At 46.1% G+C, this 117,145-nt stretch overlaps 3 protein-coding genes across 4 annotated transcripts; 2 read left to right on the top strand and 1 right to left on the bottom strand.

Moving 5' to 3' along the window:
• The first annotated feature begins 16,067 nt into the window (after positions 1-16,067).
• Positions 16,068-39,585, top strand: Cidea (cell death inducing DFFA like effector a). Of its 2 annotated transcripts, none has more exons than XM_087895956.1 (5): positions 16,068-16,465; positions 30,524-30,668; positions 31,788-31,934; positions 38,240-38,421; positions 39,136-39,585. In XM_087895956.1, exons 1-5 carry the CDS (start codon positions 16,428-16,430, stop codon positions 39,284-39,286), a joined length of 663 nt encoding a protein of 220 aa, XP_087752082.1. In that variant the 5' UTR covers positions 16,068-16,427; the 3' UTR covers positions 39,287-39,585. The 2 variants fall into 2 exon arrangements, with proteins under 2 accessions (XP_087752082.1, XP_087752083.1); XM_087895957.1 differs by lacking the exon at positions 16,068-16,465 and adding an exon at positions 30,420-30,439.
• An 18,019-nt stretch (positions 39,586-57,604) lies between these two features.
• Positions 57,605-71,350, top strand: Tubb6 (tubulin beta 6 class V). Its single transcript, XM_087895955.1, has 4 exons — positions 57,605-57,760; positions 58,322-58,430; positions 59,929-60,039; positions 69,886-71,350. The coding sequence occupies exons 1-4, from the start codon at positions 57,704-57,706 to the stop codon at positions 70,950-70,952; spliced, it is 1,344 nt and encodes a 447-aa protein (XP_087752081.1). The 5' UTR covers positions 57,605-57,703; the 3' UTR covers positions 70,953-71,350.
• Positions 71,351-72,930: 1,580 nt separating this feature from the next.
• On the bottom strand, positions 72,931-116,347 carry Afg3l2 (AFG3 like matrix AAA peptidase subunit 2). Its single transcript, XM_087895954.1, has 17 exons — positions 116,095-116,347; positions 112,952-113,048; positions 112,530-112,607; positions 110,218-110,318; positions 109,959-110,111; positions 99,997-100,071; positions 97,406-97,530; positions 95,542-95,815; positions 92,513-92,650; positions 91,603-91,756; positions 88,292-88,399; positions 88,076-88,201; positions 83,808-83,918; positions 82,155-82,270; positions 77,883-78,083; positions 75,872-76,066; positions 72,931-73,669 (listed from the first exon to the last, which is right to left on the bottom strand). The coding sequence occupies exons 1-17, from the start codon at positions 116,206-116,208 to the stop codon at positions 73,433-73,435; spliced, it is 2,403 nt and encodes an 800-aa protein (XP_087752080.1). The 5' UTR covers positions 116,209-116,347; the 3' UTR covers positions 72,931-73,432.
• Between the last annotated feature and the right edge of the window lie 798 nt (positions 116,348-117,145).

The following is a 117,145-nucleotide window of genomic DNA, read 5'->3' as shown; positions in this document are numbered from 1 at the left end:
TGTCTGGCTTTCCCGCCTATACTGCCTGCCTGGCCAATCAGCGAATTATTAAAATATGATTGACAGAATACAGACTATTCTCCTGCACCACTTCCCCTTCTTTTTTAAAAAAAACAAAGGAAAATACCCATAGTCCATTTGTTGGGAATGTGGGCGTAGTATTTCAGGCTACTTCCTGCTGGTTGGTGGTGCTGATGATCTTATGGGGACCTAAAGAAAATTTAGAGTTATAATCAAGTCCTGACTGGAGTATCCTGTGAGACCTGATCATCTCAGGCAGCGCCTTGAATCCGTTCTGGATGTAGAACTCAGACATCTGGGCCATCTGTTCCTACCGGAGATTGCTCAGGTGGTCTCCCTTGGCCAAAGATGATTTTTCTTAACTCTGAATAAATCCAGAGCCTCTCATTTTCTGTGGAAACAAAAGCAAAATCTCTTCTCCAAAGTAACGTACCTTTTGACTTCAGTTTTGAAGCCAAGGTATTTTCAAAATACCTATCTTGGATTAGTTCATCAGCATTTATAAACCAAAGTCTTTTAGCAGCTGTTGCTCCTTTCTCAGCATTCAAACAATTCAAAGAGAGCATAATAGCATACAGTATCAAGATTCTCTGTGTATTTTCCATCTTTATGCGGCTTTATTTCAACCTCTATTTCTTTTAATTTTACTTTTAACTTTTGGCTTTTTGAGACAAGTTCTCTGTATATATCTTTGTCCTGGAATAACTCTGTAGACCAGGCTGTCCTTGAACTCACAGAGATCCTCTGTCTCTGCCTCCCCAGTGCTGGGCTCAAAGGTGTATGCTACCACACCTTGAAGTCACAGAAAACAACTACCTCTGCCCCTTAAAGTCTCAGAGTTCAATTTACCTCTGCCTCCGAAGTGTTGGGATTAAAGGTGTGTACCACCACATCCAACTACTCTCTTTCTTTCTTTACTTTAAGAACTTTAACTTTTAGCCTGCATATATTTTTAACACGCTGTAAACCATTTAGAGGTTTTCTTCCTCTTTGAATCTTTTTTTACTGTATATCTCTCTTTTTCTGACCACATGAGTCTTTAATTTACCAAGCAATATCAGTAGGACTAAAGCCGTGGCTTTGACAGCTAGATCCAGCCCATTACTTAGATTTCCAGCCTCGTGGCTGAGGTACCAACTAGAGCTGTGTTCACTGCCACAACTCTATGGTGTTTCAAGGTCCTTGCCAGCAAGCAAGCTTCAGCATTCTGCTCACAGACCACACTTAGTCGGACTGCCTGCCTGAAAGAGTCAGAGTTTGCACTGGCAGGACAGCCCAGAAAGCTGGCATTTTAAAACAGCGCAGCTTTTTTCCTGCTACAGCTGAAAACTGAAAAGCATGCATTCAGCTTTTCATCAACACAGTTTAAGTGTTTTGTGGCAGGACCTCTTAAAAAAGCTGCAGGGTTTTGCAGCTAAAGCTGAGTCAGGAAGCCTCCCTTAGATGAGAGTGCTTGCTTGCCTTTAGCAAGCAGAGCAGACCTGTGAAATTGCTGCTACCAAGAAAACTTGCTTTACTCTATTCTTTCCCAAACTTTCTCAGGCTTTCTGTGGATTCAGTTTTCCACGTCTGGGCGCCATATGTAACATGAGGGCCGGCTTGTTGGGGTTTCTGTCCCGCTCAGTACTCCACAGCCGGCAAGTCCCAGAGAAAATCAACCACACAGAGATCTCTATAAGTTATAAAGCTGATTGGGCCATTAGGTCAGGCTACTTATTAGCTCCTATAACTTATGCTACCCCATTATCCTTATCTATGTTAGCCACACGGCTCAGTACCTTTCTCAGCTGGGCAGCTTACATCTTTCCTCTTCAGTGGTCTGGGCAGAACTGCGGAGGAGCTTCCTGCTTCCCAGAATACTCCCAGTCTCTTTGCTCCACCCCTACTTCCTGTCTGGCTTTCCCACCTATACTGCCTGCCTGGCCAATCAGCGTTTTATTAAAATATGATTGGCAGAATACAGACAGTTCTCCTGCACCAATCCTGTACAGGGCCAAGCACACAACAGTCACCTGTTCTCCACAGTCTGATGGGTTGTGAGTCCACTGTAAAAAAAAATAGTGTGTACATATGTGGGGGGGGGAGTCTTCTCTGAACCAACACTGAATGTAGCACAAATCTATGGGTATATGGGTATAAATTTAAGTGTTTATAATGCAGTTTGACACCATGCTGGCTAGTTTTATGTCAACTTCCCATAAGCTAAGCTATCTGAAAGGGAAAACTCAATTAGAATGCCTCATAAGATCCATTTGTAGGATGTTTTCTTAATTAGTGATTGCTGGGGATACTGTGAAATATTTTAACTGGGCAAAGGTGTGTTACATTTGTTTATGCTGTGGACTGTTATTTTAACTGTGTAGTGGTGTGTTACATTTGTTTATACTGCATTTGTTTAATGATATAAGGATGTGTTGCATTTGTTTCACCTTGCCTGCCTAAGACACCTGATTGGTCTAATAAAGAGCGGAATGGCCAATAGCTAGGCAGATTAAGGGTAGGTGGGACTGGCAGGCAGGAGAAGAGCAAGAAGGAGGAAGAGAGAGCAAGGGACATGCGTGAAGCAAGAAACCTGGCCAACCAGACACGAGAAGCCGTGAAAGCAAGATACACAGAAGAAAGAAAAAGTAAAAGGCCCAGAGGCATAAAGGCAGATAAAGAGAAACAAATTCACGTAAGTTAAAAGAGCTAGCCAGAGACATGCTCAAGCTAGGCCCTCACCCTGGGCTTTGAATGGTTTCACACTACCAGGCATAATTTGTCTATTGCAGAGTGGTCCTCAAATCCAATTAGAAAACGATTGGTCACCCCTATCATATAGCCATACCACTCTACCACCGCCGTGCCACCTGAACTCCAGATGATCTGCTTCTGCACGCCCAGCCTGCCTGTGTCCTGAGCCTTCTCCCTTCTCCCTTTGTGCCTCTGATGCTGACTCCACAGATGGTCCTTCTAAAGACCCCTCCTCCTTTGAACCCTTCTTCTGGGCTCCCAGGGCAGCATGTCCCTCAGGTGGCTCGGATCTGAAGGTACCTCTGGAGCAGATACAGATGGAGACTCCATGCCCTGCGGATCTCTGGGCTGCCAGCCCTGGCTGGGAGCTGTCCTGGTACTGGACAGAGGACTCAGCTCAGCAGCTTGAAGGCACGGTGAGATACATACAGCGGGCATCTGGGGTACCCCTCCCACAGGTTCAGTTCTTGGCTCCTAGGAGTGATGCTGACCCTAACCTCACCCCCAAACTTGCTTTTAACTAATTAAACTTTACTGCTTTTACAAAAAAAAAAATTCACTTAGCTTTGGAGGCTGGAAGTCCAAACAGCACCACACAGGTACTGGCAATGGGCGCTCTTGGCTTCATCCCCTCATGTCAGGTAGCATTGGGAGCACACAGGGGACCAAGAGGTCACCTGGCAAGACTGGAAGCTAAAAGATGTGAGCTTCACATCCCTTCCTTGGGCATTCATTTCCCTAACTGACCTCACCAGCTCCCACTAGACCCCACCTCTTAAAGGGCCCCTTGCCTAGCATCGCCAGTCTGAGGGTCAAGACGTGAAGCTTTGGGAAGCACAAAGCACAGGCAGACCCCAGCAATTATCAACAAGGAGCAGGGTAGAAAGAAATAAGGGTTGGAAGGAGGAGAACTGGGCTGCCGAGGGAAGACTCCAGGACGGGAGTGTTACATAAGAGATCACCTTTGTGCCGGATCTTGAAGGGTGGATGCCATTTAGAAAGGACAAAAAGCATTTATGAGAAGAAAAAGTGTCATAAATAATAGAGACTCATGGACTGGAGAGATGGCTCAGCAGTTAAGAGTATGGGCTGCCTTTCCAGAGGACCCGGGTTCAATTCCCAGCACCCATTTTTGCTGACAACCGTTTGTGACTCCAGTTCCAGGGGACCTGACACTTTATGTAGACATATGTGTGGTCTCCATCTAGTCCCGAAGGTACAGGAACGAAAATATAAACAGGAGCTTGAAGCTTCCTGAGCCAATCAGAGTGGACACACACTCAGGGATGAGCTTCATTTCGCTCCAACTGACTCCCAAGGCCTTGCTCAGGTTGAGGGACTCTGCACTGGGGCTGTGTACGGGGCATGAGACAACCAATAACTCATTGTTCTGTCACACCCTGAAAAGCCTTACCCATGAGTTACTCTGTAGCTATAACTGCATCTTTTCTAAGTGCTACATTCACCCAGCTCTGATACAAGCCACCAGAGGCATTTGGAAGGCCCCAGGTCTCCCCACAGGTGTCACTGACAGCTATGGCTGTAGGTGTGTGTAGCACAGAATGTGAGGTGTTGGATGGTGGTGGCAGGGTGGATAGCAGGCCAGAGAAAACCCAGCAGGGCTCCCGAGGTGTTCAGCAAGCTATAAAAATCAGCCCTGTGGTTAGCCCTAACAATGTATGCCCACCCGAGAAGGGTTAGGGAGTTGGCTGTAAGCAAGTGTCCCCTGAGGGCTAGTCATGGGTCTGGGCAGCACCCTCTCCCTAGCGCTTTCTACCTCACTGCCCCACCCCACTCCCCAAATGTCAGAGGGCAACTTGAGGAGCCAATCAGGTCAGGAGTGAGCGTTGTGTAAGGAGACCACAGGGTATTAGCGCCACCTCTTCACTCCTTCCTTTGGGAAAAAGAACGAGGCTTTGCATGATCAGGGTCACTGTCAAATCTGGTGCTAGCTGAGTGATTCCCAACACTCTGGCGAGGCCAGAGTCCAGAAGAAAGGAAAAAGTGACTAAGAACAAAAGTCTGTACTTCCCTGGTCTCTTATTTGCACAGTCACCTCCATGTTCCCCATAGCCAGGAAGAGGAATCAGCCCACATACAGCTCAGCCCTGAAAACGGACAGACTCACAGAGACGAGTGTTGATGGCATTGCGCTAAGGGAAATAAGCCAGCCTGTGGTCAGAGCAGTCAGACCCATAGAGACAGAAGTTGGGGGGGTATGGAAATGGGGGCTGCTGCCTAGTGGATGAAACAGTTCCACCTGGGACAATAAAGGATTTTGGCAATGATGTATAATAAATGAGGCTGTATACCAAGGATGATTGGCGGGCTGGGTGTGGCTCAGCGGCAGAGCACTTTATAATGTATTTCTTATTTTATATGTATGGGTGTTTTTCCTGCATGTATGTAAAAACACTACACGTGTGCCTTGTGCTCACAGAGGCCAGAAGAGTTCATTGGATCACCTGGAACCAGAGATACAGATGCTGTAAACTGCCATACGGGTACTGAGAATCAAACTCAGGTCCTCTGGAAGAGCAACCAGTGTCCTTAACCCAACCAGATGTCTCAAAAGCCCAATGAAAGATTGATTGTTTATTTACTTGTTTGTTTGTTTCTAAGACAGGGTTTCTCTGTGTAGTCCTGGCTGTCCTGGAACTCGCTCTATAGACCAGGCTGGCCTCAAACTCAGAGATCTGTCTGCCTCTGCCTAGTGTTGGAATTAAAGGTATATGCTACCACCACCTGGCAGATTCTTTAAAATTACTTTTTAGGGGGCTGGAGAGATGGCTCAGTGGTTAAGAGCACTGATTGCTCTTCTAGAGGACCCGGGTTCAAGTCCCAGCACCTACATGGCAGCTCACAACTGTCTATAAATCCAGTTCCAGGGGATCTGACACCTTCACATCAGTGCACATAAAATAAAGTTAAATAAATCACAAGAAATATTACTTTTTAAATGATGTCCATGTTGTGCTTTTTGTAGCATTATTCGTTTTGTATTTTATACTCTATTGTATTGAGGTGGAATTTGTCTGAACCAAACCACAATGTTTTGTGTTTAGAGGTTCTGTTTTTTATTTGAGAAAGGGTTTCTCTGTGTAGTGGTTCAGAGTTTTGATTACTTCAAACTAAACAGCTATTTCCATCACCCTAGAAAGTATCCTCTATCTCTTTCCTCTCAGCTCCCAACCCAGGCTCCTGTCATTCCTCCAGATGAGGTTACAGTGAAGCACACTTTGGTTCATGAGTTTGGGAATGGACTGGAGAGATGGCTCAGCTGTTGAGAGTACCGGCTGTTCTTCCAGAGGCCCTGAGTTCAACCTCATGGTGGCTCACAACCAACTATAATGAGATCCGGTGCCTTCTTCTGGCCTGCAGGCATACATGCAGACAGAACACTATACATAACAAGTAAATAAATCTTTAAAAAACAATAAGTTTGGAGAACTGTCAATGTAGACTTCCATAATCCCTTCACATCCCAGGCTGTGCCTGAGACAGGAGCTCCGTTCGCTCCTCAAAGGCCCTTCCTGTTCCAGCCCTGCAGCTTTCTATGCCTTTGTGGCTGGCTTTTGTTCTGCCAGCGTTTGAGACTCAGCCATGTTGCTGATCTCGGGTGCCAATCAACCACTGGTCCCTCCTTATTGCACAGTGTGATGTGTAAACTCCTCAGCCTTAGCCTAAGTCATCAGTGCTCGCTAACCATTCTACTGACGGACGTTAGGGCTATTGTGTCTTCTCACTTTTATGAGCAAGCGTACTGGGAACATGGCTTTTGTGAACATGTTTTGTGAACATGCTGCCTTCTCTGGGATAAATACCTGTGAGTGGTGCGGTTCCTGGGTAATTGGATAGCTGTGTATTTAATTCTATTGGCAAGAGTTTTCCTAAGTGGTTATACCATTTTTGTAGTAAGATCTTTCCAAAACAGAAACTATTGCGAGGGCCTGCAAAATGGCTCAGCAGTTAAAGGCACTTGCCTCACAAGCCTAACGACCTGAACTGAATTCCCAGAACCCATGTAGAATAGAAGGACAGAGCCAGGTGGTAGCAGTGTGCGCCTTTAACCCCAGCACTAGGAAGGTAGAGGCAGGCGTATCTCTGAGCTTGAGGCTAGTCTGGTCTCAGCACAGAATTGGAGACATCTCTCCACACGATGCGCAGAAGTCAGAACAGCAGGGTCTGGTCTGTGCATTTGCTGCAGGTCTGTGGCCTGTCTTTGCATTTTCCTCTTGGATAGCAGTCTGAAGCTTGGGGTCCCCCACTCCACTTTCTTTTTCTTCTATGAATTATGACTGTACTTTTAGATACAGTTAAGAAATCTTCTTCTAAACTAAGATTTGTCCTCAGGTTTCCTGTTTACTCTGGGCTGTATAGTCTGGTACTTGGCTAGCGTGATGATTTGAGTAGGAATGATTCCATAGACTCAAGTGCTAGAAGGCTTGACCCACAGGGAGTGGCACTGTTAGGAGGGGTGGCCTTGTTGGAGGAAGTGTGTCGCTGTGGGGACGGGCTTTGAGGTCTCATATATGTTCAAGCTAAGTCCAACAGAGTTTTTCCTTCCGCTGCCTGCGGATCAAGATCTAGAACTCTCTGCTCCTTCTCCGGTACCATGTTTTCCTGTGCACCATCATGTCCCGTAATGATAATCACGGACTAACCCTCTGAAACTGTAAGCCTCAATTAAACGTTTCCTTTACAAGACTTGCCATGGGCCAGGCGGTGGTGACACACACCTTTAATCCCAGAACTTGGGAGGCAGAGGCAGGCAGATCTCTGTGAGTTTGAGGGCAGCCTGGTCTACAAGAGCTAGTTCCAGGACAGGCTCCAAAGCTACAGAGAAACAAAAACATAAAAAGAAAGAAAAGAAAAAAAAAGAGTTGCCACGGTCATGGTGTCACTTCTTCACAGCCATAAAACCCTAACTAAGACAGCTCACACGTATAAGACCTGGCTCCCATTGCTGGCCCTAAAGCAGTGGCTGAAACAGCAGCTAGCTGGGCCGGGGCAGCACTGAAAACCCTCCGCCCTTCAGGAGGCCAAGGATGGACCATGAGTGATACCAGCCTGGCTACATAGTAGGAGTTTGTCAAGAACAAAACAAGACGACTCTTTGCTGTTTGTTCAAGGGTCAATATCAAGTATCAGGTCAGCCAGGGGCACTGAGTCTCAAATACAGACACAAAGGAAATCTCCCGCCAACCTTCTAAATCTTTCCTAGTGTCATACATAGTGTATATTTAGACCCATGATTCATTGGGAGTTGGTTTTGCGTGCGGTTGACATGGAAGATGGCTCAGCAGGTAAAGTCACTTTCCTCCAAGTCTGATGACCTGAGGCCTCCTCCAGGACGCACGTGGTGGAAGACGCAACACCACACGTTGCCCCCTGACCTCCACGCATGTGTTCGTGGCGCAGGCATAAGCCCCACCTGCAAGTTTCCCCATAAAATAAAATTCAAACATGAAAAAATGTAAAAACAAATTTTTAATTTATCTTTGTTTTTCAAGAGAGTTTTTATGAGCAAAAGACCTGGCTGTCCTGGAACTCAGGCTGACCTCGAACTCCAGAGATTCACCTGCCTTAGGCTCCACCTCCCAAGTGCTGGGATTAAAGGCGTGTGCCACCTCTGCCTGGCCAAAAATTGGTTTTATAAAAGGTATGGGTCATAGTTCATTTTCAGACACAAGGCCTCGTTCCAGTGGCCTTGCTGCAGAGCCTGTTCCCTGCACGACCCTGCCCGCACTCTGTAGAAGGTCAATGCATGAACGGTCTCTGAACCCGTAGCTTCCTTTTGAATCATAGCTATTTCTTTCGCCAACACCACACAGACCCTAGCACTATGCTTCGCAGGAAGTCTAGACTCTAGGTGGGGTGAGCCCTTCCACTCTGTTCTTTATCAAAATTTGCTTGGCTTCTTTCTTTTCCATAGGAAGTTTAGTATTAGTTTGTTGGTTTGTCTCTTTAAAATTATGCATGCGTGCACACACACAGACACAGACACACAAAATGTGGGTACCAGCAGAGCCAAGAGGACATCAGATCCCCTGGAAGTGGAGTTACAGGTGGTTGTGAGTCATCCAGGGTGGGGTCTGGAACCTGAACCCAGATCCTCTACAAGAGCAACAAATCCTCTTAACCACTGAGCCATCTTTCCAGCCCCTGCTGCCACCTTTTAAAGGTTAACTATCGTAGGAACACACCACACTTTGCTCATGTATCTGTTGGTGGACATGTGAGCTGCTCCTGCCTCTTGGCCTTTGTGGATACTATGAACTTTAAACTATGAGCATGCACACACAAGTGTTCGTCTGAGTGTCTGTTGTGATCTTTTGAGGAGAGTCCTAAAAACAGAAATTGCTAGTGACGTAAGGTTTTTTAGTTTTGTTTCTCATCGTGTTGGGGATTGAACCCAGCGCTCCACAGGTATAGGTTAGTGCTTTGCCATTGAGCTCCACCCCGTCCAGCCAAACACATTCCGAAGAACAGCCACACCTTCCCCGCGGCAGCTACAGCACGTCCATTCCCGTCAGCTGTGTGGTGTGCCTTCCGATTTCCTCACAGATTCACCAACACTTGTTATTTTCCTGGCTGTAAAAAGTGCAGTCCAGGGAGTGGAAAGGGTACCTTGTTGTGGTTTCTATTTTCATTTCTCTAAAGGCTTGTGTTGTAGCTGAACATTGCAGTTACTGCTTTGCTCTCCGCTGTCACCAAATGTCTGACAAGATGAAGTGTAAGGGAGTGTTGACTTTGGCTCCCAGTCTAGGGTGTCACAGTAGCTGTGGTAAGAAGACATCACCGTGACAGAAGCAGGGGGCGTCTAGTCACACCGTCTCCATGGTCCTCAGAGAGCAGAAGGAAGCCGGACCAGACTACCAAGCCACAAGGTCTGACCCCAGTGACCCACTTCCTGCACGGAGGCTCTACCTCGTGAAGATTCCATGACCTTCCAAACCAACTTCCCTTGCAAACCATTTCTGGGTGTGACACTCCAGTGAAATACTGTGTAGACAGGATTTGTTTACAGGCACAAACAGCACGGCTTACACTGTGGACCAATGGAAATGTCTCCAAGGTTCAACAAAAGGAGATATTGAATAGGCTGCCTTATACTTATGCGACGAAATAGTATGCAGTAGTTTAAAGGAAGGAGTAAGTTCCTGCCTCCTCAGAGGAAGAGCTACATACTGCTGTTATGCAAAGTACATTGCAGAATATGATATGCAATGCCATTTATAGAAACAAAAGGAATAACACCACACAGTGCGTGTCTATCATCTAACGGGAAGGAAAACAGCAGGATTTCAACTGAACTGGGAGAGTAGTAATTAGAGGCCCAGAGCCGAGCCGCTGTTGGACGTGGTCCAAGAAGACGCTTGTTCTATCCATAATGTCTTCATGAAGGTGGGGAGTGACAGAAGAGCCACACAGACTGATAGAAAGCTCTCCCAGGCATGACTGTTCACGCTGGGGAGGTGGAGGTGGGAGTTCTAGGGCAGCCTGGGCTGTAATAGATCCTGTCTCCAAAAAGAAATCTTTCAGAGCTGTAGAGATGGCTCAGTGGTTAAGAACACTAGCTGCTCTTCCAGAGGTCCTGAGTTCAGTGTCCAGCAACAACATGGTGGATTACAGCCATCTATAATGGGATCTGATGCCCACTTCTAGCAATGCATGTATAAATGCAGATAGAGCACTCATATACATAATAAATACATCTTTAAAGAAAAAAACAAGAAAGAAAGAAAGAAAGAAAGAAAGAAAGGAAGGAAGGAAGGAAGAAAGAAAGAAAGAAAGAAAGAAAGAAAGAAAGAAAGGAAGGAAGGAAGGAAGGAAGAAAGAAAGAAAGAAAGAAAGAAAGAAAGGAGAGAGAGAGAAAAGAAAGGAGAGAGAGAGGGAGAGAACATTTAAAAGACCAGGACATTTGTATGAGGAAAAGCAGAGCTGTGTGTTCCTTTGCCCTTCTGCTTAATTGAGGAAGATGGGGTATCCTCCACAGAGGCTTCTCTGGACATGTCAAAGACAAAAAAAATAGATACATAAATAAATAAATAACACCTCACACTGAAGTCAGCAGCAAAGAACACCACCGTTGTTCCTACACTTGGAAGGAAAACAAAAATCCAAGCCAGAAACAGCAACAACCCGAAAGGCGCCAAGCAGTGCGAGGCCAGAACCCAGGGTATTAATAGCACCCACTGAGGGTCTGCCAGCTGCCTGGATAAACCTTTCCTCCAGCAGCGCAGGCTTCCAGCTGGAGCTCCAGGGACTTGTGGGTGCTGGCACACTGTTGGTGGGTGGGTCATGTGAGCACTTTAGGCAAGAGAGGCCATGACCTCCATTAGGTATATGTGACCTTGAACCCCAAAAGGTTGCAGGCCACTGCACAGGGGTTATGAAAATATCCACTGCTTGTAGTAGTTGTGGTACTGGATTGGTTTCTATGTCTACGTTCCTAGACTTAGAACCCAGCACCTCAAGCACACTAGGCAAGTGCTCTACCACTAAGCTGTATCCCCAGCCCCAGTAGTAAAAATTTGTTTGACACAGGATCTCACTATGTAGCTCTGGCTGTTTTGGAACTCACTCTGTAGATGAGGCTGGCCTTGAACTCACAGAGATCTGCTTCCCTCTGCCTCCCAAATTCTGGGATTAGAGGCAAGCACCACCATACCTGGCTCCCCATATTAAATTTTAAAGCAGGATATGCCCAAATTTGTAAAGATACTAATTCCTATTTTAGAATCCTTGGCATATTTGCTTTTAATCTAGTGGGAGAAATAACTGTATAGAAGAAGGGATCTTTGCAAAAGCGTCCCAACTATGCACACCTCTGCACCCTGCCTTCCCCAGCCTTATTCACCCACATTTACCCCCACGCTCACACTCACATAGGACAGGGGAGGTGACTGTCTTTTACATTGTTCAGAATGTAACTGGCCTCAGGCCACGTATAGGGTTTGAGCCTAAGCTAGTCGTAAGAGAAGTCAGGTACAGTGAAGCCAGCATGGTTACTTTGTCCTAGGCCCTAAATATGCCTTTCTTCCCGTGGTGGTTGGTTTAGGGTGTTAACTTGACACTAGCTAGAGTCATCAGAGAAGAAGGAGCCTCAGCGGAGGAAATGTCTCCATGAGATCCAGCTGTAAGGCATTTTCTCATAGTGATCAGTGGGGGAGGGGCCAGCCCATGGTGGGTTGTGCCATCCCTGGGCTTAGTTCACCCTCGATTGCTGTGAGAGACATCACGACCAAAAGCAACTTGGGGAAGAAGGGTGTTTATTTCTGCTTACGTTATAGCTTACAGTCCAGCACAAATGGAAGTCAGGGCAGAGACTCCAGGCAGGAACTGAAGCGGAGGCCATGGAGGAGTGCTGCTTACTGACTTGCTTGCTTTCTTTTATTTGACTAATTTGCAGGTTTGCTTTTTTTTAAGATTTATTTATTTATTTATGTATATAGTATTGTGTCTACGTATATCTTATAAGCCAGTAGAGGGCACCAGATCTCATTACAGATGATTGTGAGCCACCATGTGGTTGCTGGGAATTGAACTCGGGGCCTACTGGAAGAGCAGTCAGTGTTCTTAACACTCTGAGCCACCTCTTCAGCCCGGAGTTTGCTTTCTTATACAACCCAGGACCAACTGCCCAGCAGAGGAAATGCCCACAGTGGGCTAGACATGCTCACACAGATCATTAATCAAGAAAATGCCCCCCCTCCTGCCTAGGCCAGGTGGTGGTGGCGGCACACACCTTTAATCCCAGCACTCAGGAGGCAGAGGCAGGCAGACCTCTGTGAGTTTGAGGCCAGCCTGGTCTACAAGAGCTAGTTCCAGGATAGGCTCCAAAGCTACAGAGAAACCCTGTTTCAAAAAAACAAAAGAAAGAAAAGAAAGGAAAGAAAGCAAGCAAATGCCCCCACAGATATGCCCACAGACCAGTCTAATGGAGGCACTTCCCAGCCTAGGTTCTCTTTCCAAACGATCCTGGGGTCAAACTGACCCCAAAAAGAAAACAAAATAAACAAACAAACCGTAGTCAATTGCACTCAGCCATAGGACTTCAGGTAGCAAGGCAGGAGTCAGACTCAAAACTCACTGTTAATGCAGTTGGTTACTAAAACAAGCAAAAATCCAAATAGACAGTTCCTAAACCACTAAACTTTCCCTGAGCGTCAAGCACCTGTCTTCTCCATGACTTCCCCGTAACTGAGAAGGTGCCTGTCCTCTGCTTCCAGCAGGGACCTCCCGTGAGCAACAGCTCACACGGTAGGGGGTGGTGAGGGGCCACTCCTGCTAGAGTAGATTCAGCTTCACCTCTACTCCAACCCTGAACCGAGCCTCCTACTGTTTCTCATCTCTCAGGTGTTGTGCTGTCTCTCTGGCCACCCAACTAAAACTACCAGGGCCTCTCCAGCTCGTCCCCTGTGTTATCACCATGCCCTTGAAATGCCCCATGCCCACTGTTGGCACCCACAATGACATTTGGCATCTTTTATTTGGGTCACTGCGGTTCCTCCCCTACCTAGTCCAATTTCCTTTCTCCCAGTCCATTACTTTTGGGTGGTGCAGGGGGGGGCGGATGTTGGGGAGCATTTGAGACAGGGTTTCTCTCTGTGTAGCCCTGGCTGTCTGGCCTGAAACTGAAACTCACTATGTAGACCAGGTTGACCTCCAACTCACAGAGATCCACTTGCCTCTGCCTCCTGAGTGTTGGGATTAAAGGCATGCACCACCACTGCTCGGGGGGAACAGCTTTCCTAAACTAAGATCTGAGCAGGGCACGCCCCTTGTCTACAGGCTCTCCACCACTCCCCCGGACCCACACCTACCAGCCCTGGGCATCTTTCCAGGTCACACATGTTCCACAGGGTTTCTACTCTCCCTGAAAGCAACGCAGGACAGTCTTGCTGCCTCCCCACCTCCAGCTCCTCCACCATTTCCAGGTCCCTCAGCGTCAACACCAAGTCACTGTGTCTATGCTATTCCTGCCCCAGCAGCCAAGAGAGTTACGTCATCACCAGTCGCCAGTGCCTTTCCACCATCTGCTATGCGGCCTGTGCACCCCTTAAAAGTCTCCAGACACAATTCTCTCTCTTGCTTTTCTTGTCTCTTACTCCTCTTGCTTTCCTGTCTGTCTGTCTGTTTGTCTGTCTGCCTCTCTCATGTCCCCACTCCTAGAGGACCTTTCTGAAGCTCTTTTACTCTCCCCCTCCCCCAATAGACTTCTTGCACTAACTCTATTATGAATGGTGTGTTTGCTTAGTGGCATACCTTGGCAGGGCCTGCACAAATGTGCCCACTTCGCCTTTTGTTTTTTAATCATCACATATGTCATTGGAACTGAATTCCTCTCCTTGTTCCTTTTGCTGTTTGCATTCAGATATTAGATGGCAAATCATTTGTTCTTTTGTGTTCAAGTCTACGTGATTTCTGAGCCAATCAGGTCGCTAGACTTCATGACCTTGACTGCTGCAGACTCTCACTCCCAGTAACTGTTAGTGCCTTGTGTATTTATAGCAATTAGCCTGAATGGTTAGGGCATAGACTACAGACTATCATTTTTGTTAGGAATGATCCCATTGATCTTTGGGGAAGTTTTCTCATATTTTTATTAGTTTCCTTATTTGAGAATTCCAATCCTTGTATAATACATTCTGGCTACTCTCCCTACCCTCTCCTGTCTCCCACTTACCCTGTCAATCACGACTCCTTCCCCCACATCAGTTCCGTTCCCAGATTCATGTCTTGGTTTTGTTCTGTGGCCCACTAAGTTAAACCAGGCCCATCTGCGTGACAATCAGGTTGAAACTGTCCATTGGCGTCTAGTGGGGCTGTCAGTGGGTGCATGACTGAAAGTCATGTGATCAGTAGCAAATTGTTTAGCAGTGAAGATAGGGCCACTGAAGCCCTCCTCCAACCACGCCATCCATGCCAGATATGAAATCATTGTGCTGTGAATGTAGAGTGTGTGTGTGTGTGTGTGTGTGTGTGTGTGTGTGTGTGCACGCGCGCGGTAGAGTCAGCTGGGAGACTGGACACACACGAACAGACTGACAGATGTAGGGGAGAGGGCGATCCGGAAGGGGAGTGTCCTGCTCTATCAAGTTCCACCTTGTTTACTAGTTCCACCTTGTTTACTAGAATGAGGTTGGTGGCCAGTAAATTTAAGCCTCTTAACACCATGCAGGCTCCCAGGCTTCCCCCAACTTTTGTTTTCTTTTGCTTGTGTTTTTGTTTGTTTGGCTTGGTTATTTTGAGACAGGGTCTCTACATAGCCTTGGCTGTCCTGAAACTCACTATGTAGATCAGGTTAGCCTTGAACCCACAGAGTTCCTCCTGCCTCAGTCTTCCAAGTGCTGGGATTAAAGGTGTGCTCCGCTCTGCCTGGACCTTCCACTAGGTTTTTATGTGAGTTCTGGGATCCAAATTTCCATCTCTCCAGCCTTGTGAGAACTTTTTTTTTTTCTTAAGGAAATACAGATTTGCTGGGAGCAGTGACACAAACCTTTAAGCTCACGAGGTAGAGGAGGGAGAAGCTCTGTGAGCTAGAGGCCAGTCTAAACAAGGAAAGACTTCAGAGCGCTGAGGGGCTCTGAACCCGACTGACCAGATACCCTGCGCGTCTGGACATAAGAATTTCTCTACACCTTTTTCCTAAAGATGATTTGAAGTGGATGGTCCCATGTTCTCACCTCCTGGGTGAGGTATCAGTAGGAGGGTGAGCTAATGACCTCGGGTGGCTTTGTCCAGTCCCATAGCCCTGGGCTGGACAGGCCGCTCTGTGAGCCTCTTGCAGGGCGTTCACCGGAAATAGCTTTTGGCTTCTATTTTCCAGCAGGTCAGGTGAGGTTTGTTGACACCAATGACCCCCAAAGGAGGAGCAGCCTTTGCTCGGTGAAGTAGATCACACCTGGAACACAAGCTCCAGGGACAGAAAAAGAGCTTCCAGCAACTCCCTGTTGCGGAGTTCACAGATTGCGAAGAAAGTCGACGTTGTAAGCGGATCTCTGGCGCATACCCATCCCCTCGAGGCGGTGGGGCAGCCTGTGCTCGCTGCGAGAAGAAACCCCTCCTGGTCCCATCAGTTTTCAGCTTTCCTTCCGTCTCTCGGAAGCGAACCTAGGACTCTAGAAATGAATGGTGGCAGCCGGATGCTTCCTCCACTCCCTCTACTTACCCACAGGGAAGCCCTGGCACCTCCGAGAACCCGAAGTGCTGCGCTTCCGCGTAACCCGGCAACTTCCCTGTCCCCCGGGAGGTCGCTGGCCAGCCGCCCAGCCCCGAGTCGGGCGCTGGAGACTCCAGCCTGAAGACAGCGGGTTGGGGCACTCCGCTCGCCCCACGCACAACTGCTTTTCCACTGTCAAGCGATGCCGCTGGCGTTGGTAATGTCACCAGTTACCCCTGCGTCCAGAAGAGAAAGACAAACAAACTGACAACAGCCACCAACACCACCAAATCTGGGGTTCCAGAGCCCTCGGTACCGTTTGCCCACGAAGGGGCGTGGCCCTGGGACCCAGGCGTGGGAGCCAGAACTGTTTGCTGCTCACAGAAGCTCAGATTGTCGCCAAGGTCCGGGCCGGGTCGGGTCAAGTCGGCGCGGGGCGGGGCGGGGCGGACAGGGCAGTGCTTTTAAGAGGCCAGGCCTGGGGACGACTGAACGACCCGCGCCAATGGAGACCGCCATGGACTACGCGGGAGCCCTCATCAGGCGAGTGCAGCCCGCGCCCCCCTGCCTCCGGGGTACTCCGTTTGTCTCCATTTCCTCTGCTCCCCAGGTCCTCCTGCGTCCCGAGTCACTCTCACTCCGTGCGTTCTCTTGAACTCCGAGCTCCTCCTCTCTTGCGCACCCGATCCGTCCCCTGCCTTCGCTCCGTAGGCTGTGGTCCCCCTACAAGTCCGAACCGCCTGGACTGTTCCCACCCTCACCAGCCAGTGCCCACCGGCTCAGCAGCCCCGAGGTCCCTCCCACAGAGGGCCATAGGTGCCCGGTGGGTTACTCCCGAGGTGCGTGGGAGTCCGCGAAACGTGATAGTAGTGAACACGCGCGCGCGGTGGAGGAGGCTGCGCATCTCTTGCAACTCCTATGGACTATGACTACAAACCTTAACGATGTGTCCATGCTGAGGGGACAGGCTTCTCTGGGTCCTGGGTCTGAGAACAGAGTTGGGGTTCAAGGGGAGAGTCCTAGCTTAGGTTCTTGGGGTGAATGTGGACTCTATCTACCCAGGGGAGGCTGGGCTCACCAAGTTTGTGAGGACAGTTTTGGCTCCTAGCCAACTCCACATCTAGGCCTTGCTCAAGCCATTGGCATCACCCCCCTTCGGTTTATCTCCATATGCTGATAGAACATTCTAGTTCTTGATAATATCCTAGACGTTATGAGGCAGAAGGTTGTGTGTCTGTGTATATCCATGTAAGAAGAGACAGAGACCCAGAGAAACACTGAGACAGAGATGTGGAGACAGAGACAGGGAATGAGTGACAGTGAAGATGAGAGACAAAGATAGAGAATAACACACAGAGAGAAAGAATTAGAAATATATAGACAAGGAAAGAAAAACTGATGGACATACAGGGTTTCCCTTCAAAGCCCAGCCTAGCTTAGAACTAGCTATATAGTCCAGCCTGGTCTCGAACTCATAATCCTCCTGCCTCTGGATCTCTAGTTCTGATGACTGGCTGGCTTTCAGAGTCAAGACCAGATCTTGATTCTCTAAAGATGGTAAAAGTACTGCCAAAGGATGAAGCAGCCCAAGTGCATAAAAATAGCGGGGGGGGGGGGGCACAGTGACAGACCTCACTGTGGAGAGAAATATGGATGAGGAAGAATAGGGTCTCCAAAAGTGGGTGCTCCAGCAGCGTGTGAGACAGGGTCATAGGGGAAACTGTGGGTTGTTTCATGAGGTTAGAAATTAAATGAAAAGGCTGATCTTCTGGGATAGTACCTGCTCCCTCATTAAACAAATTAAAACCTTAACTTTAGGGCTTGGGGGATTTGTCAAGGCTCCCAAATAACGCTGCATTCCAGCTATCAGTGGCAGAGGATGTGTGGGAGGAACATCGTTGTTTAAATGTCGTGGGACATCTTCACAGCCTGAGAGCAGCCCTTTGCCAGATTTCTCAACTCCACCTGCAGCCCCACCTCCTCACCCCAACCTTCCCCTGTAGCTCCCTGGTTTCTTCCACTCCCATCTGTGCTTGTTCTGGGAAGCCTTGATTTTCCCCACCCGCTTTGTCCTGCCGCTCACACTGGTCCAGGGGCTTCTCTTTGCCACCTTCACCACTAGACATGCCATCTGCCCTCACCCGCACTTTTAAACTCCAGGACAAGGGCGGTGGCCCTGTGGTTTTCTTCAAAGGCTGAGGTTTACGGATGTTGGTATTAACTAAGCAGTTGCCAGTTGGCCTCAGAGTGGGGGGCATGAAGGCTGAGCTTAGCCTCGGGTCTAACCATGCAACAGTTCATTGAAGTCCAAAGTATTTCTGGGTGACGTCTCCATGGTATCATGTGTGGTGGAAGTGGCTCCGAACATCAAAACACTGTAGAATATACGATCTATGGCACCGTCCATTCCAACATGGCGGGTCCTTGGAGCTCACTCCTTTTTGTTAGTGGCAAGCTTGCTTCGGTTCTCAGAATAATCTGCCTACTTCCAGACCAGCCTGCTCTGATCCCTTGGCATCGCTCGATTCCAGACCAAACTGGAAGACAACAACCTATAATACTTGCTGAAGGGAAAAGGGTCTTTTTCCCCTCTTCCTCACCCTTCTTGAAATCCCACCCAGGCTAAAGAGTCACGGGCAAAGTCCGCTGCTTGTTCTTTGTGGTCTTGTATTTCTGCTTCCTTTCAGTGAGTTTAAGCAGCCCAGTCCAGTACACCGTAGCTGTCATTCATTAGTTCATAACTGGATTCTCCCAGGGAGGTAACTTTATCAATAGACACCTTATGAGGAAGAGAGATACTAGTTCTGAGGGTGTGGCTCAGGAGTAGTGTGCTCGGCTGGCTTGGAGGAAGCCCTGAATAGAGATGGGAGAGAGGGGGACCTTGTAAACAATTATAAAGCAGGAGAAAAAGCTCGGGGGGCGCGAAGGGGGGCAGTGTTTGCTGCACACGCCCGAAGATCTGGATTCAGATCCCAATACCCTGATGTAAAGTCAGGCATGATTACAGGCGCCCGGGACCCCAGCCCTGCAGGAAACAGAGACAGGAGGACGGCTTGGGCCTCACCAAAGACCTTGTCTCAAAGGAATCAAACAGAGAGACTGATAAAGCAGGACACCCAGCGTCCCCCTTCAGGCTCTGAGTATGCTTGCCGGCGTGTGTACACAGACCGTGTTCACACAAAGTACAAATTCATCTCTATCGACTTTTAAATTCTATTTGTGTGTCTCTATGTGCGCTTTAAGTGTGTGGGATGCCTGAAGAGGCCAAGAGATGTTTGGGATCCCCTGGAGCTGGAGTGACAAGTAGTTGTGAGTCCCCTGATGTGGGTGCTGGGACTCAAACTCCAGGGCCTTCTCAAGAGCAGTACTCTCGGGGGCTGGAGAGATGGCTCAGTGGTTAAGAGCATTGTCTGCTCTTCCAAAGGTCCTGAGTTCAATTCCCAGCAACCACATTGTGGCTCACAACTCATCTGTAATGAGGTCTGGTGCCCTCTTCTGGCCTGCAGGCATACACACAGACAGAATATTGTATACATAATAAGTAAATAAATAAATATTAAAAAAAAAAAGAGCAGTACTCTCCACTGTCATCTCTCCAGGAATGGCACATGCCTAAACAGTTTGTGGACAGCTTGTGAATGCTGGTAAGAAGGAAAGAGCCTGGAGTCTTCCATCAAAACTCTGGATATTTGTAGGTTTTTATTGTCACAGACAATCTGCTTTGACCAAACTCTGAAGCTGATTTTTACCCTAAAGGGCAACATGAGCATCTGTAATTATTTAGATCTTCTGTGTCTGGATGCCACTCAGTGGTGCCATGAGTGCCTAGCAGGTCCGAGAGAATTAGGATATGCCCCCCCCGCTTTTTTTTTTTTTCTTTTAGCATTTTTTATTGATATTTATCAAGCTCTCCATTTTTCTCTGCTTCCCTCCCTGCCTCTCCCCTCCTCCCTTCAACCCTTCCCCAAGGTCACCATGCTCCCAATTTACTCAAAAGATCTTGTCTTTTTCTACTTCCCATGTAGATTAGATCTATGTGAGTCTCTCTTAGTGTCCTCATTGTTGTCTAGGTTCTCTGGCATTGTGATTTGTAGGCTGGCTTTCTTTGCTTTATGTTTAAAAACCACCTATGAGTGAGTGCATGTGATAATTGTCTTTCTGTGTCTGGGTTACCTCACCCAAAATAACGTTTTCTAGCTCCATCCATTTTCCTGCAAAATTCAAGATATCATTATTTTTTTCTGCTGTGGAGTACTCCATTGTGTAAGTGTACCCACATTTTCCTTATCCATTCTTTGATCGAGGGGCATTTAGGTTGTTTCTAGGTTCTGGCTATGACAAACAAAGCTGCTATGAACATAGTTGAGCACATGTCCTTGTAGCACGATTGAGCATCCTTTGGATATATATACTCAAAAGTGGTATTCCTGGGCCTTGAGGAAGGTTGTTTCCTAATTTTCTGAGAAATAGCCACACTGACATCCAAAGGGGTTGTACCAGCTTGCATTCCCACCAGCAATGTAGAAGTGTTGCCTTTTCCCCACAACCTCTCCAGCATAAGTTGTCATCAGTGTTTTTGATCTTGGTCATTCTTTCAGGTGTAAGATGGAATCTCAGAGTTGTTTTGATTTGCATTTCTCTGATGACTAAGGATGTTGAACATTTCCTTAAGTGTCTTTCAGCCATTTTAGATTCCTCTGTTGAGAGTTCTCTGTTTATGTCTGTACTCCATTTTTTTTATTGGATTATGTGTTCTTTTCGTGTCCAATTTCTTGAGTTCTCTGTATATTTTGGAGATCAGACCTCTGTCTGATGTGAAGATGGGGCTAGTGAAGATCTTTTCCCATTCTGTAGGCTGTCGTTTTGTCTTGTTGACAGTGTCCTTTGCTTTACAGAAGCTTTTCAGTTTCAGGAGGTTCCAGTTCTTGATTGTTTCCCTCAGTGTCTGTGTTGCTGGGGTTATATTTAGGAAGTGGTTCCCTGTGCCAATGTGTTCAAGTGTACTTTCCACTTTCTCTTCTATAAAGTTTAGTGTGGCTGGCTTTAGGTTGAGGTTTTTGATCCATTTGGACTTTAGTTTTATGCATGGTGATAGATATGGGTTTATTTTCATTCTTCTACATGTTGATATCCAGTTATGCCAGCACCACTTGTTAAAATATGCTTTCTTTTTTCCATTTGATATTTTTTGCTTCCTTGTCAAAGATCAAGTGTTCAGAGATGTGTGGATTGATATCCGGGACTTCTATTGGGTTCCATTGGTTCTCCTGTCTGTTCTTAGGCCAATACCAGGCTGTTTTCAGTATTGTAGCTCTGTAGTAGAGTTTGAAGTCAGGGATTGTGATGCTTCCAGAAGTTCTTTTATTGTTCGGGATTGTTTTGGCTATCCTGGGTTTTTTGCTTTGCCCTATGAAATTAAGTACCGTTCTTTTGAGGTCTTTAAATAATTTTGCTGGGATTTTGATGAGCATTGTGTTGAATCTGTGATACTTTCCCTTTTATAAGGAACTTGATTTGTACAGCGGCTCTTCCAGTTTAGAATCTAGACTAGCATCTGCTGCAAGCAAACCTCCCAGGTTTCTGTTTCTGGCATCAAACCTTCTTTTAAAATAATGTTGCAAAGTGTTCAAGAGCCTTTTATATCAAGCATTCTTCTGGGTCGCTAAGAATAGACATGGGTCAGGCAGCCTGTGTTCAGACTTGTGCTCAGGCATGTTCCAACTGTGTGTGCTGCCTACAAGGAGCCACGTGGGGGGGGGGGGGCTTGGCGATGGGAGCCTGCTTTGCTGACACTTGCCATTGGGCCCTGCTACCCTTGGATGCTGCCCCACAGGGCACAGACACCTTATTAAGTCTGATGGGCACTTCCTAATCATCGCCTCCTCGCTCTACTTGCCAGTGTTTGAGCTCACCATTACCTACCTTAATGTTCTCACATATTCTTGCCCCTGAGGTGTTGTCTAAGGAAGTTCCGCTGTTTAACATCCTCATTTTCTGAATAACTGAAACACAGCAGCTATGGCTGATCCCTGAGTAGCTTCTATCACTGATAACACCACAGTACTGCTGGCCTCCACACCCATGGCATCTGCCCCAAGGATTCAACCAACTGCAGGAGATAAAATAGGTAATTGATTGATTGATTGATTGATTGATTTTGTTTGGAGAGGGGGTTAGTTGGTTGCTTTTTTTGATACTAAGTATAGATTTTCCTATGTAGCCCAGGCTGGCCTCTAACTTATCATCTGCCTGCTTCTGCCTCTTCAGATACTGAGAGTGCAGGCATTTTGGACCACGGGCAGATGTGTACCGCCTGAAGGTGCAGGTGTGCAGCACCTGAGAGTGCAGGTGTGTGCCACATGAGGGTGCAGGTGTGCAGTACCTGAGGGTACAGGTGTGTGCCACCTGAGGGTGCAGATGTGTACCACCTGAAGGTACAGTTGTGCACCACCTGAAGTTGCAGGTGTGTACCACCTGAGGGTGCAGGTGTGTGCCACCTGAGGGTGCAGGTGTGTGCCACCTGAGGGTGCAGGTGTGCACCACTATTTCTGGGTTGTGAAAATAGCTGTATTTTTCAGTTGCACCTGTGCAGGCTCTGTATTTTCCTTCCCCGCTCTGTTATAAAATAAAGCAGCTCTTTACATTGTGTTTGGTATATGTGTAGGTTCTACAAAGGCTACATCTTATACAAGGGGCTTGGGCATCAGTGGATTTGGGGCTCCTGGAACCCCTCCCCCGAGGATACAGAGAAACAGCTGTATTTCTCTCTAGGATCTAGTTCCAGGGCCTTTCCTCCACCACTTTCAGGATGAGCATCAGCCTGTGGGAGGCATAGAAAGAAAACTTTTTATAGACTTTGGGGGGTTCCATGTGGTACGGTAGGCAAGGCCGGGGGGGCAGGTAGTTAAGAACTTACCAACGGGACAAAGGACAGAGAGAATTGAAATAGACTACAAAGAAGCAGCAGGCGATCTCCCAGGTGCCTGAGAGGGACTAGAAGTCTTTCATAGACATGGAGAAGTTACTTAGTCATCTGTGAACCCCTTATATGGGGTCTGAATCTGGTAGACATTTCGTTATCCTGTAAAGCAATACATCTTACAACATGCATTTTGTTCCCCCTTGCGACCGGCCTTATTCAGGTACATTGGATCATGGGAATCAGACTCCTCTGTAAAACATGTAGGTCACTAAGATGAGGTCCCAAGTAGTCATAGCCTTGATGTGAAACTGTCAGGATTTTAATCTTGGTTTTGGTCTTTTTTCTCTGGTGTGTATGTGGGGAGGATTAGTCAATTGGAGAAAAGCCAATGTGGCCTGGCTACATATGGCTTCTTGCTTTGTGTCACACATTTCTATAAGTTCCCTCAAGGAAGAACTCCCAAGCTCCTCTGTTACCTGCTCTTCTGGGAGGGCCGAGGTTTGACAGTTTTTGAGAATATTCTACGAAGTCTGATTTCTACTGTTGTTTTGAGTTCCACTAAACAATCTACTTCCTTAAAAGCCCTGTTTCCTTATTGTTTTTCCTTCAATGAGTTACTTCCTTTCCTATTTCATAGAATTGTCTGAACCCATTTTCCAAGGAATCAGGGAGCAACTGTCTCCTCAGTTGACAAGGCGAAAAGCCGAATTCTGAGGTTTCTCGGTGGTCTTGCTGTTTCGCTTTTGGAGGAAGACCAGGACCTTATGCTCTGTTAACTAAACCACACCCTAAACTCTTCAGTCAGCCTGTCTTAATTTTGACAAGTCAGAATATTGGCAGTGGGTGGAAAGAGAAATCCCACTTCCAGCAACGTGCCAGGGGCACATTGTTCTGTCTTTCCTATAGGACATAGCGGGTAGGAATGACAGCCTGTTCATCATTGACGCCTTGCCCTGTTCAGTTAGTGGCTTGACCTAAATGATCATCTAGTTGGAGCAGTCAGTACTCATACTAAGTGGGTTTAGGAAGCAGAAAAGAAAAGTTCATTTAACCCTTTCATGTCTACAGTCTTGATGTGAGAGAGAGAGAGACAGAGAGAGAGAGAGAGAGAGACAGAGATACAGAGAGAGAGAGAGACAGAGAGAGAGACATGGTTGAAACAGGGTCTCTCTTTGGGACCTAGGACTCACAGGTTGGACTAGACTAGACTAGGTCACAGTGAGTCCTAAGGATCTACAAGGTTTGTTTTTGTTGTGCAAACTGAGCCTGTTATTTTACAATTCAGCACATGAAGGCACTGACACTTGACAAAAATGGTAAGATTTGATTTCCATGGTGTGTGTGTGTGCGTGTGTGTGCACAGCCCATGAGTCTTATCTCCAGCAATGAGCCAGTTCTTGGTTAGGAAATAGTAGGCTGAGAACAAAAGCTCTGTTGTCCTTTGGTAGCCAAGAAGGCTTCCTTGAGGGCTGGTAGAGGCGGCGAGGGCGGCAGTGGGTGCCAACCCTTATCTTGTCAGATGGAAAAGACAATGGGGACTTTTAAACTCTTCGCCAGGCCAGGTTACTTTGGGAGACGCGTGTCTTTTCCCCTTTTCCCAATGAGGAGACCTGGGGCCCAAGTAACTAGGTCAAAGATGCGCCTTCTGCTGCGAGTGGCTAGGCCAGGCTTTTGGAAACACAGCCCTGTTCCTTCGTCTCTAACTTCGTCCTGCCATGCTTTGACTCAGCAAATAAATGGCATGCAATGGAGGTGGGAGGCAAACTCTCAGGCGGACCCTGGGCTCTGTGAGCAGCTTTCAGAGGTCTCATGGGTAATAACAATGGCCTCTTAGCCAGGAGGAGGAGATGGGCTCGTCTCCACAGGGAGGTTCAGAGTCTCCTCTGGGAGGGAGGGATAGAGTCTGGCAGGCCGACCCCAAGGTCAGGTGTGGTGGCCCAGGCCTGCAATTATAGCACACCAGAGACTCAAACAGGAGGATCAGGAGTTCCTGGTCAGCCTGAAGTACACAGTGAGACCCTGTTTCAACAGCCCTTTCCCCCAAAAAAATGTGGGTGTGTGTTCAAAACTCCAACCTGGCACTGCTTAACGGCCTTCTTCACGGCTACTGTCCCTGAGTCACTGGCTGACTCATGACTGTGACTTACAGGTGTTGGTCTTTCTTCCTTGCAAGAACCCGGCCAGCTGGTTAAATTCTCACAACATGCGTAGGCTGAGAACAAAGCTAGGCCTCTGACTGGGAAGCATGGGTGTCACTCATCCCCAAGCCCTGCCTTCCAGGTCAGCAGGTGTGACAGTGCTGTCTGAATTCTGCCCTAGTGTCGGCCATGTGTGTTCATCTTGTTCTCTGGGTTGTGTAAGAGAAACTTGGTGCAACTCCTCCGAATCAAGGCAGAAGTTCAAGAGCCATACACCAGGGCCACTGCTGTGCCGGGCCCAGCTAGGTCTCTGGTCAGGTTCCAAGGTCTTCCCAATGCGAGGCCCAGGTCAGGGACCCCTTGATCAATTTCATTCCCCTCAGCGCAGCCCCTTGGGAAACAGATTGTTCAGCCACCTTGTACCCCTGAGAGGGGAAGGATGTGGGCCTGTGCATGCAAACCTCCTGGGCTTGGGGCTGCAGAGAGAGCTCCGTGGTCAAGAACCCTTGCTGCTCCTACAAAAGACCCGAGTTTGGTTCTCAGCACCCACATAGAGAGGCTCACAACCATTTGTAATTTCAGCTCCAGGACATTTGAGCCTCGGGCCTCCGTGGGCATCGACACGCACTTACTCGTACCTACATGCCAACACACAGTCCTACACCTGTCACGGGTGGGGTTTCACTCGGGTCTGTGAAAAAAGACTCGGAGAATGAGTTTAGCCTTTTGCAGCTGCAGCGGGACTCGGCTCTTAAGGACTGAAGCGCTTTCCCTTCACCCAGAGCATTTTTATTTTTTTCCATATTTACACTTTAGCCAGTTGATTTCCATATGCACAAAACGACCTGAAGGAAGCATCCAAAAATACAATGCCAAGTGCAAATCCTCGATTCGTGAGGTATCACAGTTTTCAGGGTTTCCCCAATCAAGTTTGCTGTTTGTTTTTTTTTTAATTTATTTAATTTATGTGTGTTGGTATATATATCTGAGTGATGGTGTCGAATTCTCCTGAAACTGTAGTTACAGACAGTTGTGAGCTGCCATGTGGGTGCTGGGAATTGAGCCAGGGTTCTCTAGAAGAGTAGTCAGTGCTCTTAACCACTGACCCATTCATCTCTCCAGTCCCGCCCAACCAAGTTTTGCAAAGGCTTTGTATCCTTGGGAAACTCTCAGACAAGATTCACATAGGGCAGCAAGAGAAACAAAAGGTATCTGCTAAACAAAAGATGGGTTAGGGCTAGGTGCTAATGTTCTAAAGCTAGGTCAGGTGTCGCCCAGTGGGAATTAGGGGCTAGGTGCTAACACTCCAGAGCTAGGTCAGGTGCAGCCCAGCTAGAATGCTCCCACATACACCTTATTAAAAATAATAAATCAGGCAGTGGAGGTGCACACCTTTAATCCCAGGACTTGGAAGGCAGAGACAGGAGGATCTCTTTGAGTTTGAGGTCAGCCAGGTCTACAGAGAGAGTTCCAGGACAGACTCCAAAGCTACAGAGAAACCCTGTCTCGAAAACAGCAATAATTAATTAAAAATAATAAAAATAGGTTGGACAGCATGGTGCATGACTCTAATCCCAGGACTCGGGAGTCCGAGGCAGAGAGAGTGAGTTTGAGGCCAGTCTGGTATACAAAGCAAGTTCCAAGACAGCCAGGACTACATAAAGGGACCCTGTCTCAAAAATAAATAGATAGATAGATAAATAAATAAATGGGGCTGGAAGGATGGTTCAGAGGTTAAGACTGTTCTTCCAGAGGATTCAATTCCAGCACCCACATGGCAGCTTACACCTGTCTGTAACTCCAGTTCCAGGGGTTCTGACACCCTCACACAGACATACATGCAGGCAAAACACCAATACACAATAAAATAAAAATAAATTATTAACAAAAGAATAGAAAAGTAATTTTAAAAAATCAGTCGGGGGGGGGGGGGCTGGAGAGATGGCTCAGGGGTTAAGAGCACCGCCTGCTCGTCTAAAGGTCCTGAGTTAAATTCCCAGCAACCACATGGTGGCTCACAACCATCTGTAATGAGGTCTGGTGCCCTCTTCTGGCCTGCAGGCATACACAGAATATTGTATACATAATAAATAAATATAAAAAAAATCAGTCAGGGTTTTAAAGAAACCTTGTCTCGAAAATAAGCAAAATAATTAATAATAATAATAATAATAATAATAATAATAATAATAAACAACTCTTTTTTAAACTGCTCTGCTTGCAGTCTGGTTGCTCCTGCATGTTGTTGCTTGCTTGTGATCTGAAGTTCAACCACCCAATATGAAATGTTGGCTCTGGACAAATACCCTTCCCACCCCATCGCTTACCTTTGTCACTTTAGATGGTGTGAAGAAACCACGTTGGGCCTCAGTCTTCCCACATGAGAAATGGGGTGCGGTGGCAATAGTGGGTGTGTTTGAAGAATTCCCATAGCAGGTGCTCAGGGGCAAGCGGTAAGAAGTCCTGGTGACGCTCCTTGTGTGTACTTCAGACAGACTGTTGCTGACAACCTAGGTCTGATTCCAGAGTGCCAACCTGTTGATGGAGCCACAGGAGGGAGAGAGGGAGGGGGGAAAAAGAATGAGAAGCTGTAAGTGGAAGGTGTTGGCAGCCAGGCCTCCCTCTTCTGAATTTCCTGAGGCTTGTCAACCCAGACAGCTACATGACGTAACCCCACAGGGGCCTTTTGCTTTGTTTTATTTAAAAGCTTTATTTATTTTTATTTTATGTGCATGTATGTTTTATACACACACACACACACACACACACACACACACGATGTGTGTAACACATGCAGTACCCACTGATGCCAGAAGAGGGCATCAGGTTCCCCGGAACTGGAGTTGCGAACCACAGTGCGGATGCTGAGAATCAAAACCAGGTCCTCTTAAAGAGCAGCCAGTGCTCTTCACTTTTGAGTCATCTCTCCAGTCCCTTGGAATAATTTCTTTATGGGTCTGGGTCTGTTCCTAAATGAAAAAGATCCCACAGGCCTGGGTTAAAGCTCTTTAAGTGTTGCTCACCCGGTCTCCACAGAAGCTTAACCACGGAGAGTCAATGGCATGCCTGTCACCCTATGACGTTATTTTAGGTAGTGGCTCTCTCTCTCTCTCTCTCTCTCTCTCTCTCTCTCTCTCTCTCTCTCTCTCTTTCTCTCTCTTCCCCTCCCTATCTCCCTCCCTCTCTCTTTCTTTATTTTTCTTTTTGATTTTTCAAGACAGGGTTTCCCTATTTAAACAGCTCTGACTATCCTGGAACTAATTTTGTACACCAGGCTGACCTCAAATTCACAGCAGTTCGCCCGCCTCTGTCTCCAAGTGCTGGGGTTAAAGGCGTCCACCACCACTGCCTAGTCTAGGTAGTGTCTTATGCATTCCTCCCCAGGATTATTTTTCTAGTTCGTTAAACACAGCCCTGCATGTTGTTTTAGGTACTATAACAGAGGCAGTTTGGAATTCTTTCACAACGACCAAAGCGTCCTGTGTTGACTACCACGCAGACTTTGCTTACACAGTCCTACTTCGGCACAGCACCTACCTGACCTGTGAAGGGTGGCAGGTGCCTGGGGCTGAATCAGAGGCTCAAGGTCATCCTCTGCTACACAGGGACTTGGAGGCTAACCTGGGCTACAGGAGATCCTGAATCAAAACAACAAAAACAGAAACAATCCCATCAAACTTTGAAAGTTGGGTTAAATAAATATTAAGTCCAAATAAAACAAAATTTATTTTTCCTAGCTAGCTACTACAAGAGTAATCATCTTCGTTCTTTCTCACTAATCTGCCAGACTACCTTTTTATAGTTTCCCATTAACAAAAATTGAATAATAAAGGACTGGGCTGTTTTCCTCAGAAAATGTTGTTTTGATGTTGTTGTAATTCCTTCCCTGGTCCATGCTGGTGTGATTTGAGGAGACATTGTTTAAAATATCATTAGTAAAGATCTGCCTCAGCTAGAGCCTATGACTTAGTCTTTGCTTAGAAAAAAGAATATTCAATATTTTTCATTTCTGCATGTACACGTGAAAGAATACTTCTGTGTGTGTGCTGTGTCACGTGTTGTAACCTGCTACGTGTGTGCATACTGTGTCACGTGTTGTAACCTGCTACGTGTGTGCATGCTGTGTCACGTGTTGTAACCTGCTACGTGTGTGCATGCTGTGTCACGTGTTGTAACCTGCTACGTGTGTGCATGCTGTTTCACGTGTTGTAACCTGCTACGTGTGTGCATGCTGTTTTAATGCAGTAAACCCGGTTTAGTGGAAGGTGTATAATCCCACATTTTCCAAAAAATTAAAACTGCATCCAAGGTTTCATGGGACTCAAGATCTAGAGTTTTCCCTTTCTGCTCTTCCAAGACGTTTATGATGGTGATTCTGTTTATACTGATCCCAAAACCTTGGTTGAGGTGCTAGGAGTCAGTTCAGTGGCAGGGTCCTTGCCTAGAAACCCCTACACTAAAAACAAAACAAAATAAAATCCTGAATTTACTGCTACTTTGACCAGTATTTGACTTTTAAGTTAATTTCTGGGCAAGCCTTATACAAACATGTGCCTGTTTGTTATTCTGTATATATCAACTCTCTGAATTGGTTTAGCTACTTTGTAATCACTAGACATCCTTTTCTTGGATTTTTAGTTCTAAAACCTTCCTGTCAGTCTGCTGAGATGGTTCAGTGGGTGAAGGCTCTTGGTCCACAAGCCTGCAACCTGTATTTGATCCCCCAAACCCACATAAAAGTGAGAGGTGAGGATGACCTCCATGAAGTTGCCCTCTGACCTCCACTCACACACTGTGGCATGTGTACCCACACATACACACATACATGCAGATACACAGAAACTAATAAACAATTCCGTATAGATTCAGGGGTTAAGGGCACATTTTGCTCTTGCAGTGGACACAGGTTCTATTCCCAGCACCCACAACTCCGGTTCCAGGGGATCCAATGCCCTCTTCTAAACCTGGGTATACCATAGGTACCAGGCACACATGTGGTGTACACATCCACATGCAGGCAAAACATTCATGCACATAAAATAAATAAATCTAAAATGTTTGTATCAGTATTTGCGGGATACAGTTTGGAGACGGGGCTGAAGACTAACCCCAGGGCAGCCCTGGATGTGCTAAGATGATGCATTATTTGTTCCTTGGAGGTATGGATGGGTGTGTGACATTTAGTAATTCCTAGGCAGTGTTTTTCTTTAATTTAGATGCAAATATTAAAACTGCATGATTTGTGTGTGCCTTAAACCTTTTCTTTTTCTTTCTTTCTTTCTTTCCTTCCCTTTCCTTTCTTTCTTTCTTTTTTTTTTTTGTTTTGTTTTGTTTTGTTTTGTTTTTTGAGACTGGGTTTCTATGTAGCTTTGGAGCCTGTTCTGGAACTCACTCTGTAGACTAGGCTGGCCTTGAACTCACAGAGATCCGTCCATCTTCTGTGTTAGGATTTTAAAGGTATGTGTCACCAACGCCCAGCCTTAAACCTTTCCTTAAAATCCCTCCTCTAAAGGATGCTCCTCCTCTGTGCCTCCTCCACAGGCCCCTGACATTCATGGGACTGCAGACTAAGAAGGCCCTGCTGACACCTCTCATGCATCCAGCTCGCCCCTTTCGGGTCTCAAACCATGACCGAAGCAGCCGGCGTGGGGTGATGGCCAGCAGCCTACAGGAGCTTATTAGCAAGGTACTGTGACCACAGCCTCAGGTGTCCTCAGCTAGCTCAGGGTCCAGGTCCTGGGCACTAAGACAGTGTCAAGGCACAGGAGTCAAGCAAGGCAGCATAGCTGCTGGGTAGTTGTGGCACAGGCCTTTAATCCCAGCTCTCGAAAGGAAGGAGCAGGCAGATTTCTGAGTTGGAGGTCAAACTGGTCTACAGAGTAAGTTTTAGGACAGCCAGGACTACATGGAGAGAGAGTGTGTGTCTTAAAAAAAAAAAGAAAAAGAAAAGAAGGAAGGAAAGGAGGAAGAAGGGAGAGAAAGCAAGAGGGGAGAGAGAGAGAGAGAGAGAGAGAGAGAGAGAGAGAATAAACTCGTCAATCCCTCTCTAGGTTTCAGGGCTTGAGGGGAGCTCTAATAGGTAGATAGGTAGATGAAGAATGGATCTGAATACTCAAAGTGACACCACATCTCCCCATCATGGAAGACTGTGGGCCCGAGGTGGGTGCCTTGACACCATGCAGCCCCTGGGAATGTTACTTTCCTGCTTGACAAGGGAGACTAGAGAGACCTGGGAAGGAATCTGACCAGGATAGGTGGTCCTCAAGCTAAAACGGTGCTCTCCGACATGAAAGCATCATAGACTCTCGGCACCTGACTCAGAGGTGCCACAGAAGTGAGAAGTGAGCATCAGACCGCAACCTCCGCAGCAAGGGGTAGGTGATCAGCTGTGCCGTGCAAGACTGCGTGCTTAAAGTACAAGTCGTCCAGGGCCATCTGCTTAGTTATTCCTCTGCACAATAGGCAACCATAGACACTGTGGGTGGATCTCTGTGAGTTCTAGGCCAGCCTGATCTACAGAGCGAGTTCCAGGACCAGATCCTAAGCTACAGAGAAATCCTGTCTCGAAAAACCATAAAACAAACAAACAAACAAAGAGAAATCGTATATACGCGACAGATCATTTATCTCATTCCTTAGGAAGAGAAAGGGCCATTTAAAATCTTAATTTGTTTTTCTGAGTCATACATACCAGTCAATGTTTCTTGACCTTTGTAGCTTTATCCCAACCTTAACATAAATGTCACTGACAGCCCCATACGAATAGCTCCCTTCATCCTGTGCTTCTGCTTCCTTGTAAACTTAGACTCTGGATGTCCTGCTCATCACAACTGGCCTAGTCACACTGGTGCTGGAGGAGGATGGTACCGTGGTGGACACAGAGGAGTTCTTTCAGACCTTAAGGGACAACACACATTTCATGATCTTGGAAAAGGGACAGAAATGGACACCGGTAAGTATTGGCTTGCTATGCAAACAACAACGAGGTAATGTTCTGCCTACAAGTGCGCACGAATGCGCTGTCTAACGTAGTGTTGTCTGAGCCACATCCTAATTGTATAATTTATGTACCCACTTCCTCGCTACAGCAGCAACCCTTAGGAGGATTCTTCGGTGTTTCTAGAAAATTCATTGTCTCTGAATTGAGACTGTATGATTTAAAAAAATAATACTTTTGAAGTGTAAGCTTTTGGCCAGTGACCTGGCCGGGGCAGGTCAGCAGATCTGATCTGGTAACTGTTGACTGCCCTAATCCTTAAGAAGCTGGTAAGCTGCAGTGGCCAAGTCGTGTGTGTGTGTGTGTGTGTGTGTGTGTGTGTATGCTAATCAGCCTTCTGTCACTATAATAAAATACTTCAGACAATTAACTTAGAAAAAAAAGTTTATTTTGTTTAATATTTGGGGGGGGGGTCCAGTCCATGGTCAATTCTGCCTCCTCATTGAGGCAGTATGCCCTTGAAGCAGCGTGTCCTTGCGGGAGCAAGTAGGGCAGCAAAGCCACTCACATTGGAGCCAGAGAGCACTGCCAGCAAAGAGGAAATGGGAATCCCGTGATCTTCAGCTTTCCCCTCCTCCTACAAACTGATATTTAAAACAACACAGTTGAAGCCAGGCGGTGGTGGTGCACACCTTTAATCCCAGCACTCAGGAGGTAGAGACAGGCAGATCTCTGTGAGTTCGAGGCCAGCCTGGTCTACAAGAGCTAGTTCCAGGACAGCCAGGGCTGTTACACAGAGAAACCCTGTCTTGAAAAGCCAAATAAATAAATAAATAAAACCAGAGTTGAAACACAGTGTGTGACCTAGGAACATGGATCCCGGCCTGTGCACGCACCCCTGGAACATGTTAGTACCTATAGAGCAGATGTATATCAGACCTAACGTGTAACCCTTATGAGTGATCATAAATATTGGCAACAAACCACATGTCGATTGCAGTAGGGTAGACATGCACATCCAGCCATCACTGCATGTTCATTTCAGTTCACATAGGTTGATATGCCGCTTCATATTTACTGAATAAAACGTTCTTTGACCTTGAAGACACATGAAGTGCTGCTACAAGCACTGTCTGAGTAAATCCCATGACTGTGCTGAATAAGACCAGCACAGGACAGAGCATCAGGCAAGCCACCTTCAACCTTTTTCATCTCAGGATTTATGAAAAGTAATGAAGACTCCTAGGACCTTTTGTATCTTCTGTTACCATGGGATACATCAAAGACAGTTAACAAATACCTGTTAGTCAGCATTTCTTAGCCAGGAATATTTTGCCCTTAGGAGCCATGAAGTAACATCTGAAGACAGTTTAGAACAATAAACTGGGGGAGAGGACCCAACTCTACCATCTATTATGGAAACTGCAATGCACAACCTTTGAAACAAAGAATTACCCAACTCCAAATGTCATTTGTGCCAAGGTTGAGAAACTATAAGTCATACATACATATGTTTCCATTATTCAAAATTAAAATTGAGAAACTAAAAGATATGTATCAATTAGTAATAACTCAGTAAAGGTTAGTTTGAACTACATATTTTAATAAGAAAATATTTTAAATGAGTAGGTAGTGGCAGTGTACACCTTTAATGCCATGAAGTAGAGGCAGGAAGATCTCTGTGAGTTCGAGGCCAGTTTGGTCTACAAAGAAAATTCCAGGACAGCCAAGGCTACACAGAGAAACCCTGTCTCAAAAAAACCCAAGGGAAAAAAAGAAGAAAATCTTTTCTTAAAATAAATGATCACTCTCCAAAACAAGAGCAGGGAATTATACTTTTTATTTTTTGCAAATCTCTTTAATGTCTAGAAGCCACTTGCATTTTCAGATATGGGCCTGGAGAGATGGTTTAGCAATTAAGAGCATTTGCTGCTCTTGCAGGGGACCCAGATTCAGTCCTTAGCACCCAAATGGCAGGCCACAGTTATCTGTAACTCCAGTTTCAAGGACCCAGATGTCTCTTCTTATCTCTGAGTAAGAACATATACATATATGCAGGCGTGCACACACACACACACACACACACACACACACACACACACAAACACACACAAGCCATAAATAATTCTCAGGTGTACTTCTGTGTTCAATCTGCTATACTCTATTGTTTGGTCAGACTATGCTGGAACTCTGGCCTGGCTGCAGATGTGTAGATGGAGAGAAGAAGGAGGCACTGATGGTCTCTGCACACTGCTGAGGCTACTCTGCCTTGATTCTGCACCAAGAGTCAACAGTTGCCATTTCCACAAAACTCAGCTGCCGTGGGGAATCTAAGGAGCTCCCGGCGGAGTTGGTCCCTGAGAACTTCAGTCGGCCTTACATTGTGAAAGGATCTTTCATCAGAGTGATCTCGAAACATCTTATTTTGGAGCAGAGGTGTAGCTTAGTGATGGATGGTCTTCCCATGCTCTCTCCAGTCCCACAAGGAAAGCAGCAGAAAAAGAAAAAGAACAAAAGAAAATATTGATTCAATAAACCACACATTTCTCTCAAGCATGCTGTAGAAAAACCAGGACTTAAGAACAGAGAAGGGGGACTGTAGAGATGACTCAGCTGTTAAGAGCATTGACTGCTCTTCCAGAGGACCTGGGTTCAATTCCCAGCCCCCATATGACAGCTCAAAACTGTCTGTAAGGGGGCTGGAGAGATGGCTCAGAGGTTAAGAGCATTGCCTGCTCTTCCAAAGGTCCTGAGTTCAATTCCCAGCAACCACATGGTGGCTCACAACCATCTGTAATGAGGTCTGGTGCCCTCTTCTGGCCTGCAGGCATACACACAGACAAAATATTGTATACATAATAAATAAATAAATAAATTTAAAAAAAAAAACTGTCTGTAACTCCAGTTCCAGGGGACCTGGCACCCTCACACAGACATATATCAAGGCAAAACACCAATGTACATAAAATAAAAATAAATTATAAAAAGGACACAAAAAAGAACAGAGAGGGGCAATTAATTTAATTAAAAGGTTACAGGTAGGAGCATAACTTAATCCTTGAAAAAAAATCAGAGATTTGTAGTAGGAGGCCGCTTATTTGTTTCTCAACTGTCAGGAAGCCCAAACTCCCAAAATAACCACACAGAAACTGTATTAATTAAATCACTGCTTGGCCTATTAGCTCTAATTTCTTATTAGCTAAATCTTACATCTTAATTTAACCCATTTCTATTAATCTGTGCATCACCACAAGGTCATGGCCTACTAGCAAAGTTTCAGCGTGTCAGTCTCTGGCAGCAGCTCCATGGTTTCCCTCTGACTCCGCCTCCTTTCTCCCAGCGTTCAGTTTAGTTCTCCTCCCTCCCCCAGCTCTAGTCTACCCTATCACAAGCTTTATTAACGGATGGTATTCACAGCATACAGAAGGGAATCCCACATCAGAGATTTAATCATAAGCAGGAACAAACCTAGTTTGACTTTGCTACAAGATGGTTTCCAAACCCAAGGTGAGCATGATGGGTGTACTCAGCGCCCGCAGATGATATTGGGTCTCCTAAAACTAGAGTTAAAGATGGTTATGAGCCTCCATATGGGTGCTGGGAACTGAACCTGAGTCCCCTGTAAGAGCCATCCCTGCATCCTCCTTAATTCTATCCTTAAGATAGATAGTAAGGAAACCATTGCCTATAGAAGAGGCAAATCAAAAAATCTTTGAAGACAGATTAATCTCAGGCTCTTCTTTTCTTCCGTTCTTTCCTCTTTTTCCTCATCTTCCTCTTCTCCTTCCTCCTTCTTCTTTCTTCTTTTTTTCTAACTCTCCTGGAACTCTCTTTGTAGACCATGCTGCCCTCAAACACAGAGATCCACCTCCCTCTGCCTCCTGAGTGCTGGGATTAAAGGCATGTGTCACCCATGTCCAGCTTCCAATTCTTTCTTCTGGGCTTTCTTTAACTGTTGACTGTGCTGGGGACAAGCTAACCATGGCTTGCCATGATGGCCTTTCACAGGGTGGCTCTTCCACTCCCGCACTTTCTGTTTGAGGAAGGTATGGTCACCTGCATGGCTTCCACAGTGTCTGCATTTATTCTCAGAACCTCACTTGGCCAGAGAGCCTTACCAGATGTGTGTCTTGAGATAGAGAGATTGTCCTGCATTACCCTGGAGTACAGTGTCACCGCAGGGGTTCTCATGGGGTGGGGGAGCACGGAGAGGAGAGGATGCTAGCATGAGGTGCAAAGAAGAGGAGGACCACAGACTAAGGCAGGCGGGGGCCTTAGTCAGGACCCTGACCCCAGAACCTAAGCATAAGCATGTGACTTCTAAGCCGAGATTCCGGTGACTTATACCAGCAATAGGAAATTAACGCAAGTGGAAAAGCTGTTTGCTGTTGGTTTCTACAGATGAGACAAATGAGAGTTTAGAGGTGAATTTGGAGGGGCATGTTTAAGCTCTGCATGGTAAATGGGACCAAAGAAACGTAGCGCGGTACCAAGTCATAACAAGATATAATCGGTACGAATATCATGACGTCCATGTCCCAGGGCTGGCTGAGGGCTCGTGAATCGGAAACACTGGGTTGGTTTGGAGGTTGGGTATTTTGAGGGAAGGATTTATTGCTGAGGATAGAACGCAGCCCCTCACAGATATGCACAGCTCTTGTTCTGCCGTTGAGCCCCAGAACAGTCTCTAGAGTCCCTCCTGGCTTAATTTCTCAGCCTCTTTCTAGTAAGGTAGAAATGGTGGCTTCCCCGCAGAGCACAGACTGCCCCTTTACCTCAGGAAGGTTATCCCCAGGCCCATTCTGATTGACCCAAACAGCCAAGAAACAGCCACCAGATGTCTCCCTTGCTCAGTCTCAGGGCCCCAAAACCCCATGAGAAGATGTTCCCTGCCACCCTGGAAGAAGACAGGGTCCAGTCATGCCCTTCCTTTCCTACAGCTTATGGAAGCCTGCGTGCCCAGGTGTGAGGCCTCCTGCCCTTAGCATGGTGAGGGCATCTTAGCCCCAAGAGTAAAGGGGGAGTCAGACAAACTTTGAAAAGCCAGAAAGCAATGTGAGGAGTGAAGAATAGATTTAAACCCTTCTATTCCTCAGTCGTGAATTGTTTGTTTTTGAAGGGTCTCTTTGCATAGTCCCAACTGTCCTGATGCTTGCTTGCTGTGTAGAGCAGTCTGGCCTCAAACTCAGAGATGTAGCTGTCTCTAAAGTGTTGGGAATAAACTCCATGTCCAACTCAGAGTTTTTAAATGATGGTGCAGGGGTACCAGTCTCTAGTGCATTGTACAGTGGGTGACAACTGGAATCCCTTGTCATTTGTGATCTGAGTAGTAGGGACACTAGCAGTGGCTTCAGCAAGAAGGACTGGCACACTTTTAGGGGAATTTGTTTAGGTTTCAATGTATTTGATCGTTTTCATTATGTAACACTCAGTTTTCAAGTACTCCCAGCATGTTAAGCTCCTGAGGCATAGGGATGCTTGCATCATGCTAACTTGACCTTGGATACAGTGGGACCCGTGTGTGTGGCAGAAACCACTTAGGAAAGCAGTTCATGAGCCAGGTTGGTGCCCCACCCCCACCCCCACCCCATCCCCAGGACTGGAGATTGTACTTGAACCCAGAACCTTGCACATGCCAGGCAAGTTCTCTATTGCTGAGCCACATTCCCATTTGCGTCTTGGGATGTCTTTGCTCTTCCAGAGTCTATTGTAGAGCTGTCTACAAACCCAGGAGCTACTGTCCCTCCCAACCGGAAGGGTCACCTGATGTCCCTGGTAGACAACGTGGTTCGTGTTCCCACACAGTCACCCTTCCTCTTTGGCAGTTCCTGGAAAATAGGAGACAGTCGGAGAGAGGTCTGTTCCACCCGTTCCCCGAGCCTGAGTTCCAGCATTTCCTTCATCAGACCTACTTATGAAATGAGATGGAAACAGAGCTTCCTGCTCCTCTCTGGCTTTGTGACAGTTACAAGAGGAGGCTGACCCCATGTCCTCACATTCCCAAGGAGTAGCTTCAGGCCTCCAGGCAAACTAGCAAGCCTCAGCTCCCTAAGGCAGGACCCTGAGCTCCTCTGGACATCAGATACTGAGTCCTTAAAGCCAAAGCCAACTGATCCTGAGTCACTGGAAGTTGATGAGGGAAGAGTACATATGTAGGCATGGTTGTGTATAACATGGTGACCTGCTGTAAACGTGATTGGAAGAATTACAGCCGATGTTTAGAAGACTCTGACTTTGGCAATAACCCCTAAATTGTGTGGTTCAAGGGTCTTGAACCCGTGTTGCCCCTAAGTCTATCCCTTGTTTCTTCATTGCTCTAGGGCAGCAAGTATGTCCCAGTCTACAAGCAACCGAGGAAGTCGGGAATAGCCAGAGTTACCTTTGACCTGTACAAGCTGAACCCCAAGGACTTCCTCGGCTGCCTCAATATCAAGGCCACCATGTACGAGATGTATTCAGTGTCCTACGACATCCGCTGCACAAGTGCCAAGGCCATGCTAAGGTAACAGCATCTGTATCCAGGGGTCTCTGTGGGACTCTGGAAACGCCCAGGTGTGGCATGGGTGGGTTTGTAGACCAGGCTAGCCTTGAACTCACAGAGATCCACCTGCCTCTGCCTCCCGAGTGCTGGGATTAAAGGTGTGCGCCACCACTGCCCGGCGAAGGAACAGCTTTTGCTTGACTTGGTCTGAGAGGCTACGACCAAGCAGTGTGCCTTCTCCTTGAGGAGCAAGCTGGAACACCCCAGCTACCTACCCTCCACTCACCAGATCAGAAAATCACAATTCCAGTGTTTTCTACAACTTTCCTCAGCTTGATGGGTCTCGCCACTTTGACCCAAGGGACTGGGACAGCAGCGGCAAGTTCAGCACAGCCACCCGGGCTGCCTGAATCCTCAGGTAGCAAGTGCATGCTCTCAGGAGGAGCAGGGGCTCCGTGGGGCCCTTGAGTTTCGACACAGGGAGGCTTCTATCGAAGTGACTCGAGGACCTGTGGACCCCATTGGGTGTCCCTGGGCCTGGGTAGTGCAGCAGCCTGCTAGGGAGCATTCAGACTTTGCGTGCCCTGAAAGTGGTATTCCATGGATGCTTCGACTTGAAGATAATTGCTGCTTCCTTGGAACTTAGTAAGGTGGCGTGGGGTGAGGCATTCCGAATCTTCCAACTCTGGCCAGGTAGGAATCCCAAGCCTGATGCGTTCCCATCTTCTGTTGTAGGAGTTTGCTGCGATTTGTGTCCTACGCTGCTCAGGTGACAGGACAGTTCCTGGTCTACGCAGGCACATACATGCTCCGTGTACTGGCCGATACAGACGAGCAGCGGTCTTCCAAGTCTCCCAAGCCTACCGCCAAGGGATGGTTCATGTAAACAGGTCACAGCACCAGAGGCCCAGGTGCATACCTTTTGTATAAATTTACCACCTTTGTTTAGAGGCTGTGGGATGCCAGGGGGAGGCAGGAGGCTTTGTGGTACACGGAGGGCGGGGGGGGGGGGGGGGGGGAGCTCAGCAGCAAGCTTCCTGCAGGGGGAAGGGACCACAGAGAGGCCTTTCAAGGGCCTTCAGACAGCCTGACAGCAGAGTGTCTGGGAGCAGCGTGCATATAAATGGGACTGTTTGGATCCTTGCCTATTGTAATAAACCAATCACAAGAGTCTCTTTAATTCAAGCCATGCTTCCTCACATACTCGGTTTATCTCTCTGGAGGTGGTCACACTTTCACACAGAACAAAAACCAGAGCCAAAGGCGGAAAGACAGTTACCATTGCTGTTTAATCTTTTGTTTTAATTTAATTTTATTATTATTATATGTCTGTGTGTGTGTGTGTGTGTGTGTGTGTGTGTGTGTTGCCTATTACATGTCTAGGCAACATGTGCCAACATGTGCATGCAGTACCCAGAAAGGTCAGAAGAGGGCGTCAGATCTCTCCAGATGAGTTATAGACAGTTGTGAGCATTTGTGTGGGTGCATAGGATGGAACCTGGGTCCTGGGGTGGGGGTGGAGCGACAGTCAATGCTCTTAACCCCTGAACCATTGCTCCAGTTCCATTGCTGTTTAGTCTTTATCAGTACTCAGTACAAAAGAAATGATCTGTCACATAAGCCAAGGTTTTATTTGGTTTAGTTTTTCCTTCAAAAGGATCTTTTCCTCTTAGGGGCATGCACACATGTGTGTGTGTCTATGTGTGTGAGTGCAGGTGCTTGTGCACCATGACATACGTGTGGAGGTCAGAAGACAACATGGGAGTCAGTCTTCACCTTTTACCTTGTTTGGGATGTCGCACAAGCCAGGCTAGCACACACTTCTGGGAGTCTCTCGTCTCTACCTCCATCTGACCGTGGGACCGCTGGGATTGCAGATCCATGGTTCATGGAAACCAGTGGTTCTCGACCTTCCTAATGTCATTCCTCATGTTGTGGGGCCTCCAACCGTAAGATTATTTCATTGCTACTTCATAACTGTACTTTTGCTACTGTTATGAATTATAATAGAAATATCTGATATGCAGGATACCTGCTATGTGACCCTCTGGTGATTATGATGCACAGATTAAGAACCATTGACAGTAAAGCATCCAGACCCAGGTCTGCAAATCCTGTTTGGGTTTTTGTTGTTGCTGTTGTTTGTTTGTTTCCAAGACAGGATTTCTCTGTGAAACAGTCCTGCTGTTCTAGAACTCACTCTGTAGACCAGGCTGGCCTCGAACTCACAGAGATCCACCTGCTTCTGCCTCCTGAGTGCTGGGATTAAAGGTGTGCACACCACCGCCAGGCCAGGTCTGTAAATTTGTATAACAAACACTTCACCCACTGAGCCATCTTCTCCTGCCAAGGCTTTTAATGAGCCCCAAAGGCCCTAAAGCTTAAGGGTCTACACAGGGGGCCTTGGGGGTGGGGATGGGTAGGTTCAGCCTTGATTTTAGAAAGAAACAAAACGATTGAAACTCGGGTTGGAAGCCAAGAGAAGGCTTGTGGCCAGGAGCCAAGCTCTGCCTAGCCCTGGCCAAAGCAAAGCCCTATTGGCTCCGGGTTCTAGCTGGTACTCAGCTGGACATAGGCCCTCAAAGCACCTTGGGAGGAACCTGTTTGTCACCTGGTTCTTTCTTTGGAGGTAGCTCCATCATTGGGCCACACTGCTTAAAGGAAACCCAAGTGTCACCCTTGGCCCCTGTGTGGGGATGCTCTGACAGTATCTTCCCTGAACCTGTCATCAAAGTAGACTTTTCAGAGGAAATGAGATGCTGTTCCCTGAGTGAACAGTAACAGGCTCTGGGAGAGATGTCTGTTCCTTTAGATTGATCCTGTTGAGTCGGCCCTTTCCCTGACTGTGACTTTGCTCAGGGAGACAGTGGCTCAGAGGCCTAGCTGCATTTCTTCTAATTGCCTGTTCCAGTTCTATGAACAGAAACAGCCTAGGAGTACACACACACACATGCACACACGTGAAGTGCACACACACACTCACACATACACACACACACACACACACACACACTGTACAGTTCAGCCCCACCACCGCAAGCCTATCTTAGGCCTCACTATGTCTGCCATGTATTGGATCAGGTCCTCACACCCCACTGCCACCGGCATAGAAAAAGTGAAGGGCCCCAGGGAATGAACTTGTTCACCTGCTGCTGTTCCTAGTGAAGGGACAGGCAGGCACCATTGGTGTCCACCACCCTCCTGATGCTGTTTGGTTCTTTTAGGAACTTCTAGAAAGTGATAAGGCTGGAGGAGGGAGACTAGCAAGATCTCACACACACACACACACACACACACACACACACACACACACACACGTCCTGTGAATTTCAACCCTATAAAAGGAGCAGGGTGCCCGCCTTCTGCAGCCCCTGCAGTAACAGCCCAGGAGGGATGGGGTGTGGCCTGGATGGGAGGCTCAGAACTCAGTGCTGCCCCCTCCCCCCCGCTCCTCCCCTCCCCCCAGCTTGCATCACTTCCCCAGGATCCCACCCCCCTCCTCGGAAGCCACTGCCCTGCCCGGCTTCCAAAAAAGGAATTTTCACTCCACATTGATCCTGTTGAGTCAGCCAGTTCTCCGGCTCTGCTATTCAGTCGCCAGCAAGGGGGGCTGTCCTTTCCCTCTCAGGATGCAGGCGGGGTGGGGGGTGGAGGAGGCTGCTGGGAGAGACCTAGGAAGGGACTGGGCTCTGGTCACCACCTCCCTGTAAGAAGGGGCTTGCAGCCAGGAGGACCACCTGGTGCTGGGAAACTGACAGGTAGCAGTCTGTCGGCCTTTATCTCCAGCTCCTCCCCACCCCCACCCTCAGTTAGTCAGTGACCCTGGATAGAGCAGCTCCTCCCAGAATTCTCAGGAGAGGCAGGAAGACCTGCTGAGAGGAAGCCACAGAGGTTGCTATTGTGTCATCAAAGGCTGCTTAAAGAGTCTTTGAAGCTGGGGTGGGGGGGAGGTAGTTAGCAATCACCCTATACATGGAAGGACCTCAGCAAGAGACAGCTCTGGGTCTCTGGTTCGAATTAGGCAGCATGTTTTCCAAATGTGACATTCTCTCATTCTAATCTTAGTCTTCCTACAATCTTGCATCTCGGAGAGAAGCGGGAGTGGGCTAGGTTGGCTCCAGCAGGAGTGGACTATTCACTATTCAAGGTATTCGGAGTTGCTGATACTCAAGTCACTGCTGAGCCCACTCATATGATGTCCCTATTGAGGCTTGTGCATCCAGGATGGATAGGGCTAACCCCAAGAATACTATTTATTTGTGTCTAGAATAATAGTTCAGAAAAAAAGAAAAGTTCTCATGAATTCAGAGTTCGTGGCCCTGGCGCTGCTATGGTTTTACCCCCGCCCCCTCCCCCAGATTTTTATAGTTTATGTATTTGAATGTTTCATCTGCATGTATCTGTGCACCACGTGTATGCCTGGTGCCCATAGTGGTCGGCAGAGGCATCCATCGCCTGGAATTGTAGTTCCAGATGGTTTGGAGCCACCAAGTGGGTGCTGGGAACTGAACCCAGGTCCTCTGCCAGAATAACTGCTCTTAAGTCAGCCCTAAGTCTCCTGAGTACCCCCTTGATGTCTTAATGTTTCTTAGTGTGCCTCTTTTTTTTTTTTTTTTGGATAAAGTAAAATGAATTCCTGTGCCCACTGTGGCTGTCCCCAATAAACCCCAAGACACACTAATACCTCTAGCTTGTGGTCAGTGGGCCTGATCCAGAACTTTCTGCTGCTTGGGTCAGCGTGTCATCCAAACTCTGAGAACACAGAACGAAGTATTCTAGAAGCTATTACCTCATGGCCATGGCTGGGCTCCAGTGTAAATACCCCTACTCGGGACAGATGTGCTAGCCCAAGCCTCTCTGTAAAATCAGGATTCAGTTTATGTGGAGCAGAAATTCCATTCCTGAAAAACTCACTTTGCACAAAGTTGACCTTACTTTCATCATCATCATCATCATCGCCATCATCACCAAGACAGAGTCTCACTGCAGAGCTCTGGCTAACCTGGGACTCACTCTGTAGCCCAGGCTGGCCTCAAACTCAGAGATCCACCTGCCTCTGCCTCCCAAGTGCTGGGATTAAAGGCACGTGCCACCAGTGTGCCTTTTTGCAGAAATTTTAAATATGTAAACATCATGCCTTTGGTCAGCAGGCATCTCTCCATGGACTACAATTCTGCTGTTGCTCTTTTATCCACTCTTTAGAAAACAATTGCTTCCTACCAGACTCACAGAATGCCACTCAATGACACAGAATGCCACTCAACGACACAGAATGCCACTCAACAACACAGAATGCCACTCAACGGCACAGAATGCCACTCAACGGCACAGAATGCCACTCAATGACACAGAATGCCACTCAACAACACAGAATGCCACTCAACGGCACAGAATGCCACTCAATGACACAGAATGCCACTCAACGGCACAGAATGCCACTCAACAACACAGAATGCCACTCAACGGCACAGAATGCCACTCAATGACACAGAATGCCACTCAACAACACAGAATGCCATTTAATGCCACTTCTCCACTCAGCCTTCAGCTGTGATCCCATTTCCTCCAAGTTCTTTAATTCATGTAACTGCTCCCCTGTGCCTTTTGTTTTTGTTTTTTTGTGTTCTGGAACTCACTTTGTAGACCAGATTAACCTCAGACTCACAGAGACCCACCTGCCTCTGCCTCCCGAGTGCTGGGATTAATGGCATGAGCCACCACACCCGGTCTGTGCTTTTTCTTTTCCCCGGGATGACACCCCCAACCTTGCCTGTGTTTTCCTTCACGTGCCAAGAAACAAGAACATCCACAGTCCAGAGATGCCCTGGGGCACAGGACATGTTGGCTGATTTCCCTCACAAAGCCTAGCTTTCCAGATGTGGCTCCCCTTTGGTTAGGAAGCTGTGCCTGCTCTCAGCACAGAGATGAGCCTCTACTTCTAAGGACAACTGTCACCAGCCAGGGTCCTGCTGTCATAGGCCAAGGCAACGTTGGGCGGTCATTCTCTCCTTCCTGCCACCTCCTTTGGGACCCCTGCTCTTTGTCACAGTTTTCTTCAATTCTCTGCCAGATTCCAGAGTAAGATGTATGAATAGGTTTGAGTCTGGTTGGCAGCCTACAGCCACGCCCAGGCCTTCCACAGCCTGAATGGGGTGTGTGGCAGAAGGGGGCTCCTTCAAGTCTCTCCATTGCATTTAGGGGAGGGTTACGGGGGGCTATTCTGTCTGCAGGACCAAACACACACACACACACACACACACACACACACACACACACCCATGCCAGAGCCCACCACTAATTCAGATTGTCGTGGCTAGGAAAGACTTTGAAGTTGTACACAGTGACATCTGCCATTTGTTACTGAAGAAGAATATCCTTTTATTTCTCCAGGTGAGTCACGCAAAGGTAAAACCACAGTGGGCCACATGACAGACAGAGGTCATCCAGGCCTCACCCTGCTCAGCTGTGAGGGCATGAAACTCACACATACCAAGACCCAATAGTACAGCAGACACAGAAGTGCTTTTTTTTTTGAGACAGAGTCTCTCTACAAAGCCCTGGTTGGGCAGGCACTAGTTGTGTAGACCAGGCTGGCCTCAAACTCACAGAGATCTGCCTGCCTCTACCTCCCAATCAGCGGTATTAAAGGAGTGTGCCACCATGCTGGGCCCACAGAGGGTTTAGATGGGCAATTTCCTCTTCTCTGTCTATTCCGTGTTACCGCCACTCCCTTCCATTCTCTGACTCACTGCTTTATGGGGGATTTTATACAGGAGAAGGAGCTCTCTAAGTGGTTCAAGTGGAAGGGGGTTTTGCAGGTATAAAGAAGGGTTCAGCCCGTCGTTGGCTGTCGCCACCCATGTGAGGCAGAGGTAGCTTTACTGCTGCAACTACCTTGGGCGTCACATAACTCTCTCCTGAACCAGGGTTGTAAAGAGGAGGGTCCTGCTCCCAAAGTTCACCAAAGACCTTGTGCTGTGATCTCAGATCTCTAGCTTTCCCCTCCTGGTTCGGAAATGTTCAAAATCACTCAAGTTCTGCACAGTGGCGCACACCTGTGGCCCCCAAGTCCCCAGGAAAAGCCATTGAGCCCAGGAAGGCGAGGACAGAAAACTTTTAAAATATGCTTTAAGTAGGTTGGTAGAGTCAGGTCAACTGGATCAGCTGGCCACAGCCCTGGGCCCATACTGTGCCCAGACCTCCCTTACCTAGGTCAGTGCTTGCTCTAAAATGACACAGGAAGGAAGCCACCACACCACCCTGTTATGATGAGCAGAAGGACCCTCCTGTGATCTATTCTCAGCCGTGTTCCCAGCATCCTTGAAGGGTTGCCTAGGGGTGCGGGGGCAGCGGGACCCTCAGCTGTCTGGGCGTCACCACCTGCTGTGAATTCTTCAGGCCTGTTGTTGCCTGATGAACCCGGTCTAGGTGGCAGATGGTCACATAAAAATAGCCCCAAAGCTCTTAGTGGGCCACCCGTCAGCTGCCCTGGGAGTGGAAGGCGGATGAGTGGGTGAAGGAGAACCGGCTCTGGCTAGGCCGAGGGTGGCGCCCAGCTACTCTAAGTGTTGGCACCATGGGGCAGTGAAAACTCTACCATCAGAAGCACGGGCCAAGATGTGCATCTCAGCCAACAAACAGAGGGTAGTGACCTGGCTCTCCCTGGGGAGTTAGACAAAAGGGTCCTCCTGTTTCTTCTTCTTCTTCTTCTTCTTCTTCTTCTTCTTCTTCTTCTTCTTCTTCTTCTTCTTCTTCTTCTTCTTCTTCTTCTTCTTCTCCTCCCCTCCTCCCCCTCCCTCCTCCTCCTCCTCCTCCTCCTCCTCCTCCTCCTCCTCCTTCTTTTTCTTCTTCATTAATTAGTTTGCTTTTTTGAGACAGGGTTTCTCTGTGTAACAGCCCTGGCTGTCCTGGAACTCTCTCTGTAGACCAGGCTGGTCTAGAACTCACTGAGATCCACCTGCCTCTGCGTCCCGAATGCTGCGATTAAAGGTGTGCGCCACCACTGCCTGGCTCTGTTTCATCTATTTCTAATCCATGGCAGCTTAAAGCTGTCTGGTGGCTCTGCAGGCACAAGCATAGTCTGACTTACGACTGCTTTGCTTGTTTAAAGATACAGGGGCCAGAGCATGAATGAAGCCTTAGACTCCATCCTCAGTACTGTAAACAAATGATAACACAGAAGAAGGCAGTGTGGGGGGGGGAGGTAACACAGGTGGATAAAAATACTACCTACCAAGTCTGACAATCTTGGGAGCATCCCCAGAACCCTCATGGTAGGAGAACTGACTGCTGGGTTGTCTTCTGACCTCCACACATGTTCCGTGGAACACACACACACACATAAATGTAAAGGGGGGGCAGGGGCAGCAACAACTGGGGGCCAAGGATCTGACTCAGGTTAGGTTGCTTGGCTCTCCAGACTAGGGTTGTACATCCGAGAAACACAAGTATACCTGTCTCGGACAGGATGACCTATCCCCTAGGGGTGGACACTTGGCACACATGGCTTTGTTTTATACCTGTCCCAGACAGGATGACCTGTCCCCTAGAGGTAGACACTTGGCACATGTCACTTTGTTTTCTCCTGAATTCTGGACCATGTACTTGGGCATTAGTAGCAACTGTAACTTGGAAGGGAAGGGTTAAAGCATTTGAGGGGTGAGCTTTGTCGGGTGGGTGGGGGAAAAGATGTTTTCTGAATCGCTGGGCCAGCTGAGAGCCAGGGAGTGGCTGCGGCAGAATTCCAAAGAACAGCTGAGCCAGCTGGGGAGCGGTGGACTCCCGTGTGAACTGAGTTGATTCTCCACGCAGTTACAGTCTTGCCCTCCAGAAGTAACGAGAATTTCACCTCACTTCTGATGGCCAGTTTGTCCCAGGAAATCCAGGCAGAGAGAGTGCTTGTCCCATACCCAGAGCCTGAGAGAAGCAAATATTCCCCGTGTCAAGAGAAAAGGCAGGGGCGTGAGAAGCATGAAAGCGAACACTGCTACTTAGGCTTTCTCAGGGCACACGGCACAGGGCAGTATGTGTCTCTACTGGTGTCCGTTCACTTCTTACCAGTGCAGCCGGTGAGAGGAGGGGCCGGGGAAAAGACAGACAGATCTAAATGTTCTAGAGCAGTCCAGGGGCAGGAAGAGGCAAGAGGGGGTGATGCAAGCAGCCTGAGGGACCCATGCAGAAGTTTTAGAAGTTGATGAACACACAGTCAGGCATCAAGGCAGAGTCTGGAGAGGGAAACCCGAACCCAGGGACAGATTTCATGGCCGTGGAGAAGGCAGGCAATAGGAATTTAAGTAGGGCTTCCCTGGGGAGGGCCCCGGTGTGCTAGCAGGACTCTGGGAATTCAAGATGGGGGGGGGGGCAGGCAGGGTCTATATTCCTGGGAAATAGAGGTACATGAATGGACCAGAACAAAACTTGGAGCAGGATCTAACTAAAATAACTGTCCTGCAGATCTCACTATACAAAGATGGAAGTAGCTGATTTGGGCACAGAATCTGCTGTACAAAACTTTCATCAGGAAGGGATATTTGCTGGTGAGAAGACAACTGGTCCATCATGAGCACAGTTTGGAAACCATAGAGAGCTTGGGGAGGGAGGGCAAAGGTCATCGTGTTCCTCCATTTGAAGTAGACTGTGCATGCTGCTCATTCGTCAAGCCTAGGGTCTGTATCGTATTATATCAGCAGCTTCTCCAGTTTATAGATGACGAGCCCACGACCCTCACCATTGAGACAGCCAGATCCTAGGGATCCCAGGGCTCCACAGGCCCAGACATCCAGTCAGTCCGTGTCTAGCCTAGCCTCGCTGTAGGTTTTGCTGAATGGATACAAACACATCCTACTGAAGAGCTCCCCCAGGTGCTTTCTACCTGTCCCCTCCCCTCACCTCCCCACAGGGAGCCCCATGTGACCACCCCTTCTTCCTTAGCAGTAATGTTAACAACAACAACAGAAAAAGACTTCCATGGTAACTCGGTGTGGTGGTGGATTCCTGTGATCTTAGCCCTTGCGAGATTGAGGCAGGAGGATTTTGAGTCTGGGACCAGACTGAGACCATGCCTTATTCAAGGAAAGAAACAAAGAGAAAAACCAAATAAAGAATGACTGAAACCACTGAACCACCTCGTCCTTCTTATTATTTTTCTATTTTATAAAAATAGTGCATGTCGACGGGCTACCACGTGATGGTTTGATTCAAGTATACCTTGTGTAATGTACACATCAGGGCACGTTCATGTACCGCTTTGGTCCAGTTTGCTTTCTTTCTTTGTTTTTTGGTTTTTCGAGACAGGGTTTCTCTGTGTAGCCTTGGCTGACCTGGAACTCACTCTGTAGACCAGGCTGGCCTCAGACTCACAGAGATCACCTGCCTCTGCCTCCCAATTGCTGGGATTAAAGGCATATCCCGCCGTGCCTGGCTGCTTTGATCATTTTATGATGTATATATGTATCAAGGCTAAAGGATTAAAGGTGTGCACCACCACTGCTCGGCTCCAGTTTGTTGTCTATGACTGTGATGAACACCGTGACCCAAAACAGCTCGGGGTAGAAAGGGTTTATTTCCGCTTACAGCTTGCAGCCTATCATGAAGGGCAATCAGGGCAGCTGAAGCAGAGGCCATGGAGGGGTGCTGCCTTACTGGCTTGCTCCCCATAGTTTTCTCACTTAAGTTATACAACCCAGGACCACCTGCCCAGGGGCAGCATTGCACACGCAGAACTCTCCCACATCAATCATCAATCAAGAAAACGCCCCACAGATTCACCCACTGACTTCTACCTAAAACTGATAAGCAATCCCCACCCATCCTTCCCTCCTGACGACCTAGCCTCTGGGAGCCTATTCTGCAATCACTTCTTATAATTACATATATGCACATATTTAATTTTTTCAGTGATAAGAATTAAACTAGAGGTTCTGAGTATGCTAGGCACATGCTCTATGGCAAAGCTGGGAATTATTTTTTACCCGTTTCTGATGTTCCCAGCACCTGTTAAGGAGGGCCATTAGCGCCTATCATCCGGGCTAGCATGTCACAAGCACTCGCTATTTCTGGAGGAAAAGAGCGAACAATTCATGAGTCATAGTTAAACACTACAAATAATATCTTATAGTGAAAGAGGTGGGCCTCGCTGACACGGCCCTGACCCTCAAACTTCTACAGAGGAGGCTTTGAACTCTGGGTCCTGTCTGTGAGGGACCCAGTAGGCGGGTAAGGCTGTGGAAAAGACAAGTCAGGGGGCTTTGGGAAGGCCCCTGGGAGGACAACAGTCACAGGGTGCCTCTTTCTCCCCCCATCTTCACAAACCCTGTCCCTTCTCACGTCCAGCTAAAATACTGGACAGAACACTCATTGTTCTGTTATCTTGGGTGGGAACTTGTTTGGTTGGAAATGAAAGGGTTTGAGGGCACAGCTCATCTCTCTGCATTATACACACACGGGTGCAACCCAGCTCCCATCCTACAGTGATGATATCTTTCTCAACCAACGTGGTTTCTTTTTTGTTGTTGTTGTTGTTAATATTTATTTATTTATTTATTTATTATATATACAATATTCTGTCTGTGTGTATGCCTGCAGGCCAGAAGAGGGCACCAGACCCCATTTACAGATGGTTGTGAGCCACCATGTGGTTGCCGGGAATTGAACTCAGGACCTCTGGAAGAGCAACCAGTGCTCTTAACCACTGAGCCATCTCTCCAGCCCCCAATGTGGTTTCTTTAAAAAAAAAAGTTTTATTGTTTAGTGTGTGTGTGTGTGTGTGAGAGAGAGAGAGAGAGAGAGAGAGAGAGAGAGAGAGAGAGAGATTGTGCACATACACACAATTAAAGGACAGCTTTCGTGAGCTGATCTCTCTCCTTCCCCAGTGGGATCCAAAAACTCAAACTAGATTATCAGGTTTATGTGAGGAACACTTCACTTCTACCCATTGAGCCGTCTCCTTGGCCTCCAGTCTGGTTTTGATTCGATGATGAAAACAGTCAGGGTCAAAGGAGGTCTTTCCTGAGGCCTGTACTGTGGGGCGCGGGTTCACAGACCTCTTCCCCAAACCCATCAGGAAGCTGGGGCTCCTAGCCTCATGAAGGAAGTGTCAGGGCTCGCCCCGTGAAGATGTGAGCTGTCTTTGTCAGAAGTCTCCCTCTAGCACGGAAGCTTTACAAAAGACACCGGCAGAGCCAGCTGCCTCCCTTCCAATTAAATTTACTTCTTAGTGGTGTCTCACCCTCCAGAGCCCTAGCCTCCTGCAGGTGATGCCCAGTCTCCCTCAGAGGAATCCGGAGGAGAAGTGGGGGACAGGGTGCAATTGGGGCTTTCTTTTCTCACCAGGTCACTAACTCTCAGTTGCAGTTCCTGTGATGCCCCTACCCCAACACTGCTGCCCCTTGACATCTCCCTAACTCTTCATACCAGTGACCCTGGAACCCACCTCCAGGAGGGAGTCTGCTAAAGCATGATCGTGCTACTAGTAGAAAATTAGAAAACACTCCAGCTGTCCACACGCAAGGAAACAGCTGAGAGTACTAGAGGCAGCAAGATGACTCAGCTGGTAAAGAAGCTTGCTCCCCGCAATTCAAGACTGACAGCCTGAGTTTGATCCCTAGAACCCATGTAGAATGAGAGAGCCGACTTCTTAACATGGAGGTCCTCTGACCTCCATGCGTGCTGTCCCGGTAAGTGTCCATGTGCTCACACAGATAAAATAAGAATTTAAAACTTGAGCCAGGTAGTGGTGGTGCACACCTTTAATTGCAGCACTTGGGAGGCAGAGGCAGGTGGACCTCTGAGTTCTAGGCCAGCCTGGTCTACAGAGTGAGTTCCAGGACAGGTTCCATAGCTACAAAGAAACTCTTGTCTTGTAAACAAAAACAAAACAAAAAACTTGGACACCAACACACATGTGAGTTACATCTCAATGGTATGTTTTATCTAACATGAATGATGTTTGTCTAATGTGGAATACTCTGTTTCTATGCCTAGTCTCACACACACACACACACACACACACACACACACACACACAGCAGGTGGGGGTGGGAAATAAAAATAAAAAGGTTAAAGCACTTTTTCCCGTCTTCTTTTCACCCTAAATCACCTGATTGAGATATCCCAGACTGACTTCACTGGACTTCTCTCTGCCTAGGCTTCTGCCCCTCCCTCTCCCACAGTTCAGACTCCTTCCTCAGTTCAGATGGGTGCATCCAGTGTGTGTGTGTGTGTGTGTGTGTGTGTGTGTGTGTGTGTACACACTAGAAGAGGGACTTATGAAGGAGCAGGAGAAAGGCCCCACCATTGACTGGGAGCTGCCAGTGCTGCCCAGGACACCTGGCTCAAGAATCCTCGTATCTGTGTCTCACAGAGGGGAAACTAGGGGTTCCTTGAGGACCAAGAATCTCAGGAAGGATTCGGTCACCTTGTTCAGACTCTTCTCCCGAGCCATGCTACAGACTGGGATTTAGGTTTAGAAAAAGCCATTGGTTGCAGTCCTAGGTCAACCCCGCCCCCCAGCATTCTCTGCACAGCACAGACACTCCCTTACCCTCCATCACGGGATGGATTTGCCGCAGCCCCACCCTCCACATGCGCATGCGCGCTTGCTGTGTAACTTTTCCTGGGGAGATACACGCAAGTACTGCTCATTCTAATAGGACGCCAACAGACCAGAGAAATTATTTCACTCAGGTCCAGCTTGCTGAACCAGTGGATTTATTGGGGTCACTTTGGAGAGCATGGATGACTCTCAGACAGCTCCATCACCGACAAGCCCTACCTCAGCATGGAGACAACTCACCGAGGCCTACCCCAGTCAATAACCTCTCCCTGGTTTAACTACGGGACTCTAAGGCCGGCTGTGGGGAGGCCAGAGTAGGAAGGTACTGGACTCTCAGGCAAGGGTCTCATGACCCTCACACCCGTACAACAGAATGATAATGGTCATTACCTTGTGGGGGGCGAGCGTGGCTAATCACACTGCTCTAACCTGAGAATAGCAACAGCTATGCCATTGGGCAGGGCAGGGCTCCATTCTGACACCAGACCCACCATGTACTTCGTGGATCTGCCCGCTTCCTTGGAAACAGAGGAAGGGGCTTAGTTAGGGTAGAGAGGTGGGTCAAAGGAAGCAAAGGCTCGGCTGGAGGAGGCAGTCCAAGGCAGTGGTTGCGGAAGCGCCACCAGATAAGAAGTGGATCTCATCCTTGAACTTGCTGAGAGCAGATATGAAGTGTACTTCTCCTTAGAAAAATGGCACGTGAAGGAACATGTATTAATTAACTTGATTTGATTTTTTTTCTTTATTTTCGTTTTTTTGAGACAGAGTTTCTCCATGTTACAGCTCTGGCTGTCCTGGAACTTACTTTGTTGACCAGGTCGGCCTCAAACTCACAGCGATCCACCTGCCTCTGTCTCCCAATTGCTGGGATTAAAGGCATATCCCGCTGTACCTGGCCGATTTGATCATTTTATGATGTATACATGTATCCAGGCAAATATAACATGTGACACATATACATAACCATTTGCCAATTAAGTGGCTTTTTTGTTTTGTTTTTTGTTTTTGTTGCTGTTATTGTTTTTTTAGAAACTAAAATTCCTTGATACAAAATCCTTTAAAATGGAACAGGTGCACTGAAGGTGCAGCTCAGTGGTAGCACAGCTGAGACCCCTGTTTCATCCCCAGTATTGCAAAAAGTAAAATATGGAGCAGGTAGGGGTGGTGCATGCTTTTAACCTCAGTTCTCAGGTGGCAGAGGCAAGCAGATCTCTGTGAGTTCAAGACCAGCCTGGTCTAAAAAGTGAGTTCCAGGACAGTCAGGGCTACACTCAAGAAAAAAAAAAAAAGTAAAATAAGTATACAAGAGATAGGCATGTTTGTTTTTTGGGGTTTGTTTTGTTTTGTTTTTCGAGACAGGGTTTCTCTGTGTAACAGCCAGTCCTAGCTGTCCTGGAACTAGCCCCTGTAGACCAGGCTGGCCTTGAACTCACAGAGATCTACCTGCCTTTGTGCTGGGATTAAAGGTGTGCACCACCACCACCTAGCTACATGCTCGCAATTACAGCATGTAGGAAGCTGAGGCACAAGATCCTGAGTTTGAGGCCAGGCTCAGAATAGGTAAGTTAAGAGTAAATATGTAACTGTTCAGGTAACATGCAACAGGCAGCTGCTGGGCTCCATCTGTGACTTCCTGTGAGCCTCTGCAGCTGCCCTTTACCCCAGGTCATTTCAGGCTGATGGACTTGAAGTGGGGCATATCTATATCCACGTGCTCACTGACAGGGCCTCATGGTGTGTAGTAGGAGGCCGCTTGTTCATTTCCCGGCTGCCCAGACTCCCGAAATAACCACACAGAAACTGTATTAATTAAAACCACTGCTTGGCCTATTGGCTAGCTTTTACATCTTTTTTTAAATTAAAGATTTATTTGTTATGTATACAGTGTTCTGCCTGCACACCAGGAGAGGGTATCAGATCTCTTTATAGATGGTTGTAAACCACCATGTGGTTGCTGGGAATTGAACTCAGTATCCCTGGAAGAAAGTCAGTGCTCTTAACCTCTGAGCCATCTCTCCAGCCCTAGCTTTTGTATCTTAATTTAACCCATTTCCATTATTTTATATTTTACCACAAAGGTCGTGTCCTACCAGCAAGGTTGCAGCATGTCTGTCTCCGGCAGCAGCTCCATGGCTTCTCCATGACTCTGCCTCCTTTCTCCCAGCATTCAGTTTAGTTTTCCCTGCCTAGCTCTGTTCTACCCTATCACAGGCCCAAGACAGCTTCTTTATTAACCAGTGATTTCCACAGCACACAGAGGGGAATCCCACATCAATGTTGGGCCTAGAGAACTTCCAGAGAATTAAGTTTGGACAATGATCTATGGAAGGCACCATGTACCAGGAAAGCGTACCACAGCTAAACATGGAGCTGGTGGGGTGAGCAAGCTCTGGCTCCTGGCAGTAGCCCAGGGTCAGAGTCAAAACCACTGCTACCCTAGACCAAGAGAAGATAAAACCGTGGCCACCGCAAAGTCCTCCTTGAGCTTTGATCACTGCTCTAGGCTCTGCTGGGAGCCCAGACTCCAGGATTCCTGAGCTTACTGCATTCAGGGCCTCTTCTTCCTCCTGGAGGCTGGAGGATAAACCTGGATTGGATGTAGGATGGTCAGTATCAGGTGAGAGACCCTTCCCAGTGTTGGGGGGTTGGGCGTGGGGAGGAAGGGACTGGAGGTGAGATTATCAGTGCTGTCCCCCTGACTGAGCTCCAAATTTGCTTTCCAGACACTGTGTATGATAAGTGAATGTGTGTGTGTGTGTGTGTACAGTTGTGAGCGTGCATACGTGAGTATGTTATGCTAGGGATTAAACTTCAGGCCTTTTTAATGCAAAGCACATGCTCTGCATAAATTATGGTCCCAGCTCTCTAGATATCGGTTGTGTGTTCTTGCTCCACATCCTCAGCATCCTAGGCAAGCCTCAGGCATAGGATAGAGTCCTTTCATCTGATTGTTAGCAAGATGATGGGGTGTAAGCCGGGTTTCATTTTTCTCATCTGCTAGAAGTCCTACTTGTATTATGATAATCCTCTGAATTTTGTCCGAAAACATCCAGCAGAATATCTAATTATTTTCTTACTCTCTCCCACCACAATGTAAGCCAGGGTCGGGCGGTCTCCAGAAACCCCAGTAAGTCACACTGTCCCTTACTGAATCCTAGTCATTGTGGAAGACTTTCTGGCATCTGCTTTCTAGCCCCACAGGAAACCACAGGCTCAACTCAGAGCCCAGGACCACCTTGTAGAAATGGCTAACTCAGCAAAAGTAGATTAGTGTCCTTTAAACTGCTCAAGTGACTAAAGATGAAGAGCATCCCCCACCGCCCCAGAACTACACAGCTCCACTATGGCTACCTCCTACCCTAGCCTCCGCCCCAAGCAAGAGGAAAGGGTAGCATTTACTGGGAGTTAGTAATTACGCTGAGCAAGTGCAGCAAGATGAGAGTTCTGATGCCCCAAACAGGGAGCTGCATCGGCTCAGCCTCGGGGGTTTCAGGGCACCTGGGAAAGGTTGCAGCCTCTTCCCAACTTCTGCAGGAATATCACTGGAGATCTCTGCTTTGGGAGGTCTGGGGACCACAAGAAAGCAGGAGAACAGTGCTGGGGTGATTGGGAGGGATCCAGTGGGTAAAACAATACCCAAATTTGGAACCGTTTGAAAAGCTCTAGAAGAAAAATATCTTTAGATGCCTTTTGCCTCCTTTCAAAGACAAGTAAATACATATCTTAGGGTTACTATTGCTGTCATAAAACACCGTGACCAAAAGCAACTTAGGGAGGAAAGGTTTTGTTTGGCTTACATATTTTGAATCACAATCCACTGATGGAAGCCAAAGCAGGAACTCAAACCTGGGGACAGGAATTGCTACAGAGGCCATGGAGGAGCGCTGCTTCCTAGCCTGCTCAGCTTGCTCTCCGATGGAACCTAGGACCACCAACCCAGAGTGGCCCCACCCATCAATCACCCATTAGGAAAATGACCTACAGATGAATCTTTTGGAGGCATTTTCCCTGTCAGGGTTCCATTTTTTTTCAGCTGATTCTATGTGGACACACATGTTCATCCACATTCATCACCCCCATCCCGGTCTGTCTCTCATATTTGGAGGTAGGGTCTCATATAGCCCAAGTTTGCCTCAAATGTGATATCTTGCCTAAACTGATCTCAAATGTCCAAGCGCTAGGAATACAAACAAGCACGTAGCACCACACCCAGGGATTTGACCCAGGGCTTCCTGCCTGCATTCTAGGCCAACATTCTACCAAGTAAGTCCCCAGCTCCACACGAGGGTTTCCTCAGTTTTCACGGATCTCAAAAGAAACCACGAGTACAAATCACCGATCCTGCTGCTGCCTCCTTGTGTGGCATTTCTGACTGGCCTGGGCTCAGGAGGATCCAGGAGTTTTTCAGATTCCCTTGACAGGAAGCGTTCATGGGAGAACACCTGGGAGTCTTTAGTGGCTACACAGACTAAAGGTGCCAAAGAATTCTGGCATCTGAGAGCCACCGAGAGGCTGGTCTCCGGGATAAGCCTTTCAGTTCGCAAATGAGGACATGATTGGAGCCTGGAGCCCTGGGCGTGTTATTACAGAACTCAAGTGTTATCACCAGGATGGAAAAGCAAGTCATCCCAGCCACCTCCCAGGGCTCGTTCCTGAGTCCCTAGGACACCCTGACTTTCACCTGTTGGTGTTTTCCCCTGGCCTTGGGTGAGGTCTTTGCCAGAGAAGCCTCCTGTGAGATTCCAGAACATTCTATGTGCCTTGGTGGCAGGACATGCCTATCATTCTTGCCGGTGACCATTCCTTATGGGTTAGTGGGGGCATCTGAGAACAAGATGAGACAGCCCGCTGGAAGGGCTGGGGGCGGCCTCCATGAAAGAATGCCCAGCAGTGGTAAAGTCATCTGTTGAGGCCAAGAACACTCGGGAGCCATCATCGTACCAGAAACTTGCGGCCTAGGGCATCACAGTTGGCACTCCATCATCTCCGAGTGGTCCCTTGCCTTCGATGAGACTAGAAAGGCAAGCTCTTTGGGTCGCTTTTCTCCTAGTCCTCTTCCTCCAGCAGCACTGCGCCTGTGCGCCTGTGCTCAGTTTTGTTTTGTTTCAAAAGGGAGGGAGTGAGGGTGAGAGCGAGCCCAGCCCTCGTGGCCAAACGCTTTTCAAGCTCGTTAGGAATTGGAGGCTGTTGTTAGGCAAATACAGTGTGGAGTCACTTTATGGATGGTTCTGGAGAGGAGCAAACTAAATAGGCGTGCCGGGGATAGAGAGACACCCGAACGAACCCACGAATCCACGTCGGGTCCCAAAGGTCGCCTTCCACCCGCAGGGCTATGGTTGGCTCCCTCAGCTCTCCTGGGAGCGTTGTAACTCACTAGGTTAGCATGTGATCAATACCACGGGTTCCAGTCTCCTCCGGGTACCAACAGCACCGAGGGGACAACAAAGGGTGGTACAGTGAGAGCTTTGGGCTTCCCCTCACCGCCTCCTCGGGAGTCCTAGCAGTCCACCCTGCTCCTCCCGGCCCGGCGCCCAGGGTTCCAGCTGTCGGGACCGCGAGCCCAGGGCTAGGAGCAGCCCGCTAGCCTTTGGGGAAGGGGCGGGGACAGCAAGCGGGACAGCCCGCTGCCATTGGCTGGGAAGGAGGGATGGAGGGCGGAGAACGGAGAGGGGTCAAGTCCCGGGAGCGCGCAGGCGGTCGCAGTCACGCCGCCGTCGGGAGAGCCAGCGCCCGAGCGCAGACGCGCCCGCCATGAGGGAGATTGTGCACATCCAGGCGGGACAGTGTGGGAACCAGATTGGTACCAAGGTGGGCCCGGGCGCGCGTTCCGCTCCCGTGGGTGGGCAGTGGGTGTCGCCGGTCTCGGAAAACTTCGCCTTGCTCCTGGGAGCCAAGTTGACCCTGCGCACTCCTGGTGGGGAAAAAACCCCCGAGAGCCTGCCCTGTCTCCCCTCTGGCAGATTCGGGGATCCAGCACAGAGAGTGGGCTACCGGTCCCAGCAGCCGGCTCCCGGGATCCGGCTGGAAGTGGGCCACCAGTCCCAGCTGCGGACTCCAGAGAGTGCACTCTGGGGCCCCGACCAGGAGAGTGGGTCATTGGTCCCGAAGGGCGCGCCCTCGAGAGCTGCCCTCATGGAGTGGGCCCAGGTTCCTGCGGTCAACCCCTGTGGTTCGGTCACGGGTCTCAGCGCACCGACCCGGGATTCAGATCCTGGGTTTGCATCTGCGTCTAAGGGCTCGGGGAGCCGACTCTACAGAGCTGGCCGCAGGGCCCGAGGCGGCGAGGGTGGGGGGTGGGATGTCCCAGGGTGGCGGGGGCTCCCTGAGCTGTTGGTCTGACTCTCTGTCCCTTCGCCGCTCCCCCGCAAGTTTTGGGAAGTGATCAGCGATGAGCACGGCATCGACCCAGCTGGAGACTTTGTGGGCGACTCAGCGCTGCAGCTGGAGCGGATCAGCGTCTACTACAATGAGTCATCCTGTGAGTCGCACGGCTGCGGGCCGTCAACCCCCGCGCCACCCGGCCTCCGGCGCCGGCACCTGGCCTTCCCTGCTGCCTTTCGGGCATGCCTTGACAGCACCCGATCATCCCCAGCCGGGACCCCGGGCTAGACCTAGAGAGGGAGGCGCTCGGGGTGCGGTCTCGGCGGCGGAACTTCGCTTAGGGAAAAGTTCGGGCGGGATGGAGTTGATGCCCGGCCACTCCCTCACTCCCCCTGCAGCGGAAACCCGCCTTAGGTCTATTCAAACTCTGGGATCCCGCCTATCCCGAAGGCTCGAACCAGACAATCCGTTGAGGTTGTGAAATCATCACCTCAGCACTTCCAGGCCATTCTTTACAGAACGGAGCAGAGTAACTGACTGTAGCAAGCTTTAAATGCTGCTTTTATTAGGAATGCTCGGCTAAAATTTTGGGAAGCACTTGTTTAAATGATTTTTCTGGTCCTTCACCTAAAATTATGTTTGCTGGACACTAAAACTGCAGACAGCTCTGAGTAATTAATAGGGAGATTAGTAAAATTTCAGACCCTGGATAATCCCAGTGTGGGAATGACAGCGCCTCTGTCCTCTCAACAGTATTTTTACAGCAATTTTTTGTTTTAAAAATGTGGCACATACCTCTCAAAGCAACAAAATCCCAGGGCATTGGGAGAGTACCCAGAAATGACATGAGCAGGCATTCCGTGGCATGACATTGAAAGCACATCCTAGACACCCCCTGGAGTCACCAGATTCTGAGTCACTTCCCACCTGTTCACCCAGAGCTGGGAAGGGCGGTAGGCACGAATCATGGGAAGTTGTTCGTACAAGCAGCCGTGGAACTCCTAGGTTTGGAGGGAGGTTCTTGGAGCTCTGAGAGAAACGCCAGTGTGCACTGCACTTCCTCTTAACCATGGGGTGACCTCTGTGACCCCCGTCCCTCTCTTTGGTTATGTGCGGAGCCCTTCCTCCTGGAGGTCCTCTGAAGCCCACCCTCACTGGGAACGATAGCCAGCTGTCGTCATGCAGGGCTACACAGACACACTCTTACTTAAGTGAGCAAACTTCTAGGATCACAGAGGCCCTGGGATGGCACCAGGGAGGAGCTGTGCACACAGCTTGACTGCTCAAACATTCACACACTTGAATGGGGCCGGTGCCAAAAAGCAGACGTAAGGCCAGTTCGCTGCCACAGACCTTGTTTATTTCCGCACAGCTAGAGAACTGCCGCTGTCCAATAGGAAAGGAGTGGCCAAGGCGAACTGGGAAATACCATAGATATGATGTAGGCAGGACGGTCGGTTTCCAACTGGTCCTGCTTATGGGCCTAGTAGTTCCTCATCCCAAGGTTAAGATTCTTTTGAGAGAAAAGTCACAGTACCCTCTCTGAAGCGACTCTGGTTATCCCAGTCAGTCAGTTCTGAGCCGGTGGGACCGATGGAAAAAAGTCAGTTTTCCAGGAACCTGGAAGTAACTCTTGTGGCCTTTCCCCTCTCTAGCTCGGAAGTATGTGCCCAGGGCTGCCTTGGTGGACTTGGAGCCAGGCACCATGGACAGTGTGAGATCTGGGCCTTTTGGGCAGCTCTTCCGGCCTGACAACTTCATCTTCGGTAGGTTCAGTCTTGCTTGCTTTTCTTATTATTTCATTTTTATTTATTTATTGTGGTGCCAGAGGTTGAACCCAGGGGTTGAATTGGGACTCTCCACTTGCGGCACCTAGGAGATAGTCAAAAGGCTTCAGGTTTTGGAGCATTTGGAATTTTCAGGTTAGGAAGGCTGAGCCATCAGAGTGTATTCCAGGGGAACGGGAGAATTCTAAGGGCGATTCCTAGCCTACAAGCATTATAGAGAGTGAAGGTATGAAAAATTTGTTTCCTGGCCCCATCTTCAGAAGGCCCTGGGCAGACACAGTGTAATTGCAGGGTACCAGGCAGTCCTGTTACCTGAACCATTGCTGAGAGGAAATAGTGAGAGTTGCAGTGTTTTTTTTTTAATATCTATTTATTTATTCATTATGGATACAATATTTTGTCTGTGTGTATGTCTGCAGGCCAGAAGAGGGCACCAGACCTCATTACAGATGGTTGTGAGCCACCATGTGGTTGCTAGGAATTGAACTCAGGACCTTTGGAAGAGTAGGCAATGCTCTTAACCTCTGAGCCATCTCTCCAGCCCAGAGTTGCAGTGTTTTTTATGAGGCCGTGTTTTCTCAAAACATCGTTTTGGGAAAGCTGTAGACCAAAGTCACTTAAACAATCAAGGCAAAACTCCAGGTGTCACTGTTTAAAAACACAACACTACTTTGTGGGGTGTTATAGGACACACCAATGCTGCACCTCCCAGCTTTGGGGAGGCAGAGGCAGGAGACTCTGAGTTTCAGAGCTGGGTCAGCCAGAGCTACATAGACCGTGTGTGAAAAAGAGGAGGAGGAGGAGGAAGAGCATATTATGATAGAATAGGCAGATAGGGTCCCAGTCAAGAGTCTCGGACACTGCCCCTGGCCCTCTGGTCCCTCCATTCCCTGCACAACTTTGGACTGGCTGTCTAACTTGCATGGGGATTCTCTGGTCCCTAGGGAGACAGAAATGAATGGGTAGGTATGTAGGATGTCACAGAAATGCTCCCACATGGAAACTGCGATTTGCCTCTGACTTGTGCTTGGCTCTGCTCTGAAGAAGGCAGAAGATCCTTGTAGTGGTACATGACTATCTCATGGTCTCTGAAGGCAGGTGGAGCATTTCCTAGATTCTGACAGGAAGGGCCCCTTCAAGAACCCTGAAGTTCTAAGAATTCTCTTATGAGAATCTGAGGTGAGGTAATAGCAGTAGGTAAAGCACTTAGCCTGAGCAGGACCAGATTTCAAGTTCCCTGACCTCACATAGAGGCAGACGTGGCAGCGACAGAGATGAGAGGGGGGTGCAGGACTCAACAGAGGCCCACGGGCAGGGGGCCTGGAGGCTGAAGCAGTGAACAAGAGACTATCTCAAACCAATGGAAGACTGTCCTCTAACCTTCAAGGTGTACACAGGGATATTGGCCCACTCTTTCTTTCAACACACACACACACACACACACACACACACACACACACACGCTCAGATGAGCAGTGTTTTGGGTGTTCTAGCAAGGCGAGAAGATTGGTAGTGATTGAGTTGAGACAGGGTCTCATGTAGCCACAGCCGATTATTATGCAGCTGAGGATGACTTTGAGCTGAGTCGGCTGCTTCCCCCCACAGGTGCTGGGATTAGCGCCATTGCCTCCAGGCCTGGTTGATGCTGTGTAGAGATTAAAGCAGGGCTCTTCACAAGTGCGGTCAGCCGGGAGGGGGAGCTCAGGTCAGCTGAAGGACTCATTTTACTCTGGGTTTCTGGCAACTAAATTCATTCTCTCTTTCTTCCCTCCCTCCCTCCCTCCCTCCCTCCCTCCCTCCCTGCCTGCCTTCCTCCCTCCCTCCCTCCCTCCCTCCCTCCCTCCCTCCCTGCCTGCCTGCCTCCCTCCCTCCCTCCCTCCCTCCCTCCCTCTCTCCCTCCCTTCCTTTCTTTTCTTTCTGGCAATTAAATCTAAGAAAGGAAGTGCCTCCATGTCTCTATCCCTGAAAGACAGTTTACGAACCCTTTGATTCTAAACTAGCATTTATTTTTTACTTTGCCTTTATTTCACATTATCAAAAAAAATTAAACTATAAGCCAGGTGGCACAAAAGGCAGAGGCAGGTGGATCTGAGTTTGAGGGCAGTCTGGTCTACATAGCAAGTTCTAGGACAGCCAGGGCTATCTAGAAAGACCCTGTCTCAGAAAGAAAAGCAGACTAGAGTACACAAATCGTTCTCTCCTGCTGTCCATCTCCAGAGACTCAGAGTCAGCTTTGGGGTCTGCCTTAACCTGTCTTTATTTTGGTTGTCTTCTCCTCTGTTTTAATTATACCATTATGTGGATTTTTTTCATGGAATATTATAAACCATACTCCATGTTAGTGTGTAGTTCTAAGATCTGTAGTTTAGTTGGTAATTAATGGTAATTAATTCTTAACTTTATAAGGCCAGTTCTCAATAGCTATTTGATAGGGAAGCAGTGTTTGCCCTTATAAAGAATACGGTAATAAGGTGGCTGGGAAGAGGGTTTCCTTGGTAGAGAGCTTGCTGTGCAGACAGGAAGGCCTGAATTTGGATTCCCAACAGCCTAGTACTCCAGTGCGTACCTATAATCCCAGTGCTGGGGGTGGAGCCAGGTGGATACCTGCGTTTATTCAGCCGGCCAATCTAACCCAATCAGAGAGTTGCAGTTAAGTCAGAAACTGGATGAGGAAGAGAGCCGGCATCGCTCTCCGGCCTCCTCTCATGCATCCACACATACACTCACACACTGAGTACTGTCATGGTCTGGGAGTGGGGCACGGGCCTGAAATCCTAGCATTTTGAAGATGAGGCAGAGAGTTGGGGAGTTAGAAGCCAGTCTGGGCTGTGTGAGACCCTGCCTTAAATGAGCAAGCAAAAGATGGCTGTGAGAACTGAAGAAATGGGCTTAGTGGTTAAGAGCATTTACTGTCCCTGGTGTCCCTGGTGCGAGAACCTGGTGCTCGGATCTCAGCCCTCAGGCATCAAGCCTAGCATCCCACACATACTTGTGATGGAAACTCCAAGAGGAGTAGAGGCAGGAGGGTTGTGGGACTTGCTGGCTTTTTCAGCCTGGGGTGTGGGGGAGGGGCACAAAAAAGAAGCCCCAGGTCCAGAGAGACAGACCCTGCCTTGAATGAACAGAGTGATAGAGACTAAGTGCACCCTTCTTTGGCCTCTGGGCATGTATGTATCCACACATGCATGCACTAACATACATAGGTGCATACATAAATCTTTCTTTAAAAAGAACATGGGCATATTGGTCCATGGAAATTCTTTTTCTGACTTTGATTTCAAAGTAGACTCTCAAAAGTATAATAAACATCTCAGAAGACTTGACCAGACCTCCCACAGCCTAAGGGCCACCACAGCGCAATTTACTTCTGCCTTTACCTGAACTTAAATTTAAATTGCTATCCCAGCACTTCTCCTAGTAGTGCCTTGGTGCTTTGAGAACTGCTTTATCAGGATTGGGGTGTGGCTCAGTGGCAGAGCTGTGCTTAGGATAGAGGAAGTCCTGGGTGTGATCCCCAGGACCACAAAAATAACCCAAGTGGAAAAAAGTTACAGGAATCACCAAAACAACCCTGAAAGCGGCTGTTCTGTGTATAAAGTGTCAACGCCCAAAAGAGAATCTTAGACATAGCACGTGAGACTTGGCCCCAGAGAATCCCGAAGACCTGTGTTCAAATGGCTGACCAAACACTTCCCGTGAAGGAGGCACGTACCCCATTCCTGCTCTTTGAGAGAACACGGGAAGCTTGTTTCTGGCTTGGCACTGTTTATGATGTTTAGATTACACTGGGATTTCTGGAATGTCGATGGGGTCTGTCGTCACATGTGTGGAAGTGTGGCTAGTCACCGTGTTATCCCCATCCTTTACTTGCCTTAAGTCTTGAAGAAAAGGTCAGGTTCCTTGGAGGTGTGTGACAAAGGCGATGGCTTGCTGACAGCATAGCCATGGCTTCTCTGCAGGTTTTTTTCCTTTTCAGTCCAGGCAGACCACCTGGCCTGGGTGTTGTACCCCAGTTGCAGCCCTGTTATGAAACTTTGTCATTCCAAATTCTGGGTTGTGGGAAGGCAGCTCCTTGTAGCTGCCAGTTTTCTTCAAACTGAACAGTAGGAGGGTTAATTTTTTTTTGTTTGTTTGTTTGTTTTTCGAGACAGGGTTTCTCTATGTAACAGCTCTGAGTGTCCTGGAACCTGCTTCATAGACTAGGCTGGCCTCGAACTCACTGAGATCTGTCTGCCTCTGAGTCCTGAGTGCTGGGATTAAAGGCGTGTGCCACCACTGCCCATCATAAAGTAGGAGCTTAAGAAAGGCCTGTCCTCAATGTTTTAACTGTTTGGTGCGTGGATGAACAAGAGCAAACTCAAATCGAGGCAGACCATGTTGTCATTTAGTTGTCTGGTGGACCAGGCGTATCTTGAAACTGTTAGAAAATGGCATTTAGGGGCTGGGGAGATGGCTAAGTCATAAAGGGCTTGCTGAATAGGCATGAGGGCTAAGCTCTATTAGACCGTTAAAAAAAAAAAAAGCTGTGTATAGTGGGTATGTACCTGTGGAGACAGGAAGGCCCTGGGTATCTGCTGGCCAGTCAATATAGCTGAACCAGTCAGCTCCAGGTTTGGTGTGCACTTGTCCAAAACACTAAGTGAGGAAGACACTTCAACCTCTAGCCTGCACACTACATACTACACAGGTACACAATGTGTGCACACACACACACACATGCAAAGAAAATGACATTTGGCATGTAAAGCGCACACACACACACATGCAAAGAAAATGACATTTGGCATGTAAAGCTCTTCCCCCAAATTCTGACTGAACTGGAACGTGAATATACTGCCATACCCAGGCTTATTTTTTCATCTCCCTCTCTCTTTCTCTCTCTCTCCCCCCTTCTCCCCGTGTGTGTGTCAGTGTGTCAGATGTGTGTGGGTACCCACAAAGGCCAGAAGGTATTGAATCCTCTGGAACTGGAGTTAATAGGCAGCTGTGAGCTACCTGGTGTGGGTGTCAGGCACTGAATCCCGGTCCTCTGAAATGTTCTTAACCACTGAGCCATCTCTTCAACTCCCACCCCCATTCCCTGTTAGGAATTTGTTTGAGACAGGATCTGTCACTGTGTAGCCGTTTGCCTGGAATTTTCTGTGCGACCAAGATGGCTTCAAACTCAAGAGTTCTGCCTGTCTCTGCCTCCCAAGATCTGGAATTAAAGGCTATGCCACTATGCCCGGTCCAGAATGTTCATTTGTTTGTTTTTTGAGGCAGAGTTTAACTGTGTTGTGTTGCTCTGGCTGTCTGGAACTCCCTTTGTAGACCAGGCTGCCTTAAACTCACTAAGATCCGCCTGCCTCTGCCTCCTGAGTGCTGGGATTAGTTAGAGGTATGCATCACCACTACTGGCTAAGAATTAAAATTTTTAAACAAGTTGTTCTGATATAAAATATCCTTAATTTAACAAATTGGACCTTATTTTAATTAAGAGCTGTGACTTATTTATAATAAACTGTGTGTGGCGGCTCTTAACTGACCCAGAAGGTTGAAGCAGGGACACTGGATCCAAGCACAGCTTGGTCTATATATGTGAAGGTAGCTTGGACTACAGAGATCCTGTCTTTAAAACACACAAATTGTCCTTTGTCTAAAATGTCTATTATTTTTCCATTCCTTTTTTTGTTATGGCTATATCAACTGGCCAGTGAGCTCAAATTCTATGTGGGTTCTGGGGATCTGAACTCAAGTCCTCATTTGGAATTGTCTAATTACAGTTGACTCTGGAGTGATACATTTTAACTGGTTCACAGCTCTTATGTAGCTTTGGCAAATTAAAATAGACCATTGTCAAGTGGGCTTAGTGAGTGGAAGAGTGTGTGTGAAGGCCTGTCACCAGCACCAGAAGGCTGAATCAACAACCTGTGTTGTTTCAGTTCTGGATATAATTTGAAATGGCTTAAAGAACGTAATTGGTGCTGGGCAAAAAACAGAGACACGTGCCTTTTATCCCAGCACTTGGGAGGCAGATGCAGGTGGATCCCTGAGTTTAAGGTCAGCCTGGTCTACCTAGTGAGTTCCAGGACAGCCAGAGCTACACAGACTCATTCAAAAAAATCCAAGGGGGAGCGGATGAACTAGTTGCATTAGTAATATATAATTTTAAAAAGTGAGTTACTTACATGTGAATTCCCAATGATATGATCATATGCTTTCAACACTGCTTTTGTTAATTGCTGGTTGCACAGCAGCTATGCCAAGGAGACTGTGGGAAGGAAGCTAAGAGCTAGACAGGCTGTTTCCTTAAAGCCCCTCTGTGGATTTGCAGTTTTCCTTCAGATGGAGGCCTCGCTAAAGAGCCAGGGAGCACGGGGAGCTGGGAGGCCAGTTCTTCACCCAGTGTGAGTTGGAGGAAAAGCAGAGAGAGGACTGTGAGGAAGCCCTAGGCATCTGCAGCTTGCCTGCCAACCCCCAGGGCTGCAGCCTGTGTTTAACAAGCTGGAGTCACTGATTAATAGCCCAATGCATCATGTTGCTGGTCAACTTATGACCCCCAAATATTTAAGCAGGGATGATCTGTTGCTATGAGACAGTGGCAAATATTTTTTTTAAAAGTCGCCAGCTTCCTTCTTTTGTCAAGAGTAGAGAATACTTTGCTGCTAATCTGTGCTATGAATAGGGAGGAATCTGAGTCGCTGGGGGAGCTCAGTCACTGTAAGACCTACAACTTGAGCAAGTTTGATTTAAGGTTCTGCGTCTTGCCTGCAGCTGCCTTCCATGCTTTCTGCACTTTGAATGGCCGAGGCTCTGGCAGTGTGTGCCGTCCTTCTGTGAAGCAATGCTCTACACTGAGTTCCCGGCACAAGGTCAAGCCTAAGTGCCTATCTTGGGCTCTGGCCTGGCTGCTGCCTGCTCACTTCTGTGGGAAGGGGTAGGTAGACATGAATTTGTGGGTCCTCAGAAAGGACAATGGCTATCTGTGCTGCCTAGCATTTTTATCCACTTGACTAAGCCAGAGTCATTTGGGATGAGAGAACTGCGATGGCCTATGGGCAAGCCAGGGGGCATTTTCTTTCTTTCTTTGAGACAGGGTTTCTTTGTATTGCTCTAGCTGTATTGAAACCCACTCTCTAGAACAGGCTAGCTTCAACTCAGAGATCTGCCTCCTGCATGCTGGGACTAATCACAACCAGTGGGGCATTTTCTTGATTAATGATTGGTGTGGAAGCATCTAGCCTATTGTGGGTGGTACCACCCCTGGACAGGTAGTCCTGGGTTCTATAAGAAAGCAGGCTGAGCAAGCTTTGAGGAACAAGCCAGTAAGCAGCTCTCCTCCATGGTCTCTGTATCAGTTCATGCCTCTAAGCCTCTGAGTTCCTGCCTTGAGTTCCTGTCCTGGCTTCTGTTCATGGTGTCTATCTTAGAGTCTGCCCAGAGAAGAGAAGCAGCCAGTTTCCACTGGACAGCACAGCTGGACAGGATAGCAGAGACCTCCTGTTTGTAAGAGAGAAACCCAACCTAGATAAGGTTAGACCAGGGAAAAGCAAAGCAAGAAAATGGCTACCTGAGAGGCTAGAGGGCCCAGCGCCCAGTAGGTGTGGTAGTCGTGAAGCAGGTGTCTGCCCACATCACTGTGGAGCCGTTCAGCTGCTGTTGATTGTCTAGATCCTCACCACACCCATTGGGGCATGGATAGCAGGAGAGTCTGAACGCCTGCCTGAAGGTGGGAAGTCAGAGGGGGAGGCCACCACGGTCAGGCCAAGGTGCCCTCTGCAAACTTACCTTTTAATATTGAAATGGGCTTAAGTTTTCATCACAGAGTGAATTCGGAGGGTCTTCACATGCCTTGTCCAAACACTGCGTAGTGTAACAATGGGGACCCCTCAGCCTCATGGTGGCCATGAGACTATATCCTTAGACAGATAACTAGTGTTGTAAATGGTTGGGGATTTCTATGCACATTCTTAGATGTTAGCACACACAATTGATTCTGTGTTCAGGAAATGAAAAGTTTCTCTGTTAAGTTTGTCTGTAGAATGAGCTGCTCTACAAAACACAGACTGACTAGATGATTTTTTCCTAGCCACATGAACTGTTGATAAAAACTCAAATTTTTTTGTAGGTATATTAGGTTCCTTTCCACAACTGGGCTGAATGTAACTTGAGGGTAGGAATGTCTGTGCTGGTCTTCAATTACAGATGCAAAATCAGTACTTAGTTCCTAGAAAAATGTGTAATAATATTACCCTAGAAAAATGGGTAATAAATGAAGTGCCCCATTCACATCAAAAATCATTATGTGGGGGGGCTGGAGAGATGGTTCAGAGGTTAAGAGCACTGCCTGCTCTTCCAGAGGTCCTGAGTTCAATTCCCAGCAACCACATGGTGGCTCACAACCATCTATAATGAGATCTGTCACCCTCTTCTGGCTTGCAGGTAGAACACTGTATACATAACAAATAAACCTAAAAAAAATCATTATGGCGCCAGGCAATGGTGGTGCATGCCTTTATTCCTAGCACTTGGGAGGCAGAAACTGGTGGATCTCTGTGAGTTCGAGGCCAGCCTGGTCCACAGAGTGAGATCCATGACAGGCTCCAAAGCTACAAAGAAAAGCCCTGCCTGAAAAAAACCAAGCAACAAAATTACTATCTTGAGAAGAAAATAAGTATTTGTAGCCAGGCAGTGGTGGCATATGCCTTTACTTGGAAGGCAGAGACAGGCAGATCTGAGTTCTAAGTCCAGCCTGGTCTACAGAGCTAGCTAGTTTCAGGACAGCCAGATACACAAATTCTGTCTTGGAAAAAAAAAAAGAGTATTTGTATACAGCATAGGTTTTGAATCCTTTGCCCAAAAATTTTTAAAACCATTTTTGTTGAAATATTTGCATGTGTATAAGAAGCTTCCTTGCCAGTGGAATAGCAAACATGAATTATGTTTACTTCACACTTTATACACAGAACCCAAAGGTAGTGCTATACAATATTTTCAATGCCTCTCATATGAGGTCAGGTATGGAATTTTCCACTCATGGCATCAGATCCATACTAAAAAAGTTAGGGGTTTTGAAGTGTTTTGGGATTTTTAGAATTAGTGCAAAATTCAGAAAGCTCAAAAGAGGGAAGGTAAATATCATGTATATCATGTCCTCTTTGAACTTTGATCATATGCCAAAATTATTTTAAAAGATCAGCCGGACAGATCTCTGTCAGTTCCAGGACAGCCACTGTGGTTATACAGAGAAACCCTGTCTAAATAAATAGAGAAATAACAGCAGTAAGATCAGAGCCTGGCCTGATGGGGCTACATGAGTTTGAGGCCAATCTGGGTTACATAGGTAGACTAACTCAAAACAAATGACATTACTAGGTCAAGACAAATGTACCTTAAATGTTTATATATAGATTTGTCATTACTTTGTTTGGTGTTTTTGTTTTGTTTCTTTTTTGAGATAGGGATTCTCTTTGTTACAGTCCTAGCTGTTCTTGAACTAGTTCTTGTAGACCAGGCTAGCCTCGAACTCACAGAGATCCACCTGCCTCTGCTTCCCTAGTGCTGGGATTAAAGGTGTGCACCACCACTGCCCTGCTATTTGTCATTAGTTTAATGTCCTGGGGTTGACTCCAGGACCAGGACCTCTGCTAGTAAGTGCACTCTTCTAGTGAGCAGGGCCCCCTGGGTACAAGGTTGGCCTATCTAAAGAGGTACCTGCTCATGTGTTTTCTAGACATTGTGGTGGGTACCTTCTGCCTGGTTCCTGTTTCTTTGCTCTAATCTCTTATGCTCTGAAAATACTGATCGAGGAAAGCAGGTCCCCTCTGGAATCTTGTTATCTTGCAGGACAGACAGGCGCCGGCAACAACTGGGCCAAGGGCCACTACACTGAGGGTGCGGAGCTGGTGGACTCGGTGCTAGACGTGGTGCGCAAGGAGTGTGAGCACTGCGACTGTCTGCAGGGCTTCCAGCTCACACACTCGCTGGGCGGTGGCACGGGCTCGGGCATGGGCACCCTGCTCATCAGCAAGATCCGGGAGGAGTACCCGGACCGCATCATGAACACCTTCAGCGTGATGCCATCGCCCAAGGTCTCAGACACCGTGGTGGAGCCCTACAATGCCACGCTGTCCGTGCACCAGCTGGTGGAGAACACTGACGAGACCTACTGCATTGACAACGAAGCCCTCTACGACATCTGCTTCCGCACTCTCAAGCTGACCACGCCCACTTACGGGGACCTTAACCACCTGGTGTCTGCCACCATGAGCGGCGTCACCACATCGCTGCGTTTTCCAGGTCAGCTCAATGCCGACCTACGCAAGCTGGCTGTGAACATGGTGCCCTTCCCACGCCTGCACTTCTTCATGCCCGGCTTTGCGCCACTCACAGCCCGGGGCAGCCAGCAGTACCGTGCCCTGACAGTGCCGGAGCTCACACAGCAGATGTTCGATGCCAAGAACATGATGGCTGCCTGTGACCCGCGCCACGGGCGCTACCTGACCGTCGCCACTGTCTTCCGGGGCCTCATGTCCATGAAGGAGGTGGATGAGCAGATGCTGGCCATCCAGAACAAGAACAGCAGCTACTTTGTGGAGTGGATCCCCAACAACGTCAAAGTGGCCGTGTGTGACATCCCACCACGGGGCCTGAAGATGGCTTCCACCTTCATCGGCAACAGCACTGCCATCCAGGAGCTGTTCAAGCGCATCTCGGAGCAGTTCTCGGCTATGTTCCGCCGCAAGGCCTTCCTGCACTGGTTCACCGGTGAGGGCATGGACGAGATGGAGTTCACCGAGGCTGAGAGTAACATGAATGACCTGGTGTCTGAGTATCAGCAGTATCAGGACGCCACGGTTAACGACGAGGAAGAGGCTTTTGAAGATGAGGATGAAGAAGAGATCAACGAATAGGGAGCCTTAAGATGCTAGAGTGTACACTTGCTCTTTTCTTAGCCCTGATGGTATGGGCACACTGACCTGGTCTACACATGTCACAGGCCCCTCTCAAACACTGCACTGTTCCCCAGGTTATCTGGAACAAGCACTTTCCTCTGCTGGAGAGTTGGCAGTCCCACCAGACCAGGGTGGCTTTGTACAGAAACACTGAGAGCAAATTAAGGGGCTGTACAAGGCTAAAGATAGCAACCACCTTCCGTTAAGTGCTCAGCCATCAGAGTTAACAGGGGAGTTAGAATAAGGATTTGTTTTTCATTCTTGGTGATAAAAACTAAAGCCACACAGTTTTGCCTTAATTGAATACACAAAATGGAACTTGGTGACAATCCATTCATAATAAAATGCTAACTGTTTTTTGGTCTCTTGAACTTCATTGAAGCAATGTGATACGTAGTTCTCATTTTTCAGAAACCTATTTTGTGAGATCCCCATAAATCACACCTATCTTGGAAAAGGGTCTGCTGTGGGTCAGGCTTCACAGGTAGCGTGCAGCTAAGCTTTGCCATACCCATTCCTGTGCAGGTGAGGTGACACCCCATATGTGCAACCTTGTCGTTTTCCCAACACAGGAGACACTACTCTCCTGCCCCGAAGTCTCACAAGGCTTGCCAGGACAATGGCACCTCTATTACTGTTCTTGTGAGGTAGGAGAAGTCCCAGGCACTTGACTTGAAGCAGGCATAGCAGCTTAAGGGTGGAATGTCTCAGCTTTACCTGCCTGGAAAGTTAAGAATTGGATACTTAGGCAGGCACTGAAGGCCCAAGTTCCATTATGTCTCTGTCAAAGAGCCCAGGCTGTTGACAGTCACTGCTACAGTTCATCATGAGGGTATGCTCATGACTAAGCAGGCCTTACAGCCTCAACCAAGTCTCCATTGAGCTATCCCTCCCAGAAATACCCAGTGGGGAGAAAAGGAGGGACAGTGTGGCCTTTTATAAGATGCAGCTAAAAAGAAATACAAAATAGGCATGGTGGTTCATACTATATAATCCCAGTACTTAAAGAGTTTGGAGACATGGGCTCAACACACTGCTCTTGCAGAGGACGCAAATTCAGTTACCAACACCCAAGTCTGGTAGCTCATAATTACCTGTAACTCCAGCTCTGGGGGGATCTGATATACTTTCTGGCCTCTGTGGGTACCTACACTATACTATACACACCCACGACACTTAAAAATAATAAAGGCTGGAGTTAAGAACACCAGCTGTTCTTTACAGGACCCCAGGGTCAATTCCCAGCACCTACATACAGGGCAGCTCACAACTGTCTACAACTGCAGTCTCCAGAGATCTGATACGCTCTTCTTTCCAGGCACAGATGGAGTACACAGACATACATGCAGGCAAAATACCCATGCACATAAAAACATAAAAATTAATCTTTTAAAGAAAATCAAGCAGGGAACCGCTGTCAGTTCAGTGCTAGTGTGGACTTACACAGTGACTTCCAGGCCAGTGGGCTAAAGAGTAGATCCAATTTAAAAAATAAAATAACCAGTATCTCTAAGCTCAAACAATGTCATTTGAAGACGGGAGTCAATCTGTGGTTGTGCAATCTTTATAACCCTCTGCTGGAGACTGACAGCAGTAACCATACGCGCCTCTAGCACCGCTGGGGACCCAGATCCATCACCTCTTCTAGGAACTCGGGGTTCAGGGCAGATGAGCCCTGACGGTACAATGTACACCTGTCATGGCCAGCTCTGCCTGGGGAGAACCTAGTTGATGCAGCTATCACAGCTCCCACTGACTGACTCTGGGCTCCAACAGCACCAATCCAGGACATAAATCGGGAGGGCTGCGGCTTTCTGTGTCAGCTGATGAGACCAGCTGGGTAAGATTTTGAAGAATTTATCTTCAAAATAAGACCACTTAATTTCTTGACATTATGTTCTCTAAACATCAGCACAGCATAGTGACCCTGCATATATTCAGGAAAAAAGTACAATGTCCACCTTTTATTTCTGATGTAAAGAATCCATATTTACACAATACATTCAGGTTTTTAAATATGTTACAGTTCCCTATAGAAAACCATTCTATTGAAATAGCAATAAGTGATCTGAATTCAAATTTTAAAATATTTGCTTAAATCAAAGGTCTCGAACTGAATTTTTCACAGCACTTCTGCAGAGATATCAAAGTAGGAAGAATGGAGAGCAGGTAACGGGAAAACATTCTCCTACCACAGAATAGGATTCCACAGGACAGGTGGAGTCATCTCTCCTGTTCCAGCCACTGTTCATGAGGCTAAGGTTGAGGGGCAGGAGAGTCCCCTTGGAAGGCCTGGGCAGTTGCTGGCACTCCTGCAACCACAGTGCAGGCCCTCTGCTAGCCTGGCTCAGTCAGCAGCTGGCTTTGCAGCGGGGCTGCTGCTCTGAAGGCGGCTGCTGAAGCCCTGGGAGGACAGTAAGGGGCCTCCAGCCCTGAGCCTAGCTGACAACCTTCTCACTCAGGGGCTCCTCCTTCTCCTTCTCCTTCTCTTTCTCTTTCTCCCGCTCTTTGTTCCAATCTTGAAGGCCCTCAGGGAGTGAAGTGTCCTCGTCCAAGCTGCCAGTGCCTTCCACAAATTCTTCATACGTGGATTTTTCTGTAAATGGTCTGGGGCCCAGAAGTTCAACCATATCATTCTTATCTAATACTTCCTTTTCTAACAGTAAAAGAGCAACCTGAAATAAAAGCGATTTCCATTAAAAGTTACTCAGCAAAATTTACTCAGAAGTTAAGATTTTTACTTTTAGCTAACTTCATTCTGATAAAATCCTAAGGAGTTTGGGAGGTATCTCAGTGATGAAGAGCACCTGCTGCTCTTACAGAGGACCCGGGTTCAGTTCTCAGCTCACTACCATCTTGTAACTTCAGTTCCATGGTATCTAACTTCTGGTCTTTGAGAACACCAGACATGCACACTGTGCACATACATACATTCAGGCAAATACTCATACATATTAAAAGACTGTAATGTTACAAAATAAAACATGGGCTGGTCAGTGGTGGTGGCACGCCTTTAATCCCAGCACTTGGGAGGCAGAGGCAGGTGGATCTCTATGAGTTCAAGGCCAGCCTGGATACAGAGTGAGTTCTAGGACAGCCAGGGCTACACAGAGAAATCCTTTCTCAAACAAACAAACAAACAAAAAATCCCTAAAAAACAAAACAAAAAAACCAAAAAAAGATCAAAAAGACAACTGAATATGTCTCATAAATAAAATCACATGATTTTTTAAGAGTAAGATGTGTAATATATATGTGGAAGTCAGCAATGTCCTTCATAAGCAAACAGGCAAACACATTTGGCACATCTACACAATTAAGGATTACGTAGTTGTAATAAAGGAATGCACAGGGGCTGGAGAGATGGCTCAGAGGTTAAGAGCACTGGCTGCTCTTCCAAAGGTCCTGAGTTCAGTTCCCAGCAACCACATGATGGCTCATAACCATCTATAATGAGATCTGGTGCCCTCTTCTGGTGTGTGTGCAGGCATGCAGGCTAAACAATAATAAATAAATAAAGAGATGCACATACTTCTCTGCAAGAAAGTAAAGCACAAATGTGCAACGCAGGCTATGCTTGCTTTTAGGAGGGAAGAATAGATTACGTGCTATTGAGGTGACCATCACCTCGGGACTATTCCTCATCTGAAATCCTTATACAAGCAAAACCAAACTGACAGAGTGCATTTCTCATAAACTAATTGTGAATGGAGCGCAGGAGGAATGAAAGCTTTAGGCGTCCTCTGATGCAAGCACACAGTGTAGTCATGGGTGAGCATGGACATCTGCGCATACAAACTGAGCACCTCTCACAGCGTGCCACGCTCACAGCACCTCTCACACTGGTCACACTGCCAGTGCGTGGTAACCACCCACAGCTGCCGTGGACATAGCACAGGAGAGAGGGGACTTGCAAGGGCTGTAGCTGGGTCAGAACACTGCCTCTGTCACTCACCACCTCTGTGACCTTAAGCTACCACATGGCCTCTCTGTGTTGTTTCTTCCCTAAGAATTGGGGATAATGACACCTCAGGAGGTTGCAGGCTTAGCTGGTACTGTGTAACCTAGTTCTCCTTATTCTGAAGGGTCAACCTTATTCTGAAGGGACAACCTGCACAGGAGAGCAAAGCCTTCAAACCCTCTCCTCCCAGTAGACTGGTCCCCTGACAGGTTCAACACTGTACCTGCGTCCTTTTCTCTGCTGGGTCAGAAAATACTTCTGACACCCACAGTGTCGGGATCCTTACCCAACTCAACACATTCTCCTTCCACCAAACATTTCTTTGGTATATACTGAATACACGTAGTCTAGGCAGGAGTGAGATAATCTTGCACGGGAATGAGGCTAGCCCTAACATTCTCCTTTGCTCGATCACAGACTTTCTTCACCTAACACAAGAACCAGAACAGTGCTGCTTCTGTTCCCCAGCCACGGGGAACACTCAACACCAGAGGGAAGGAGCACAGGAGGTCGGAAGGAAGGAAGGGATTCTTGAGTTTAGACACCAACTAAATCACCTGTAGAAAGCCAGACAAGCTGACTCACCTCTGTAATTCCAGTACTTAGGAGGCAGAGGCAGGGGAAGATTGGCACCAGCCTGCTCTACCCAGTGAGTTCCAGGCCACTCAAAGTTACACAGCAAAATCCTGTTTCAAGAAACCAATGAGGCTGACAAGAAGGCTCAGCAAGTAGAGATACTTTCTGAGCAAACCTGATGACCTAAATTTAATCCCTAGAACGCACATAAAGGTGGAAGGAGAAAACCGGCTCTATAGAATTATGATCTGATTGACATTTGTATGCTTGCATGCGCACACACACATGACCAACCAAACAAAGCACTCGTGCAGAGAATCATCCATACGCTGGCACTTACCTTCTCTACATCAGCCTTCTTCTCTGTGAGAAGAGCCACAGTTCTTTTATAGGCATCATTAATGAGAATCCTCACTTCATCGTCTATCATCCTCGCTGTGGCTTCACTGTAAGGCTTCTCTAATACCATGTCCCCCTGGCGTGGGAGGTCAAATGAGATCTGCCCCACCTTCTCATTCATGCCGAACTGGACAATCTGAAAAACATCAATAACTAAAAGGTTAGATAAAAGAAACTTTACCTTTGAACACTTACAGAGGCCAGGGTCCACTGAAGTAGACAAAGACACTCTGTAGATGGCAGCCAAGGGTAGCAGCATGATTTAAACTTATACAGGAGAACAATCAGGACAAAATAAGCGGACAAGCAATGGGCAAACTACAGCAGCTCTGAAGCCCACAGGCCACTTGTAGGGGGACAGAAATGAATCCCACAGGAGGAAGCAGAATGGACTCTGAATCAGACACAGAAGGACTCCGGGGGCTAGAAGACAGGGGAAAACTACACACTGCAGAAAAAACATTTTTTAAAAAGATTAAACTAGACTGCTGGGTGTGGCGGCAATGGCCTTTAACCCAGTACACAGGTGGCAGAGACAGGTGAATCTCTGAGAGTTTGCAGTCAGTCTGTCTATAGAATGAGTTTCAGGACAACCGGGAATACACAGACAAACCCTGTCTCAAAAAACCCAAAACAAACACAAACAAAATAAATGGGCTTAAACTAGAAAGAAACAACAGCAAATAATAAGTAATGATCACTGATGCCATATGGGGGTGGGAGGGATCACTTTCAAAACAAGACATGGACAATAGGCAAAGGGCTGCCTCAATGGAGAGCGTTCCCAGAGACAGCTCATGTCTGCCCGGGGACACAGCCTACTGCTGGGGCTGCTGAAACTTCAACAGTAAAAGCTGAAGAAAACACAGGAATGGTAACAGGTCAAGAGAGGCTGCTGCTATGGGAGGGGCAAGGGACAGGCTGTAGAGAGATCCCAAGTTTCACTGTCAAACTGTTGCAGGGACATGGAACTTAAAAATTAAACTATAGGGCTTCTAGAGCACCCAGGTTTGGATCCACATGGCAGCTCACAACCATGTGAAACTCCAGTTCAAGGAGATCCTGTGCACTTTTGGCCTCCAAGGGCACTAGGCACACATGGTTCACATGCGTACATGCATCCAAAGCATTCATACAGATCAAATAATAAAATAAATCGTTTTTAAAAATCGAACTTTACAGCTGGGCAGGCCCATACTGAAATCCCAACACTTGGGAGGATTGAGAATTCAAGGTCACCTTCACCTACACATCAAATTTGAGACTAGCCTGAACAAGAGACCGTGCCCTGAAAAATAAAAGCATTGAAAAACTAAACTTTAAACTCTACCTATAACCATTACATACAGGATTCTTAGTTTTTATTGTTTTGTTTGTTTTTTGGTTTTTGAGGTAGAATTTCTCTGTGTAGCCCTGGCCGTCCTGGAACTAGCTCTGTAGACCAGGCTGGCCTCAAACTCAAGAGATCCATCTACCTCTGCCTCCTGAGTGCTGGGATTAAAGGGCAACACTACCTCCCAGAAAGTTTTTGTTGTTTAAGTGGACTTTTTGCTAGGTTTTGTTTTTATAGTATTATAAATTACTTATATGTGTATGTCCTTGTATGTGTCTGTACACGAGTCCGGATGCTCTTAGAGGCCAGAAGTGGCAGATCTGGAGTTACAGGCAGTCGCAGCTGCCCAACGTGAGTTGTGGGAAGAGAATGTAGATCCTCTTCAAGAACAGTACACAGTCTTCTGAGCCATCTCTCCGGCGAATTTAAGAAAGAATCCTTGCGAGCAGAGAAAATTGTATAGCTCAATAAAATCAATGAAAACATTTAAAAAAGAAAGAAAGAATCCCTGCTCTAAGAACCTAAACTAGTGAACCATCTGTGTCACCTCAGTCCTTCACAAAGGCTGACTTCCCAGGCTAATAGAAAGGGAGGCAGAAGCCCAGGTGCACAGACTCACCTGGGCATAGGCACTCTGGGTAACTTTCCTCAAGTCATCCTGGGCGCCGGTTGTAATTCTTCCAAAGAAGATCTCTTCGGAGACGCGGCCACCCAGAGTCATGCACATCCTGTCCAGCAGCTGCTCCTTTGTGTACAGATACTGCTCCTTGGGCAAGTACTGAGCATAGCCCAGCCCCTTCCCACGCGGGATGATGGACACCTGGTGAGCAGAAAGCACAGCAGTGAGGCGCCCATTCCCAAAGCAGTCCTGATCAGAGTGTCTAAGAGGAAACACTCTGGCAAAAAGGAAGCGCCATGCAGGTCTACATAACAGCTTCAGTGCCACAAGGTCTAGCAAAGGCCAGGAGGGAAACTCTCTCACCTCAGAGTTCCAGAAAGCATTTCTGCCCTTCTGTAAAGGCAAACTGAAACCAGTTGTTTAGTAAAGGAGTCCTGATGACTGCTGGCTGAGGTCTCCTCTGGCAGGTCACAGAGCTGACTCAGTTCTGGCAGTCAGCTGTGCCTCAGAGGATGAACAGGATGGTGGGCCAAGATGCGCAAGAGCTTTCATTGTCCTACCAGGTCCCTTTTATGAAACTAGGCAATTTCCTTTAGCTTTAGAAAACTGTATTGGAGAGGATTTCTCTATTTAAAGTCTAGCCACTTTAAGCATATATAGTGATTTTTTTTCTTTTTCTTTTTTAAATTTTTTATTTGGTACCTGGAGGGACAGCCGTGGGTGCTGGGAACCGAACTCATATCTTTGGTTGTGAGCCTAGCCTTTAACGGCTGAGCCATCCCTCCAGGTCTGTAGTGATTTTAAGTAAATTTTTTTTAAGTTTTATATTTATTTTTATCTTATGGTTGCTCTGCTTACGTGTGTGTCTGTATACTATGTATGTTGGACATCCTGGGATAGAGTTACAGTTATGAGCTGCCATGTGGGTGCTGGGAATTGAACCCAGGTCCTCTGGAAGAGCATTCAGTGCTCTTAACTGTTGAGCCATCTCTCCAACCCCCTAAAACATGAGTTTTAGAAGCAACTTCCAACCATAACTAATACATAAATGCTGCCACCATCCCAAGTTGCCATGCACAGTCCCAAGCAACCACATGCCTGCCTACAACAGGCAAGTTTACCCTTTCTAGAACTGTGTGTAAGTGCCCACCCCACAGACTGCACTCTCTGTGTCTGGTTTCACTCCCTGTTTTTGAGATTCATCCATACTGCTGTGGGTACTAACAGCCTGCTTATTAATTTCTATTGCTTTACAGCATGTTACTGCTGTAAATACACCAGGTATACCTTTTTTTGTTGTTTTTTGAGGCAAGGTCTCACACTTGCCCAAGCTCTGGCCTTGAGCTCATAGCATGTTAATCCCACTGCTTTGCCCTCCGAAGTGTTGGGATTACAAGCATGAGCCCACCACACCTGGCTTCCAGTTCATTTTTGATGGAAAGCGGGGTTGTTTCCAGCTGACTACACTATAAATACAGCAGAAAAATCCTCGTGTAGAATCCATTTTCACCCATTTTAGGTGAGGATCAAGTCAGGACCACACTGACCTCCTGTAAGTAGTGCAGACATCCTTGCCATCGACACCCTGCTAAGTTCTAACCACCCTAAGTGGCTCTGGTATCTACGTCTGCCTTTGCGATTCTCTGGTTTAGTGCCTATTCATATGCCTTATTTTATGGAGTGTATATATCTACTGTTTTACTATGTTGAGTTTAAGATTTATTTTTTTCAGATATAAACCTTTTGTCAGTCACATTTACGGCAAACATTTTCGGAATGCGGCCCTTTCTCTCCCACTTCCTTTTAAAATGATTACATTTTGAGACAGAGTGTTACTATACAGCCCAGGCTGGCCTGGAATCCTGGTCTTCCAGCCTCTGCTTCCTGAGTGTGACACCATGTGCCTACCCAACCCTTTCACACTTTCTTAGTGGCATTTCTCAAAGACAAGAGTGCTGGGTTTTTGTGGGTTTTGTTTTTGTTTACTTTTGAGTCGGGGTCTTATGTTGCCCAGGCAGGGTTCACTATTATGCACGCCGGTCAAGTGCTCTGTCACTGATTTACCAGTAGTGCTGGTTTCTTTACGTAGCCCAGACTGATCCCAAATTTAAAACTCTCTTGCCTCTGCCTCTCAAGTGCTGACATTACAGGCATGTGATACCATGCCCGTACCTCAAAGACTAAGTTTTAAATTTCAATGAGGTCTTAATATCAACTCTTTTATTGATTAATTGATTGATTGGATGTATGTGTGTGGCTGTGTGCATGTCAGAATGTTTATCCCACCAGGTGGATCCTGGGATTGAACTCAAATTGTTCAGATTTGGTGGCAAGTACCTTTACACAATGATCCATCCTGTCTATCCATTCATCAACTTTTTTTTTTTTCAGTTTGTGCTTTTTGTATTCTAAGGAAAATTTTACATATTCAAGGCCACAAAGGTTTTTACCTACATTTTTTGGGAGATGAAGTTTTATCATTTTAAACTTTAGCTTTTCCGATCTACTCATTTTCTGGCATATGATACAAGGGTCAATGTTCCCTTTATTCATATGAATGCTGTTATCAGAATCACATGTTGAGAAGACAATCCTTCCTTCCCTCTCCCTTCGACTTTATGAAGATAGAGTCTAATGAACCCCAGGAAAACCTTGGACTGCCAATCTTCCTGTCCTACCCCAAGTGCTAGTAATACAGGCATGCACCATCACCAGCTTCCCATCCTGGTCTCACCAGTCCCTCACCAGTGTGGCAGACTTTCCTGCAGCAGTGCAGTGAAAGTCAGGCAGTGATACCTCTACCCAGCTGTTTCCACTCTTCTGTTTTTCCAGAAAACTTTAGATTCAGCTTCACAATAGCTATTCAAAAAAACAAAGCCTATTTGGTCTGAGACTGTGACTCAGTTTTGGAGTGTTTGCCTAGTGTGTATAAGGCCCTAGGTTCTGCAAGGGAATATCTGTTATAACCATAACAAAGATTGCAATAAACCAAAAAGATCAATTTGGGAAGAAGTGGCATAAGATTCCATGAACAAAATATACTTTGATTTATTTCTTACTTCGGTTATAAGCCCTATGATACTTTCTTAAATTTATATTTCATGTGTTAAGAGTCTATTGAAAATGCAATTGAAACTTTTTCCCCTTTAAGATAGGGTCTTACTATGAAACTGTGGCTGTCCTGGAACCTACTATGTAGATCAGGTTGGCCTCAAATTAGTAGAGATTGGCCTGCCTCTGCAACCAAATGCTGGGATTAAAGGTATGGGCTACCACACCTGGATACAACAAAATCTTTAATTTTGCATTCCCTAAAAACTCAAGATGGCCAAACCTACGACAGGGTTATAGTCACAGAACACCTCAGGCCAGGGAGTGGTGCATTTCCAATCCTCATACTACCAATGCCGCTCTCTCCCAACCCTGCTCTGTTTTGGACACTTTCTGGCTCTGGTCTTCTGAACCAGGCACAGTAGCACAAGCCTCACTCAATTACTTGAGAGGCTGAGAAGACTGAAAAGTCAAGGCTTACGTTGACTACACAGTGAGCTCAAGGACAACCTGGGAAACAGTGAGACTCTCCCTCAAAATAAAAAGTAGAGGGAGTAGGGAGAAAGTTCGGTCAGGAAAGCGCTTGCTATGCAAGCATGAGGAACTGTGTTCAGATCCTCCCAAAGAACCTGACTATGATGCCAGGTGCCTGCAATTCTAGCATTTACAAGGCAGAGACAGGAGGATTCCTGGGACTTGCTACCAGCTAGTCTTGCTTAATCAACATACCCCAAATCAGTGAGATGCCACCTTCATAATGATAATGGTAAATAATAACATGGAAAGCTATAGAGAAAGACACTTAACACTGACCTCTGGCTTCTACACTCAAGTACATAAGTGTAAGCAGGTATTTGTGTCCCCACACTTGAATACATACATACATATATACATATGCACCACACATACTGAAAAATACAAAATATAAAATAAAATAAAATAAAATAAGAGCTGGGAGTATAGCTCAGTGGTAGAGGATTTACCCAGCATATATGAGGTCCTAGGTTCAATCTCTAGGGTGGCAAACAGAGAAAGTTTTGTCAAAATTTGTGCTATATCTGCAGGAGGATGTATGTAAGCATTTCCGTCAGCCATCATTAGTTTCTGCTAGGTCCCTCCATAGGTACGTTGTATCTGCTATCTCTCCAGTGAATATAACTCCTTTTCAGTCACTGCTCACACTCTAAGCTGGCCTGCCTACTCCATCACACTCTGTGGCACCTTTAAGAGCGGGTCTGCATGCTCCAGATACCAGCCGGCGACCGCATGGCCTGCTTCGTGGTAAGCTACTGTCTTCTTCTCCTCGGGCTGCAGAACTTGGGTTTTTTTCTCCAAGCCTAATAATAACAAAAACCCCAAACCACTATTTTAGTGACAATGACATTAAAAAAAAGTGATGTAATGCTACAACCTCATTACCTAAGACATAATTTAACAACTAACCCGCCTAAACTTTCCAACTGAAATCAGAATAAAGGGCCAAGTCTGAAATAAATACAACTACAACAAAAATGTATATTTCTCATCTCTGCCTCAGGCTCGCTTTTATCCTAACCACCCACTGTTTTAAGCCACATACTTATTTTGGGGAAAATCAACAGAAATATAAATGCAATTCAGAATTTAGGTCCTATGAAACAGGAAACTCATGGAGAAGTCTGGAAGAGTTGTATGCTTGGTTTTGTTACTCAGAACCATCAAGTCTTGAGATAAGGATGCTTGTTGTCTGTTGCCAGTGGGAGGTGATAAAGGAAAGTAGCGTCCCAGTGAAAGGCCCGAACTTCCTACTCAGGGCTGGCTAGTCACCACACAGGCCAGATAGAAACACTCTAGGAAGGTCATTCCCTGACACACAGCCCAAAGACCCTAGGATAAGAATTTAATGCCTCTAGGCAGTGGTGAAGCCTTTAACTCTCAAAGGTCTGCCATTTCAACTTTTTCTCAGCTGCAGAGAGGTTGGCTCCCAGCTTCACTTTGTATCACGATCTATAACTGTAAACCCTGATGGTGCATGTTCTGTGGAGGCAAACCACCACACCATCTTTTTTTTTTAAATTTTATTTATTTATTTATTTGTTTGTTTGTTTGTTTGTTTGTTTTGTATACAATATTCTGTCTGTGTGCATGCTTGCAGGTCAGAAGAGGGCACCAGACCTCATTACAGATGGTTGTGAGCCACCATGTGGTTGCTGGGAATTGAACTCAGGACCTTTGGAAGAGCAGGTAATGCTCTTAACCTCTGAGCCATCTCTCCAGCCCACCACACCATCTTTTGAGGGTTCTGTTTTGCTCAATGCAATTCATCTGAGATAAATATATTCCACAAAGCTATCAGGGTCCCACAAGCATTTCTTTTTCTTTTTGTAGTGCTGGAGATGTATATGCTAAGCAGGTACTCCACTATTACTCTATAACCTAACTTTCTTGCTTATCTGAAAATACAAACCATCTCCCCACAGTTCATCACAGGATCTCTTCCCTTTCTCAATATGTCACATTATTACAAAGACATGGTCGAGGTTCACAGAGGCAGCACTGTCAATAGGTAAACACTTTTCTACCTCAGAGAGGGAAGGGTTCAAAGACAAGAAAGCACAAGATAAGCCCGGAGATTGCATGGCAAGCCCTGCAGCTGTGTGGATATACTTTCTTTGTAGATCTTGCGATCTTGTCAAAACAGTAATCAAGGGCTGAACTTTTCTTTTATGAGCTTTTAAAAAAAAGAGACAAGGTCTCATCATTTACCCTAAAGCAGGCTCAAAATTGAGAACCTCCTCCCTCAACTCCCAAGTATTGGGATGGCAGCCACATACCGTAACCTAACATGTTGACTATCATCAGCCTTTAAACCTCAGTTATATTCAGCTGCCTTACCACCAATCACTCGCTCAATCGCTTGTTCGAAGTGCTTCTCGTTAATGGCATCTGAAAGGTGTCTTGCAGCAATCAAAGCAGCTTCATTGCAGACATTGGCAACATCAGCTCCTACAAATAAACACACAAAACCATGCTCACACTGACAGGCACACACTAGGGAGGACTGACCCTACACAGATCTTACCCATCAGAAGACTGAGAAGGGGTCTAATTGAAACAATTCAAGTGTTTACAAGAATCCTAAGATATCCTGGTATTAAGTACAAGCCTATATATAACCTTGGCCCTGTGAGCTAAGATGAGAGAATTAGTAGCAAACAGGTAACTGCAGACAATTCACCTTAATAGATAATATGGTTCAGGTAATAGCAAATTATGATAGCTTTTTTAAATCTTTATTTTATTTATATGTATGACTGTGCTGCCTACACGTATGCTTGTGCACCATGTGTGTGCAGTACCAACAGAGACCAAAAGAAGATGCTGGATCACCTAGAATTGGAGTTATAGATTGTTGTTTGCTGTGTGGGTGTTGGGAATTGAACCTGAGTCCTCTGGAAGGGCAGCCAGTGCTTCTAACTACTGAGCCCAATGATATTTTCTAAAAAATTTTTTTAAAATGTACTCTTCTTTCATATATTACAACCTGATGATTACAACCCCCTCCCATCTACCCTTCCTCCATTTCTTTCAGAAAAGGGTAGGCCTCCCATGTATATCAACCAAACATGGCATATCAAGTTGTTGTTAGACTAGGTACCTCCTCATATAAGGCTGGACAAGGCCTTAATATGAGGAAACGTATGAGGAAAAGGGTCTCAAGTACAGACAAAATATTCAGAGACAGTCTCTCTCACACTGTTAGGAGTCCCACAAGAAGCCCAAGCTATACAACTGTCACCTATGTGCAGATGGCTAGAACCATGTAGGCTTCCTGGTTGTTGATTCAGTCTCTGTGAGCCCCTATGAGTCCAGGTTAGCTGATTCTGTGTGTTTTCTTGTGATGTCCTTGACCCCTCTGGCTCTTACGATCCATTCTCCCCCTCTTTTGCAGGATTCCCTGAGTTCCACCTAATGTTTGGCTGTGGGACTCCAATGACACTATTTTTAAATGCACATTAATATTCTTAGTTTTGCCATCTTTACTGAAAAAATGACTTATGGGCATGTTAGACAACAGGCTTACATAACTTATAATAAACATATATTAAAATAATCTAGTACATTTGGCTAATAAACTAAATTTAAGTAATGTGAAGCTTGTCAAATGTTGGTTTGGCACATTAAGGCCTTACGTGGATTTCTCAGATTATGTGTATGTTAACACAAGTGAGCTAAGTAAACAAGTTTTAAACACTATAGTACTTCTGGGTAAGATGACCCACAGGAAACTGCCTCTGTGTGGCCCACTGAAGGAGAAGAATCAGAGTAAGAAAAAATGGAATTTACTCAAAGGACAAAGAAAGCTTCAGAATTTCCCAATGTTATTGACAGGATGGCTAAAAAGCACAGAATACGGAAGGTGACGTGGGAGAAGTCAGGCCCAGCAGAGCATGCTCAGGCTGGGCAGCTCTCAGATCTCATCAGAAGGCAGCCCTGGTGTGACGAGATGGGCAGTGGCACCCACAGAACAAGCACGGGCTTCCCAACCATCTGTTCTGGGGGCAGGTTTTGGTAACTACCACTTACTTGGAGTAAGTAGTCAGGTGCTATCACAGAAGGAATCTAGTGTTTAAAATTGAGCTGCCCTAGAGGTCTAAGAACACAAGGAAACTAAGGTTTTGAAATAATTAAATAAATTCTAAAAAAGAAAAACTTATTGAACCAAATAAAAAATAAAATGGAGAGTATCACCAACAGACTTAACTAAGAACTCAGGGCTAGGATCAAGAGAACACATTTAAGAATCTACAGAATAGAAAAAACTGAGATAAACACTAAAGGCTTTGTGAATAAATTCAAAGAAAAACCTCCAGATCTCGAGAAAGAAATGGATATCCAAATGTAAAGGTTTTAGAGCTCCAACAGCACATGTCCAAAGGATTTCCCCACCTCACAGAACCAAGACGTCAAAATGCAATACAAAGAAATTAAAGCTTTAAGGGAAAAAGCTAACTCACCCATCAAAGCCAACACATTTGAGTATCATGGGGGATTAAACCAAGAAAGCATGGAATGAATGAATAAGTGACTGCAAACAATGCTGTATTTTAAAATTGACCAAAATGACATTTCAGCCGGGCGTGGTATCCCACCCCAGCACTCAGGAGGCAGAGGCAGAGGCAGGAGGAGCTCTGTGAGTCTGAGGCAAGCCTGGTCTAGAGTGAGTTCCAGGATAGCCAGGGTTACACAGAGAAACCCTGTCTCAAAAGAACAAAAAGAGAGCGTTTATCTAGCTGTTTCAGGGCACAGTCCACTGTGGTGGGGAAGTCAAGGCAGCGGCCTTAAACATTGGCCACATTGTGTCTATAGAGTCGGAAAGCAGAAATGGATGAGTGCAACCTGCAGCTAGCACCCTTGTTTTTATTCAGTCCAAGACCCAAGAACATAAAATGTGCCCTATTCCCTTAGGGTGGGTCTTCCGAACTCAAACACCCTGGTTAAGATAATCTCCTCACAGGCTACCCAGGCTACCATTTTCAGTAATCCCTCAAGGATGTGCCTAGAGGTTTGTCTCCTAGTGAGTACAGATCCTGGAAATTGACATTCAACGCTAAGCATAACCTCAAATCAAAATGAGTCAAAAGAGATAGACAGTAACTATATATTAATAAAGAAACAGTTCATCCAGAAGATATAAATTAAAAGAAGCACTAGGCAGACTCCTGGTTCAGTAATAGTGGGTGAACTCAATACCCTATTTCTGTCTTTAAATAGATCATCCAAATTAAAAACAAACCTCAGAGTTAAACTATACCACAAACCAAACAGACTTAACAGACATCTATAGAATATTTGATCCAACAAATACAGAGCACACAATTCAGGAAGAATCAAAACCATTTCTCATATCCTATCAGATCATAGTAGAATAAAACTGGAAATCAACAGCAAAACAAACTATGGAAACAATACTTCATACAATAATTTATTGGGTAACAAATCAAAACCTCAAAGAGATGCCAATTTATGCCCCTAGGATTACTACAATAAAAAGGCAGATAAACGAACTGCGGTGGCTCACATTTGTAATCCCAACCCTGAGAGGTCAGAGACAAGAGGATCCCCACAAATTCAGATCAATCTGAGCTATTAACTAGCAACCTGCAGACTAGCTGAGGCTTTGTAGCAAGTTCTTGTCTCAAAACCAGAGGTGGGAGGAGACAGAAGAGAGACAATCAGAGCGAATAGCAGTTACTGGCAAGGATATGGAGAAACTGGCATACATATTCAAAGTCTACAGTGAAAAGTTAAAATGATGCAGTCACTTTAGAAACCAGCCAGGTAATTCCTCAGAGATCCAAATACATTCACATCATATGCTCAAACAATTCTAAGAGAAATTAATATACCCACACAAAACTCTGTAGGTGAATATTAGGAGTGGTATTCGTAACAATCACAAAGTAGAAACCACTTAAATGCCATCAAATAAAGAACAGGTTGAGACTAGGCATAACCATAACCAGATAATGAATAACCAGAAAAACAAATGAAGTTGCTATATGTTACCACACAGACCAATCTTAAACAGCATTCTACGTGAACATAGGCAGGTAACATACTGAATAATCCAATTATATAATGTATCCTGATAGGAAAACCTATAAGGACTGAAAGTAGATTACTGTTGTCCAAGCCTGGAGGTGGAAGGAGATGCTGATAGAGTCTTCTCAAGGTGATACAATGTTTCAAAGTTAAACTATAGTAATTGCTGGGCTACTATGTCAATATACTAAAACCCACCCAATTTACACTTAGTACTGGTGAGCATTGCAGCATGCTATCTCTACCAGTAACTGTTAAAAGACACTTGGGAACAAATCCTCAAAGATTTATGGATGAAGGGATATGCTTCTAGGAGCTGTTCATAATCCACTGTGCTGATAGAGGGTGGGGTCCATGCCTGGATGTTAACAGCCACCTGCACAAGTAAGTGCTCAAGGGTCAATTTTCTGTATCCTCTAATTATGTGCACATCTGAAGTTTCCCATAATTAAAAGGTAAAAACATCTGATGATGGCCCCAAGTGAGAGGAACTACAGTGACCTGGTACTTGTCAGTGATTGAAAAATGCTTTAAAAACAGCAGTAATTTCCACTTACCTGAAAACCCTGGGGTTAAGGATGCCAGTTTTCTAGCCAATTTCTCCTTTTCCAAGGCACTGTCTAGTTTCAATGGCCGAAGGTGAACTTTGAAGATTGAGGCTCGTCCTTTTATGTCTGGGGGTCCTTTAGAAATTATTTTTAAGGGAAAAAAAGGTCATAGTGAGGCACATCTTAACCACAAACTTGGACTGAACCCAGTGAATACCATCTCACCAATAAAGATCTGCCTGTCAAAGCGGCCTGGCCTCAAAAGAGCTGGATCCAAGATGTCTGGCCGATTTGTGCCTGCCAAGATGACCACATTGGTGGTTGTGTTGAAGCCTAAAAAGGTGGTAATTAACATGTGGAGTCAGAATTAAACAACATAGGACAGAAAGCAAGACTAGCTAGCAGTAGATGGACATCATAAATCCATATCTGTATCAGACATTGTTTTCTATTTTTATCTATAACTTTTAAAAATTTCATGTGTGGGTGTTTCACCTGCATGTATGTCTGCGCACATATGTGTAATGCCTGTGGAGACCAGAAGAGGGCGCCAGATTACAGTCCTTTGGGACTAATTAAAACATTATTGTGGGGGCTGGAGAGATGGCTCAGAGGTTAAGATGCCTGCTCTTCTAAAGGTCCTGAATTGCAACCACATGGTGGCTCACAACCATATGTAATGGGGTCTGATGCCCTCTTCTGGCCTGCAGGCATACACGCAGACAGAATATTGTATACATAATAAATAAATATTTAAAAAAAAAAGATTATTGTGAACTGTCAGGTGAGTGCTGGGAATCAGACTGAGACCATCTGGAAGAGCAGTCAGTGCCCTGAATTGCTAAGCCATCTCTCCAGATCCTTATCTAGCAGTTTTAAGTCCAAAACTTGAATCATTTTTCTCATTAGTCACCTTGTTCTTGGTTATAATAATCGCATATTAAAGTTTTTGCTACTATTTACTCATATTTTTAGAAATACTTATTTTAGCTAAACACACTTGTATGTATAAATGAGGATAATATGACTCTTAAGCATGAGAAACAGGATAACTGGATATCCATCAATCACTCAGAGACTTAGGGCCTGTGCTGGAACACTGAACATGCCCTCTGGTAGCAACTCTGAAATAAACAATTATTATCAGCTGTTGTGATGACTATTCTTGGTTGTCAACTTGACTATATCTAGAATTAAATAAAACCTAAAGGCTGGGTACACCTGTGAGAACTTTTTCCCCTTAATTAAATCATTTGAAGTGTGAACACTCAATTTAATTCTGATCTTTTAAGGTGGGAAGATCCACTTTTAATTAATGTGGGAAGTCGTTCTGTATATGTGTTGCTTTTATTAGCTAATAAATAAAGCTGTTTCAGCCAACGGCTTAGTAGAGTAAAGCCAGCAGGGAAATCCGAACAGAGATATACAGAGAGCAGGCAGAGTCAAGGAGATTCCATGCAGCTGTCAAAGAAATATGCTAGAATAGAACCTTGCCGGTAGGCCACAACCTTGCAGTAAAACACAGATTGATAGAATATATCTAAGTTTTCTCTCTGCCTGCTTGCCCTCCCTCTAACTGGCATGTCCATCCTTCACTGGCATTAGAGCCTACCTCTTCAGGACTCTGGCATATACTAAAGACCAGCTGAGACATCCAGCCTCATGGACTGAACACATACTGGCTTCTTAGAATTTCTGTTGGTAGAGAGTCATGTTGGACTAACAGGACCACAGTCTGTAAGCCATTCTAAAAAATTATATATATATGTGTGTGTGTGTGTGTGTGTGTGTGTGTGTGTGTGTGTGTGTGTGTATACACACACACATACATACAAACATACACATACGTATATATATTCCCTCCCTCCCTCCCCTCTTCAGTTCTGTTACTCTACACAACCGTGGTTATCCTGCTGTTACAGAAGAGTAGAAATGACTCCTCCATAGCCACTCCAGCACCCACTAGTCATTCTCTCTCTAGCCCTCTCCTTTACATGGCAATTTCAAGAATCGAATTTTTTTAATTTTTAATTTTTTTTTCATTTTAGGCTATAGAGTCTCACTCTGTATTCTACACTGTCCTAGAACTTACTATGTGGACCAAACTTGTGATGCGTCTCTAAGCTCTGCCTCTCAAGTGCTACCCCTACGCTTGACAGTTTTCTTTCTTTTCTAGACTTTTTTTCCAAGACAGGGTTTCTTTCTTTGTGTAGCCCTGGCTGCCCTGGAACTCTCTCTGTTGATCGGGTTGGCCTCAAACTCACAGAGATCCACCTGTCTGCCACTGTCTCCTGAGTGTTGGAATTAAAGTCATGTGTTACTACCAACAAGTTATTATTGTTATTTTTAATTACATGAGCGTATACACATGTAAGTTGTGGTACCCTCAGAGGTCAGAGGCTAAAGTTACAGGTGTTTGTGACAGTTCTACACTTAACTACTTGGGTTGCTGGAATTGAAACTGGGGTCTTTGGTATAAAGAAACCCATGTTCTTAATCACTAAGCCATCCCTTTGGCCCCTGAATGCCTCAGTTTTCTCAGCTGTTCTCAAATGTTTCTAGCCATCCTCTGACCTCAGGACACAGGTACTAAAAGATTGCATGGGCTGGTACCCCAATGAGGCACTCGGTTTGAACTTAGAGTCTGAAGGGTGAACCGAATGTCACAGAATGGAGCAAAGTCTCCACCTCCACATTCTGATACTGCACCTGGCTTCTTCATCTAAGTCAATGTGAAGGTTGGCACTGTGCCTTCCTTTTGTGTGGACACACAGGAAAGTGTCCACACACTTCCCAGCAGGAAGGATGCAGCAGCCCCAGAAACTGCCTCCTTAACTGACAAAAAAGCTGGCCAGTATGGAATGACTGCTATTTTCTAGGTTAAGGAGTATAGATGAACCTCAGCTTAGGATTTCACTCAATGATGGGGTGAAAGTGATACACAATTAGTTAAAACCGCACTTCAAATTTTGAATCTGCCTCTTTCACAGGACATCTTTCATTGTTTGGCTTGATCCTCTCTAGCTATGCTGGGTGACAGCAGCGAGCTGTAACTCCCAGTCAGCCGCACCACCCTTAAGAAACATACTTTGCAGTGTGTTGTGCCGCTCAGCAGGAAGTTCGGTGGGTCAGGCAGACTCACTGTATTTTGGACTTAGGATATTTTCAATTTAAATGCAAACCCACAAAGTTCAAAAAAACACCTGTATTCAACGTTTGCCAAATTCACATTTCATTGCACCTGGGTTTTTGTAATGTTTCAGAACCATATTCAACTTTGAGAATGAGACAGACATTAGTTCTTTTGTTCATCATTTTACCCATTTTCTTAGTCAATATAATCTTATCACCAATGCTAAGGCAGGATGCTAGTTAAGATACTGGTATAAAAAAAACAGTAGGTGCATGCTGAGACTAGGAGAGGGCGTTGGATCCCCCTGAAACTGGAGTTACAGATGGTTGTGAGCCACCCTGTGGGTGCTGGACTGGAACTCAGCTCCTCTGCTGAGCCATTAGAGAATGTCTGTGACGCTCACCGTCCATCTCCACAAGCAGTTGGTTGAGCGTGTTCTCCTGCTCACTCTGCCCTCCGAAGTTGCCTCGACCTCTCTTCCTTCCCACAGCATCGATCTCATCAATGAAGAGAATGCAAGGGGCATTTTTCCGAGCAAGGGCAAATAAGTCTCGGACCTTGACAGAAAAGATTGAGTTACTTGTCAAGTCAATGCTACTAGTTTAGCAAGACTAACCTCAGAATGGCATGGTGGCACACATACATATGGGAAAAACATTCACACACATAAAAATAAAAATAACGTTTTTCAAGACAGGGCTTCTCTGTGTAACAACCTTGATGGTCCTGAAACTTGCTTTATAGACCAGGCTGGCCTTCAACTCAGAGATCTGACTGCCTACGCCTCCTGAGTACTGGGATTAAAGGTATGCACCACCATGCCCAGCTTATTTTTTAAAAATATAAAACAAAAAGCCCAAAACAAAAGAGATCATACATTATACAATTCCATTTATTTGAAATGTCTGAAACAGGAAATCTAGAGATGTCAGATTCTGCCTAGGGCTAAGGGGATGGAGAGACTGCTAAAGGACCTGGGTTTCTTCTTAAAGTGAGTAAAATGTATTAACACTGCACAGATCTAAAAGGCATTTAAGTGGACACTCATGTCAACTGATGCCTCAATAAAAGTCCTGCCAGAAGAAATTATCCACAAAGTAAAACCACTTATTGAAATATATAAATTACCTTAAGAATGAACTACAGTACTGGGGGAGGTGGGAATCACACAGGCACTGCTAGTATAGCTTTGGAAGTGACCAGTGAGAGGTCACTCTGGGGACTCCAGGGACAGGGTCACTCTCACCAGTCCACACCCAGGGGGAATGGGTTGTAGTAAAGAAGTTCCATCACCAGAACAGAATAAGACTTACCCTGGCTGGACCAACACCCACAAACATCTCCAGAAATTCAGATCCGCTGACAGTGATGAAAGGAACATTGGCTTCTCCAGCTGTGGCCTTAGCTAGCAGCGTCTTACCAGTACCTGGAGGGCCGGTGAGAATGGCACCCTTCAGACACAGAGAGATTACACCTAATCAGAATCTTGAAAACAGAAACTGCACTCCCATCACAATTCCAAAGGGTACCTCTGACTCTAAATCTTAATGACAAGTGGAATGTTTACACTACAGCAGAGGTCTTTACAGCAGAGACGATATGAAAGTTGTCAGAGGAACAACAGACAGAAACAACAGGACAGGTCTGTTTCAGGCTAATCTGCCAACAACACAAGGGGAAATCTAAACACTTCCTGTCTAGAGATCTTCAGTGCTGCGTGTGTGTGGGCAGCTCAGTGGTAGACTTGGCTAGCATACACAAAGCACTGGGCTGTATCCCCAACACCACAAGGCTGTGGGTTTGTTCTAATGGCTGGGAATTGTAGTGCAGCTGCTTTAGTGGTTTTTAAGCTTTCCTCCTAATAGCATGAAAAGAAAACATCCAGGCTAATAAACTGTTCCTTAAACAATAAAGAAACACGGACACCACATTCCCAATTTACAAAATTATTTTGCTCTTTAAAAGTAAAACTGGTTTTTGAATTCATGTAATTAATAAACATAAACACTGGCTTTTACTTTCATGAAAATGTACACGTCGGTAACTATTTTGCACAGATTCACATCTACCTAAAGCCTAACTGTACTGTGGTAGCTGGAATGAGAAATGAGAATGGGTATTTGAAGCCATGGTCCCCAGCTGATGGCGCTGTTTGCAGAGGTTGAGGAGGTGAGGTCTGGCAGAAGAACTGCATCACTGCAGATGTGCTTTAGAGTCTAAAGACCTGCGGCTTTACTGGTTTGCTTTCTGCTTCGTGCTTGTCATTCAAGATGTGAACCCTCAGCTTCCTGCTCCTGCCACCATGCCTCTGCTCTGCCATCATAAGCCCAAATAAACCCTTCTATGAACTGTCTTGCTCATGGTGTCTCATCAGTGACAGAAAAGGGCCTAATATATGTGTGAATTCACTTTCCTGTTGACTTTCCACTAAGTGATACATCAGAAACTGTTCTGTTTTAAAAATGAACATAGGGTCAGAAAGATGCCTCAGTGGTTAAAAGTACTTGTTGCTCTTGCAAAGGACATGGATTCAACACCCAGCACCCACAGAAAGGCTCACAACCATCCATAACCCCAGTTACAGGGGATCCAACAGGCACACATGGCGCACATACATGCATGCAAGCAAATTATTCACATACACAAAGTAAGTAAGGAAAAAAAAGGTCACCAGGCAGTGGTGCCTCATGCCTTTAACCCCAGCACTCAGGAGGCAGAGGCAGGTGAATCTCTGAGTTCAACCTGGACTACATAGTGAGAACAGCTAGACCTTCAAAGGGAAGCCATCTTGAAAAACCAATAAATAAATGAACAAACAAACAAACATGACTCTTATTTCCAAATACTGTGTGTGAAGAGATGAATAATATGGTCAAAAGACACACGATTTCAGACTGTAATACAACACTTGAACATTTTTTAAAATTTGTTCATTTTAGGGCTGGAGAGACGGCTCAGAGGTTAAGTAAGAGCACTGGCTGCTCTTCCAGAGTCCTGAGTTCAGTTCTCAGCAACCACATGGTGGCTCACAACCATCTGTAATGAGATCTGGTGCCCTCTTCTGACCTGCATGCATATATGCAGACAGAATACTGTACAAGTAATAAATAAATCTTTTTACAAAATGTTTATTTTCATCTGCCTAGGTATGATATGAACGGTACTAAGTAATGGCAAATTATTTTACCATGAATATGATTTTTTATCCATACAGATGGGACATGAAAATTATAGAAATGATTCCCTTTACAAAGCCTTTTTCAGACCAAGTATGGTAGCACAACCTTTAATGCCACCATGAGAGACAGAAGCAGACGGATCTCTGTGAGTCTGAGCCATCCTGGTCTACACACCAAATCCCAGGTCAACAATGGCTACATGGTAAAACCCTATCTACCAAACAAACAAAGGCATTTCTTTTATGAAACATTTATCTGTATGTATGTACGTATGTACATATGTATGTGTGTGTGCTATGCAAGTGCCTATAGAAACCAGAAGCCACTGGGTTCCTTGGAGCTGGAGCTGCTCACAGCTGAGTCACCTGATATAGATGCTAGCAAACAAGCTCCAGTCTTCTCAAAAACAGAAAGTGTTTGAACTTAACTAATGAGCCAACTCTCCAGCCCCTAAGCATTTCTTTAAAGTAAGCTTTATTAATGAATTATTTTATCCATTTAACAGCTAATCCAAGCTGGGCCTTGTAGCACATATTTGTAATCCTAACTCCTTGGAAGGCTGATGTAGGAGTATCTATTGCTCAGTGGTAGAGTGTTTGGCTAGCATGCACAAGACCCTTGTGCTAGCAAACATGTCCAACCCTCAGGACCCCCATTCATAAGCAATCCATTTAACAAACAGCAAGTTGCTACTTTATGCCTAGCAAAGGGCTGCGAAGCCGCTGTGGTACAAGAGCAGCCCTAGCACAGCAGTTATGAGGCAGGTGCTGAAAGTGAACATTAGTGTTGACTCTCCTTCGACAATGCTGTGCCAAGACCTCAGTATCAGGTGCGAGTAGATGACCCAGCACTCTGTGGAAGAAAAGGCTGGACTACTGCAGTATAATACTAGTAGGGGCTACAGCTGACAAGGGGTGGAGTGGGAGGGTGTCTAAATCAGACTAGAGGGAGAACAAAGGCAGAAAAGGCTTCCATGAGCAGAAAAAAATAAATGCTTTCAGAAATACACAAAATCGATACAATGAGACACAGAAAACAGGCTACAGAACTGAATTAGACAGAAACAAAGATCAGAAAGAAGAATGGCTAATTAAGTAAGTAATACGGTGACAGCTTCAGAGACACACAGTTCTGGAGTTAATCCTCTCCAAGTATCTTTTTACCTTTGGAATTTTTGCTCCGAGGTCTTGATATTGCTTTGGGTTTTTCAGGAAATTCACGAATTCCATTATTTCTAGCTTGGCCTCCTCACAGCCAGCCACGTCTTTGAACTTCACATCTATCTCATCCTTTAAGACCTTCGCCGTGGTTTCCCCAACACTGAAGAGTCCGCCCATTCCCCGGCCAGTCCGACCAATGCCAGCGGGCCCTCTCCTTATGGTGTAGAGTAGGAACGCGATGATGAGCACTGTGGGCAGCATGCTCAGCAGGAAGGAGCTGGAGGAGAACACAGCAGGACAGCTAAGAGAGGTGGCAAGTTTCCCAGCTGCCTCAGACGTCAGGGCAGTCGGTAAAATCTTTAAAAATCCAGTATTTTCAAAAAACTAGTATTTCAAAATATTCTAGTAGTTTGTCTGAGGTACAGGAGATTCTTGGCATATTTGTATCATTAAAGTAAAGTCATGGAATAACAAAAAAGAACTTTGTCTCAACATGTATGCTCTTTATATTTTATTATCATCTAGCTACTACCAAGTTTTTCTTTCCAATCACTCACTTAAATGTTTAGCCTAACCCTGGTGTTAGTCTCAGACTCCAGCTCTCATACTGGGAGGCCTCAACCTCAGGAAATGCCTTCACTTAACAGCATGGCAGTTTGGAAAGTAATGCATACAATGTCTAATGTGTCTGCTCTGGGCACCACAGGCCTCTCTTGTTTAACAGACTTAAGGCTCTTTTCTAGCAGAACCTCTGCAATAGAGCCTGCATGGGTGCCTCAAAGCCTAGGGATGTAGCCTATTTTTGTCTTAATAATCTTTATCCAATGTAACTTTTAAGTACAAATTTGCTAAATTTTTATATATTTTTAAACATTTAAAAAAAAAAACTAGGGGTAGCTGGGCAGCGGTGGCGCACACCTGTAATCCCAGCACTTGAGAGGCAGAGACAAGTGGATCTTTGTGAGTTTGAGGCCAGCCTGGTCTACACATCAAGTTCCAGGACAAGCTTCAGAGAAACCCTATAAATATTTTGTCTGCACAGATGGCTGTGCACCACTGCATGACTTGTGCTCACAGCCGTCAGAGGTTGGCACTGAATCCCCTGAGACTAGAATTATAGACAGTTGTGAGCTACATGTGGGTGCTGGGAATTGAACTCAAGTCCACTGGAAGAGCAGTCTGTGCTCTTACCACTGAGCCATCTCTCTAGCCTGGAAGAATTTCTTAAATCCTGGAAAACTATTAACTATAAAGGTAAATGACACAGGGCTCTTCATGCAAAAACCCTTCAAATAGCAAGCGGGACCATAACACTCTAAATAGTCATGTAGAAAAGAAGGTAGTCGCAAAAACTAAATTACTAAAGATTTATTTTTCAATATGGTCAAACAGACCAAGACTTGCTTAAGACTTTAATTTATGGGGGTTGGAGAGACAGCTCAGCAGTTAAGAGCACTGGCTGTTCTTCTGAGGTCCCAAGTTAAACTCTCAGCAACCACATGGTCATCATTTACAACCATTTATAACAGGATCTGATGCTTTCTTCCAGTGTACATGTGCACACACAGGACAAAGAACTAAAAAAAAAAAACAAAAAACCAAAAAAACAAAAAAAAAAACAACCCTTAAAAATAACTTTGTAGCCTGTCACTTGGCAACAAAAAGATAGTGGACTATGAATAGCACTGTACTCAAACCTGCTTTTCTATTAATTTATCTTTCAAGCTTTCTGACACAAGGTCTTTCTATGTACCCGAAGCTGGCCTCAAATTCCTGTCAATCTTCTTGCCTCAGTCTCCCAAGTGCTACGATTATAGGGATGAGCACCATGTCTGTCACAAAGCATGAACTTAAAATGATTTCTTACCCATCACTTTCAGTAATATAGACCACAGGTACCCGGTTCTCCCCTTCTATGCCCAATTCTTGCTGCAAAGTCTCCAGGTTCCGCTCAAAGGTGTCTACACTGCCAATGTTAAACCAGACATATTGCTATAAAAACAGAAAAAGAAATATCCTTAGAATGAAGAACAAACAAAACTCTGAATTTTCTAAAGCATTTAGCCCATTAAGAATTTTTCAGAGTTGGGCACTGCCTTTAATTCCAGCATGGTCTACAAAGGAGTTCCAAGGGAGGAGGGGAGGAGGTGGAAATTTTTAAGGATGGAAGGAAGGAAGAAAGAAGGGAAAAAACGGAGTTCCAAGACTTCCAGAGCTACATACAGAGACCCTGTCTTAAAAAAAAAAAAAATAAAATCATAAACACTGAAGATTTATCTATAAAAAACCAATAATAAAAACCTGATTTTAAAGACATGTTTTATTTTGTTTTGTTTTTTAAATCTGGTGAGAACACATGGCAATCCTTGGCCAAGTAAGTATTTCCTTAGCAATATTCTTCGGTGGCTTGAAACTTATAAATTCAAAGAACAGCACTGGGATTAGAGACGGCTCCATTTTAAGAGCACTGATGCTCTTTCAAAAGACCCAGGTTCAATTTCCAGCATCCACATCAGCTAACAACTCTAACAACTAGTCTAGAGGATCCAACGCCCTCTTCTGGCCTCTACAAACACTGCATGTATGTGGCACACAGACATACATTCAGGTAAAATATCCATACACATGAAATAAAGATAAAATCTCAAAGTAAACTTTTTTTTTAAGAAAAGCATTAAAAACCTATTTGAAAAGAAAATGTTTGCTGAAGATGAACAAGACTCTTTTCTCCTAGCCCATGTCCAGCACTGTGATACAACAGTAACAGCTCAACTGGCTATGCACATTCTGTGTAAGGCCTTGCTGAGCCCTTGAATATACATTAGCTCATTCGCCCTTGAGGATCCTGCTAAGAAGTGGGATCAGGACAACAGTGAAAATCAAACTTGGCCAGTAGACAAGTACCAGAAATGCTGTGCTGGGCATAACCCGTCTAATACTGAAGGCTGGGGGATTCCTGGGGTGGGGTGGACCTGAAGAACCTAGGGGAGATAGCAATTCTACAAAATGGCACAAAAATAATGACCACCCGCCTCAGGTACACAAGAAAATAGTTCCAAATCCCAGGAAAATCTGAGCCTTCTACAAAGTGGGACATATCTAAAAACACTACATCCTACCTACTTTAACTCTAGATGACTTGAAGTGCTCTGACAACGGCAAATGCTACGAAAGTGTTATTATGCTTTCCTGGTTAAGGGATAGAACTGGGGGAAAGTCCATACACACTCAGTGCAGCCAAGAAGGATTGAGATTACAGCTGTACACACCAGACAGACTACAGTCTTAAGATACAGGGCTGGGGATATAGTTCAGTGGTGAAGTACTTGTTAACCTATAGGACTCTAGGTTCAGTCCCTAATATCAAAACCCAAACAAAGCATACAACCTTGAGTTTTGTTTACTGTGGCACAATGAAGAAAGAAAAATAATGCAATGTTATAAATTTTAGATTAAATGTCTGTGTATGCCAATCCTAGAAAACAAGACCTCTCCATTATCAAAATTATCTTTTAGAAACAGTACCACAGACAGCACTAACAAAGGAGAGTGACAGTTAGGGGAGGATGCTCTCCAGAAGTGGGTGCCGAGTCTAGAAAGTGGGTAGGGAGCAGCCTGGTAGAGGACAACAGGACTAGATGTAGGGTAGTGGCAGAGCAGGGAGCCTCCCTCCCCTCTTTATAATCGCTGTGCACCCGACACTTCTGCTGTGTCTCTAGATAAGAGTCCACACTAGGTGGACCAGAATATAGATTATTTTCAAATCAGCACAGCCAGGTGTAATGGTTATGCCTGCGCACTTGTAGGGACTAAAGAATGGAGATGGCCATGAGTTCAAGGGCAGCCTGCGTTACAGAGTAAGACCCCATTCAAAAATAAACAAACAAAAACTAGGAAAACAGATAAATATCACAAAACGGTTGAAGACTGATGAACAGAAAGAATCCTAAACTGATTTCAAAGATACTACCTCAAAACACATAAAATCCAAATTTAAAATCTTTCCCAACCAAATGCCTTCAAGAATCATTGCCGGGCAGTGGTGGCGCCCAACTTTAATCCCAGCACTAGGCAGAGGCAGGTGGATCTTTGTGAGTTCAAGGCCAGCCTGGTCTATAAGAGCAAGTTCTAGGACAGGAACCAAAGCTACAGAGAAACCCTGTCTTAAAATAAAAAAATAAAAAAAAAAAATCATAGATTACTTTGGAATGCTGAAAATTGAGCACTTCTTCATTGTGTCCTAGGTGTGAAACTAAAATGATTACCAAGACCAATCCAACACTGACGCACTCCATCATCGGCATGTGCACATATCAGCTGAGGTCACCGAGTGTCACCCCTGTGGCACACCAGATCCCACTCTCCCTCTGTACATATGTAATGCAAGGGATGGTTTCTTGTCAGTTCTAAACCTGAAGGTTCACTTCCTAACTCACATCAATTTATAAAATTACTTACCCCATCAACCGGAGTTTTTCCTGGTGTGAAGGTCACACGAACAAAACGCTTGTTGACAACTTCTAGTCTGTCCACCTAGAATGTTAAAAAGGCAAACATATAAACACAAGTTTACAGAAAATACTTAAGATGTTATTTTATTCTCATTTTTAAATGATAATAAAAAGGCATATGTCAGGTTGGGCATGATGATGTATGTTTTTAATCCCAGCACTTAGGAGGAAGAGTCAGACCACTCTATATAATAAGTTCCAGATCAGCCAAGACTACTACAAGTTTGAGACCCTGTATCAAAACAAGGCACAGGGGATGAGGAGTAGATGGAGATGGCTCAGTGATAAAGAACACTTGCGACTTTTGCACAGGATCTGGATTCCATCCCTAGAATCCACACAGTAGCTGGCAACCACCTAGAACTCCAGTCACAGGGCATGTGACACCTCTTCTGACTTCTGTGGGCACCAGGTACACACACAGTGCACATGTAAATGTAGACACTCATAAATACATATAAAAATAAGTATTTTTCAAAAACACATATGACTTTTTTGTTTTGACTGTTTTTCAAGACAGGATTTCTCTGTTTAACAGTCCTGGCTGCCTGGAACTTGCTCTGTAGACCAGGCTGGCCTCAAACTCACAGAGATCCGCCTGCCTTTACCTCTTGAGTGCTGGGATTAAAGGTGTGCACCACCACGCCAGGTGCTTTCAAGCTTTTTAAATGGCTGTTTTTATTGACCTTTCTTTTCCCTCCCACCATTACATGTAGCACGAATAATAAAAACCCAGAGATACTAGAGTTCAACCTGAAGTTCAGAAAAACAAAGCAGCAAACCACTTGAGAGACCACCTACTTCTACCAAATCTTCTGACCAAAAGGGTGAGATACTGTCTTTAGTAATCCTCAGACTCCACACTTCACTGGGTGGTTCCTGTCTCTTCCCCTTTATAGTCCTCTCTTTGCCCAGCCATATCATTCCTGTTTTTATCTCCCTCGTGATGGGAGATCACTGGGATTAAAGTCGTGAACCACCACCACCTGGATCTATCTTGTGAATCCCAGGGTAGCCTTGAACTCACAGTGATCTGTCTGCCTCTGTCTCCCAAATCCTGGGGTTAAAGATGTGTGCCACCACTGCCTGGCGTCTAGTGTGGCTTAGTTTTGCCTTCTGATCTTCAGACAAGTTTTTTTTTTTTATTAAAACAGAAATAAAATATCACTATAATTACATGTGCAAGGTTTATATACTTTGGCATCTTAATTCTGTGAAGTCTTACATTTAATAAGCACACTCCCAAATTACCTTCATGCTCACTAACAGTTAGGCTGTTTCAATTCATACACAGTCTTACCAAATGCTGCAATGAACAGCCCGTAGATAACTTCTGAAAGATATCTTCAAACGTTCTTCCAGGATACACAATCTATAGACAGCTACACTAAGGACGAGCTGCAAAGCATACAGCCCTTCAACTGTACTAGATATGCCAAACTGCTCCCCACAATGGCTCTCCAATTTACACTCTTTTTAGCCAATGATTCTGACTGTTTTCATCTCTAACACTTGGTGTTTTAAGATTTTTTTCTATTCCCCGAATATCAAACAGTATATACTTGCTTTCTTTAATCTCCTAACTGTATCTGATTTAAAATTTTATTATTATTACTATTATTTTTGTATGTGACAGATAAATAGAGGGGAGATATGGGTGAGGCATTCACATGCCACAGTAAGCATCAGAGATCAGAGGTCACTTTGTGATGACCAGCCTCTCCTTCCACCTTATGTGCATTCCTTGGATTAAAGTCAGGTCATCAGGTTTCAAAGTGTTTTAACCACTGAGCCATTTTGTCAGCCCTATATCTGATTCTTAATGGCATTCTTTCCTCCCCACTTCTAATAAGACTCTTGGAATACCACATCTGAAGGACAGGGACAACATGAATCCTCTAAGGCATGTTCATTTCTTATGATCTGCTTTTCAATAAGTTTGCAAAGTGAAAGTAAGGAAGTTGAGAATAATTCCAGAGAAACTGGAACACAGGGATAACTGCTCTGTCTAGAAAGGAATGGCTAAAACTACTTGGGAATTTAAGGTGTGTTTCCCCTCAAAAAAAAAAAAAATTGGGGGCTGGAGATATGGCACAGTCGTTAAGAGCACTGGCTGAGTTCAATTTCCAGCAACTACATAATGGCTCACAACCTTCTGAAATGAGCTGCTGCCCTCTTCTGGCCTGCAGGCATACATGCAGACAGAACACTGCATACATAATAAATCTTTTAAAAAATTACAATAAGGAATATATAGTAACAAATGAGCATGACTACTCTGGACTACAATCAGTCAAACAAGCCATACAGTATAAGGAGCTCAGATAAACACTGAGGATACAGAGAATCTATTCAAAGAAATTATGGCAAAATTTAGAGAAAGAAATAGATTGAAACATAAGAAGCATCTAAAACCCCAAATACACAGAGAATAAACTCTGCAACATATTATGGCCAACAAGTCAAAACTACAAAACCAAGAAACAATAATAAAAAATGCTACCAAGGGAAAGGTCAATTCATCTACAAAGGCAAAACATGAGAATGATGTCAGATCTGTCATCAAAAACCCTAAAAGCCAGGAAAACATGAAATGGTCTAATTCAAGCAAAGCTTGTATTCTGCAGTTATTCTGTGAAACTGACAGAGAAATAAGCACATTTCAGGACAAGCACAAATGACAGCAGTTCATGACCACAAACTGGCACTGCAAAAGATACTTACAGGAATTACACACAGAAGAGGAACAAAGAAAACATAATCATACTAGTACAGGAAGATTAAATTTCGGGACAAGAATGGCTCAAGAGCAGAAACAAGGAAAGCATCCACCATGTCCTCCACAGTAAACCAGCAAACCCTGACACTACCCCTGACCCTACAGAGAAGAAAAGAACAAACAATCCAACTAACCAGAAAAAAAAAAAATCACCAGAATTTAGTAAGCATCTCTCTATAACGACTTCATACATAAATTACCTGAATTCATCAGCAAAGAGACACAGGCTGCCAGGTATGGTGGTGCACGCCTTTAGTCCCAGCACTCAGGAAGCAGAGGCAAGCTCTATCAGTTTGAGGTCAGCCTGGTTTACAGAGTGAGTTCCAGCACAGCTAAGGTTACACAGAAAAACCCTGTCTCAAACAAAGATCAGAGGAGTAGGGGACAGGGAAAGAGATGGAGAGGGAGGGAGGGAGGGAGGGAGGGAGGGAGGGAGGGAGGGAAAGGAGTCAGGAGCAGAAGAGATAGATGGCTCAGCAGTTAAGAGCACTTAGTGGTCTTGCATAGAACCCAGGTTGTATTCCCAGCACCCAGATTAGGTGACTCACAACTCTGTAATTCCAGTTCCAGGCAATCCAATGCCCCCTGACCTCTGCAGGCATTGACAGCACATGGTACACAAGAATCATGTAGGCACACACAAATATATATAGATAAGAAAAATAAATAAGAGAGCCAGACTAGCTGATTGAATTTTAAAAAACTGAATGAAATGAGAACATGACCACTTGAAGATATGATTGAGAAGATTTTTACTGTAGATATGTGGGAGATTACAGCCAGAGACATCTGGAAGAGTCCAGAGCAAGGAGAGAAAATAGTGGACTAAAAACATGGTCAAAAGACTAACCTGGGACATGAGAGAAGAGAGAGAGGAAGAGGAGAGAGGAGAGAGGGTCAAGAGTACAAGAGCGAAGAAGCAAGAGAGAGCATGGCCAAAATGGCAGGGTTCTATAAGGATGAGAAGTTAGGGGAGGGGAAGCCCATGAGATGGAGATATTTAGGGTAGAGTTGGTGAAAAAGGTTGAGAGGAGTCACAAGTGCTAAGGGAGCCTGGAGGCCAGTGTCCACTTTGGAATGAATGCCAATAGGTGGTGCGGGGCAATTCTATATTCTGTCAATCATATTTTAAATAAACGTTGATTGGCCGGTAGCCAGACAGGAAGCAGAGGTGGAGCAATGAGAACAGAATGCTGGGAAGGAGGAAGCCCATTCCTCCCCAGTCCTGCCCAGACCACCGAAGAAGCAGGATGTGACCTGTCCCACTGAAAAAGGTACTGAGCCATGTGGCTAACATAGATAAGAACAATGAATAATGGGTTAATATAAGTTACAAGAGTTAATAAGAAACCTGAGCTAATGGGCCAGTTTATAACCTAATGTAGACTCTCTGTGTGATTTTCTTTGGGGGCTTACCGGCTGTGGAAACTAGGCAGGATAGAAACCCCAACAAGCAGCAGGCCTTCATGTTACAAATAGGCACATAATCATTTGTCCCTGATTTCTTTTGGACCTGAAAAAACTATACCCAACTTACTTTTGTCTCTATGAAACATACCTTACTGAGATTGAGAGTAAAAAGATTGGAGACAATCTATCATGCTAATAGAAACTGAAAATAAATTCTGGTATTATGATAAAGTGGACTTTGAATCAAATTCATCATTAGAGATAAAAAAGTTCACTATGTATGAACAAAGTGAACAATTCATCAACAAGAGTTAGCAACTATAAATACATATATGAATATGCATTGAGTGTTTGGCTTCCCAGTTTTACAAAGCAAACACTAATGGACATTAAAATATCATAAAGGTTCTGATACGCTAAGAGTAGGTGATTTCCATACCCTACTCTCATCTCTAGATAAACTATCCAAACTAAAGATCAACAAAGCAACCTGAAAATTAAACCACACCATAGGTGTTATCATTTTAGGCAAACCAGCATGGCTGGTACTTCTAGGTTCCAATGCATGTGTGGACAAAGCCCTCAGGCCAGGCAAAAATACCTAGTTGCCCCAGGAACCTTAAAAGGCCCTGTGTGACCCACGTGTGGCAAGGTTGCATCACCTACTACGTGAGCCCTTGTGCATATGCGTGAGCTCCATCATCTACGTAGCCAAGTCATCCCCCTGTGCACATGTGCTAGGCAGCCTTTAAAAGCCTTTAAAAGCTGGACGCGCCATCTTCAGCCCTCTCTCTCTGCACACCGACTTCCCCAGGCCAGTACACGCCTTCTCTGATAAACTCCTAAGCAGGTTTGTTGCGTATTTTGTACATCCTTCTCATTTGCACTAGGCAATTTCAATAGGTGAAATGGATTTAACATATAGCTACAAATTATTCCATGCAACAGAAACAGAACATGCATTCTTCTTAGCAGCCCCAACCTTCTCTAAAACAGACCACATTCTAGGTCACATATCAAGTTTTAGCAAGTATGAAAGGATCTAAATAATTCCCTATTATCTTATCAAGCCATACTACAATAAAACTCTGAACTCAACAGCAAGAAAAACTAGGAAACAACACAAATACAGGGAGACTGAGCATTATGCCCCTGAATGCCCAGTAGTCAAAAAAGAAATCAGGGAGAAAATAATTTATTAATAGGTTACATGATCTTGCTAGGGACATAGTTCAGTGGTAAACTCTTGTAAGAGCATTTGCTTCCAATGACAATGCATTATTATAAAAGTGTAGTATGACAGGCCGGCTTGTTGGGGTATCTGTCCCGCCCAGTGCTCCACAGCCGGCAAGCCCCAAAGGAAAATCAACCACACAGAGATCTCTATAAGTTATAAAGCTGATTGGTCCATTAGGTCAGGCTACTTATTAGCTCTTATAACTTATGTTACCCCATTATCCTTCTACGTTAGCACATGGCTTGGTACCTTTTTCAGCTGGGCAGGTTACATGTTGCCTCTTCGGTGGTCTGCGCAGGAATGGCGGAGGGAGTTTCCTCCTCCCTAGCTTTATCCTATTCTCATTGCCCCGCCTCTACTTCCTGTCTGGTTGACCCGCCTATACTTTCTGCCTGGCCAATCAGCGTTTTATTAAAATACATGATTGACAGAATACAGACAATTCTCTCGCACCATTTCCCTCTTTTTTTTCTTTTAAACAAAGAAAAATACCCATAGTCCATTTGTTGGGAATGTGGGCGTAGTATTTCAGGCTGGCCTCGAACTCGTGATCCTCCTGCCTCTGCCTCCTTCAGCAAATCCTACCGGCATGCGCCACCATGTTGGGTGCCATTTGTAGTGAGGGGCTGCGGGCAGGCCTGCTTTTCATCCTGCCCGGCTCCCGCACAGCTAGCTTAGCCCCAGAAATAATAACACACAAGTTATATTCATTTAAACACTGCCTGGCCCATTATCTCTAGAGAGTTAGTTACTGACTAACTCTCATATCTTGATATTAACCCATTTCTAATAATCTCGTGGTAGCACCACGAGGTAGTGGCTTACAGGAAAAGATGGGTACTCGTCCATACCCCTGACCTAGAGTAATGCAAAAGGTGTGTGTGGGCTATGGTAATAAATGTTGAAAACCCTAAGTAAATTGGAAACAACCTTATCTAACAAATATCCATCAATAATGATATTGCTTGGTAGCATTTGTTCATTTGTTATCTGGGATAGCTAGGGTCATTAATGACCTCATCCCTTGATAAACAAAATTTCTGTAAAGTGCCCCTCATTCCTCCCCATGTGGTACTTCCTGTGCTCTTTAATAGAAGAGCAAAACCCTTTGTTGGAGACACACACAGACTTCACAAGAGGACCTTTACGCAGGCCACATTCTGACTCATATAACAGGCAGGTAACAAAGATGAAAAAGACATAGGGAGAAAGAAGTGGAGAATTCAAATCTGGGTTTGCAGAAAGTGTTTTTTATCCTTATTGAAACACCAACTCATTACTGGTGACTCTGAGTTTATCACTCAAGTATTCAAAAGGATACACGTCGCGTGCCTAATATCCTAAAAGATGACACAATCTAGAAAACCCTGGAAATACTACCCCAAAAGCTGGAACAAATATATGAATTCAGCAACACGGTAGAATACAAAGTCACCACACAGCAGCCAGCAGCACCACGGGGCAGGGTGGTACATTGTCAGAGTCAAAGGAAACCACTCCTCCAAATTCTGGCACCCACCCATTTCCCTATATCAAAGAAGCCATTTCCTCATCCTTGGAAGAAGGGACAAATGGCTACCTGTAATATTAGCATATCAAAGCACATGCTGGCCTCAAGGTTTCCTCAGAACAAGTCTCTGAGTTAGTCAGGATTTATTCAACCACCATCTACTAACCCCACCCCCATCTCCAGTTTCTGGGCTTCCCCCAGTCTCTCATTCCCATATAACCCTGTGATTTAGGCCATGCTCTTTCTCCCTCTCATGGTCCCCTCTCCTTTCTCTGCACCTTGTCTTTCTCTCTTGCTCTGTCCCATCTCTCTTTTCATGACCATTTCCAGTCCACTGGCCATGTTCAATCTACTATACTCTCTCCCCACTCCCTCCCTCATGTCTACAATAAAAATCTCCTCAACCATACCCTGGAGGGTCATGTACTTTATACAGTACATACCCTTAATTTCAGCACTTGGGAGGCAGAGGTAAAGGATGGAGGATTACTATAAATTTGAGACCAGCCTAGCCTACATAGCAAGTTCCAAGTTAGCCAAGGCTACATAAGGAAATGTCATTGCCTCCTACCTGCCAAACCAAGGGAGTAGTGAGATGAGTCAGTAAGTAAAGGCGCTTTCTGCCAGGCCAGCAACCTGAGTTTGATCCCTGGAATCTACAGAGTAGATGGAAAGAACTAATTCCTACAAGTTGTCCTCTGATCTGTACGCACGCACACACACACACACACACACACACACACACACACACACACACAGAGAGAGAAACACACAATAAGTCTAAAACAAAACTAATAAACAGCGGCACACACCTTTGATTCAGCACTTGGGAAGCAGAGACAGGTGGATTTCTATTAGTTCGAGGACAGCCTGGTCTACAGACTGAGTTCCAGGACAGTCAGAGCTACACCAGAGAAATCTTATCTCAGAAAAACCTAAAACGAAAAACAAACAAACAAATGTTGTAGGAGGCCACTTGTTCATTCCCGGCTGCCCAGACTCAAAATAACCACACAGACTGTATTAATTAAATTACTGAGGGACCTGGTGGGACAGAAACCTCCTATAACAAAATGGCACCAACATGGACGACTGTATCCACATAAAACCTGAGAGAGCTTGGGAAGTAATTCTAAACACAAAAGAACAGAGCTAAGAAAGGCTTCTTGGAGCAGCATTTTCTCAAGGGGGCTCTATTTGCTAGAGGCAAGTGTGCCTTGACTCAGTTTTAGCTGCAAAATCCTTGTAGCTGCCAGCAAACACTTAAATGGTGTTTATGAATAGCCAACAGCATGCTTCTTGGTGGTGGCAGGGACCTTGAAATGTCATAGAGTTGTGGCAATAAACATGGCTCTGGCCAGTACCTCCATCATGAGGCTCAGAAATCTAAGGAGTTGGGTGGATCCAGCCGTCAAAGCCACGGCTCTAATCCTAGCCATATCGCTTAGCAAATAAAGACTCATGTGGTCAGAAAAAGAGAGATATACAGTAAAGATAGATTCAGATGAAGAAAACCTCTAAATGGTTTACAGTGTGTTAAAAATATATGTAGGCTTGGGAGAGAAAAGAAAAAGGATAAAGTCCTTAAAATAAAAAAGAGAGTAGTTGGGTATAGTGGTACACACCTTTAACCCCAACACATAGGAGGCTAAGTCATACAATCGCTCTGAGTTCAAGGTGTAGTGGCACAGACCTTTAATCCCAACACTTGGGAGTCAGGGGCAAGCGGATCTCTGTGAGTTCAAGGACAACCTGGCCTACAGAGTGAGTGCCAGGACAGCCGAAGATACACAGAAAAACCTAGTCTCAAAAAACTAAAAATTAAAAATAAAAAAAAGAAATAGAGTTTAAGATAAAGCCACATAAAGATGGAAAATACAGAGAATCTGTATACTGTATGTTATTATGCTGTCTTTGAATTGTTTGATGGCTGAGGAAGGCACAACAGCTGCTAAAAGACATTTGAATATAATGCTGCTGGATTAATCAAACATATATATTTTGAAAATGCCGTGACTTCAAAATTTAAGTCAAAAGATATGTTACTTTGGAGAAGAGGTTTTGCATTTGTTTCCACAGGATATGAGAGACTGTGGATTCATTCTGCGTTAAGAAAAATCAGGTTTGATTTTGAAGATACCCCGAGAACTCTCCAAAGGGAGCAGATGGCCCAGATATCTGAGTTCTATATCCAGGATAGTTTCAAGACTGCTAGCTGAGATGATCAAGCCTCACAGGATACCCCAGTCATGACTTGATCATAATTCTAAATTTTCTTTAGATCCCTATAAAATTATCATCGACCCAAATCAGCAAGAAGTAGCCTAGAAAACTACACCTGCATTCCCAAAAAATGGATTATGGATATTTATCTTTGTTTAGAGTGTTGTTTACAAGTTGTTATGGATAATGGTCTGGAAAAAAAAATCTCCTAAACAAAGGAGATTAGATTCAGAGTTCTTTGGGAAAAAAGTGGGGGAAAATGCTGTGGGACAATGGTCTTTTAATGAAACGCTGATTAGCCAACAGCCAGGCAGGAAATAGAGGTGGGGCAATGAGAACAGGAGAATTCTGGGAAGAGGAAAGAGTCACCCAGACACAAAGGACATAAGATGAGAATACCTCACTGATAAAAGGTACCAAGCCACATGGCTAACACAGACAAGAATTATGGGTTATTGTAGGATGTAGAAGTCAATAAGAAGCCTGAACTAATAGGCCAACCAGTTTATAACTAATATAGACCTCTGTGTGTTTCTTTGGAACTGAATGGCTGCAGGACTGGACAGAACAGAAACCTCTGTCAACAAATAAATAAATAAACATAAATTTATTGAAGCTTTCAAGAAAAATATCAGTATGAAAACTTATTTTATGATGGACAAGTGTGGCTAGGTATGTAAGTACTGACCACTCTGTGGTCTAATACAACTGCATTCACCTTGAGAACTGTGACCCCCATACATTACTTACCACTCCTTTAGAAAGGTAGTTATTGACAAAATCCTTCCATGTGATTTCTCTCCCAGAACTCTTGAACAGGAAGTAAATCATGACTCCACCCCAAAAGAAAGCAGTCCAGAGAAAGTACAACCTGAAATCCTTATCATCCCATGGAAAGTCACCCTAGACAGAGAGGGACACAGTTTCTGTAAGTAAATATGATCCGTGCTATGTGGGCTTTCCTTGGGGTCACCAACCCAACCTCAAAGCCAACAGTTTGAAATCAAACCTTCTGGAACCTGGACCACCAGTGAGAATCTTCTTTCTTGCCACGGCGCTTCCCTCCCCCACCTGCACCTCCAGAAGACTTGGGAGCCGCTGGTTGTGAGTCTGTCATAAACAGAGAGCAGCATGTCCAGCATCCAACACCCACCACATGTCAGTAAGGTGTGCACAGCTTCACACCAGACTGAGGACCTAAGGAAGGGACTGACTGACCAATGCGTCAGTTACTGCATAAAACACTATGAGGAAAACATTCGTACAAAGAGGCAACAGTTAAGAGGCTCCAAAGCACCTCCTACAATGACCTCAGAAAATATACAGAGTAACTCAATAACCCCAGAAGATTGCTACTGTTACATCCATTTTAGCAGGAAACCCTGAGCTTAAGAAACTTGTTGGGTAATTTGTTGCCATGTGAACATATGAACAAAAGGGGCAGGTTTAAACCCAAGCAAGCAAATTCTTGAGACCTCACCAAAGTTAAAAAGTGTGTGCAGGGCTGGGGTGTAATGCAGTTGGCAGTGCTGGTCTAACATGTACAAAAAAGGGTTCAGGCCCCAGCACCAAATAAACCAGGAGTGGTGGCCTCAGAACTTAAAGTGACCAGTTTGTTATGTAAGCCCTCCTCCCCAAAGATCTGACCCTTTGTCAAGGCAGCCCAAATGAAATCAATGCAGTCATTGTCATCTCCCTGTCTTCTGTCACTTCGCTTTCTTCCCAATGACCTACAAGTACCATTCTAATGTCACCAACTACCCTGATACAACCTCTCTCGTGGAGCAGTGCCTGTCACCCTCAATGGCTTCATGACACACTCACTAAGCTATTACCTGCACCGAGGCAGATGTGACATGCACGAACTAGCTCAGGCCACCCAACAAGGCATAGCACTAAGACAGAGCTGTCACAATCAAGTTGGGTGACAATATTCCTAAGTACTCTGAGACGAGGTAACACCCAAAGGACTGTATTTATAGTGCAGATCCCTTACCACTGGTGTGCCTGCCAACTGCTGTGCTATGCCTCTGGTTTGTCCTCTGTGCTGCCCATGTAACCAACACTGCCTCCCAGAGCCTGGAGTCTGGGTGAGTTTTAAAAACAAGGGCTGGCCTGGAGATGTCACTCAGCAGTAGACCTGCTCAGCATAAGTTCAATGTCCAGAGCCACCAATAAGAAAAGGCCAAAGGTCTGACTTACATTTTCCCTAAAAGGGATGCCAGCTGGATGCCAATAGGTGTCAAACACTGACATTGTGTTAAACAGCACAATACTTATGAAATGGAAGCAGAAGACTTGGTGCCACAAGATCTGCCTACCTGTCTTTAAAAAAAAACAAAAACCTCTCTGTAGGCTGGGAAGGGGTGACACATGCCTTTAATCTCAATACCCAGGAGGTAGAATAGGCAGATCTCTGTAAGTTCGAGATCAGCCTGGTCTGTAGAGTGAATTCCAGAACAGCCAGGGCTACACAAAGAGAAACCCTGTCTGGAAAAAAAAAAAAAATCAGTAGACAGGACTCTCTTAAGGTTCAGGATTTAAATTTTTTTAATTTAAATTTTTAATTTAAAAATCTAGGAACACTGCACTATGGAACCAGAGACATGGCTCAATGGTTAAAGAGTACTTCCTAGTCTTCCAGAGGATGATGCACGTTGGTCCCCATCAGGCAGCTCACAACCATCTGCAACCTGCATGTCACATATATGCGTACACACAAGCATGTGCACATGCATGAGCACACATGCACGTGCACACACACACTCACACAATTTAAAATAAATCTTTAAAAAATAGAACAGTTGGGGCTGGAGAGATGGCTCAGCAGTTAAGAGCATTGCCTGCTCTTCCAAAGGTCCTGAGCTCAATTCCCGGCAACCACATGGTGGCTCACAACCATCTGTAATGAGGTCTGGTGCCCTCTTCTGGTGTGCAGGCATACACGCAGACAGAATATTGTATACATAATAAATAAATAAATATTTTTTAAAAAAATATAACAGTCTGTGCTACCCCATAGTAAACGTCAAATAAAAAGCATGTGTCAGGTTTCTAAGATTTTTCTCAATAGTTTTATTATGTGTTAGGGATACCTATCGAATAGATTTAGTATGGTTATCTCTCCAAGATGACTTTGAACTACTTTAATGTATAAAATGGCAGGAGATATAAAAAGGTAATAAAGGAATAAAGCAGGGTCCACTGAACTTTAAGTGTGTATCTACAGTTAGTACTTCTAACACAGTCAACGTCTAATGACTCTTTTCTCTGGAAGAAATATCATTGGAAAATAATAATACTAAACTTTTTTAAAACTACCTTTTTTTTCTCCAGCAGCTTCCTTGGGTTCAGTAGCCTTTTTTCCATTTTTTCCATTAGGAAAGTATTTTTCAAATCCTGTTAGAAAAGATAAAAAATATTTTCACACTAAAATTCATCAGGCTTTACACATACAGTTTATAAAGCTGCTGACAAAACATTAGAAATCATAACATTGTACAGAAATACATCACCGTCGAAATAATACAGTTCACAACCCAGAGGTGTCACTTTCATCACCTACAAGATATCCACTTGTAGGTGACATATCTCCCCACGACCATTAGCCAGAAGCAGAAGTCAGGGTGTAGATACAGAGGACAACAGCTAGCCATTCTGAAGCCAACCCACAGAGGAAGCCCCTCCCAGGGCATGTCCACTCAACAAGAACACAGGGCACTGAGTCAGACTGAAGCACTTACCTTTGGGAGGTCGGGAACAGAATCTTTGATAAGCAGCAATCACATCCCTCAGAAGAGAGTTTCTGGCTGTTGTCTGCACTGTTGCACACTGATAAAGCTGCAACATGACAGCAAAGTAAGAGCATGAGGACTACTCTACAAAACAGGGAAAGGACTTGGTTCCTAACACCCACGAGAGCTATGAACTTCCCCTTGGGAAGAACCAGGGCTTGATGGCACAAGGCACAAGGCTACTCTGTTCTAGCAACAGAACCAGGAGACAAACACTACTCAAAGTGCTTCAAAGTCAGACACGATGATAAATACCCAAGAACCCATTTACTTGGGCAATGTTTACCTGATTCGAAGCACCCAAAAGACAAACTCTGACCCAAAACCTACTGTTTCATGCTGATTCATTTTCAGGTATTTACCTGAAGTTACAAGTTGGTGCTGCTATAAACAATGCTAACTTATCTCTCTCTCTCTTGTAACATAAAAGAGTCAGGGCTAAATGTCAATCTTACACTAGGCAATTGCTAAAGATGGGCTGTCATCCTGACGAGAGTCACGCCCATAGAAAAATCTATTATAGATAGATTTCTATTTCAAAACATGTTACTAAAGAGCTAGGGTATGGCTCAACAGGAAAACACACGCTTAGCATGTGTAGGCCCTGGGTCTGAACCCTAGCACCACAAAATTACGAACAGTTGCTTGCAGGGGTTGAGGGTGCTGGAAGTGAGATCCCTCTGTATTAGTGAGTACACTAGTTCACCTGTACTGGCTACTGTATTAGTGAGTACACTAGCTCACCTGTACTGGCTACTGTATTAGTCACTGCAGTCCAGTGTCTTTTATGGTCTGATGAGAAAAAAAAAGCAGCATCTTCAAGTAGGACACCTCACACCCACTTGTGTATGTGGGTTCCACCAGAAAGACAGGGGTTGAAGAAAATGAGACAGAAGCCCTTGCACACTGTTGGTGAGAGGTGATTGCCAAGCTACTCTGGAACAGTTTGGCAAATTCTCAACATGTTTAATGTAGGGAGCCCGTGAGACACTTTAGTAGGTGAAGACACTTGTCACCAAGACTGATGACCTAAGTTCAATCCCCAGAACTCACATGGTGTCCTCTCTAACTCCCACATGAGTGCCATGGCGTGCACACATATGCAGAAGCAAAGGGAGCACACTACATGACAGCTTGGTATGGAACTCGGCACACAGTTACACTCCACAGATATCTATCACCTCAAAATGCCTTCTGGCAGGTGAGAGGCTAGAGCTCGGTGGTTAAAAACATTTGTTATATTTGCACAAGATCCAAGTTCAGTTCCCAGCAATCACATGGTGGCTCATAACAGTCTGCAACTCCATATTAGGGGAGCCAATGCTCTTTTCTGACCTTCTAGTGCACCAGGGATGCATGGAGTACATATACATACAGGCATGCAAAGCACTCACACATCATACACATAAAACAAAATAAATAAATCTTTTTAAAAAATGCAATGCCTTCTGGAGGCAGAGGATGTAGCAGATGGTGTAGTGGTTAATCTAGCATACACAAAGTCCTGGGTTTGATGGCCCAACACCTCATAACAAACCAGGTATGGGCCACCACACCTGTAATTCCAATACTCAGGAAACAGAGGCAGGAGGATAACATGTTCAAGGTCATCCTGGGCTATACAGGATATAGGATATATATATATATATCAAAGAAATGTTCAGGTGTCATTTATATGTACCCCCAGTACCAGGGGTATATGCCACACCCACCCACACTAATTAGCTGTAGCTGTCTGGAGCAACAACTTCCTTATGTCTCAGCATCCACTGGTGACTCACAGGGACAACAGTCCCATGAAGACCTTTTACATGAATTTCAACCTCACAAGGCGGATCCCTGAGTCCAAAGTTCACTAATGATAAAAGGAGGGGTCAGATGAGCAAGGTAAGACAGGAGAACAGACGAACACTGCACAGATAGCATACAACAGGGAAGTGCACAGTAGAAAAGATATGGACTCAAATACACACAAGATGACAAGGGAGTTTCAAAGCCAATGTCACAAACGCAGGTATTCCTAGCCAGGGCTTCCACTCTCATATCCCACCAACCACTGGTGAAAAACACTTGGAAAAGAAAAAAAAATGTCATGAGTTGGGGTGTTGGTACATAGTTGTAATCCCTGCACTTGAGACTTGGGAGACAGAAGGATCAGGAGTTCAAACACCAACCTCATCAATAAAGAATGCTTGAGGCCAATTTGTGTTCTGCAGTTTTCTGAGAGTGAGCAGGAGCAGGTATTTGGTAGGTTGGTTTGTGTTGGGTTTTGGTCATTACTCCTTGAATGCTAGGGTATAAAACCTATTTACAAACCATATTTACTAGGTATTAATCTAGAGATTAACGTATAAGGGAAGAGTCAGCCTGACTAGAAGGACCAGGTGGGAGATTCAGAAGGCTAGCCTGGGCTACAGTAAGACCTAGTCTCATGTATCACCAAACCAAAGCACACAGTAGTGCTTGTATCTTCTGAATTTGGTAAGGGTGCTGGCAACAACGCCCTGCGGATGATGAAAGTCTGCTGTAAGTGAAGGGGGCTGAACAAACGACCTCAAGGGCAACCTGTGATCAAACCAGGTTCCAGTGTCCAATCGCACTCCTCAACCACCATGCTATGTACCTCTGGGTAAAACCTGTGCTGGGCTAGTAGATGGCAAGAAGCTGTGTCATGGTCCTGCCAACACAACATCACTTAAATAAAAGGAACCAGAACTAGACCAGCAGCGAGGCCTCATGATTACTGTTCGGACACCAGCGGTATTTGCAGGTGAGTATTCAGGATGCCAGCAACGGCCCTATTCAACAGATGGGAAAGGGAGGTTCCACTCTCTCCCCTCGAGAGAGCACCCCGGAGCAACCCACTCATCCGTCCTTTCCCGGTGCCGCGAAAGTCAGCGAAACCAAGGCAGCAAGCAGCCGAGCCGAGGCGTGACCTTCCCGGGCCCCCGGCGTCACTCACAGCTGCGCGGCCCACACGGCCCGCGGGGACCAGGAGGCACAGGCCGTCACGCGTCCCGGGCCGGTGACCTTGACACCCTGCGCCCGCTCCGGAAGCCGGCCGAAGCGAGCAGCGGCGACGCGGGACTCACCGTGCGGAGGAAGGGCCGCCGTCCCGGACCCAGGCAGCCGCTGGGCACGAGCAGCGGAGGGAGGCCGCGACGGCAGCCGCCCCTGCCCCATAGCAGCAGGCAGCGGTGAGCCATGGCGGGCTCGGCCCGCTCCCCGGCGCGCGCAGGCACGGAGCCAAGGCTGGCGTGCGGCGACCCTCGACTTTCGCAGCTTGTCGGTTCTCTGGGAACTGCGCGCCACCGGCGCAGGAAACCCGCGGAGGTACGCGAACCCACGCTCCACACGCGTACGTCAAGCCCCGCCCCGGCGTGAGAACGTCGACGTGCCCTCTGGGCGGCCGACCACGCCCTCGGGTCGGGAGGGGCGGGGCGCGCAAAGTGCCGGAGCCCGGCTGGAGGCGGGACCAAAGAGAGAAGCGGAGTGCGGCGGTAGGCGGGACCAAAGGAGGAGCAGGGCCGGATTGGGGCGTGGCTGATTAGGGAGCTGGGCGGGGCTACGGCTGAGTTGAAGGAGGACTAGAGAAAGGCGGAATCAAAGGATGGTTTTGGAGGCGGGGTCAAAAGAGAAAAGGGGCGGAGTCTAAAGTTACTGTGGGGGCGGGACTAGAGGCGGGGCCCAAAGAGTACTGAAGAGGTTGGGTACTTTGAGTGGGGCTGGCGAGGGGCGGGGTAGTCGAAGGAGCCGGGCGGAAGGAACTACTAGAGGCGTGGTTAAAAAAGGATAGACGCAAGTGAGGCGGGGCTGAGGGAGGGACCAAAGAAAGTGGGAGGGGCCAAATAAGGAGTGCAAGATTGGTGTTCAGACCTTAAGGAGTTGTTGACAGGAGACTTAGCAAAGGCCATAAGAAAAAGGACATTTTTTTTTCATTCATAACTGGAGACCACTGGTCTTGTTTGACAATTTAGAATTCACCCTCTGACTTGTCAAGTACGTCCTTAAGTGATTGCTCACTGACAGGCTCACTGCAAAGGCCAAAACGCAGATATTGACTTATTTTGCTCTTGTTTTTTGTGACAGGGTCTACTATGTAGCTCTGGCTGTCCTCACACACTACTGTGAACTGAAGTGACG

This window comes from Myodes glareolus, chromosome 13, assembly GCF_982192425.1.
Source record: "Myodes glareolus chromosome 13, mMyoGla1.1, whole genome shotgun sequence".
NCBI lineage: Eukaryota > Metazoa > Chordata > Mammalia > Rodentia > Cricetidae > Myodes > Myodes glareolus.
This window is presented reverse-complemented; position numbering and strand designations above follow the sequence as displayed.

What these genes read in the sequence shown, in the direction of transcription:
- Tubb6 (XM_087895955.1), top strand. Translation starts at nt 57,704, where the DNA reads ATGAGGGAGATTGTGCACATCCAGGCGGGACAGTGTGGGAACCAGATT. An exon ending in GGAACCAGATTGGTACCAAG is followed by an intron (nt 57,761 to 58,321) that starts GTGGGCCCGGGC and finishes CTCCCCCGCAAG; the next exon opens with TTTTGGGAAGTGATCAGCGA. An exon ending in CTACTACAATGAGTCATCCT is followed by an intron (nt 58,431 to 59,928) that starts GTGAGTCGCACG and finishes TCCCCTCTCTAG; the next exon opens with CTCGGAAGTATGTGCCCAGG.
- Afg3l2 (XM_087895954.1), bottom strand. Translation starts at nt 116,208, where the DNA reads ATGGCTCACCGCTGCCTGCTGCTATGGGGCAGGGGCGGCTGCCGTCGC. An exon ending in CTTAACCCCAGGGTTTTCAG is followed by an intron (nt 83,919 to 88,075) that starts GTAAGTGGAAAT and finishes GTTTATTTGTAG; the next exon opens with GAGCTGATGTTGCCAATGTC. An exon ending in CCCAGAGTGCCTATGCCCAG is followed by an intron (nt 76,067 to 77,882) that starts GTGAGTCTGTGC and finishes GATGTTTTTCAG; the next exon opens with ATTGTCCAGTTCGGCATGAA.
- Cidea (XM_087895956.1), top strand. Translation starts at nt 16,428, where the DNA reads ATGGAGACCGCCATGGACTACGCGGGAGCCCTCATCAG. An exon ending in TACGCGGGAGCCCTCATCAG is followed by an intron (nt 16,466 to 30,523) that starts GCGAGTGCAGCC and finishes CCTCCTCCACAG; the next exon opens with GCCCCTGACATTCATGGGAC. An exon ending in AGTGCCAAGGCCATGCTAAG is followed by an intron (nt 38,422 to 39,135) that starts GTAACAGCATCT and finishes CTTCTGTTGTAG; the next exon opens with GAGTTTGCTGCGATTTGTGT.